This window comes from Gorilla gorilla, chromosome 5 (genome assembly GCF_029281585.2).
Source record: "Gorilla gorilla gorilla isolate KB3781 chromosome 5, NHGRI_mGorGor1-v2.1_pri, whole genome shotgun sequence".
Classification (NCBI taxonomy): Eukaryota; Metazoa; Chordata; class Mammalia; order Primates; family Hominidae; genus Gorilla; species Gorilla gorilla.
Window position 1 is genome coordinate 178,309,483 of NC_073229.2, and position 144,179 is coordinate 178,453,661.

General features: G+C 40.2%; 1 protein-coding gene and 1 long non-coding RNA gene across 2 annotated transcripts in view; both read right to left on the minus strand.

The window, feature by feature from the left end:
- Positions 1–19,635: 19,635 nt before the first annotated feature.
- On the minus strand, positions 19,636–114,960 carry IPCEF1 (interaction protein for cytohesin exchange factors 1). Its single transcript, XM_063707355.1, has 10 exons — positions 114,815–114,960; positions 112,702–112,859; positions 111,844–112,013; positions 88,334–88,407; positions 86,420–86,491; positions 79,385–79,443; positions 77,935–78,020; positions 64,835–65,207; positions 33,081–33,274; positions 19,636–25,125 (listed from the first exon to the last, which is right to left on the minus strand). The coding sequence occupies exons 1-10, from the start codon at positions 114,958–114,960 to the stop codon at positions 24,913–24,915; spliced, it is 1,545 nt and encodes a 514-aa protein (XP_063563425.1). The 3' UTR covers positions 19,636–24,912.
- Positions 114,961–142,951: 27,991 nt separating this feature from the next.
- The window catches only part of LOC134758785 (uncharacterized), a 9,649-nt gene continuing 8,421 nt past the window's right edge, over positions 142,952–144,179 (minus strand). Inside the window, exon 3 of the long non-coding RNA XR_010134403.1 lies at positions 142,952–143,299. This is a non-coding gene — a long non-coding RNA (uncharacterized lncRNA). The remainder of the gene's footprint in view (positions 143,300–144,179) is intronic.

Here is a 144,179-nt window from a genome sequence, read left to right on the forward strand (position 1 = left end):
TCATTTTGGGAAGAGAAGATCTCAGAACCCTTCTTTCATACCCACCCATCATCTATGGGTTTCCCAGAGCCAGTCTGGTGGCCAGCCAAGACTTGGACAATTTCACTAAGTCAAATCTATAGTCCACATTCTAACAACGCTTTTTTAATTTCTTTTTTGCTGTGTGTACTATGGAATTCACTGGAGGTGTCAGAATATGAGAACAGATATCTTCCCTTATTAAGTCTATGTACCCATCCTAAAGAATATTGACATTCGGCCAAGTGCAGTGGCTCATGCCTATAATCCCAGCACTTTGGGAGGCCAAGGCGGGTGGATCACCTGAGGTCAGGAGTTCAAGACCAGCCTGGCCAACATGGCAACACCCCATCTCTGCTAAAAATACAAAAATTAGCCAGGCATGGTGGCAGGCACCTGTAATCCCAGCTACTCGGGAGGCTGAGGCAGGGAGAATCGCTTGAATCTGAGAGGTGGAGGTTGCAGTGAGCCGAGATCATGCCACTGCACTCCAGCCTGGACAACAGAGTAAGACTCCATCTAAAAAAATATATAGATATAGATATAGATATAGATATAGATATAGATATTTTGTCAAGCATACTACAGCTTAATGTTTGTCCAGATGTGGGGGAAACTTAGTTTTTTAACTCTGTCTTCTTCCTAGTGGCAGGCTCCCTGGCCAACTTGAAAAGGCTATATAAAAGGCTTGGTCCAGCCATGGTGTCCAACTTCTCCGAGGTACCTAGGCCTCATATCCAGTCATACAGAACCTCTTGGCCTTGGCCAAGTCTCCCGAGGAATGAAAGCAATAGCTGTAGGCACCACTCGACATTTTCCTAGTACAGCCTGGTACTCCCAGCAGTGCCAAAGCTGCTAGTTTCCCATTGAAACTAGAAATGTGTTTTCTGAAAGGAAAGTATACCCAAAACATCAAGACAGAGAGAAAAAAATTGAAAGCATTTCATATTTAATGTCCCTAAAGAAGCATCGTAGGGAATATTAAACTCAAAACTTTGCTGGGCTTTACCTGTGTTGAGTATTTTTATCATTTTGACTTACACACAGAGGGAGAATCATTCTCTTGAGTGTTTAGCACCTATAAAGGCGTGATTCGGCTCTGCCTCTAGGAAGGCTGAGACATCATATCCCAGAGAGTCCTGGGTGATCACATGGAAATGGCTGAATATGAATTTGTTGGGTCCTGGCCATGATAAAGGCAAAAGAAGCTATAGCTAAGGGATCCCAGGCAAACCCCTACCTGTGTCATGCCTGTCACTAGTTCTGTTTTCTGGGGCTTCCACGTCTCTATCTCCCCATCACCACTCTCCTGCCCCTCGCCTCCCTGACTGCACCATGGTTTCATTCCAAGGCTAAATATTTAATATGAAGAACACTCTGCCCAAGGTAGAAGGAGAGAAGAAATAAGAGAAACTCCTATGAGAATGTGTGTATGATATTAGGCTATCCCTGACTCTTCTTGTAAAATAATGGTGTCAATTTCAGCTGAATCATCTAGAAAGAGATGTCAGATATATCTAAGTGATTCTGTAGACTGAACTCATCTAAATCTCTCATACCCACCTGAGGGGCCCTCTCTAGAATGGCCAGGGGGATCTCATGTTCCACCTAATCCCTCAGCCCCTCAGCTTGGTTCCTGGGCCCTCTTCCTGCACTGGCGCAGCATCCCCACAGACGGTGCCCAAGACAGTGTCTGAAATTCAGGTACAACAAAAATATACATCTCCTTTACTTCAAATACATGGGGAGAGTGGTGAAAACTGGCAGCTGTTTTCCATGACCTGCCCATATGATGTGGATGGAGCTGGGATTTGAAGGGACGCCAACATGTGACTTGCAAAGGATGGGTGAAAAGGGAGGCAAGCCGAGCGATAGGTAGCTGCCCACACCTACTTGTCAAAAAAACATTCCTGCTGCTATTTGGGGATATAAAGTGTCTTTGAAACCAGCTCACATTTTAAACCTTTTAATGATAATAAGAATTGTAATAATGATCTTGTGAGCATGCATCAAGTATGGACTATTTATGGTCATTCCACTAAGATCTTTATGATCTCATTTAATCTTCACGACAACCTTAGACAGTAATACTAGTATCTCGTTTCACAGATTAGGAAACCAAGCCTGAGAGACTACATTACCCACAGTAGCCCAGCTAATATATTATGTCAAAACTATACTTTTAACCTCCACATTACACTACCTCCTTCAAAAATTATTCCCCAAGAATATAGGTGAAATGCCTATGAAATACAAGTCCATAATTGGAAAAGTGGGCTTATGGTAAAGAGAATATTACATCTATGTACAGTGATAAAGAGAAAGGAAAAGATAGGAGTATATTCATTATTTTAAAATGTATCTGTTACCTCTGAATATACCTGCTTTCTGTGGCATGCTTGTGCAAGACTAATAAATTATATTAATAAAGAAATAAACCTTTATGTACTCAGTTATTGATGCTAATAATTTTATTTCCAAAGTTAGAAATATTTTTCTATAGTTTAATAAATCATTAAATTTATTTAACAGAATAAAGTTAACAGATAAACAGAAATCAATTCATAAGTACTCTATACCAGGGGCCACACTGGGTATTTTAAGAGATTCAAAAGAGAAGATTCTGGTGATATTTACAGTCTTATTCCAATTATCTTACAAATCAAAATGAAAGTGTGCAGCCTTTACACATACAAAAGAATGGTACAGATTCAGTCCTAAGTCAAATAACACATGTTTTATATACCATGAGAGTTCAGAAGGAAACACCGTTTCAGCCACAATTGGCCTGGAAAACTTCACAGGTAAAATAGAAGTATGAAATCGAAATCAATGGATAGGACAAGAGGGACGTTGGAAGAAGGAAGAATTTGTATGAGCCAGACACAGAAGAATAAATAACCCTGAAGACCCAGAACTCAGGGCTGAGACCCATCTTTCTGTTAAAGAGCCCTCACGTTCATGAAGAATATTCAGAATTCATTTGTTTCCAACTAACATGGGGCATAATGCTGGGCACTGGAAATAGAGATATAAAAAGACATAGTCTTCCCCTTCAAGGAGTTCTGAGCCCAGTAGAAAGCAAAGAAAATCAAGCCAGCATCTACAATACTAATTAAAATTCTGAGCTTTCAAGTCACACTGACCAGGTGTAACTCCTTACTCCTTCTACTTACTAGCATATTCTTAACCTCTCTGAGCCTGTTTCTGCCACTGCAAAATCTCTCATAATTGACGTGAGGATTAAATTAGACAGTATGCAGAAAGCTTTCAGGAAAAAAAAAAAAGTCACGCAGTTTTTTAACAAGTAAATATTTTAATGCTAATATTTTAGAATACCTTCATACAGAGGTTATTCTAGGCCAGTTATTCAGTTGAATCGCCTGATTGCTTTAAAATAAAAAATACCAATGTCTGGAACCTGCTGCAGATGAATTATATCAGCAAGTATCTGGAGGTGGGACCTGGTCCTCAGGACTTTGCTCAAAGTCCTCCCGGTAAGGCTCATGTGCCTGCTTTCTGGGTTGAGCATATGGAAGGAATAAGGAGCTCTGCCCATGTGTTTGCCGGGAAGGAACGTGTCAAGATGAAACCACCTTTGCAAAATTATGACGGAGACAGAGAAAGAGGTCCAACTTAAATGACCCCATCTTGCCTCTAACCTCCAAGGGGTCCTGTTAATTCCTGGGCATAGGCTGAACCAACTTTGGGAGGAACTTAGTTTAGAGTTTAGAGTTTAAAACAAAGATGATAACAGACCTTTCCCAAAACAAACCTTCTTGCCTGGGTACTAGACGACTAACATTAGCCACAAGATTAGAAATTATAGTTTAGGAGTCACGTAGCCGGAGGCTACAAGATTCTGACCCTCCCTAAACTGCTCCTAAGATCAATGCTTGAGATGTTTTGCAGACTCTACACTTGATGGATCAACCGGCACTACCCAGATTGAGAAACCAGCCCATCTGATCTTGTGATCCCACCCAGGAACTGACTCAGCGCAAGAAGACTGGGACACCCCAGGATTTCACCTCCAAGCCAACCAATCGGCACTCCCTGACTCACTGCCCCTCCACTCCCACCAAACTGTCTTTAAAAACTTTGATCCCTAAATGTTCCAGGAGACTGATTTGAGTAATAATAAAACTCTGATCTCTGGCTTGGCCAGCTTTGCGTGAATTACTCTTTCCCTATTGCGATTCCCCAGTCTTGAGAAATCAGCTCTGTCTGGGCAGCAGGTAAGGTGACCCACTGATAGGTTACAAAGGCAGGCCTCCTGGAATGGATGATTCCTGACTTGTGTCGCTGGTATCAGAGTCTGACAGACAAGAAGGGAAGAGGATAAGATGTGTACCAAACATTGGAGAGGTCAAGAGGAGGGTTATAGTTGTCTTTTAAGGGTCTTAAAAATGGTTTCCCTTTTGAAAACTCTTGGAGTTCTCACCTTAAAATCTCTTGACTTTAAAATTTCTTTCAACCTGGAGCACATTATAAAGCAGAAAATAAGAAAACCAGAATAAGCGGAAGAGAAACAGCTACCATGCCCCAAGGATGGAGCAATCAACAAAAACAGTGCTTTGAGGATCTCATGTCTCTAGCATCTCAGAAAAAGCCCCCTGACCTGTGCGGCCCAGGGACACCTTCTTAGTTTATAGCTATCCTTAAAATGAGAAAGGGCATCACTGTGGCTGCAGCTGGGCCTAACACACAGCCATCAGTCAGTGGTCGGTTAATATATTTTCAGAGGAGCAATCAGAGTGAAAGACACTTAAGGCCCCTGGTAAGTGTGGGCAGCCACTTAAATCAGCCCCTAACATCTAGCTTGCTAGAAATTTGATCAAATGCTTATCTTCTCCACTGTATATGAAATGAGAGACATGATCTGCAGACCAAAATGACCACAAAAAAGAAGCGTTCATTCCCCTGGCCCACAGTTTAAATTCCCCGGTGACGTTATCTCTTCGGGGGAAAAAAAGAAAAATCACACTTGAATCAGTCTAGGCCAAAAGCAGTTGAGGAAGCAACCATGCCATCTCCAGTTCCCCGCCGTCTTGAGAAAACCAGAACGGAGGGCCTGAAACATTGATATGCAAGTCACTCTCAAGCTATGAGTCAGTTTTCTTCTCAAAGCAATTAACAATTACCAGCATTTGTTCAGTGAATGGGAGTCAGGCAAACAGACAGATACTGACAGTCTGTCATTATCGCAACAAAAGAACCACAGCTTTTATCCTCCCCAGAGGAAGTAAGACTTTAGAACTCTTCAACTTTCAAGCTTACATACTTCCCAGACCTATGGTTTATTTCATCATCAGCCTTAAAAATAATAGAAAGTTTAGCCATTTATGTTTTTATTTATTTATTTATTTTTGAGAAAGAGTCTAGCTCTGTCACCCAGGCTGGAGTGCAGTGGCACGATCTCAGATCACTGCAACCTCCATCTCCTAGGTTCAAGCGATTCTCCTGCCTCAGCCTCCAAAGTAGGTGGCATTACAGGCGTGTGCCACCACACCAGCTAATTTTTGTATTTTTAGTTGAGACAGGGTTTCGCCATGTTGGCCAGGCTGGTCTCGAATTCCTGACTTCAGGTGATCCACCTGCCTCGACCTCCCAAAGTGCTGGGATTACAGGTGTGAGCAGCCCCACCTGGCCTTATTTTTGAGGCACTACTTGGAGATGGACCTCCCAAGAATCATATGCAGCTCCAGATAGGGCAAAAGGAGGCCATTATGAATCATAGATGTACAGGTCAATCCACAGAGGGCACCCTGCCTACACTCCCTACTCTGCTGATGGCCTGGCAGGAGAAGGCACCCTTTCTGCAAACTTCCTGCAGACTGCATCCTGTTGGCCACTTCCTAACTACTCAGATGCTGTTTTTAATGTGGTCAAGTCAATTCAAGAGTTGGTTGTCACATGTCCATTTGAGGCCAGTACTAGATGCTGTAGAAGCCAAACTGAATGAATGACTCATGTATGGCCCCAGCTCTTCAGTACTAGACTTACAGTTTGATCAGAGCCTCAGTCATGGAGCCAAGGCAAAACCAGAATGTTCACTCCCTGGTGGTCTCATGGTTAAGATTTGTCACTCTCAAACTAGAATCAGATCCACCCCTGACTGTTATTGGATGCAATACATTTAGCTATTCTGAGCCTAGGTTTCGTTTTCTCATTCATCAGAAAGATAAAACCTACCTCACATAAAAGAGATAATGGACACAAAGCACCTTCCCTGATGCTCAGTACATGGGCAGCGTGTGTTAATGTTATAAATCACCCGCTTATCCCAGTCTTTACCAGCTGGTGAGTATAAATATTCTAACGGTTAGCTTACCCCTAAGTCTTAGTGCTCTATCCCCTAGATCCGTCACGCCAAAACTCCAGTCCTTTCCATTAATTTTCTCCCAAATTATTTCCTCTTGGAGGCCTTGATGGGGGTGGGGCTGGTGGTATTCGCAGCAGCCCTGTGGTCTGAAGTCGGCAGAGCTCTGTGTGAAGCCCGAAAATTTGAGACAGGTCTCAGTTAATGTATCAAGTTTATCTTGCAGAGGTTGAGGATGTGCACCTGTGACACAGCCTCAGGAGGTCCTGACGACATGTGCCCAAGGTGGTCAGAGCACAGTTTGGTTTTATACATTTTTGGGAGACATGAGACATCAATCAACATATGTAAGATGAACATTGGTTTAGTCCAGAAAGGCAGGACAACGCGAAGCGGGCAAAGGGCTTCCAGGCCACAGCTAGGTGAGAGACAAGCTGTTGCATTCTTTTGAGTTTCCGATTGGTCTTTCCAAAGGAGGCCATCAGATATGCATTTATCTCAGTGAGTAAAAGGATGACTGAATACACTGGGAGGCAGGTTTGCCCTAAGCAGTTCCCAGCTTGAATTTTCCTTTTACCTTAGTGATTTCAAGGCCCAAGATATTTTCCTTTCACATCTCCCAATCCACAAGCCTCAGTTCCTGCCTTACATTCTGCCTCTCATGACCAAGTTTTACACAAGTGGTTGCTAGTGGTTGCTGTGGTACTGGTATCATCTTTGATTTCTCCTCTCCAGAGTGCTCAAGCATTTGAAAGTTGGAAAAGATGCAAATAGCCCAACTCTCACGCTCTGGACCTGTAATCTGTCCCCTCCAACCTCTGGCCGTCTCTGCTGGGCTTGTGTTACAGTGGGTAGCTCATCAGGCATGAGCGGGGCAGGACAGGACTCCCCCCACCACCCCACCAGGAAAGTCAGGTGATGGTCAAGCAGTTGTCACACTGCCCCTCTAAAATAACAATAGGTCGCAGCCAGCGCCAGGGAGAGGCAGTCTCTCCATAGATAATAACACCTGAAATTGGTCATCAGCAACTTCCAATAAGATCTCAGGAACTGGGTGACTGGGCTTGACCATGCACATTAAGAGGCAAAATGGGTAGTATGACCTTCTGGGGACATTCCACCAGAAAAGGCGAGAACACCTCAGGCGAGCATGTGTACAACTCCAGTAAACACACTGTGTACTCTTGTCGCCCTGGGATTATAGGCCACTGAGCATGCAGGCGGCTCTCCCTGAAGGAAGAATCCAAGGAAAGGGGCACTAGACTCCAGTAGTCGACCAGCATATAAAATCCTAGATCCAAGGTCAAACGGGGCACTTGTCCTTCAAGTCACCCACCTGGGCCTCTTCCAAGTGTACTTTCCTTTCTTTCATTCCTGCTTTAAAGCTTTTTAAGAAACCCTTACTCCTGCTCTGAAACTTGCCTCAGTCTCTTTTTCTGACTTATGCCCCTCAGTCGAATTCTTTCTACTGAGAAGGCAAGAATTGAGGTAGACTTGCACGGATTCCCCTCCGCTAGCTCGGTTACCTTCCACTGCTCACACTTGGCCTTTTAGCCTTGCAGTCAGTCCATGGTTTCTGCCACTCTCCTCATTCTCTAATGCAGCCTCATCTGAGGTTCCCCCAGTTCCATCAAATAACTGAGACCTATCTGAACCCCAAGGGAGGACCAGTTCTTTCTTATAATTCTTCCAGGTTCCATACCAATCAGAGAGTATTTTGAACTCCCTGAACATTCTCTGCCTGGAGTAGAGGAACTCCAGACGGACTAATAGAGTCTCATTTCTAATATATATATAAAAAAAGGTCACTAACATAATACATATATGCACATAAATGCACAGATATAATATGTGTTTAATATAAGGTAATTTAATATTTTTGATTGCCTTCCTACAGTAAGCCAAACTGCTTATGTGTCTATTAATACACCTGTTATTTTTCTGAGTTCACTCCTCTGTCCCATTGTATCTAAGACTGGCATACCTAGTCCTTCTCTCATCACTCTTGCTCCATCTATACCGATACCTCAAAATGCAGCTCAAACTTCACCACCTCCATGAAGCCCTCCTTGACCACTACAGCACACAGTCCTCTCTTCTTCATCTACATTTATTAAAATTATTGGTCATGATGTAATTTGACAATGAATTTATTCTTCATCAGGACAAGAAAGATAGACAGGAAGCAAAGAGTAACAAGACCACAGAGTGAAGTGTAAGAATATAAATTGCCTTCTCTTGCATAAACTACTGGGAAAGGAGTTTGGAGACAGATGCTATGGTTTGAATGTTTGTCCCCTCCAAAAGTCCCCATGTTAAAAATTTGGTTGCGTTTGTTTCAGTGTTGAGAGGTAGGACCTTCAAGAGGTGATTGGGCTATGAGGGTTTCACCCTAATGAATGGGATTAATCTCACTTTAAAAGGGCAAGTTTGGTCCTAAAACAAGACTCAGGAATTTCCACTTCTGGAAAAATGGAGTAGATATATTTTTCCTTACTTCTACTACAAAATACCACACACACACACACACACACACACACACAAATTGAAAACAGAAAAACAATAGAGAAAATCACTAAAATAAAAAGGCAGTTATCTGACAAAAGCAATAAAATTGACAACCCTCTAGCAAGACTGACCAAAAGAGAAAGAGAGAGAGAAAGGACACAAATTACCAATATCAGAAATGAAACAGGGTTTTCAGTACAGACCTGCAGATATCAAAAGGATAATAAGGAAATACTATAGATAATTCAACAAAAATAAATTTGGCAGCTTACATGAAATGAGCCAATTCCCCAAAAATCACAAACTACCACAAGTCACCCAATATGAAACAGATAATTTCAATACCCGGTAAGTATTAAGGAAATAGAATTTGTTATTTTAAATTTCTCAAAAAAATGTCTCCAAGCCCAGATAATTTCACTGAAGTCTTCTACTAAACGTTTAAAGAAGAATTTACATCAATTCTACACAATCTCTTTGAGAAAATTGAAGAGAACACTTCCCAATTTACTTTCAAAGCTACTGTTATATTGATACCCAAACCAGATAAAGATAGCATCAAAAAAATTTACAGACCAATATTCATCCCGAATAAAGAAGTGAAACCTTTTAACAAAATATTAGCAAATAAGGTTCAGCAACATTTAATAAGAATTATACAACATGGGCCGGGCATGGTGGCTCACACCTGTAATCCCAGCACTTTGGGAGTCTGAGGCAGGTGGATCACCCGAGGTCAGGAGTTCGAGACCAGCCTGGCCAACATTGTGAAACCCCGTCTCTACTAAAAGTACAAAAAATTAGCTGGGTGTGGTGGTAGGTGCCTGTAATCCCAGCTACTGGGGAGGCTGTAGCAGGAGAATCACTTGAACTCAGGAGGTGTAGGTTGCTGTGAGCCGAGATCGCGCCATTGCACTCCAGCCTGAGCAACAAGAGTGAGACTCTGTCTCAAAAAAAAAAAAAAAAAAAGAATTATACACCGTGACCAAGTGGAATTTATTCCAAGGAAGCAAGGCTGGTTTGATATTCAAAATAAATCAAGAAACTTACCATATCAATAGTAAAAGAAGAAAAATCATCATTATATCAATTGATACATAAAATTAATTTGACAAACTTTAACATCCATTCATGATGAAAACTGTCAGAAAAATAAGAATAGATGGCAATACGTACTCCATCAACTAGATTAAAAAAAATCTACCAAAAAACTACAGCTACAATTATATTTAATGGTGAAAGACTGGATGTTTTCTCCCTAAACACTGGAAACAAAGCAAGGATGTCCACTCTCACTACTCTTATTCAACAAAATGCCAGGAGTTCTAGTTAGTGCAATAAGACAAGAGAAGGAAATAAAAGTCATACAGTTAAGAAGGAAACAAACCAACAAACTTCTGTTGGCAGATGACATGACTGTGATTATCTTTGTAGAAAATCCTCAGAAATCTTAAAAGAAAAAAACAAAAAACGCTCCTAGAACTAATAAGGGAGTTCAGCAAAATCACAGAATTGAAGATGAACAGACACAAAAATCAACTGTATTTCTATATGTTTGCAACGGACACATGGACAGCCAAATTAAATATACAATGCCATTTACAATCACTCAAAAAATGAAATAGGTGTTAATCTAATACAAACATACAGGACTCATGCTAAAAACTGTAAAACACTGATGACAGAAATCAAAGACATTTAAATAAATGGAGAGACATACATTGTTCATAGGTTGGAAGACTCAGCGTAATAAAGATGTCAATTCTTCCCAAATTGATATACAGGTTTTTCCCATCAATGGGTTTTGTAGATGTAGACAAGATTATTCTAAAATTTACATGAAAGGGCAAGGAACTAAAATAGCTAAAACATTTTGAAAAAGAAGAATAAATTGGGAGGAAGCAGCAGTCTGCCCTATTTCGATACTTATGTAGCTACAGGAATCAAAGACGTGCGGTATTGACAGAGGGATAGAGACATGGATCAAATGAACAGAGACAGAAAACCCAGAAATAGGCCCACATAAATACGCCAAACTTATTTTTGACAAAGCTGTGAAAGCAATTCAATGAAGATAAAAGTGTTTTCAACAAATGGTGCTGGAGCAATTGGACATCCATAGGCAAAGAAAGAAAAATAAACCTTGATTCATAAGGTTTATAACCCTCACACTGTATTTAAAAAGTATCACACTGTCCTTGATGAAATAGCCCAACAAGAAGGCAATATTTGCATGGGGCATCTCAGCAAGTCAGTGGCTTTACAAAGAGACATTTGGTTAACTTAGATATTTAAGTAAAGAAAGAAAGTGGGCCAGGCGCAGTGGCTCACGCCTGTAATCCCAACACTTCGGGAGGCCGAGGCAGGCAGATCTCTTGAGGTCAGGAGTTCAAGACCAGCCTGGCTAACATGGTGAAACCCCATCTCTATTAAATATACAAAAATTAGCTGAGCGCGGTGGCGGGCGCCTGTAATCTCAGCTACTCGGGACGCTGAGGCACAAGAATCACTTGAACCTGGGAGGCGGAGGTTGCAGTGAGCCGAGATCGTGCCACTGCACTCTGGTCTGGGCAACAGAACAAGACTCCCTCTCAAAAAAAAGAAAAGAAAGAAAGTGGAAGAGGAAATCTACAACCTACTTTGATCAATAATTTCTATTGGTGGATAAGGGTAACACTTAAACTCCAGCCAAAATTTGTAAGGTATATAATGGAGTACTTTGTGCATAACACATAAAATCAGTATTGAAAATATGTTGTGTGATTGCTGGTGAATGATTCTGATATTCACTCATATTGGATGATACATTAAGGTGACAAGTTAGGGAAAAGAGCATTTGCATTCTAGCTTCATTCTTGGGACTGACAAACTATGGTGCAAGGAGAAATACAATATCATCCTTAATATGCTGTGCTTCCCCTGGGTACCCTTATGAGCATGGAACTGAAAGGGCACCCCACATGGAAGAGCCATGCCGAGGGGTGGGTAACTGTCCTAGGTCAGGTTCCAGAGAAGAGATGGGGCCAGAGATGGGGATTTTTGTTAAAGTGATGCATTGAGAAGGGAATCTCAGAAGAAGGGGTATTGGGAAAGGAGGGTGGGGCATGGAAAGTAAGCTAATTAACAAAACAGTCTGGATAGAAACTAGCTTCCATCTAGTCTTGAGGGCAGCTCTGAAGTCCACATTGCACCACAGAGCTGGTTCTACCTTAAGGGCAATGGACTTTTGTACTCTTCATAAATCAGTTATTTGTCACTGGCTGCTGAGGGAGAGGTGGGGAAGGGGAGCAGAAGGACAACTGCTCCAGGAAAGCAGCTGCTATTCAACCAGAGGCGAAGTTCTGGAGGACGAGGCAATGGGGAGTGGTTAGCAGCCACCATTCACTGTAATTTGGGTCCATCTGCCTGGATAAGAGGATCTAAACAGATCGCTATCAACACCCAGTGGAGTCCATCTCTTCTCTCGCTCATGTTCTCTTGCTTTTCATACTGTTTGCTACATAGGAACTGTCATGATTTCTGGGGAAACTTCTGAAAGACAAATTAGGGTGATGAACTACAGCTGTGTGGTACAATTGGTCCCAAAGCCTTCGGTGATACATTATCTCCCTCCTACACAACACGCTCTAGATTTTCCTTCACTTGTGTTTCTGCTATTTGGTGTCCTGGGCCTTCATCCCTGAGCTGTTTGAGCCCCTGTTCACCATATACTTGTCAGGCCAGTTGCTTCACTGGGCGAGTTATAACTGAGTATGAGCATAGGCATACCAAGAGACACCCTAATAGATCATGTGAATGCCAACCATACTCTTCCTTCTTCTATTAAGAAACAGCAAATCCTACCTCCTCATGATTATCAATCATCCCTGCCAGCTGGTAAATCCTTTCAGTGCCACTGATCTCCTACCATGAGGAACCCAAAGGAACTAAGTATCAGGCATAGGTTTACTGGAATTCTTACAGCATCCTCTGGCAGGAAGGAGCAGGACCTCTAGATCCAGAGAGCCTAAAGTTGTAGGGATGGGAAACACAAATCCCAAGTTGATCACTTGGAGCAATGAAGAGCTGGACCAGTCCTATTTTCACCCCTCAGTTCCTTGACCTATATAATTCAGCCTATTGGGGTCAGAGTACCCCAGTTTTTTATCAAGTATGGCCAGTTTTTTGTAAAGTATACTATATTCTGAAGGCTGATTCTCCATTCTCATAAGGTGTCTTCCACCGGCAGGTGCCTCACCTGCACCTTCAAGAGACTTTTTTAAGGCTCTTTCAGGCCAACAGCTTCTGAATGGAACAGCATGTGAAAGAACCACATGATCCCATGATTATGTGGCCACTGCCTCACTTCCTTGGCCATACAGTGGGATCCCATGCATAGATCAAACATTCTGTGAACCCTGCAATATTAGTGTTGACTGAGGCACTGTATCAAGGAAAGGCCAACCCGTAGGTGAAATCCTTGTCTTTCACAGCCAGGATGAAACATTGCTTTTTCCCAGATGGAAGGGGTCCAAGCTAATCAAGTTGCCAACAAGTATCTGGTTGATGTCCGAAACATGATACCTTATTGGGACTCTGCATTGACTTTTGTTATTAGCAGGCAAGCCATCCAGCAGCAGCAGTAGCTTGCAGCCTTGGTGAATGTGTGCATGTCTGGGGGCCATGGTGCCCCTCCATCTCTGCCACCATGTCTTCTCTGTTCATGAGCCCATGCACATGTCAACAGAGAAACTAGCAGACATTGCTGGCTGAGTCATCCTGCCTGTGTGCTTCTTCTGAAAGTGACGCTCTCTGGTAGGTATTTTCATTCAATATAAAGATCAGATCATCAACATTGTGCCCACTCCCACAGGTACCTCCACAAGCCTCTCCCCCAGACCTCCTTGTCCACTATGTTCCTTGGGCCACTTCTATCTCCACACAGCATGGATGGCAAGATGTGTTACATGAAGCTCTGCCCCGTGGAAGGCTTTCCATTCATCACCAGCTTTCAGAGTCACCCATAAGTGAGGCTGTAGGGCAGTCATAGCCCATTTTTGGCTTGAACATTTAGAAACCAGTGAGAACATGGTCATTTATTACTTGACCTCTGTATACCCCTACCTTAACACAGACGCCATGATATTTTTTGAGTAGTTCCTGGAAATCAGAAACAATGTGGCCCCTGTATACAATTTTTCTTAAAAAATTTATGTATTCCCCTTCCCCATTGTACACTTGCCCAAGTAAATGGTTATAGGTTCCTTTGGGAAGGACTAGGGGAATTGCCTGTATCTTATCTCAGGGTGTATTAGTTTACTTTCACACTGCTGTGAAGACATACCTGAGACTGGGTAATTTATACAGAAAAGAGGTTTGATTGACTCACAGTTCCACGTGGCTGGGGAGGCCTCAGGAAACTTAACAATCGTGGTAGAAGGGAAGGAAAACACATCCTTCTTTACATGGTAGCAGGAGAGAGAAGTGCAGAGCAAAGGAGAGTGGGAAAGTCTCTTACAAAACCATCAGATCTTGTGAGAACTCACTCACTATCACAAGAACAGCATGGGGGTAACTGTTCCCATGATTCAATTACCTCCCCTCCATCCCTCCCATGACATGTGGGATTATGGGAACTACAATTCAAGATGAGATCTGGGTAGGGACTCAAAGCCTACCCATATCACATGGTGTTGTTAAAATCATCTCCCTCATGAGAAACAGCCTCCTCTTGAGGGTTAGGTCTCAAAACTGAACAAGGGATTGTGACTTTCTTTTGAAGCAGCTGACCTCAGCCTTCTGCATATCCATTCTGGATCGTGTGTGTGTGTGTGTGCGTGTGTGTGTAGAGAGAGAGAGAGAAAGAGAAACTTCCCATATATCTTGTCTTTAGAAATGCCACATTCTATTGTTCTATTAGCAATCTCCCAAGATCTTCCAAGATCCATATGGTTGGTCCCATATGGTCAAGGCCCTAGGTAGCCATTCCAGCCTTGTGCCTACTACGGTAGTTCTGAATACCTTGCTTATGACTATAAAGTGCTGCCATCTGGCCTCTACTATTCCAGAATTCTGTCATCCCCGTTGCTTCTAGATAGTTATTTTCCCTCACAGCGTCTCCTACTGACAGCTCCCACCTCCACAGGACAGCCACCATAAGCTTTTTAATGATGCTAATAGCCCCCTCACCAGCACGTCCCAATTGCTTTGGCAAATAATGTCCCACCAAGGCAGATTATCTGCTAGTGGGTTTCCTGGTTTAATAATTCAATTTTTTGAGTTTTTCCTCTACTTCTCTGGGCACTTGCGTCCCTTCCTCCACAATCTGCCTGGCAGTTCTGACATCTCATCTTCATTAAATTTGGGACACCATTTTCCAGGCTTTCAAGGAGAGCCATTTCAGCTGCATATTAGTTTCCCAGGGCTCTTGCCCAGCATGAATTCCTGTGGCAGACAACACGGATGGTATATTAAGCCTATATTAATAACCTCTCCCTTGTCTTGCTTGATGCTTTGTTCTTGCTTCCCTTGATCCAGCCTTCAGGATCTACTCCCAGGTGTTGCGTCCTGGTTCCTGCCAGTGAGTCAGAAGGTTCTGCAGTTATTTGATGTATAAGTGCCTTCCTCCTTTAGTTGGACTAGCCCTTCCCCCATTGGCTAATGCTGATTGGTCCTATTGACAAATCAGGCACCCAAGATGGGGAAATTGGGAGTGAGCCTAGCAAGGCCAGGCATTGTCTTATAAGGTCCCTGCCTCATGGGAACCCTCTGGGTAGTTTTCAAGCCTGGGGGCTTGGAGCCCTCTATCCCAATAAGGAGGAGTCCACCTCTGTTGCAGGCTCAGACGTTTCACGTGAACCTGGGGATTCACATTTCTCAAGCTTCTTTACCCGCACATCCCCATTCCAAGTCTCAAGGCCTTGTTCCTTCTCTGTCAAGATCCTGACTTTGACACTGAAGACTGGCCAAGGCCAAGTGTTTAATCTTCTTTGAAATTCTGTCACTCTTATACCTGATTTTGAACTCTTTCTGCCTTCGGACCACAGAAGATTAGTATTAATCAGTATCTCTCTAAATGTTGCCCAAAGAGCCATTCTCCAACATTTTGCTTTAAATTGTTAATAGACCTGAGCCTGTTATCTAAGCCTGTTCCTCTTCGATGTGTCAACGGCACTCAGCGACTACTTTCCCCCACACCTATCAAACACCAGAGACACTGCCCCAGCTGGTCCACCCTCTTCCTCCTGTGTCTTGTCTCCGTTCACCACAGGTAAAAGTCTCAGCAACCACAGACCACAGGAGGTGTTGTCCCAATTGGCATGCAGCTGGCTCTGCAACCAAGGAGCGCCCATCTCTCTAATTCCATCCTTACGATCGGTATCCTGGGTCCTTTCCAGTACTAACCGCCTTAGGCTGGAAGCAAAGCCTGAGAAATGGAGTCTTGGGACCGTGATTTATTGAAGGAATGCTTTCAGAAGGGAGTGAGGGAAGCAAGATAGGACAAGGAGGTGGGAGAAGCTAAGCAAGGCTGTGACCTCAGTTGTGGACCAGATTCAGCCTGGTCCCTGGGGGAAGCCCTGGAGCACGCATCCTACCACAGAATTGCTTCCATTTTGAGACAAGGGCAAAAGAGGGGCAGGGCCCTTTGCACCACAGCTGTCAGTCATTGTTGTGGCCGCCATGGTTGGGGATGGGGAGCGTAACCTCCTGACCTGAGTGGCTTTCATGTAGCTGAGGGAAATTTTCTGGAAAAGGAGCATGGTATTAGCTGCAAAAACTCATAGCCACTGGGGAATGAAAGCTCTGGCCAGGTAAAGGGATCTGGGCAGGGCATCAACAGCATCCACAGCAAGAGCCTCTGGCATGAGGACAATAACGTGCTAAATCTCCAGGCACCCTGTTTGCCTGGGAATTTTGCTCATTCCCTACACCTCCTACTCTGGCTAGAACTGCCGAGGTATGCTCAGAAGAGACTTCTGGGTTGATGTTGTGTTTATGCCTTCCTAGAATACGTGACTGGAAAAACAAGCAGACTGGCATCAAGGAATTAGCTATAAATCCAGGTTGGTTCATTTGTTTGCAGAGAAACAACAAATAGAGGGCCGGGCGCGGTGGCTCAAGCCTGTAAGTCCCAGCACTTTGGGAGGCTGAGGTGGGTGGATCGCTTGAGGCCAGAAGTTTAAGACCAGCCTGGGCAACATGGTGAAACCCTGTCTCTACTAAAAATACAGAAAAGTTAGCCGGGTATGGTGGCGCAGGCCTGTAATCCCAGCTAATCACGAAGCTGAAGAACAAGAATTGCTTGACCCTGGGAGGCAGAGTTTGCAGTGAGCCAAGATCGTGCCACTGCACTCCAGCCAACAGTGAGACTTTGAAAAAAAAAAAAAGAGAGAGAGAAAGAAAGAAGAAAGAACGAAAAAGAAAGAGAAAAGAAAAAGAAGAAAGAAAGAAAAAGAAAAGAAAGAAAAGGAAGAGAGAGAAGAAAGGAAAGAAAGAGAAAGAAAGAAAGAAGGAAAGAAAGAAAGAAAGAAAGAAAGAAAGAAAGAAAGAAAGAAAGAAAGAAAAAGAAAGAGAAAGAAAGAAAGAAAGAAGGAGAAATAGTGTTCAGGTTGTGGTTACACAGGTCAGGACCAATGAAATTCTGTATTTATCCATGCATTTCAACAGCAACATCCACTCAGAAAAGCCCCCTCACACTGTCATGGGGGAAGAGGCTGCAGATTAGGTCAAATCCATCAGTCTGACATGGCACCAAGCAGATCATAAACCTAAGATGTTAAGGCCTAAATTATCCTTTGCTTGATGATACTTGATTCTCAAAAGTGATTTTTTAATGCTTTGTCTTTAAATGCAGGTATTGTGAATACCTGATCTGATAATTAAAATATTGTCCCCATTGCACCTGTGCACACATAATTTTTATTTTTGTTTCTATTTATTTTATTTTTGAGACCAGGTCTTGTTCTGTCACCCAGACTGCAATGCAGTAACCTGATTATAACTCACTGTAGCCCCGAACTCCTGGGCTCAAAGGATACTCCTGCCTCAGCCTCTCACGTAGCTGGGACCTGGGACTACAGGCATGTTCCACCACACCTAGCTATTTTTTTTTTTTTTTTAAAGAGACAGGGTCTCATTATGTTGACCAGTCTGGTCTCAAACTCTTGGCTTCAAGCAATCCTCCCGCCTCAGCCTCCCAAAGTGCTAGAATTGCAAACATGAGCCACAGCTCCCAGCACTTGATTTCTTAAAAGCCAGAAATTTCTTGCTTTTCCCCTCATAAAGATGAATTATCTTTCCTATGGTGAACATACCTTGAAGTCAAATTCAAGTTACAGGGTGTGAAAAAGGACTTTCATGCTTCTAGCTAAAACGTGGAATTCCTGGGATTTCTGGGAGGTGTTGCTGATCCACGGGGACTCAGCAGGATATTTGAAAGGGAGATTTTCAGTAAGCAGGATAGTGTTCAGTCCTAATCACTGGAACCTGTGTAGACGTAACAAAGGGGAATTTAGGCTGCAAATCAACTGACCTTCAAATAGATTCACCTGGATTATCCAGGTGAGCCTGTTGTAATCACAAGGTTGCTTAAAAGAGCCCCGGCCAGGACCGGGGTTTACGCCTGTAATCCCGGCACTTTGGGAGGCGGAGGCGGGCAGATCTCCTGAGGTCAGGAGTTCAAGACCAGCCTGCCCAACATGGCGAAGTCCCGTCTCTACTGAAAATACGAAAAATTAGCCAGGAGTGATGGCGGGTGCCTGTAATCCCAGCTACTCAGGAGGCTGAGGCAGGACAATCACTTGAACCCGGGAGGCGGAGGTTGCAGTGAGCCAAGATCACGCCACTGCACTCCAGCCTGGGCGACAGAGTGAAACTCTATCTCAAAAAAAAAAAAAAAAAAAAAAGCCCCAGGAGGAGGCGAGGAGAGAAGGAAGGCACCAGGTGCAAGTTGCTGACACTGAAGCTGGAGGAAGAAGCTCAGAGACAAGCGAAGTGGGGCACCTGTAGCCCAGGGAGTGGGCAAAGAAATGGATTCTCCCCCAGAGCCTCCACAAGGAGTGCAACCTTCCTCGAACTGTGAGTTCACAAATTTGTTGAAGCTGCTCTATTTGTGGTAATTTGTTATATCAGGAATAGGAAATAATATGAGATTGTTCCAGAAATCAGGAAACGCATGGTGCCTATACCTTTTACTAATCCCTTTGGTCTAAAATAATTTTTACTGCTTCCATGTAGGAGCCTAGAAATATTTGGTGGTGGCAGGACAAAGAAGACAGAAGGTGGAACTTGGCTTGTGAGGTGAGAATTGGGAGAGAATCAGGAACAAAATGAAAACTGTGTGTGTAGACAGCAGTCAAGGAGCATGAATCAGTTCAAATACAGGCTGATTCCCTCTGATCAGTGGATCCAAAGAAAGGCAATTTATTAGGCTATTTCATTATTTTCTTTGTTCATTTTCAAATAAATATCTCATATGTTTTAAGCAGCTTGTGTACCACATTTTGTAACTTTTATAATATGCAAATTTTAAAAATTCTTTAAACAAAATGTGGGTGCCTAGAAATAATAATACAATGTGCAAGTCAAATTTAGTGGTCCAATAGCAATTTTTGAAAAATCTAAATATTATTGTGTTAATAAACCTGTAACTTGAGAACCACTGGAAAAGACCACATCGGTTATTGTTGAAACAGATTTCCAATATAATTAGATCTTTTATTTAAAAATAAAAACAAGTCTAGAAGCGATTTTGATGACTGCCACCAGAGGGCACTGTAACCTTGTTGTAGACGATCAAAACGCAGCCATTAAACACTTCCAGCCACATGTTTATTTCTTTGAGAAAGCAACACTGCAGGACAAAAATGAACACCAGTAGTATATTTCAACTTTTTTTTCATGTCATTTGACTAGATATATTTTTTTCTTATTTTTATTTTTATCTTACAAGTCAACCTCAAAAACATAAAGCAGGAGAGAAATGAGCCATGCCTCTTTTTCAGTTTAGAGGGGTAGCTGACACAGGATGAGAGCACAGTAAAACTTAAGCTAAGATTTCCACATTAATATCTTGCCCCCAAACACCATGCAGTGCTAAAAGTCACATTCCCATCATGCAAGCACATTAAAATATATGGCGATTAAAACTCCTGGTTTCTATTTTACGGCATTTGCTCTTTCCATGAGGCACACTTCCCTTTTGGGCTAAAGGTTAAAAAAAAAAAAATTCAAATACAGAGCAGTAAAGTCTCCTTACAGCAAGAGAAATATAAAGCTTTTTTCAATGAAGAATCCATTATTTTCAATGTTTTCTATGTGGTTCTGCGGTCATGTGGGAAAGAACTGAGATGTGCTGAAGAGAGAGGCAAGGGAATTGCTTCCTGCCCCATGACACAGAGAAACGTGTGTCTGCTCAATGCCTCATTCAAGGAGACGAGTGGCTTTCTGTGAGGAGAGAAATTATCCCCCTTCCACAGTCCATTTCATAAAGGCTGCAAACATTTAGTTTCAGGGACTTTTATTTTCAATTATGTATTACAAAACCCTGGGCAGGGCAGTCATCTCCCAGTTCTAGGATTCAATTTCTCCTGTGAGGTATACAAAAGAAATTGGAAGAGAAATAAATTGGAAAACCACAATTGGATATCATATTCTTGTTAGACTGAAGAAGAAATGCCCCCTTAAACTATGTGGATATGGCAGCTTTTCTGTACTTAACATTACTCATTAAATCATGTATGTGGCTATATCAAAATACTGTCTTTCGGCCAGGTGTGGTGGCTCACACCTGTAATCCCAGCACTTTGGGAGGCAGAGGCAGGCAGATCACCTGAGGTCAGGAGTTTGAAACCAGCCTGGGCAACATGGTAAACCCCGGTTTCTACTAAAAACATAAAAATTAGCCGGGCGTAGTCCCAGCTACTCGGGAGGCTGAGGCAGGAGAATCACTTGAACCAGGGAGGCAGAGGTTGCAGTGAGCTAAGATCGTGCCACTGCACTCCAGCCTGGGCAACAGAGCAAGACTCTGTCTAAAAAAAGAAAAAAAAAAGTATTTCTTACTAAGAGATAATGTACCTATGAATTTAAACATGTCTTAAATTTGAATAGCATTTCTTTTCAAAAGACTTAAAAATTTTTTTTCTTTGAATCTGTTTCATCTCTGTGACATTGTTTGTGACTGGAGTGCTACCTGAGTAAATTATCATGATTACATGAAAAGCAATTAAGAGAAGAAGGTCAAAGGACCAACCTCTAATCACTAAGTTAGGTCTCTGACATCTGACAGCACATGCCTCAAAAAGCAAACAAAATAAACACTCTCCATTTCTTTAAATATATGTTTTTCATCCAAGGATCACACAGCACCTCCGAAGCAGTCTAATGTACAGAAAGAAAAGAAAGGAAACACAGCATGATTAGGTGAAACCCCAATCCATAGACAGCCCGTCAGCAGGTTGAAGCAGGACCATTAGGAGGAGACTGCTCAAGCACAGAGAAGGCCCTTTAGGTTTCAAATGGAGAATTTAGCCAAACAGCCACCAGGGCCGGCCGTATGCTAAGCCCAGTGCAATGAAACACACACTCCCAGTCAAACTTCTTGGTTTCCTAGTGGGCTATGTGCCAGCAGCAACCTCACAAGGTAACAGGTGAAGCGAGATGGGGGGCGGAGAGGAGGGAATGGGCAGAGAGCCGCTGGGAGTCCTGAGACTCAAGTTCCTGCTTCATCACTGGGGGCTCTGGGCCAGGCACTTCACCGTAATAATCCACAATCATCTCACATAGAGCATGAGGCAGCGGGAGGGGGCTGAAAACACACCAATTTGCAAACTACAAAGTGCTGTGTAAATATAAGGCATGGGTTTCACACTGAAATCTGACTCCAAACACAATCTCTTTCTTATGCTTCCTGGAGTCTTTGTAATCCTATACTTTAGGAGTCTTTCTAGGCCTTTGATCCTATTCTGAGATTTGAGCTGTTGTGGCAAAACTAAGAATTCTTTAAAGCAACAGACACCCTTGCAATGCAGGGCTCAGAGTGTCTATTTGCAATATATCAACCAGTGAAGGCATCACATCAGGCTCCATTCTGGATCTACAGGCTAACAACAGAGGGAAAAGGTCCTCTTCACAACCCCAAAGAGGAGTCCTCTCCAAATGCTAATCTTTAGCAGGTGCCACAGATTTGGATCTACCTGTGCTGAGAGATTCTCCACTTCCTTCCTGAGCAGCCATGGTTTTCTCTCTCATTCCACAGCTCACAGACACTGCAGGACTGGGTATAGGAATTGGCCCTTGGACCCCATGAAACTACCCCAAATGCATTTCAGAGATGACCCGGTCTCAAGAAATATACTGAAAGTAATCCAGTTTTCCCAATATTCTTTGGACCAGAAAAGTGGCTTGAGGCCAAGAGAGAGAAGCCCATGTCTTCCTACATTAAGTGTCATGGAAAGTGTCACCCACTCTCCCTCTCACTCCTGTCTATCCCCCCACCCACGTCTTAGTGGCCACAGCCTAGGCTGAGAACTCACAGAAGCAGCCCTACTTTCTAGCACAACCTGGTCAAAAGCAAAATAATTTACAGGAGGAATAACACGAATGAGCAGGCAATGGGGCTCCAGAAAGCCAGGTGCAAAATTGTGAAGTTCAGTTTCCCTTTCACTTTGGGAAGCTCTGCAAAGTAAGCTTTAACTAGCAAAGCAAAAATTTCTAGGCTAATGTTCTTGACTTTGAAAAATAATTTTAAGCCTTGGCTAAGTAATCCCAGGGATCTTTTTTGCCTTTAAGTTTGAATGGTACTAAAGGAGTTTACAATTGAAAGGTTGGGGAAATATGTCTTCAGGAAAAGCCAAAGGAAAGCATTCAAAGGTATTCACAAACCCTGCTCAAAAGTGTCTGGAGCTCTTCAATTTAAGAAAAACTGGAAGTCTACAGGTTGGTGTTGCAAACCAAAGAAAAATAGGTGGAAGGGCACTTTATGTCACACTGTTATTTCTGCTATTGTTATTTGTCGTTCCTTCAATACTCTTTACATTGCCAATCCTAAATAATTTCCCTTCTGGTATCTGCTAATCACAGAAAGAATCAGTAATTTCCAGGGCCAAAAGGTTAAAGCACTGCTCTCCTAAACCAGGGCATCAGGGTGCAATCTGAGGATCTGAATGTTCCCTCTGTCAGGTCACCACAGGTCAAACTCATCTTCAGTGGCTTCCCTAGGTGGAGAAGTACCCACATGTTTGCTGGGCCAAACTGATTGGCCTGGCCTCTTATCTTAGAGAAGTTTCTAGCAGTTTCTGCTTCTTGTTTTTTATTTTTATTTCTTAATGCTAAGGTTGTTTTTTGTTTGTTTGTTTGTTTACAGAGTATTAAGGCTTCTTAGTAAAGCTTGGGGAACTATTCAACAACTATTTCCATTTTGTTTGCAGATATAATTCAAGTGGTTCCTTCCATTTGAATGTCAAGCCACACTTTGAAGCTATAAAACAAAATAGGTTGTGTGAACAATTTGTTAGGGGTAGGCAGGGCCAACATGGGTACTTGGTGGGTTGTGGTTATTCCTATGGTGAGAAACAGTCATGGTGATTAGTAAGGGAAGACTTTCATATTGTTTCTCTATGAGCTCTCTTTAACACAATGATTTCTAAATTTCTATTAGTCTTTAATGAAAAGATGACATCAGTTGTGTTGCCTTTGGTCTAAGGTTTGCAGGCATAAATGGCACAAAGCTTAAAGTTTATTTGATAGAAAGGATAATCTAAGATGAAAGTCCTTTGCTGGTTAAAAGAGTGACTTACAAGAGATAGAAATCTAAATTTAAGAGTTCATGGGGGTTGGGGTGGGGAAGAAAAAGAAAAATTATGAATGCATGCCCCATTTTTTCCCCACAAGATTTCCTGAGCATTCCTCAGACACAGTGCAACATCATAACACCAGTGAATCAATAGTATTTCTATTTTTCTCAAGCAAAAAGTATAGACTCATCAAATATATACTAAGCACAATATATAATAGTATATCATCTTTTAAACACTAGTAATTTGAACTTCTATAAATATATTTAAATAACAAACATAGCTATTCACATAGCACACAAGTGACATATAAACATACGAAAATAAATCCATCATGTTTAACTCTTTTGTTGTTTCCATGGGTTTTCGTTTTTGTTTTTTGTTTTTTTGAGTAAAGATATTAAAACAATTCAGATGCCAAAGTCATCTTGTCAATATTGATCCTGGGAAATCTGGATATAAATTCACACTATGTATAGGGATCACAGCCAAGGACAAGAGCAGTAGACATTCTTTGCTGAACATATTACTATCTCCTACCATTGAGTAGGAAAGCTCGAAGGAAGTAGAGGTCTCCAAGTGCGATGAGATGTTTTCTCTAGCTGTTGTAAGGAAAGGAAACATTAATCAGATCCCCTAACCTGCATAAAGTGTGAAAACACCAAGCTGTCCTTTGAATGAGTGGAATATGGAACATGCCTCCTCCTTCAGCTCTCCCACATGCCACTGTCTATGAAGCATTTCTCATCACATGGAAAAGGCACCACCATTCCATACCAAAGGCAAGGAATTTTTGTTCTGCAACACCACGTTTGTCCTTCCAGTCACTGCTCTAGAAAACATTCCTCCACTCAAACAGTGATTTGGGCCACACAGCTTCCCAGCCAAGTGGAATATGTACATTCTTCTTTTGAAAAACAGAATGTTTCCATGGACAATTACTCCTGGTAAAATTTGATTCTTGTCCATAGCATTCTCTGGAGAGCAATGAACAGAAGAGACATTTCTCACATCCCCCCTAGAGCCCCACATCACCGTGAGCTCCCAGTAGGAACATAAAAAATGCCTTTCAACTGAACTCAATCATTCCAATCTCAGTGGATGCGTTACGACTGAAATGAGGAGCCCTGGTGTATTTGGTGATTATCTTCATCTAACGTGCATCTTTAGATGGGAAGCTGATGCTTGAAGGACTGGGTTTCAGTTTTCCTTTTAAGGAAAAATGTAAGCTTTTGCAACATCTTGAAGAGTTGCTTGTGATAAAATATAAGAGGAGAAAACCCTGACTTTGTCTCAAATGGAATTTTCAACAGAGGGAGAAGAAGGTGATTTCTTGAGTTCCTGGGGGGTGTCATCAGTGTCATCAGGGGCAGGCGAAGCCCGCTGCTGCTGATAGATGTCCTGGATCAGGAGGGTGTTCATGACTTTCCACTCTCTGTATTTCCTGGCTGTCAGTTTCGGGTCATCCAGCAACTGGTTAATCATGGCCAGATCATGTTCTTTACACTGTGTGAGTAGAAAAAAAGGGGAAGGGGGTATGTTGAGAGTGTCTTAATTTACATAAACCATCTTTACCAACTCTTTTACAAGTACACATATACATTCACATAAAATTACCAAAGCATTTTTGCACGTTAATATTCTAATTCCAGCATTAAGCCTAAGAAATATGACATTTGTTTGCATACGCTAGCCGCAAAGAAGTGAGGTATCCTACCCAAGAGTTAGTGGAAGAGCTAGACATATAGCAAAGATCTTCTATGTTGCCTTTCCCTGATCAATCCATTATTCCACACCACAGTAACAATTCTACCTTGGTGTGGGAATCATGCCTCCTAAAACTTATCATTGTAGGTATTAGCATTTTATTGACGATCCAAACTTCACTAAGTAAAATTGGAATGTAACACTTTACCTAGGACATATGGCAACATAAAATATGTCTTTTAAGATTTTATTAAATTATCTTTATTTTTAATAAATCACATTTATTTAATACAGAATAAATACACAGATTATCTTTTCAGTCAAAGAAGAGGCTACTAACCTTCCATCAAAACAGTATGTATTCCAATAATACTAATAAACAACCTATTGGTGCTATTCCATTCTGTATTCTGTATATTCTCCTCTGTAACCAATGGCACACATTTCTGAAATGTCTAGCTCAGGTTAGAGTTTTCTATAGACAAGGAATGGAGTAAAAATAAGATGTTCATCCTCTATATTAAAAACAAATATTCAGCCCTGACAATTGTATCTCAAATCTATGCCTGTTTTCTCCATCCCATGACCATAGTCCTAAGGTTGGATATCCAGTTCAATATATCACGTTTGATCTGCTGCCACAGCCTCCTGAGCGAGACCACTGCCTCCAATGCCCACTTCAACTCCACCTCCACTTAGCAGAGCAGGGATGCATGTAAATGCCGAGTCCCCCTCATGGATCCCCTTACACCCAAGGCTCCACACCTGCTCTGGCACCATTTGTTGATACTCTGCTTCCTTTTGACTTTCCAGTCTAACATACTGGCATGCATTTTCTCACCCACACAACACTAGCTCACACCTCCGTGTCGTTGTGCCACATGAAGAATCTTCCTTGCCTTTCTTCACCTCATAAACTCTAATTTCTAGAGTTTCTTTTACACAGAACACTTTCTAATCTTTCTTTACCCAATTTTTTTCTTTTTTTTTTTTTTCCTTTTTTTTTTTTTTTTTTTTTTTTGAGACGGAGTCACTCTGTTGCTCAGGCTGGAGCGCAGTGGCCTGATCTCAGTTCACTGCAAGCTCTGCCTCCCGGGTTCAAGCAATTCTCCTGCCTCAACCTCCCAAGTAGCTGGGATTACAGGCATGCACCACCATGCCTGGCTGATTTTTCTATTTTTAGTAGAGATGGGGTTTCGCCATGTTGACCAAGCTGGTCTCAAACTCCTTAAACCTCAAGTGATACACCCACCTCAGCCTCCCAAAATGCTGGGATTACAGGCGTGAGCCACTGCACCTGGCCTACCCAATTTTTCAAAACCCATAAATCTATACTCACTTGAGGCATCACATTGTCCAGGAAAACTTCCCTGCACTCCCAAAATTGGACTGATAAGCTTTTAAGTTTTTATGTTCTCATGCCTTCCAATGATGCCCTCTGAGAACTTACCCAGGTACATTTAGGTATTTACAGGTAAGTCATGGCCCCTCTTCTAAAGCTTAAAGAAGATGACAAGAAGCATTTCCTTCATCCCTGTATTCCCTGCACCTAACGCAATGCCAAGTGCCATGTAGACATTCAATTCATGCATGTGATTGAACTACTCTTTTTGACTATCCCCAGGACAGCATGTGTGAAGCTAAAACTTCACAACCACTGCCAGTAAGTGGATTTTCACTACTCTCCAGTCATCACACTTTCACATTCTTTTTCTGGCAGTCTCCCAAATGACTATTTCAAAACTCTTCTCATCTCAAACCCCCTCTCTCATCCTCACTCGCAGCTGATGGCCTTGCTAGCTCTTTGTTGAGGAAATGGAAGCCATCAGAAGAGCACTTCTCCCAAGTTCCTATTGCCCACAAACTACATGGATGCAAATCTATGCTGCCTTCTGCCCTGTTCACAGAGATGGAGCATCTGTGCTCCTAGCAAAGGCCAATCCCTCCACTTGGGCACAATGGCCCCCGCTCTCCTACTCAAGAAATTCATCCCAGCAATTCTGTTCTCTCCTCTGACTCACCAACTTTCCAGATCCCCTCCAGCAGTCTCACTGGTATACATGTTTGCTGTTATTTCTTCCATGTTAAAATTCCTCTCTGCCCCCAAATCCCTGTCCAGCTAATGCTCCACTTTTTCCTGTCTCCAGTGGCCCATTCTGCATAGATTCAGTCCCACCAGGCTTCGGCCCCACCATTCACCAAAACTGCTCTTGTGAAGACCATCAGTGACCTCCATGTTGTTAAATCCAATAAACCATTAAATCAATGTTAAACCAATGATCCATCTTCAACTTATTTATCAGCAGCACCTAAAACAATTGACTACTCCTCCTTCTTGAACAGTTTCATTGTTGTGCTCCTATGATACCTTCTCCTGATTTTTCTTGCACCACAATTGCTACTTACTCCCACCTTAGTTGCTGGTTCCTCCTTGTCACGCCACCTCTTCTCACTGGAGTGTTCTAAAGCCCCAGCTTGTATCCTGTTCTCTGCTCTGTCTATGTTCATGCTGTTGGTAATCACATGTAATCTCTCCCACTCTCCTATGTGCTGAGGGTCCCAAGTTTATATCTCTCCTTACTTCTCCCCTGGACTCCATCATCATTTGTCTAAACTTCCTCTTCAGCAGTTCCACATCAACCCGTAAGAGGCATCTCAAAAATAACATATCTAAAGCTAAGTTCCTCTTATTCTCTACATCCCCACCCCACCAACTTCCAATGCACACCAAACCCGGTTCCTACCGTAGTCTTCCACAAAGCACTTAATGGTAACTCCGTCTTTCCAGCTGCTCAGAGCAAACACTGGAGTCATTCTTGACTCCTTCTACCACACCCAATCCACCAGCAAAGCCTGATGGTTCTACCTTCAGACATGACACAAAGCATGCCATCCCTCTGTTCAGAACCTTCCAGAGGTTCACGGTCTTACTCTGAGCAGAAGCTGGTGTTTGCAATGGCAATGAGGTCCTCAATGGCTCGAGTCCCCTGCTGCCCCTCCAGCCCACTGCTGCACTCCCCATGCTCCATCCCCACTACATTACAGCTACCTTGCTTTTCCTTAAATGCCCCAGGCACACTCCCGCCCCAAGGTGTTTGCGTTTTTGTTCCTTTTGCCTGAAATATTCGGCCTCAGAGAACCTCAAGCCTCATTCCCTTTCCTTTTTCAGATTTTACACAAATTATGTCTTTCGAAGAGGCCTTTCATGTCTTTCCTAATTAAATATCAATTCCTCAACATGTTCTATCCCCTCTTTTCTATTCTTTATCAAATCTGTCATCACTTATCATATTATACATTTAATAGTCAATTATGTTTGTTTATTATTCTCCTACTAAAACATAAGCTTCCAGAAGGCAGGCCTTTTTATCTGATATGCCCAGTGCTATAGCCCCAAGTGCCTGAAAGAATGACTGCACATGTAGACTGTCTACACATGTAGACATTCGTTGAATACTTGTTGAAAAAATGAATATATAAAATAAGAAATAAATGAATAAATGAATTACCAATTTGCTTTTTATTCTCTTTTGCATTCTGAACCCTATTTGGAGTCTGAGGAAATCCTTTCCATTAAACAAAAAAACTAGACATAGATAGATTCATAGATCAATAGCTGGATAGATAGATAGATAGATATTGATAGATAGATAGATAGATAGATAGATAGATAGATAGATAGATAGATAGAAGATAGACATATAGATGGATAAAGATAGGAACCCTTCCTTCCAAAATGGAGAAAAAACAGTGCAGTAGGAAAGCAGAGGGATTGTTTATAGAAAGTTAGGCAGGGCCAAAAGAGCATATTTCTTCTCTCTGAGTTTTCAATATCTATGCTTCCAAAACAACTTTTCCAAAACAACAACAACAACAAAAGCTTTCTTCCTCTGATATCACCATGCTGCTATTAATATAAAGTTATTTAAAGAGTTTTATTTTGTTCTAAAGAAATTTAGACATCTACTTCAAAGGAAGATCCTAATTTTTCATATTAAAAAACTAAATAAGATCTTTGAAAATTAATAAAAATTGGGGAAATTGACTTTGCATACATGAATTAACCCCTCTTTATAGCTAATAAAATTTTTAGAAAAGGGTCTCTTCAGCTTTGGGCATTAAGCTGACACTTCTCATATGGCTTTAGGCTCTAAGTAGTTCAAATTTTTTACCATTTGGCTCAAATCTGTGTTAGTTCTTCTATGGATGAAAGAAAAAAATGTAGACAATAATACAGAAGAAGGAAATTAATGAAACAACAGAACCTTCCAAGTTCCTTCCTACACCAGGCATCCTGGGGCTGGGCCTCATCCAGCAGCCCAGCTTCTCCTGGATGGCGCAGGAGGCTTTTGGAGGGCTTTGAACTACTTTCACAACATCCGCTCTGCTTTCTGGAAGGCAAGCAAGGTTTGGCAGGGATTCCAAAAATACCATGAAAGAGAGAATGCTGTACTTTCAGTTTTTACTCCAAACAGTCAGTGTGTGGCTCGACTCAAGACCTAAGCATTGGAAATGTGTTCCACCCGAGTAGCTACGGGAAGAAGGGGTTCACCGCTCTTGTGACATAGGTCAGAGTAATTCAGAGAGAGTTTCAGTTGGACCCATTAATCATTCCATTAATAACTTATTTTAAAATAAAAGCAGACTTAGCCAAAAGTCAGTGAATGATGAGCTGTTAGAAATTCATAAATATCTGTATTTAGTGTACAACATAATACGATCAACTTTTGCTCAAGTTCAACTTGGAAGTTTGCTCAACTTCCTAGAAGAATTTCCCTGAAGTGCATTCATTCCAGTACTATCCCAGTGCAGGGATTTTTCTTATTTACGGAATGCACCTGCGGCAAATATAAACATTATTGTTAAAACAGTTTCCTTGTTTCTGCATGAAACTCTGTTGTCTTTGCTTGTCTACACTCCTACTTTGAAGCTTTTAAAAAATAAACACTTCCTCTGTGTATGATATATTCTCTGTGCAATATATCATACTCAGAGAAAAGTGCACAAATAGAAAAATTGTGCTTAAAGAATTATCACAAAATAAACACTTCCATACAACTACTACCAGGGTCACAGAGGGACCCGCACCCAGCACTCAGAAGCTCCATTCACATCCCCTCTCAGTCCCATCCTCTCCTCTTCCTCAAAGACAACCACTCTCTTGACTGCTTTGAATTTTAAAAACAATTAAAAATAATTATTATACCCTTCCAACATGAACATGCACACATGTACCAAGTTCTCTCTCTCCTTTGAATAGGTTGATGCACTTTGCTTTTGTTCAGCTTCTTCAGCAAGACCAATTTCCACATCAGCATGTCCTCCTACCTCCTGAGATTAATAGGACTGCATGACATGGGTCCTGTTCTATTTCATCAGCCCCAAGCACTGCACGAGGGATCTATGGAAAGGGCTCCTTCTCACAAATGTCCAGAGAGAGCAGTTCCCCAGCTGGGTGGGGCAGGCAGCCCTGAGCGGGCCCCCAATCTTCTCTGCTTCCTGGTATTCAAGGCCTTGTGTAATCTCCTCCCTGAAAATGAGATGACCCAATGACTTGCTTCTACCGAATAGAATACTGCAAAAGTAATGTGATGTCATTACTGCCACTGGGTTATAACCCATCTGACTCACTCACTCTCACTGTGTTGCTCGCTCTGAAAGAAGCCAGTTTCCAGGTTGTGACCTGCCCTGTGGAGAAGCCCATGTGGCAAGGAACTGAGGGGAGCCTCTGGCCAACAGCCAGAGGGCAACTGAGACCCTCAGTCCAACAACCTGAAAGGAGCTGAATCCTGCCAATAACTAACATGCAGGAGTTTACAAACTGATCCCTCTCCATGGAGGAATGAATGCAGCCCCAGCTGACAGCTTGATCACAGCCTTGTGAGAGACCTGGGGGCAGAGGCATTTGAGCAAGCCACACCCAGATTCCTGGCCACAGACACTTTGAAATAATAAATGCTGATTGTTTGAAGTTGCTAAGCTTTGGGATAATTTGTTACCTAGCACTGGATAACTGATACACTGACAGAAAAGCAAAAGCTGCTGAATTCACCAATGACGAGGTCACAGAGACCCATAGGGAATGGTAACACTAATTCTTTTCACAAAGTTGGCCCCCCAGTGGCCAGGTGAGGGCATGGTGCCGTAAAGATCTAGAATCCTGAGTCTGCTGCTCTGTGGAAGGCCTGAGGCCACAGCCTTTCTCCTTCTACTAATGACTCAAACTGCACATGCTCTCCGCGGCTTCTACTTCCTGCTTCTCTCAACGTGGAACTACAGCTTATTATCCGTTGACAGACATTCCATTTCCTTGAATGTCCTTCCCTTGGTATTCATTTCTTCCTGACTCATGGATTTCGTGACAGTGTTCCTAATGCCCCCAGTAATCCACTGTCCCCCTTGGACCACCAAAGCACCCTGAGCACATCTCAACCAGAGTATTTTTGCACTTCATTTTAATCATGTATTTGTTTTCCTCTGTTTCTACACCCAGTAGAGTCCATTCAATGGTCCCAGTCACCTAGAATAGTGGCTGGTACATAGTAAGAGTCAGGAAATACTTGCTCAGTGAAAACTTTACTCACTCATATCAGCTATCACAGACAAAGAAGACAGTAAAATCCCAACACGCTATGACATATTACATTGAATAATCACATATATTCATCAGCTTTGTACATACTGTGAAATGGCGGCCAGTGATATCTTTTATTATCGATAAAAATTTTAATATTAAATAAGAGTGAATTTCTCTGCATTTGTATTATCTTTGTATAATTAAAATTTACTTCTCTTTTTCCATTCCGGCTTCATTTTTGCAGCCTTTTAGGGTGTTCAGATGTTCTAACTGACTAACTGGGACGCCTAAGAGCCACTCAGCCTGCCTTTGCAGCCTTGTCCTTTCAATTGCTGACATTTCTTCCTGGAAAATGACTTAAGTTCTTAATGCCAAAGGCCATAGACAAAACAAAATTCACTTACAGAATCTATCAAAGCTTTTCAGATAAATCGTCTGCTAAATCAGGAGTATTTTACAAAGTATCCTGGCCTCCACCTGTTCATGCTATAATCTAAATGTGAAAGCAGGACACTTTTGTTATGAAGAACCATTTCAGCTCAGGGAGGGCCTGAAAATAGCTTCAGTACTTCCTGTACACTGTCCCTTATTCCCATTGTGAAAACATCTGCTGGTCTATTACCACAGAGTGTGTACTTCCCACTGTCGGGCTCTCATGGTGCTCCTTGGCTGCAGTGCCCACAGCTGACAATCACTACATCTTTGCTGCAGCTGAAATCAAGACATTTCCTTCTGGATGCAGTCCCGAAGACTGGTACCCTTGTATGAATGAGATGAAAATTCGAGATCTTATTGATATGACTGTTTATTCTCACCAGTTGATGATCTCTTGTCTCTCATCAACATTTATTGAACCAGGTACTGTGCTAGGTATAAGGGTTGAAAAACAAATTATGCATGGTCCTTGCTGTCCAGGAGCTTAAAATTTGAAATTTTATATCAGAGTGAATGCAAACATCAAGGCCTATTGTGAAAAACTGCCTTGGGCGCTACTGTGTGAATGTCCTAGTGCTTTAAGAACGTCAAGGTCATCTTGCCCTATAAAGATTATATTTACTTTTACAGCCCTTCCCTGCGACCACACAAACATGCTGTGATTAGCAAGAATCTCTCTGCAGAACCAGCCGTTCCTTGCCCCACATCCATAGAGTTCATCCACAATTCGAAATTTTGTTACCTTTAATGTGCTATTCAATGTTCGGATTTTGTGGAGTTTCTCGTTTATAGATGGATTTTTACACCGCTTAACAAAGGATTTTCTCAACTCCTTTTTAGTCGAAGGTCGTCGGTCCCCAAGAGGAGATAGACTAGCTTGCTCTAATGATTTGTACAGCTTCTCCATTTCATCATCTTCAGACACTTTTGTCTCTTCTATTTGAAAAAAAAAAAAAAAGAAAGCAGTAACAATAAACCCAGTGAAAAATCAAGGAGAGAACATTCAATACTGTGGTCCCAAGGCACGGCCCCACTGGCACCCTCATCTCAGACTTCTCTCCGGAACTGAAAGACAATAAATGTTTGCTGTCTAAGCCACCCAGTTTGCGCTACTTTGTTACTGCAGAGCCATGTTCCCTGTGAAGGCACCAGGGAAGGAGTTATTCCAAGCCTCTCTCCTGGTTTCAAGTGGTTTTTTGGTTTGTGGCAGTATAACTCCAATATTCACATGGGGTGTTCCCTGCATGCATGTCTCTGTGTCCAAACTCCCCCTATTTATGAGGGTATCAGTCATGTTGGATTAGAAACCTGCCCTATTAACTCATCTTAACTAGTTAAATCTGCAACAACCCCATTTCCCAATAAGGTCACATTCTGAGGTATTAGGGGTTAGGACGTCAACATACGAATTTTATTAATTAATTAACTAATTTTATTTTTTTTTTTTGAGATGGAGTTTTACTGCTGTTGCCCAGGCTAAAGTGAAATGGCACAATCTTGGCTCACTGAAACCTCCACCTGCCAGGTTCAAGTGATTCTCCTGTCTCAGCCTCCCAAGTAGCTGGGATTACAGGCACCTGCCACCATGCCCAGCTCATTTTTATATTTTTAGTACAGACAGGGTTTCACCATGTTGCCCAGGCTGGTCTTGAACTCCTGACCTCGGGTGATCCGCCCACCTTGGCCTCCCAAAGTGCTGGGATTACAGGTGTGGGCCACCACGCCCAGCCCAACATATGAATTTTAGAGGGACACAATTCAACCCATACATAGTCCACCCTCTGGCCTCCTAAATGCATGTGTTTCTCACGTGCAATATATTCACCTCATTCCAACAACTCCAAAAGTCTTAACCCATTCCACCATCAACTCTAAGACCAAAAGCTCACCCAAATATCATCCAGGCTGGGTGTGGTGGCTCACGCCTGTAATCCCAACACTTTGGGAGGCCAAGGCAGGAGGATCGCCTGAGCTCAGGAGTTTGAGACCACACTTGACAACATGGTAAAACCCGTTGTCTACTAAAATACAAAAAATTAGCTGGGTGTGGTGGTGCGTGCCTGTCATCCCCGCTACTCAGGAGACTGAGACACGAGAATCACTTGAGCCTGGGAGGTGGAGGTTGCAGTGAGCTGAGATCACACCACTGCACTCCAGCCTGGGCTACAGAGTGAGACTCTGTCACACACACACACACACACACACACACACAAAATATCATCTAAACCAGGTATTGGTGAAACTCAGTGGGGGAGTGATTCATCCTGAGGCAAAATTCATCTCCATCTTTAAACCCATGCAAGTCGACAAATATCTGCTTCTAAAACACAGTGTGGGACAAATCAGCCCTAGCAAATTACACCCATGCTAAAGTTTGAGAACTACTGCCCTAGATGATTGCTTAATGTCCTTCCCAGAACTACCCTTGGAGAGAAGAAACCTGTCTGTGGTCTGTGGTTTTGAGTAGAAAGTGATCATTCCTCATCTTGCCACACAGACTCCATCTCCCTTCCTAACCACACTTTGCCAGCCTCGGCCCACATGATTGCAGTGAAGCCACTCCACCACAGGATCTACTGGGGACCATGTGGACTAGATGAGGCCAATGGCAGTTCCACCATTCTGGCCACAGTCACTGATTCAGAGATAAACATGTGCCTCTGGTCAGGCCATTTGGGGCCAAGGAGACTCAGTTCCAAGACTTTGGAGTATCAGATAAGTAATCTCTCTTTTTTCTTAAGCTGAATGTTGTGATAGTGTGAGCTGGAAGTTTCCAGGAAGTATCCCAAGAATAATGATATGGAAGCCCACCCATTCTGAGACACAGATCTTGATGATACCGTTGGAGCCCTCTCAGCCTGTGGGAGCTAATATGTTACCCATGTTAAGCTACCCTGGCTTTGGTTTCCAATCATATGCACCTGGAAGGGCCTCAAATGATACAGAGGTTACTCAAAGAAAATCTTCATCCTTTGATGTTGCTTTAATTTCTCACTAAGAACGTTAGTCTATTATTCCTTTATTCTTTGGAAGAAAGCTTGGGAAAGAAATACAATGAGATTTCTTTTTCCACCACATACTCCTTAATGTTTATATGTTTCACTTCCTGTCCAAAGAACCAGCTTGAAAGAGGACTCTATAGAAAGTATGGCATTAGAGGAACTAGAAAAACAGCCTCTCCATAGTGTGGAGAAAAGCATATAATGGTGACCTAGGAGCATCAAAACCAAGCAAACTTCACATGCCTTAGAGTTTACTCCTCTACGATTAGAAACCTTTATGCAAGAATTAGTTTCCCCCATCCATCCCAGAAAGTCACCAATACTCTTTCATAAAACAGAAAGCAAAGATGATGCACTCACTTCATAGCTGACTTAAAATGTTCATCAGCACAACCTCCTTTTTCTCTACCAAACCGTCTCACAAAAGGGAAGAAAATACTCAAAACTACATCTGAAGACAATTAGACTTTTGGCTCAGGCCGTGTGCAGACATCAAAAGTGGGCTTTTGTCAATAAGCACATGAAAAGATGCTCAGTATCATCAGTCATGAGGGAAATGCAAGCCAAAACCATCATGAGATGTCCCTTCACACCCAGGGTGGCTACAATTAAAAGGACAGACAGTAGTAAGTGTGGGTGAGGATGTGGATAAATTGGAACCCTCATACATTGTTAGTGGGAATGTAAAACAGAGCTGCTACTTTTATTTTATTGTTTATTTTTTAAAGACAGGGTCTTGGTCTATCACCTGGGCTGGAGTGCAGTGGCATGATCATAGCTCATTGCAGCCTTGAACTCCAGGACTCACTAGATTCTCCTGCCTCAGCCTCTCAAGTAGCTGGGACTACAGGTGCATGCCACCATGCTCAGCTAATTGAGTTGCCACTTTAGAAAATAGTTTGTCCATTTCTCAAAATGCTAAACATGGAGTTTAGCATGTGCCCCAGCAATTACACTCCTACATAAATACCCAAGAGAATTGAAAACATATATTCACACAAAAATTGTACATGAATGTTCACGGCAGCATTATTCATAACAGACTAAACTTGGGAAGATCCTAAATGTTCATCAGCTGATGAAAGGATAAACAAAATGTGGCATTTGCATGTGACAGAATAGTATTCAATAATTAAAATAAATACTCAGTTGTCCACAATACTTCAACATGGGTGAACCTTGAAAACATTTTGCTAAGTAAAAGAAGCCAGTCACAAACAACCACATATTGCCTGATTCCATTTATATGAAATGTCCAGATTAGATGAACCCACAGAGACAGAAACTAGAATAATAATTGCCTGAGGCCTGGGAGGGGACAAGCAGGAATGGAGAATGGCAGCTAATGTGTAAGGATTTCTTTTTGTGATGCTGAAATGTTCCAAAATTAGATTGTGATGACAGTTGCACAACTCCAAATATACTAAAAACCAATGAACTGTACACTTTCATGTGTGAATGTTATGGTATGTGAAATATATCTCAATAAAACTATAAAAAGTAGTCATTTATGAGATTGTCATGAGAGCTGATGCTACATAGCAGAAATACTAAGCATGGCCACAGTCCTGGGGTCAAGCTGGAGACACTGGAAAGTCTTAAAGAAGTTAAGTGGAAAGAAATCTGACTCCTGAAGGGGGCCATTAGGATTGAAGACTTAGAGTTTTCAGTTTTCAGACACAGTAATTTTACATGTCCTTTTACTTTTTTAAAAAATACAGCTAACAAGGTAGAATTCTACTTAGATTAAGGCATAAACACATAGCTTTCAATACCACAGTATTTTTGAATTAAGGAATATATGTTTAACAAACATCAACAAGCAAACCAAACAAGAGTATGACAAAGATAAATAGAATGGTTTCTTTACATTTCTCTGTGCTCACCAAGTAGCTACACTGTGCTACTAAAGATTGTGATAGAAAACAACTTACCAATTGAGCCACTAAAAGAAAAAAATATTTTTGACTAAAACATTTTGTTTGTAATTATGTCACAGTAAAAATTATTATCATTGCTTCCAAGATGGCCGAATAGGAACAGCTCCAGTCTACAACTCCCAGTGAAATCAATGCAGAAGACAGGTGATTTCTGCATTTCCAACTGAAGTACCTGGTTCATCTCATTGGGACTGGTTGGACAGTGGGTGCAGCCCATGGAGGGCGAGCTGAAGCAGGGCGGGGTGTCACCTCACCTGGGAAGCACAAAGGGTCAAGGGATTTCCCTTTCCTAGCCAAGGGAAGCCATGAGTAACCGTACCTGGAGGAATGATACACTTCTGCCCAAATACTGTGCTTTTCCCAGTCTTCGCAACCAGCAGACCAGGAGATTCCCTCCCATGCCTGGCTCAGTGGGTCCCACACCCATGGAGCCTTGCTTGCTGCTAGCACAACAGTCTGAGATCGTCCTGGGATGCTGGAGCTTGGCAAGGGGAGGGGCGTCCACCATTGCTGAGGCTTGAGTAGGTGGTTCTATGCTCACAGTGTAAACAAAGCAGCAGGGAAGCTCGAACTGGGCGGAGCCCACTGCAGCTCAGCAAGGCCTGCTGCCTCTCTAGATTCCACCTCTGGGGGCAGGGCATATCTGAACAAAAGGCAGCAGACAACTTCTGCAGATTTAAATGTCCTTGCCTGACAGCTCTGAAGAGAGCAGTGGTTCTCCCAGCATGGCGTTTGATCTCTGATAACGGACAGACCACTTCCTCAAGTGGGTCCCTGACCCTCATGTAGCCTGACTGGAGCCTCACCTCCCAGTAGGGGCTGACAGACACCTCATATCAGTGGGTGCCCCTCTGGGGCAAAGCTTCCAGAGGAAGGATCAGGCAGCAATACTTGCTGTTCTGCAGCCTCCGCTGGTGATACCCAGGCAAACAGGGTCTGGAGTGCACCTGCAGCAAACTCCAACAGACCTGCAGCTGAGGGTCCTGTCTGTTACAAGGAAAAGTAACAAACAGAAAGAAATAGCATCAACATCAACAAAAAGGACATCCACACCAAAACCCCATCCGTAGGTCACCAACATCAAAGACCAAAGGTAGATAAAACCTCAAAGATGGGGAGAAACCAGAGTGGAAAGGCTGAAAATTCCAAAAACCAGAACACCTCTTCTCCTCCAAAGGAACACAACTCCTCACCAGCAAGGGAACAAAACTGGATGGAGAATGAGTTTGATGAGTTGACAGAAGTAGGCTTCAGAAGGTGGGTAATAACAAACTTCTCTGAGCTAAAGAAGCATGTTTTAACCCATCGCAAAGAAGCTAAAAACCTTGAAAAAAAAGATTAGATGAATGACTAACTAGAATAGCCAGTGTAGAGAAGAGTTTAAATGATCTTTTGGTGCTGAAAACCACAGTACGAGAACTTCGTGAAGCATACACAAGCTTCAACAGCCGATTCAATCAAGTGGAAGAAAGGGGATCAATGATTGAAGATCAAATTAATGAAATAAAGTGAGAAGACAAGATTATAGAAAAAAGAATGAAAAGAAACGAACAAAGCCTCCAAGAAATATGAGACTATGTGAAAAGACCAAATCTACATTTGATTGGTGTACCTGAAAGTGACGGGGAGAATGGGACCAAAGTGGAAAACACTCTTCAGGATATTATCCAGGAGAACTTCCCAACCTAGCAAGGCAGGTCAACATTCAAATTCAGGAAATACAGAGAGCGCCACAAAGATACTCCTTGAGAAGAGCAACCCCAAGACACATAACTGTGAGATTCATCAAGGTTGAAATGAAGGAAAAAATGTTAAGGGCAGTGAGAGAGAAAGGTTGGGTTACCTACAAAGGGAAGCCCATCAGACTAACAGTGGATCTCTCGACAGAAACCCTACAAGCCAGAAGAGAGTGGGGGCCAATATTCAACATTCTTAAAGGAAAGAATTTCCAACCCAGAATTTCATATCCAGCCAAACTAAGCTTCATAAGTGAAGGAGAAATAAAGTCCTTTACAGACAAGCAAATGCTGAGAGATTTTGTCACCACCAGGCCTGCCTTACAAGAGCTCCTGAAGGAAGTACTAAACATGGAAAGACACAACTGGTACCAGCCACTGCAAAAACATGCCAAATTGTAAAGACCATCAATGCTAGGAAGAAACTGCATCAATTAATGGGTGAAAAAACTAGCTAGCATCATAATGACAGGATCAAATTCACACTTAACAATATTAACCTTAAATGTAAATGGGCTAAATGTCCCAATTAAAAGATACAGACTGGCAAATTGGATAAAGAATCAAGACCCATCAGTGTGCTATATTCAGGAGACCCATCTCACGTGCAGAGACACACACAGGCTCAAAATAAAGGGAAGGAGGAAGATCTATCAAGCAAATGGAAAGCAAAAAAAAAGCAGGGGTTGCAATCCTGGTCTCTGATAAAACAGACTTTAAACCAACAAAGATCAAAAGAGACAAAGAAGGGCATTACATAATGGTAAAGAGCTCAATTCAACAAGAAGAGCTAACTATCCTAAATATATATGCACCCAATACAGGAGTACCCAGATTCATAAAGCAAGTCCTTAGAGACCTACAAAGAGACTTAGACCCTCACACAATAATAATGGGAGAATTTAACACCCCACTGTCAATATTAGACAAATCAACAAGACAGAAAATTAACAAGGATATCCAGGACTTGAACTCAGTTCTGAACCAAGCAGACCTAACAGACATCTACAGAACTCTCCACCCAAAATCAACAGAATATAGATTTTTCTCAGCACCACATCACACTTATTCTAAAGCTGACCAAATAATTGGAAGTAAAGCACTCCTCAGCAAATGTAAAAGAAAAGAAATCACAACAAACTGTCTCTCAGACCACAGTGCAATCAAATTAGAACTCAGGATTAAGAAACTCACTCCAAACTGCACAACTACATGGAAACTGAACAACCTGCTCCTGAATGACTACTGGGTAAATAACAAAATGAAGGCAGAAATAAAGATGTTCTTTGAAACCAATTAGAACAAAGACACAACGTACCAGAAGCTCTGGGACACATTTAAAGCAGTGTTTAGAGGGAAATTTACAGCACTAAATGCCCACAAGAGAAAGCAGGGAAGATCTAAAATTGACACCCTAACATCACAATTAAAAGAACCAGAGAAGTAAGAGCAAACAAATTCAAAAGCTAGCAGAAGGCAAGAAATAACTAAGATCAGAGCAGAACTGAAGGAGGTAGAGACACAAAAAACCCTTTAAAAAAATCAGTGAATCCAGGAGCTGTTTTTTTTTTTTAAAGATCAACAAAATAGATAGAATGGTAGCAATACTAATAAAGAAGAAAGAAGAATCAAATAGACACAATAAAAAATGATAAAGGGGATATCACCACCAATCCCACAGAAATACAAACTACCATCAGAGAATACTATAAACACCTCTACACAAATAAACTAGAAAATCTAGAAGAAACTGAGAAATTCCTGGACACATACACCCTCCCAAAACTAAACCAGGAAGAAGCTGAATCTCTGAATAGACTAATAATAGCTTCTGAAATTGAGGCAATAATTAATAGCCTACCAACCAAAAAAAGTCCAGGACCAGATGGATTCGCAGCCGAATTCTACCAAAGGTACAAAGAGGAGCTGGTACCATTCCTTCTGAAACTATTCCAATCAATAGAAAAACAGGGAATCCTCCCAAACTCATTTTATGAGGCCAGCATCATCCTGATACCAAAGCCTGGCAGAGACACAACAAAAAAAGAGAATTTTAGGCCAGTATCCCTGATGAACATTGATGTGAAAATCCTCAATAAAATACTGGCAAACCAAATCCAGCAGCAAATCAAAAAGCTTATCCACCACAATCAAGTCGGCTTCATCCCTGGGATGCAAGACTGCTTCAATGTACGCAAATCAATAGACATAATCTATCACATAAACAGAACCAATGATAAAAACCACATGATTATGTCAATAGATGCAGAAAAGTCCTTCAACAAAAATCAACAGCCTTTCGTGCTAAAAACTCTCAATAAACTAGGTATTGATGGAATGTATCTCAAAATAATAAGAGCTATTTATGACAAACCCACAGCCAATATCATACTGAATGGGCAAAAACTGGAAGCATTCCCTTTGAAAACTGGCATAAGACAAGGATGCCCTCTCTCACCACTCCCATTCAACATAGTAATGGAAGTTCTGGCCAAAGCAATCAGGCAAGAGAAAGAAATAAAGTGTATTCAATTAGGAAAAGAGGAGGTCAAATTGTCTCTGTTTGTGGATCACATGATTGTATATTTAGAAAACCCCATCGTCTCAGCCCAAAATCTCCTTAAGCTGATAAGAAACTTCAGCAAAGTCTCAGGATACAAAATCAATGTGCAAAAATCACAAGCATTCCAATACACCAATAACAGACAGAGAACCAAATCATGAGTGAACTCCCATTCATAATTACTATAAAGAGAATAAAATACCCAGGAATCCAATTTACAAGGGATATGAAGGACCTCCTCAAGGAGAACTACAAACCACTGCTCAACGAAATAAAAGAGGACACAAACAAATAGAAGAACATTCCATGCTCATGGATAGGAAGAATCAATATCATGAAAATGGCCATAGTGCCCAAGGTAATTTATAGATTCAATGCTATCCCCATCAAGCTCCCACTGACTCTTCACAGAATTGGAAAAAACTACTTTAAATTTCATATGAAACCAAGACAATCCTAAGCAAAAAGAACAAAGCTGGAGGCATCATGCTACCTGACTTCAAACTATACTACAAGGCCACAGTAACCAAAACAGCATGACACTGGTACTAAAACAGAGATATAGACCAATGGAACAGAACAGAGGCCTCAGAAATAACACCACACATCTACAACCAACTGATCTGACAAACCTGACAAAAACAAGCAATGGGGAAAGGATTCCCTATTTAATAAATGGTGCTGGGAAAACTGGCTAGCCATATGCACAAAGCTGAAACTGGATCCCTTCCTTACACCTTATACAAAAATTAACTCAAGATGGATTAAAGACTTAAACGTAAGACCTAAAACCATAAAAACCCTAGAAGAAAACCTAGGCAATACCATTCAGGACATAGGCATGGGCAAAGACTTCATGACTAAAACACCAAAAGCAATGGCAACAAAAGCCAAAATTGACAAACGGGATCTAATTAAACTAAGAAGCTTCTGCACAGCAAAAGAAACTATCATCAAAGTGAACAGGCAACCTACAGAATGGGAGAAAATCTTTGCAATCTATCCATCTGACAAAGGGCTAATATCCAGAATCTACATAGAACTTAAACAAATTTATAAGAAAAAACAAACAACCCCATCAGAAAGTGGGCAAAGGATATGAACAGACTCTTCTCAAAGGAAGACATTTATGCAGCCAACAGACATATGAAAAAATGCTGATCATCACTGGTCATCAGAGAAATGCAAATCAAAACCACAATGAGATACCATCTCATGCCAGTTAGAATGGCGATCATTAAAAAGTCAGGAAACAACAGATGCTGGAGAGGATGTGGAGAAATAGGAACACTTTTACACTGTTGGTGGGAGTGTAAATTAGTTCAACCATTGTGGAAGACAGTGTGGTGATTCCTCAAGGATCTAGAACTAGAAATACCATTTGAGCCAGCAATCCCATTACTGGGTATATATCCAAAGGATTATAAATCATGCTACTATAAAGACACATGCACACATATGTTTATTGTGGCACTATTCACAATAGCAAAGACTTGTAACCAACCCAAATGTCCATCAATAATAGACTAGATAAAGACAATGTGGCACATATACACCATGGAATACTACGCAGCCATAAAAAAGGATGAGTTCATGTCCTTTATAGGGACATGGATGAAGCTGGAAACCATCATTCTCAGCAAAATATCACAAGGACAGAAAACCAAACACTGCATGTTCTCACTCATAAGTGGGAGTTGAACAATGAGGACACATGGACACAGGGAGGGGAACATCACAGACCGGGGCCTGTTGGTGGGTGGGAGGCTGGGGGAGGGATAGCGTTAGGAGAAATACCTAATGTAAATGATGAGTTGATGGCTGTAGCAAACCACCATGGCACATGTATACCTATGTAACAAACCTGCACGTTGTGCACAAGTATCCTAGAACTTAAAGTATAATAATAAAAAAATATTATATTAAAATTACATATCTGATTCAATAGATATTAAATCAGTAAAGATAAAAATAACTTTAGAATCTTAGGATAACATGGCATATAATATATTCCCTACATGAAAAATAAATGGAACTTTCTTTTCGATAGCTTTATTATTTAATGTATTTACATGAAGATATATGATCTTTATGTTAAAAATATCGAAGGGTATCTTCCTCCCCCTCTTCCATTTCTTTTTCTAACTTAAACTTTGGGTTGGGCAACTGTGTATATGTAAATACAACTTGATCTTCCAATAAATAACTAAACTTTAAAATTAACAAACAGATAAAGTGAACCTGTTGGGGTAACCAGACATGAAAACAGAATTCATCTAAAATTTCATATATTATGCTCCAAAAAACCAATATCTTCAATTTAAATTAATCCAAAAATGAGATAATGGCAAGAAGTATGTATGTTCACATAGGATTAAAGCTGTTCGGAAAATGAGGAAATAATGAAAGGCAAATTATCACTCAGCTTCCTGCCTCTCAGCCATCCCTCTCTCCTCAGAGAAAGCCTGGAACTGAAAGACTGTGTGTCTGACCTCTAATAACCTGATTCCAGAATCATCCACAAGCATAAAACAGTAAAATAATAAATGCTGGTGTTAGGAATCAAGAAAATACCCTTATTGGCTGTTTTGTGTGTCATGATCTAAGAGGTCTACAACATATCACTAAGTACTCGGGGGATGCACTGTGCCCCAGGTCCACGACCCAGTCAGGGACATTACATTGTTTTTATTGTTGCTAATGGCTGATGCTTAGGTCTTCACAGGGCCATAAAATGAACATCCAGTGGAAGCAGGTGATAAGTAGGATCACAGGACAAAAACAGACCCAAAAGCTACAAGTGCAAAAGAAGACACAGCTTGTACCTGACCCCAAAGCAAATGTGAGAATCCTTCTCCATTGCTATACTAAGACTACAGCAGGCTTGTCAAACCTTTCTGGCTACCCTTGTACCTCCAAGAGGCTTTTCAGTAAAGCAGTATTTTAAAAATTTCCCTTTTGCTTTTTATATATTTTTCTAAATTAGAATTTCATAGTAGAAAACACTACATTATTTCTCTTATCTTACAAGATCATAAAGAGCGAGGAAAAAAGATTGGCAGAGAAGACCGCTTGTCTCTCTCCCATTGGAGACGGGAGCCAAATTAATTATTTCCGCCCCCCTTATCTTCTGAAGCAAAATAAATGAATTTTGTCTGACAGTCAAGTGTTTCCAATGCAATTTTTATCCTTCCTTTCTGGAGTATATTTTAGTCTTCCTACATAAAACAGCAGGACTTTGATTCTGCCACAGAAGGCACTTTAAAGTCTGTCTTATCTCACCTCACAAGTGTTTTGTCAAGGAAGATGAAAACTATTTTTATTTTATGGATGAGAAAAATAAAGACTCCAGAAAAACAGTAAGTGATCTTTTCAAAATGCAAATTAGTGATGGAGTTAAGAATAAAAGTTCACTTTCACACCGTGCAGAATCATGCCCTTATAGACCACTCCTCTCAAACTTTTAACAGGCAGTCACCTAGGAACCTTGTTAACATGTAGATTCCATTTGAGTTCATCTGGGATTGTGCCGAGATTGTAAATTTTTAACAAGCTCCTAAGTGATGCTGGAATTGCTGATCCATGAACCATACTTTGAGTAGCAAGGCCAGCCTGTTAGCAATTTTTCATGCAACGCTAGCCTAAAGTCATTGGAAGAGAAAGCGACTAGAGTTACAACTAGCACACTGAGATTTGTCCATAAAGCAGCACTCTGTACTATGTCTTAACTGAAAAACCAAAACAAGAGAATGAAAGAAAATTTGGCTTTGCTCAAAGGAGTATGTCCAAAATCCCTGCTTAAAAGTGTCAGTGCCTCATAATGTTGAGTTGGTGGGAATTTGGGTTAATGTCAGTGACCCTTCACTTTTGTTAGACTAGCTTAGGATGTCTCAAGGGGTCAGATTCCTAAACTTTCTTCAAACTTAGGTCAGCTACCTAACTAGTTAGACTCAAGAAAGGAGACATATATATATATATATATATACTGAGCTAGTTTAACAACAACATATATATATATATATATATATATTTTTTTTTTTTTTTAAACGAGATCCTTCTTGGTGACATTAGCAAATGAGACAAAACAACATTTTTAGCCAACAGTTACAAGTTCACTCCTTTCCAAGATCCTGCCAAATGAATGTGCCGCTCCCTTCTCCTCCTCTTCCATACCCCAGTCTATTGTCCGCTCTGACAGCACAGGCATGCCCCAGTAGGCCCGGAATTTGGCTGTCGAGAACACTGGATGCAGATTATCTCTTTAAATGCTATATTTTCAACTCTGCCTCCCCCACTATCTTATTTTTGGTCTTTCCTTGTGCTTTCTAGAATGTGGCTGTTTATTTTCTACTTAGAACCTAAACGCTGGATTCAGAAGACAGGAGGGGAATTCATATGCCATATTTCCTATCAGAATTTGAAAGGAAATTTGTTTCAGATTAGGAAAGTCTAAATGATGTCCCAGGGAAGATAATTTTAGTTCCCCAACATGCAACACTTGGAAAAATTTAGGTAGGAAACAGCGTTTCCTGTTCTTATGCAATGTTCTAAGTGCCTGAGAAAGAAAAGACCGTGGAAGGCACTTGTCACCAAGAGAAGAAAAAACTATATAGTCATTTGGGCATTTTGCATACCCTAAAGGTATGCAAAACCTTAAAAGGCTTTACACATGTTATTTAATATAGCACCTGATGCCAAAAGATCAGAAGAATTGTATAGGCTTTCTCCAATTAGTAAATTTGACAACTCTACAACATAGCAAAAGATTTGAAATCATAATGATATATTTAAATTATTTAATTAAGAAAAAAATCTGGATAACTCATTTTAGTAGTGAGGACACTACTGACCAACAACATTGGCATAGTATAATTTGAGAGAGAAGTCTCCTATTTTTGTTGCTGTTGGGTAGAGATAACGATCATACATTGAGTTTTTACTATGTGACGTGCACTGTGTTAATTCTTATACCAATGTTATTTCATTATCTTTTAACACTTCTATGAGAAGTGTTAAATTAAAATTCTTTCACCAAATTCACAAAGAGACAAACCTAGGTTGTGACTCCAAAGCTCGTTTTCTTAAATACTATGCTTTAAATTTACATAGCTATACTATGCTATGAATATATATATATTTGATGCATTCTTTTGAAGGAAAGTCAGTGAAGACTATATATTTCAAATTAGGCAATATATAGTCACTGAGATAGCAGTTGACTGAACTGGACAGACCAAGGCTCAGATCCCTGCTTGAACTACTGCATCTTCAAAGGGAGCAATCCCCACCCAGAGCCTCTGCTGCTGAGGTGCCCAGGTTTTGTACCTCAAATTCTGTCTCCACAGGGCCACAGGGCACGAGACCTGAGAGCAGGAAATTGATAAGCCAGCCAGCAATCTCGGACACAAACCACAAAATCAGATTACCTTCTTGGGGACTTGAACTGGACACTTGGGGATCATGAACCAGTTGAATCAAAAGCAGAAGGCAATAATCATAAATACATGTGTACGAGACTGCAGCCATGTATTAAACAGGGGTATGAGTGCTTAGAAGATGAGAATGTCAAGTTGGGAGAACACTCTAGTGGGGAAAGGTGAGGTGATTTTAAAAGATGGCAGGTTTGTAACAAACCTGCACATCTGCGCGTGTATCCCAGAACTTAAAATTAAATTAAATTAAATTAAAATGTTTAAAAAAGATCACAGGTAAAAGAAATTCCATGAGAAACTGAACATATTAAGAGAAAGAGAGAGAGAACACCCAAGTATAAAGCTAATGTTTTTACTTGTGCGCTCATGAATCTAAGACAAGAGTAGCTTCATTTTGATTTCCCTCATTTTCCTCTATTTGTTTAACCTTCTCTGCCAGAGTCATGTACGTATCTTCTTTCATGTGTTTGATGTTTCTGTTAAGGCAGCTCAAGGCTCTTCTACTGTATTATTGCTTTTATTGATAAGAACAATCCTAGTCTACTGGGTGATCTTTAATGGTTGTTTTGCTGTTGTATTATTGAGTCTTGAGGCAATCATTTTCTGAAATAATCTTAAGTTGACTCCATTGTTCAACTATCTGATTAAGTAGCTTTATATTCTTAAAACAAATATTTCATTTGTTTTTAAATTTTATTCTTCCAAATATAGGAGCACCCAGGATTAGGCAAGATATTTAAAGTAGACATAAAATTACTATGTTTCCTCATATGCTAAGAAAACAGAAAACGTTGGTGTACATACAAAAAAGATATTTGATCGCCTTTTTTTCTTTTTAAAATATGTTTATGAGGTATCAGTTGAATGAGAACAAAATGGTAGCAGTGGGTGGGAAGCTGGAAAATGACCTAAATTCTAGGATACGTATCCAATGCATTGTAGATAAATATGTTAGCTGTGGCACCATAACCCGCTGGATCCATCAACCATGTGGATCCATTATGGGGACAAGTGAATACAAAAGGTAAAAATGAAAATTTTAGAAAAAGGAAAGGGATGAGGCTAGGGAACACTTCAGGCCAAGAACAGAGAGGCAAGAGAAAGGAAGAAGTTAGCTTATCTCAATTTCACTAGGCAGAATATGAAGGCTGAACAAATAAATGCCCTCATCTTTTTTTTTTTTCTTTTTTTTTGAGACGGACTCTCGCTCTGTAGCCCAGGCTGGAGTGCAGTGGTGTGATCTCAGCTCACTGCAACCTCTGCCTCCCAGGTTCAAGTGATTCTCCTGCCTCAGCTTCCCCAGTAGCTGGGATTACAGGTGTGTGCCACCACACCCAGCTAATTTTTTGTATTTTTAGTAGAGACGGGGTTTCACTGTGTTAGCAAGGATGGTCTCGATCTCCTGACCTCGTGATCCGCCCACCTTGGCCTCCCAAAGTGCTGGGATTACAGGCGTGAGCCACCGCACCCAGCCACCCTTATCTTTTCAAGATGGCACTCTCATTCGCTTATCGCTATGACTATTATCTACTGCAATCTATGTACTTGCATAACATGACCTAAATAGGTAGATATACCATATTCATGGATGACTTACTGCTTTAAAGATAGTACTTCTTGCCAAATTAATCTAAACATTTGAGAACATTTTGACCAAAATCCAAAAATTATATTCTAAATAAAACCTGAAAATTAAATTCACAAGATTACCTGAATGATAGTGCCAAGGAGAGGTGCGCTCTATAGAATACCAAAGGATGCTATAAAGGTAGGTTCTAACTACCATACTGACAAAGTGATAAAAAGAAAGATTGGGCTGGGTGGTGGATTACACCTGTAATCCCAGGACTTTTTGAGGCCGAGGCAGACAGATCACTTGAGGTCAGGAGTTTGAGACCAGCCTGGCCAACACGGTGAAACCCCATCTGTACCAAAAATACAAAAATTAGCCAGGTGTAGTGCATGCCTCTAGCTACGTGGGAGGCTGAGGTGGGAGAATCACTTGAACCCAGGAGGCAGAGGTTACAGTGAACCGAGGTCATGCCACTGCACTCCAGCCTGGGTAACAAAATAAGACCCTGTATCAAAAAAAAAAAAAAAAAACAAAAAAAAACAAAAAACAAAGCAAAACAAAAAACACAAACAGGAAAAGAAAAAAATTGTTTTGTGGTCAGAACATTTAAGCAAATTTCAAGTACACAATGTAGTACTGCTAACTCTAGTCACTATGCTGCATATTCGATCCCCTGAGCTTATTCATTTTATAGCTGAAAGCTGGTACAGCTGTTGTTGTTGCTTTATTTAAGAGAAAGTTTTCAGTGTATCTCAACATTTGAAGAATTGCTTGGTCCAAGGGCAAGTACACTTCAAATGTTGAGATACACTGAAAACTTTCTCTTAAAAAAAAATAGCTGTATCAGCTACCTCAAAATGTAATAACACTGGCATATAAAGTGATACATATTAGAATGTTTACTGTAACACTCTGTAATAATAAAAAATTGGAAATCACGTACATTTCCATCTTTTGGAGAATAAATAATACTACTATACTAGTAGTAGTATAATATTCACACCACAGAAAATGATGCAGTTATCAAAAATAACAAGGTAGAGCTGCATGTACTAACAAGGAAGGCTTATGTGGAAAAACAGGCTACAGATGGATATCTGTCACCTAATTCTATTTACATTTTTTGAAAAGACCAATGGTATATGTGTGTACATTTATGTGTATATATATATATATATATATATGCATTGGTACATAGAAAAAATACACTCCAAATTGTTAATAACCAGAATGCAAGATCCAGAACACAAAAATTGTAGGCATAGTGCCTAGAACAGATATTACCAATTAATAAAAGTACAATAGATTTTTTTCGAATGAATGAATGGTAATTTTAGTGATGAAGATATGTTAGCATTGGGAAAATGCTGGTAAAGGAAATCTTTATTTTTTCTTGGTATCTTTCTAGATTGTTTGAGATTTTATCAGGTATAGTATCTTTCTAGATTGTTTGAGATTTTATCAAGCATGTTATAATAATTTTGCAATTAAAACTTAAATACAGATAAAAATAAACTCTTGCCTACCCCTTTCAGATAATGTTATAATGTGTCACAAGAAACAAACATATTTCTTGGTAATAAAACAAAATTATTTGTAAAGTACTACCAGGGCCAGCCTGTCTGCATATAGCCCTTTTTCCTAAAAAGTAAAAAAATCATCCTAAAGATTAGAGATTTCTGATCCTGCTACATGGCATGACTAGCTAGTCCTTCAAGTTAAAAAATATATCCATTGGTGATAAAGAGACATATTGAATATTATTGTCCCCTGAGCCTCTTATCATGATATACTCAGCTGTATGTGAAAGCATTTTGAGAAAACAGAGCCTAGCAAGGGGTCTCATGCCAATGGGTCCTGCCAAGGAGGAGGGTCTTCTGTATTTCCAGGGAGCAGCTATAGACATGGAGCTTAATGACTGCCTAGGTGTTCAAACTGCCAAGGCATACTTCATTCCAAATAGGAAGATATTCACAATGTACCTTTCAAATATTTAGAAAATATTTCTAACAGGTACTTTGTAATTTTTAATGGCAAAAAGTTCGAGTTTAGATTGTGACTGTTCATAACTGCCATCACTTGCCCCCAAACTTTATAAATCAGTTCAGTGTTACTTTACATGGTTAAAGGTCTAGTTTGTATGGCTGATATAATACATGATATGTAAATAAATATGGTCATAAAATTGCTATAGATTTGGCTTTGATTTTAACACAAAATATGCCATATGCTTATTATAAATATTTAGTATCAAGTTCTATATTATGATTACCTCAATTCCTCAACAGTCAACTTTTAATCCAGGGGTGTCCAATCTTTTGGCTTCCCTTGGCCACATTAGAAGAAGAAGAAGAATTGTCTTGGGCTACACATAAAATACACTAACAATAGCTGAAACAAAAGCTAAAAAGAAAAAAATCACAAAAAATTCTCATAATGTTTTAAGAAAGTTGATGAATTTGTGTTGGGCCACATTCAAAGCTGTCCTGAGCCACAGGTTGGATAAGCTGTTTTAATCTTGGCTTTTTGCTAAAAGCTAAAGCATTTGGCTGATACCTTTCCTGACTTAGCCCCCAGAATAACGACCCTTTTGGTTCCCCTTCTCCCTTAACAGGGGTTAAGTATTGCTTGTGTTCTTTGCGGCCTATCAATATTGGGGCACCCCAGAGCTCAGACCTGACCTCTTCCTTCTCTGTACGCTCTCTCTCCCCAGGTGATCTCAATTAGCCCCAATTCTTCAAATACAACTATATGCTGAAGATCATCCATTTTAAATCTCCAAGCCCTCTGCTGAAGTCCAGACTCACATATCCACACAGACTTGACTTCTCTACCTGGATTTCTGTGAGGCATTTCAAATTCAACTTCAAATTCTTGATTTATATCTCCAAGTGTTAGGTCTTTTCCATCTCATAATATGACAACTCTATTATTTTAGTCATTCAGGCTGAAAGTCTTGAAATCATCTTTGACTTCTGTCTTTCTCTTTCAAACCTCATGTCAGCAAATTCCATTGTCTCATTTTAAAATATACACAGCATCTGACTGCTTTCCATCTCAACCTAGCGTTTTGTTGCTAGCAAATCCCATCACCTCCACCTGAACACAGGAGCAGCCACCTCGCCGCATATCCTCCTTTCACAGATGCTCCCTCATGTCCGTGCACGGAGCCAGAGCAGCTCCTTTCTTTCTTTCTTTCTTTCTCTTTTTTTTTTTTTTTTTTTGAGACGGAGTCTCGCTTTGTCGCCCAGGCTGGAGTACACTGGTGCGATCTTGGCTCACTGCAAGCTCCGCTTCCCGGGTTCGCGCCATTCTCCTGCCTCAGCCTCCCGAGTAGCTGGGACCACAGGCGCCCGCCACCACGCCCGGCTAATTTTTTGTATTTTTAGTAGAGACGGGTTTCACCGTGTTAGCCAGGATGGTCTCGATCTCCTGACCTCGTGATCCACCCGCCTCGGCCTCCCAAAGTGCTGGGATTACAGACGTGGTGGCTCAGCCACCACGCCCGGCCCAGAGCAGCTCTTTTCAAACTTCAGTGAGATGGCACCGCTCCTCCCTGCAGAGGGAACCCTGCAGCCACTTCCCCTCCCACTTTTGAGTGGAACCCAGAGTGCTCACCGCCTACATGGCCCTACATGATGGGATCCCTGCCCACTTCTTGCACCTCTGCTCCTGGCCACACGCCCTCCACTCTACACACCACACTCTGTCTTCCTGCCGCTAGTCTTCAATCACCTCTAGCACTGTCTGACTGCACCTGTGTTTTTGCCTGGAAGACTCTTCCCCAAATATTAATTTGGCTCACCCTCTCCCCTCCATAGTTTTCTGCTCAAATGTCGACTTATCAGAGAGATTTTCCAGGAATACCAATGTAAAATCACACACCCCACCCCATACCCCACCTCTGTCCAGTCTCTCTCTAACCCCCTTGCCCTGCCTCTTGTAAAAAAAGCATGGCTTTTAACAACCACCGAATCTATCATACGTGCTGTTTCCTACTGTTTCCCTACCAGTCTCTCCCCTCAGTGTTAGCTCTGTAGGGCTGTTTATTTTGGCTTTCGTTTGCTTTTTGCCCAGCTCATGGCATGGTGCTTGGCATATAAAAAGCACTTGACAAATATTGTTGAATGAATGGAGTTCCCACACCCAGAGATATCATAATAGTATTTACATGCTTCTGTTTCTAGCATTAGGTGGGTGACCTGTACTACCTCACCAGTAGTTATTGAAAAACATGTAATATCATGATTGTCGAAGGAGAGAAATTATCTTAGTTATATATGGCTTGGCTCACATCATGTCTCACTCAACCCTGTGTCTCGCTGATTATTCAGAATTATTCTTAAGCATTAAGGCGATTAGAATCTCAGGCTGTGGAGTCAAACAGAACTGCATTTCAGATACAACTTTCACACTTACTAGTTACATGACTGTTTTAAGCAATTTACTTAATCAGTTTAAGCCCCAGTAAAGTAGAGGTATTTTTCTTCTTCCAGAAAACAGAGGTGATGAAAAAGTACCTACTTCTAACTTGGTGGTAGAGCAGAAACACAGAAACCTTTCACTCTGAGATCAAGCAACCACAAAAATGCCCGTAATCGCCATTTCTATCAGCATTGTACTTTGGGTCTACCCAAAACAAGAAAAATAAGTAGCAGATATAGTGTTTGGAAAGGAAAAAAGCAAAACCATTATCATTTGTAGAAATATGATCATATACATAAAAAAATTTAGGATAAATTACTAGAATTAAAATGACAATTTAGAAAGTTTGATTCTTAAAAATGCGTTTTAAAAACTAATTGCATTCATGTACACCAGCAATAGTTATAAAATGAAAAAGAGAAAAATCGATTTTAAAAATAGCATTTAAAAATATGAAATATATAGAACTAAATCTAACAAATATGTTCAAGCCTTTTAATAGAAAATATAAATTGTGAAATTTATTGTAAGATGTAAGAAAGACAAATAAATGGAGAGAGGTAAAGAGACCAATTTCATGTACTGGAAAATTTTAGACTATAACAATTTCTGTTTCCCCCAGATTGAATCTAAAAATGTAACGCAATTCATGCCAAAGTCCCACAGACTGTGTGTGTGCACGCATGTGCATGTGTGTCTATGTGTGGGTAATTTCACTAGGTGATTCTAAAAGGTATATGGAGGTTAAAATGGCCAAGAGTATCCTAAACACCCTTAAAAAAAGAACAAAGTGGGAAAACATGTGTTACCAGATTTTAAAACTTATTTTATAAAAAGAATGGTATGAGCCAGGGTAGAAGAAGTGGCCCACTGGGTAGATGAAAGTCTAAAAAGCACCAGCACTGGATTCATGAGAAAGATGACACTGAAGACTTATGTGGACGTTTGGGAGAAAAACGGCGTGTACAGAAATGATACTAGGAAAATTATATTTGCATATGGAGTAAGATGATATTGTATCTCATTCATGGAACACATCAAAATAATTCCAAGTGGACTAAAGTTTATAAAATATGGAAGAATATCTTTAAGATACCAGTGTAGGGAGAAATTTCTTGATACCAAAAAAAGCATTTAACCATAAAGGAAAGGATAGATAATTTTAATCACTTTAAAGCTGAGTTCTATTTATTAAAAGATACTACTTTACAAGAAAAGTGAAGTAAAAAAGTAGAAAATACATTTGCAATATGTTAAACTGACAATGAAGGAGTATCCAGAATGTATACATTCCTACAAATCCATTGGAAAAACAAAAATACACCTATAAAAGTATGGGTAAAAGAGTGAAATAAACACTCTTAGATGTGCTAATCCATAATCAAGATTACCACCTGCCAATTTTGCAAAAATTCAGAAACTCAACTTTACCAGTGAGGATGTGGGGCTTTGAGAGCGCTCATCCATGCTGAAGAGATGTATTTTGGTGGAACCAATTTATAAAGCAATTTCATCTAGTAAAGTTGAAGATAGGCATACATCATGGCCAGCAATTCCATTTCCAGGTGTATACCCGTAGAGAAATGCAGGCATATGTGGACCAAAATACATATGTAAGAATTTTCATTAAGAGCATTTAAAGGCAAGCCACAGACCGAAAGAAAAAATGTGCAAAACACATAAAGGACTTAATAAATAGAGAGACTATAGCAAATAACAATGTAGTATATAGTTCAAGATAGCTAGAAGATTGTGAATGTTGTTACCACAAATAAATAATAAATGCTTAAAGTGATGGATATGGTATTACCCAGATTTGATCATTATACTAATATAATGAATATATTCATGCATTGAAACATCACACCGGGCCGGGCGCGGTGGCTGATGCCTGTAATCCCAGCACTTTGGGAGGCCGAGGTGGGTGGATCACCTGAGGTCAGGAGTTTGAGTCCAGCCTGACCAATATGGTGAAACCCTGTCTCTACTAAAAATACAAAAATTAGCTGGGCATGGTGGCTGTAATGGGAGGCTGAGACAGGAGAATCACTGGAACCTGGAGGTTGCAGTGAGCCGAGAATGCACCACTACACTCCAGCCTGGGTGACAGAGTAAGACTCAGTCTCAAAAAAAAAAGAAACATCACACTGTACCACATTAATATGTACAATTGTTATATGTCAATTACAGGTAAGAAATTAAATAAAAATAAACTATAAACTATCTTGTAGACAATAATGTATCATCAAACTGAATATTCTGCTCTCATGTACTTCCTATACTTATATTGACTCAGTTTGAATCTGGTCCCAAAAACTCACAAAATATAAGACTGTCACCAACATCACATCATAAGCAAAAATCATTAACTTGTACATGTAGAGTAATAAAATGACGTTTCACATTAAAAATATTATTCATATACACACACATACAAAGACTCAAAAGAAAACAAAAAGCTAATGGAAAAAATAGGCAAAAGATCTCAACAGATACCTCACCAAAGAAAGTATTTACAAAAATTAGTAAATTCTGAGCAGCCACCTTATATTAAAGAAAAGAAGGCATATAAATAGCAAAAAAAGCATATGAAAAGATGCCCAACATCATGAGTCATTAGGAAATTCTAAATTAAAACAATAAAATGTTACTACCCACCTACTAGCATGGCGAAAATCCAAAACACAGACAACATCAAACGTTGGCAAGGATGTGAAGCAACAGGAACTCTCATTCATTGATGGTGGGAATGCAAAATGGTACAGCCACTTTGCAAGACAGTTTAGCATCTCTTATACAGTTAAACATACTCTTACCATACAATCCAGCAATTGTACTCATTGCTATTTACCCCAAAGAGTTGAAAACTTGCATCCATGCAATAATCTGCACCCACATGTTGCTAGCAGGGTTATTCATAATTTTAAAAACTTGGAAGCTACAAAGATGTCTTTCAATAGGTGAATGAATAACAAACTGTGATGCATCTATACAATGGAATATTATTCAATGATTAAAAAGTGACCTATCTGGGAGATTGAGACCATCCTGGCTAACATGGTGAAACCGCGTCTCTACTAGAAACACAAAAAATTAGCCGGGCATGGTGGCGGGTACCTATAGTCCCAGCTACTCAGGAGGCTGAGGCAGGAGAATGGCATGAATCCAGGAGGCAGAGCTTGCACTGAGCCGAGATCGCGCCACTGCACTGCAGCCTGGATGACAGAGAGAGACTCCATCTCAAAAAAAGAAAAAGTGACCTATCAAGCCACAAAAGACTTAGAAGAAGCTTAAATTCATATTACCAAATTAAAGAAGCCAATCTGAAAAGGGTACATACCATATAATTGCAACTATGTGACATTCTGGAAAAGGCAAAATTAAAGAGGTAGTAAAAAAGATGAATGGTTGTCAGGTTCCTGGGGAAAGGGTAAAAGGATGAATAAATGGAGCACAGGGGATATTTTTTACAGCAGTGAAACTAGTCTGTGTGATACTGTAATAGTGGATACATGACGTTATACGTTTGTCAAAACCCATAGAACTGTACGACATAACGACATAAAGAGTGAACCCCATGCCAGGCGCAGTGGCTCACGTCTGTAATCCCAGCACTTTGGGAGGCCGAGGCGGGTGGACCACCTGAGGTCAGGGGTTTGAGACCAACCTGGACAACATAGTGAAACCCTGTCTCTACTGAAAATACAAAAATTAGCTGGGCATGGTGGCGAGAGCCTATAGTCCTAGCTACTTGGGAGGCTGAGGCAGGAGAATCGCTTGAACCCAGGAGGTGGAGGTTGCAGTGAGCCGAGATCAGGCCACTGCACTCCAGCCTGGGTGACAGAGTGAGACTTTGCCTCAACAACAACAACAACAACAAAGAGTGAACCCTAATGTAAACCATAGACTTTAGTTAATAAAAAAGTATGAATATTTATTGCCAGTTGTAACAAATGAACCATACTAATGCAAGGTGTTAATAATAGAGGAAATTGTGTATGGAATGGAGGGGGTATATGTAAACTCTGTACTTTCTGCTCAATTTTTCTATAAATCAAAAAGTGCTCTACAAAGTTAAGCCTATTAATGTCAAAATAAGAATCTCCACAGCAGCATTTTACATAAGAGCCCACAACTGAAAAAAAAGTGTTCACCAATAGTAGATACATTTATTGTTGTATAGTAAAACAATGGAGTACTATAAAACAATGAAAATGAATGAATTCCGGCTAGATAAAGAGGATATTACAAAGGGTTTCTGCATTATGCCTGCACTTCTCTAGGGGTATACACCTGGAAATGGAATTGCTGGCCATGATGTATGCCTATCTTCAACTTTACTAGATGATGACAAATTGCTTTCTAAATTGGTTCCACCAAAATATATCTCTTCAGCATGGGTGAGCACTCTCAATACCCCACACCCTCACAAGTAATTTGCTGGCTAATTTCTGTTTCTTGACCCAAATGGTGGCCACGTGGTTACTGTGTGTGTGTGTGTGTGTGTGTGTGTGTGTGTGTATGCATGTGTGTGTATTTATGGAGTATTTTAGATAGAGAGAGAACACTCTTCTACGTATATGATACTTTTCAGTATAATTAACAATTTCCATGAAACAGAAGAAATGATGAAGCATATAAATATCAAGAGTCACGAAAAGAACTAGAAAACCAAACATGTGAACTTAATTAAACCAAAAAGCTTCTGCACAGCAAAAGAAACAATCAGCAGAGTAAACAAGCAACCCAGAGAGTGGGAGAAAATCTTCATAATCTGTACATCTGACAAAGGACCAATATCCAGAATCTACAAGGAACACAAACAAATTAGCAAGAAAAAAAAAATGACTTAATCCTACCAAAAAGTGGGCTAAGGACATGAATAGACAATTCTCAAAAGAAGACATACAAATGGCCAACAAACATGAAGAAATGTTCAATTAGTGATGGAAACCACTAATTGCCAGGGAAATGCAAATCAAAACCATAATGTGATACCACCTTATTACTGCAAGAATGTCTGTAACCAAAAAAATAATAGATGTTGGTGTGGATGTGGTGAACAGGGATCACTTCTACACTGCTGGTGGGAATGTAAACTAGGACAACCACACTATGGAAAACAGTGTGGCGATTCCTTAAAGAACTAAAAGCAGAACTACAATTTGATCCAGCAATCCCACTACTGGATATCTACTCAGAGGAAAAGAAGTCATTATATGAAAAAAGATACTTGCACGCATGTTTACAGCAGCACAATTCGCAATTGCTAAAATATGGAACCAGCCCAGATACCCATCAATCAACAAGTGGATAAAGAAACTGTGGTACATATATACCATAGAATACTACTCAGCCGTAAAAAGGAACAAAATAACGGCATTCACAGCAACCTTGGATGGAATTGGAGGCCATTATTCTAAGTGAAGTAACTCAGGAATGGAAAGCCAAAATATATGTTCTCACTCATAAGTGGGAGCTAAGCTATGAGGATGCAAAGGCATGATAAAATGGACTTTGGGGACTCGGGGGAAAGGATAAGAGGGAGGTGACAGATAAAAGACTACAAGTTGGGTACAGTGTATGCTGCTGAGGAAAATCTCAGAAATCACCACTGAAGAACTCATTCATGTAACCACACATCACCACCTGTTCCCCAAAAACCTATGGAAATAACAAATTAAAAATAAATAAAAATACACATCTATCTGCATGTACTCTCCTGCTAAGGAGTAAATAATAAAAACTTCAATAACATCAAAAAAGAAAGAAAACCAAGGATTTAATCAATAACAAGAAGTTATAAGAAAAGAAGAAAAATTGAAGACCCCTCTGATAACTTTCCAACCCTCTACACCGCTAGACCACATGATAAGCAAAACAAACACTTCGGCCTTGCTGCCAGACTGACAAGGAGGAGAGGCCTGTGACAGGTCACTTTGGCTCAAAGCCACATTAATTTAGAAATGACCCCAGCATCAAACATGACAATACTCCCTATTTTTTTCTTCCAATGCTGTTTTCCATACTCTATACAGACAAAAAGTGCTCAAAAAACTGTTGATAAAACACAATTCTAGTAGCATAGTATTAAAAGGGATGTCCAACATGACAGACTTCAAAGATTTTTTTTTGCCATGACATACGCAGTTTTCATCGTAATAAATGTGGTATTCTTGGCAGGAATTTGTGACCATGAGCAGTGGTACACCTAGCGTACTTAACGCCCAGGGCAGATCACTGTTAATACCCGCTCCTCAACGTTTCAAACTGTTTTACATCTAAAATCACGGTGGCTCATGCCTGTAATCCCAGCAATTTGGGAGGCCGAGGCGGGTGGATCACATGAGGTCAGGAGTTCGAGACCAGCCTGACCAACGTGGTGAAACCCCATCTCTACTAAAAATACAAAATTAGCCAGGTGTGGTGGCGCATGCCTGTAATCCCAGCTACTTGGGAGGCTGAGGCAGGAGAATCACTTGAACGCAGGAGGCAGAGGTTGCCGTGAGCTGAGATCACACCATTGCACTCCAGCGTGGGCAACAAGAGTGAAACTCTGTCTCAAATAAAATAAAATCCTCACCTCTAAATTTACTCCTTTCTGAGTGGAAGATTCCTCTTACCTTATTCACATTCTGTCTCTTCTGAACCTACTACCTTCCTTTTTCAATTACGACCTCCAACTCCTCAACCCCTGCTACTTCTTTCAAACTGTCATCGCCACTCTAAGCTTACGTACCTCCAAACTCTAGATTACACTTGTCACCATCTCCCATACCTTTGCCCCAGTGACTTCCTACCACCTACCACTCCTAACTCCTAGCTTCAGGAAAAATTGTAGGAAGTAGGATGAAAAACAAAGATAATGTAAAATCTAAGTACGAAGAATGGCCTACTTAAATCACACAAATTTGCAGGTAACCTAATCAGCCTAACTTCATGACAAGTCATAGAGATCTTTAGCCACCTGACACAGGATCAGAGAAAGCAGGTGGTGAATCACCCATGCCTGAGATCAATGCCATTGATGCCAATGATCATATATGCAAGGTTTTCCCAACATCAAATGATACTTCACAAAACAAGATTACTAGGTAATGTTCTAGGAACAAAATTAAGTGCTAAGGATACAAAGACCAAGATCAGTCTTCACCCTGATAGGCATGCTGCAGAACCCCTCATCTCCCCTTCCTTCCCGTCTCCACTGCCACCTCAGCTGTTACGCAGGCTCCCTAAACCTTCTTATGTCCTGTCTCCTCTTATTCTATTCTTCCCTGCACTCTACAGCTAAAATAATTTTTCTTCTTCTTTTTTTTTTTTTTTTTTTTGAGACAGAGTCTCACTCTGTCACCCAGGCTGGAGTGCAGTGGCACGATCTTGGCTCACTGCAATCTCTGCCTCCTGGGTTCACGCCATTCTCCTGCCTCAGCCTCCCGAGTAGGTGGGACTACAGGCACCCGCCACCACACCTGGCTAATTTTTTGTGTTTTTAATAGAGATGGGGTTTCACCGTGTTAGCCACGATGGTCTCGATCTCCTGACCTTGTGTTCCGCCCACCTCGGCCTCCCAAAGTGCTGGGATTACAGATGTGAGCCACCGTACCCGGCCTAGCTACAATAATTTTTCTAAAGCATACTTCCAACTCACCCTGATTAGAAATGGTCATCCATTAGCTGTTTAAATTAAGGAACACCTATCCCAGTATTCAACCTCAACCAAATGTCCTTTCCATCCCCTTTTCCCACACCTCCCTTCTCCATGTACGTATCTTGCCACTTAGATGAGATCTTGTCTTGGGTCCCTGCTCTCTTTTAAACCTCTGGAGTGCTCTGTATCTCTTCTGTGGCATCTATTTTACTCTGCTTTCTTTTGTTAAATGTGTCTAGTTCCTCCCACTCAGCCCATTAGGTGTTAACATTTTTTAGACCAGAATTGTACCTTGTTCACAAATTTTTTTTTTTTTTGAAACGGAGTCTTGCTCTGTCACCCAGGCTGGGGTGCAGTGGTGCATTCTCGGCTCACTGCAACCTCTGCCTCGCAGGTTCAAGCAATTCTCCTGCCTCAGCCTCTAGAGTAGCTGGGATTACAGGTGTGTGCCACCATACCTGGCTAATTTTTGTATTTTTAGTAGAGACAGGGTTTTACTATGTTGGCCAGGCTGGTCTCGAACTCCTGACCTCGTGATCCGCCTACCTCGGCCTCACAAAGTGCTGGGATTACAGATGTGAGCCACCATGCCCAGTCCCCCTTGTTCACATTTTATTCACTTTAGCACAAAGTACATCAGCACATATATGTTAGGTACTCAAAAAAATGATATATACACAATATAATAATGCAAAATTGAATGGAGTCCAGTTTTGGACTTATTTTTTATTACATACTTCCTGAGGAGTCATACTGCATAATTCCAACAGCAACACTCAAAGTAGCTAGCTAAAGTACTGTTCACACTCAGATTTTGTACAATTTTGTTAATATTTTTTAAATCCTAAAATCTGGCTCATTCATGTCACTTTCCTGAAACGTCATGCATGCTCTAGAATGCCTGCCTCTTCTTTAACAATGTTTTATTGTTTTTAATTAAGCTTGTTATCTACATGACTCCCAGATCAATTCTGGCTGTGCTTATACCTGATAATTTATTTGTATAAATTGGGTATTCGTCTTATTTGCTGACATGCAGCTTTTCAGCATCCAGAGTAAGGTTTCTTCATTCATTAAGTAGAAGTGACATTGTCTCCACATTGTCAGCAGGTAGTGTGTGTTGTACATATGTGACTTACTATCACACAGGCATAAGCCATGGTTCAAAAAATTTCTAACAAAAGAAATGAGGAGCACAGGGTAAAATTGAGCTGAAATGAACATGTCATTAACCCTCTCACCTCTTTTCCCATTATGCTTTGTGAAAATAATCAGTGAATAATTCCTAGAGCTCTGGAACCTGGAACTCTCAGTGAAGAAAGGCAATAGGAGGCAATTAACACCCTGATTTTATTTTTTTAATAGCTTAACACTACGGGAGAAAATGTCTAACAGAGTATTTAAATTCAGCATAAAATCCTAGCAACCACAATTTTAATTGCATACTAACTGCAAAAATATTTCTTTCATTGTCTAAATAAAAGGAAGGCTATAATATGTACTGTCTGCTTGTTTCAGGACTCAGTTATTAATCTTTAAGAATCTTTGCTAGGATGAAAGCCTCTTCTTCCAGCAAATGCATCTTGAGACTGGGACTTAATCTTTTAAAATCCTAGCTCTCGTTTTGAACCATGTTAAGATTTCTATCCCTGACATAAAAACACCTTGAACAATTTCGGACACAAGAATTTCAGGAATTTTTTATTAGTAACTCAAAAACAATACCTTTTAAAAGTCACAAAAATGAAAAGCTACCTTTGTCTGCAACACATAAACACACATGTAAAAAAAAATGCACAATATGAAATTTGATTACTCAACAGCAAGTCATCACAAATGCAAGCAAAGATTGGGTTGCTGTTTCCATAGAGATGACTTTAAGTGGTTCAGTTCTTCTGGGAATTTAACCAAATCCCCAGCAGCAGAAGAAAATCATCAGCAAAAATTCTGTAGCATATGAGAACTGCCAACAAATCAATGAGAGAAAAAAAAATACTTTCATTTTCTTTTCCTTTTTACCAAGAGGAATACCGTCACACTGAGCTCTTTGAAGAAGTATACAGATTTTGCTGGTCACTCTGCGTGTAACTCAAAACTAAATAATACCAGGTTGCTTCATTCTTACATTAAAAGGGCTGTTGGTACCAGCCAGGCTCTACAGCACATGCAATCCTGGAATGGCATTTAGCCAGGAACAAGGACTGTTGCATCTTCCCATGTCTCTCTGGCTATGGTCCTAAAAGAAAACCCTCAACCTCCAGGGTTATCTCTTGGGAAAGAATGCAAATGGGATTTTATTCTCTAGTATGTTTTTGAAGCTATGCTCATCCTGGGGTGTGTGTGTGTGTGTGTTTGAAATTTTTTTAGTTCTACTTATGACCCAGTGATTAAAGTAAGCGTTTGTAGGAAAAAAATAATAGGTGTAGTACTTTTTATTATTTTCTTTTGTTTCACCAGTCCTATATCTGGAAGTCTCTTCTAAGTATCAAGATAGAGGTCATCTAGTTCAAGATGCTTAAATTCTCTCTTCAGTATATCTTTTCAAGAACAAGAGGTGTGACCAATACACAATAGGCAATCAATATTCAATGAAAATGTTTGTCTCAGAATGAGTAAAGACCTCCAGTGATAAGGAATGCATTCCTTTCCAAGGAACCCATTCTATTTTTTGAAGAGTTCACAACATCAAAAAAAAGTTCTTATGCTGAGCATGAATCTATCTCCTTTTGACTTGCACCGCTGAACTCAATTCTGTGCTTCCAAGGAGATACAATTAAGCTCAATACTTTCACCAAACGACAGCAACTCACAAACCTGAGGGCGGGTTGAGACTACTCTTCCTCACAGTCCAATCTTCAGCCCTCTCCATTCCTCAGTGACAAGGTTTCCTTTCTCCTCCCTATGCTACTCATTCATCTCTAGAAATAGGTTGGTTTGCCAGACTTTATTTACTCCAGTTCTTCTAATCTAGATAGCTGGCCTAAATAAAGGGGAGAAGTATAAGAAAAATGCCATCAGAGGCCAGGCAGGTCTGTGTAAAGCATCTTTAGGTAAGGCCTCAGAGAGTGGTGACAACTGTTATAACTTGGAGAATTAGTTACCAGGCTGAGTAATGAAATTTACATACTTTTAAAATATTACACACACACACACACACACACACACACACACACACACAACTTGTTCTGCAGTTGTGATCCTTGGGCAAATTACGCTGATACCAAAAATTAAATTAGCAGGGTACCCATCTGAAATTTGAGAACTTAAACATTCCCTGATTAGGCTAGAGGAGAGGAGAGAGCAGTCATCTATGTCATTAGACACTCTGGCAAGTGATTATGAGAATTTAGCAAGTCAACTTTCTCTCAATGGCACACCAAAAATATACAAACCAAACTCATCATTCTTTCACTGCTCAGTATCTTCCATCAGGTAACCGTGTTTTACAGCAGAATGAATAGTGCACAGTCAGAAAAGATACGTCGTGATTGAACAGTAATAAAAATAAGTTAGCCCTGGATAAAAGACAAGGACCAGTTATCAGAGTATTTTTTAAACCTCATATTATTAACTTCCACACACAATTAATTCTTTCCTTTGTTAAGACTTAAAATGTTTTTTGAACGCATGAGTTGTGCTCTCCTTTATATGTAAAGGTCCTAATGCTGCATAAAGTGCGTGCAAATTGTCTGTCTTCCCATCAACCACACAGGAACATTCAGGAGCCGACGGGCTAAGAATTAGATACTGTCTGAGGCACAGCCCAGGGAAAGTGGCTGCTCTAAGCTCATTTTGAACTACCAAGGTGATGTTATGAATACCAGACTACAAAATCCTGATTTAACCACCACAAGCTCCAGCGCATGGGACATGGGACCAAAAAAGAGGCAAGTTTTTTCTCCGATTGGTGGAAAAGTATCATTATTTTATGATCACATGTCTTGGAGTTCTGAAGCAATTGGTTAGTGACACTTACAGCAAGTAATTAGTGGCCTAGTAGCTGGAGTCGTCCACATGCAAACTCCTCTACAAAGCAACCTCTGGGCATAGCCCCACTTGACTAATTATTGAATCATCATTCATGAGTTTAACCATTCTTGTTACAAATTAATATTAGAGTTCCATATACAAACAAATATTCACTCTCTAACGAAGAATAAATAATTTCTTGGTTTACCTTTGTCCGTGATCTTTGATCCAGCAGGCTTATCTGGGACAGTAAGATGGTCATGATTGCTACTCAATGAGGAAGTATCATCACTAGATAAAGAGTTCAAAAATCCACTTTCTGATGTGACAAAACTGTTTTCCAGGGCCTTGTGGATGCCTGCCTCTGAGGGTACAGGTGAATGAACTTGCACAGCAAACGTTATTGGTTGTCCCTCATCTTCAGCAGCAGACAAACTGTTAACTGTGTCAGGCAAGGATTGTCTCTCTTTAGATAAGGAGGAAGGAAAACTGCTGGGTGTCTTCACTGTATTTTCCAGGGAAGAGAAAGAACACGATGTTCCACTCAGGCTGGGTGAGGATGAAGATGCCTGCTGTGCAGCCTATTTTTCACAAATAAAACCAAAAAAAGAATAAAAGACATCATGATTAAACCATCATTCTCTACCTTTTATTTTCAATCACGGTGTCCCCGTGTTATTTCAAAAAGTGACCAATAATAAAAGAGTCGAAAGGTAAAGACATGATATTTATTTCTGTTTGACACACATTAGGATTTCATTCTCCAAAACTGATTTATGTAACTTTAAATTCACTGTTCTAGGATCTGAAAAATCTCCTTATCATGATTTGTCCTATTCTTCAATGCTCTCCAGAAACTTAAGAGGCCTCTTTTGGGAATGCTTCAGAATACTGCATTACACTTTGAGCAAAATATAATTTGCAATCTATCACTGAATTCACACTGATGGAACAAAAAAGATAATTATGAAAAAGGAGAAGCTGGGTGCGATGGCTCATGCCTGTAATCCCAGCACTTTGGAAGACCGAGACAGGCAGATCACCTGAGGCCGGGAGTTCAAGACCAGCCGGGCCAATATATTGAAACCCCATCTCTACTAAAAATACAAAAATTAGCCTGGCTTGGTGGTGCGCACCTGTAGTCCCAGCTATTCAGGAGGCTGAGGCAGGAGAATCACTTGAACCTGGGAGGCAGAGATTGCAGCGAGCTAAGATCATGCCACTGCACTCCAGTCTGGGTGACAGAGCGAGACTCTGCCTCCAGAAAAGAAAAAGAGAGCAAAAGCTGGAGCCATTCCAGAAACAAAATACGAACTTAAACCCTTGAATATCGCTCACATATTCCTTAGTGCATGAAAAGCCTTGGCGACATTTTCATCAGTACACAGAGAAAACATCAAAGCAACATCACCAATGATATGGTTGGTTCTGTGTCCCTACCCAAATCTCACCTCGAATTGTAATCCCCACATGTCAAGGGAGGGACCTGATGGGAGGTGATTGGATCATGGGGGTGGTTTCCCCCATGCTGTTCTCATGATAGTGAGTGAGTTCTCATGAGATCTGACAGTTTAAAAGTGTTTGGCAGTTCCCACCTCACTCACTCTTTCTGCTGCCACCATGTAAGATGTGCCTTGTTTCCCCTTCGCCTTCCTCCATGATTGTAAAGTTTCCTGAGGCCTCCCCAGCCATGTGGAACTGTGAGTCAATTAAAATATCTTTTCTTTATAAATTACCCAGTCTCTGATAGTTCTTTACAGAGGTGTGAAAATGGATTAATATAACCAACAATTCTTGGAAAGAACTTCATTTATTCTGAGATTTTTATCTTTGCTACATTTTGATGTTGAAATACATGCCTTCTTTTTAAAAAATGGTGACAGTACATATAAGCCTTTGTCTCTTTGTCTCTTTTCCTTTCTTTAATGTCCTATGTAGCAAAATAAAGATTCAGCAACTCTGTCTTGTTCCTCCATTTTTAACTTTATTGGCCAACAAAATCAAAAAATCTAGACTCCAGTACTCTACAGATCACCCTATATCTCCAACAGCAGACAAGATAGAGAAGGCATTTTATGGTTCAGTTGCATTACATCATCCTATGGGACATGCCTGTCAACATCAAGCATTCAAAACTCCAAGGAAGGCCAGGCACGGTGGCTCATGCCTGTAATCCCAGCACTTTGGGAGGCCGAGGTGGTCAGATCTCTTGAGGTGAGGAGTTCAAGACCAGCCTGGCCAACATGGCGAAACCCCGTCTCTACTAAAAATACAAAAATTAGCAGGACATGGTGGCTCATGCCTGTAATCCCAGCTACTCAGGAAGCTGAGGCAGGAGAATCACTTGAACTCAAGAAGCGGAAGTTGCAGTGAGCCAAGATCACATGATTGTACTCCAGCCTGGGCAACAGAGTGAGGCTCCATCTCAAAAAAACAAACAAACAAAAAAACTCCAAGGAAGTGTCAAGAAGGTTGACAGAGAGAGGAAGCCAAAGAGCAAACTAGGATCTTCTTCAAAAACCCTCAGAATCATTGCAACTAATTCAGAAGAGTTGACCTTCTTCCAAATCAATATGGTCCCCAGGAAATTTGTAGATTCTGAGCTCTGAGTTTTGATGGGAGAAGCCAATATTTACCCAATGTGTACCCAATCAATTCCATGCTAGACATGGATTGTCAGATAATCAATAAATACACTTTTAAGTAGCATGACATTAAAATCTCTAGTTAAGATACTAACTAATCACATATCTTCTCAATAATCATATACTGGCACGTACATAAAAAAAATCCATTCAGGAATATGTCAAGTACCTTGTAAACTGGTTATCTTACACCACTTAGATCTTTAATAACCAAGAGATCAAAGACCTATAATTTCAATAAAACCCTAGTTATCTAGAGGAGGGAATGCACTACCCCCAAATTGTCCAAATAAATGGCAGGAATAGTTTACTCGTTAGCAGGATCTACAAAATAAATATTAACAAAAATATCCATTCTGGCCCCGTCCTGACACGTTCCCCTATTGTGAGCTATTTTAGTAAAACTCAACTTCTATGTGATCAACTTCCTTTTTTCGAAACAACACCAAATAAGCTTTTCCTCTTACTCCTGCTGACTCTACTTTAAATTAGATTATAGCAAACTGGGCTATTTGAACAACAGACCATGTACACAGTTGCTACAGGACTGTCTGTAAGGTTTATTGAACCTCAAAACTCTGCTTAAAGTATCAAGACCTGTTAAATGAGCATTAGAAATATCTGTGAAGTGTCATCGTGTTTGTGCTATGACTCAAACACAGTGCAAATGCTCTCTCAATCCATTTTCTCTAGGCACCAGGCACCACTTATAAATTTCATTTTTAAATGGAGAAAAGAAGAATGAGGGGAAAAAAAAGAAATAGAAAGAAGAAATAAGAAGACTTGGAGAAGAGGAAAAGGAAAATGAGAAAGCGACTACATATTCAGGTCAGGGGGAGTTTTCATTGGAAAAGAGATTGATAAAATACAAATCAAAGTGAACCTGGAGTTTAATTTCCAAGGATTCAGTATGAAAACACACTTTATAGACCGTGTAGTGCTAAGGCATGGCTCATTATTTCTAACATTCTGGAGAAACCAATAGCCAACATCAAGCATAGAACTCTTAGCTCACTGCCTTCTGTGAACCATCTGTGCAACATACTCATAAAGCTCCCCACTGAAGATCAAATGAAAGCAGAAGGCAGTGCTAGTCTCTCCTCTCCGCCCCACCTCTACTGGTAAATATGAGCCCAACGTTCGTGTGTCTGTTCAAACACCAACTCCTCCAGGAAGCCTTCTCTGATAGTCTCGGGGCCAGGTAGGTGCTTTGCCTGGTGCTTCTGCAGTTATTTCTATCATAATAGGTGGAATGTCATTTTGTGTATCAACTTACACAGTTGTCCCTTGAACAGTAGGGATTCAAACTGCACAGGTCCACTTAAGCACAGATATTTTCCAATAAATACAGTCAGCCCTCTGTATCCATGGATTCCAAATCCACGACTAAATGGGGATGAAGACAGCATTTGTGGGATGCAGGATGAGAAACTCAAGGATACAGGGAGCTGACTTTTCGTGTAGGTGGGTTCTGCAGGACCCACTATGGGACTTGAGTATGCACAGACTTTGGTCTCCATGGGGTTCCTGGAACTAAACCCCCACAGATACCAAGGGATGACTGGATTGCAACTACTGATTGACTCTTCATCTTTTTGATGAGCTACCTGAGAACAGGCTGGTTTTAATCATTTTTCACCTCCATTTTTTGCCTCTTGTTTGACACATAATTGGTGACAAATTAATGACAAAGAATTGGCCAGAACCAGCTTTGTGAAGAAAAGCACCCCAGAGTTATTCAGCCTCTGGGGGAGGAGCTCCCTGAAATCCTCCATAAAGTTGCTGAGTGATTTATCCGAATCCCAGGATCAAGGGGTTATCGGTGCCAATTACAATGCAAATAGCCTGACAAAATGTTCTCATAACCTCAAATAAAAGTATTATTTTATTTAGTTAGTGATTAATAATTGTATGTGGTTTCATTCCTTTCAGAACACTTAGGTATTAAGCATTTTATATTTAAATGAGGAAATTAAAGACATTTCAAAAATCTTCGTTCTAGTTAAGAGACTATGATATGATTACATTAAAAATTAATATTGATTTTTCCTATTTTCTGTATAGGATAGTTTTAATACTTGAAGAAGCATCATTCAAATGTTAGCCCTAAAATCCTTTTCTTGGAATTGTTTTTCAAACACAAGTTTGACATGGTGAAAAAATAGTTTAAAATGGCCACCCAAAGCCTGTAATTAGGCAGAAGTGAGTCAGCATAGAAATCTTAAGGAGTCAAAGTACATGGAAACAAAAAAGTCTAAACAAAACAAAACAAAACCAAAATGAGAAGAAAGGAAGAAAAGTACACAGCTTCCCTTTCCTTGTATTGGCCATATTAGCAAAAACAAAAAATAAACCAGTCAATTGTTGTTAAGCCCCAGGAAGTATCATGTTTGTATTTCTCCTATATGCCAGGAGAAGCATCACCCTAAATACCAGAAGACCTCGTAATAGTACACTCCTTCTCTGTCACTGACCTTCTGCATGACCTTGGGTAATGTGCTGATGGAAGATCTACTCATCACTGTGATCCTTAGTATCCATGTGACCTTGAAGAAGTCATTTTACCTGCAAGTACCATTCTAGTGGCTTCCTGCCTTATCACTGCCCCCCATCCCACCCCAGTCCATCCTCCAAACCACAGATAGAGTATTTCTAACACACACAAAAATTCCACAATATTCCTCTGCAGAAAACCCTCTTATAACTGCCCATCTTAAGTAGAAAAATATCCATAGTGTTCATTAGAGCTTAGAAGGTCCACATGAACCCCTAAGGACTCCTCCACCTGCATCTCCTCCCTCCTTCTCCACTCCTTTCTAGCCACACTGGCCTTTCTGTCCCATCACCACATCTCTGGTCCCTTCTGCCAGAAAGGCTTCCCTGTGGATGTTGGGTGGACGGCCTCCTTCCCATTGCTTGGACCTCCACTGAAATATCACTTCTTCCACAGGGTCTTCCATGACAGAGCAGACAGAGCAGTATCCTCTCCACTCCCAACCCCTGGCCACTCCCTAGCCCATTGCCCTACTTCATCTTCAGAGCATTTGTCAGTCCTTGAAGTAATTTGTTTGAATTATTACTGCATTGTCCCTCTTCCTCAACACAGAACTCAAGATGCTCAAGGGAGAAGACACCATCTAGTTCAATTCAGCATCCCTGTATTTTTTTTTAATAAAAACAGCTTTATTAAAACATTGGCTAGGTGTGGAGGCTCATGCCTGTAATCTCAGCACTTTGGGAGGCCAAAACAGGTGGATCACTTGAGGTCAGGAGTTCAAGACCAGCCTGGCCAATATGGTGAAACCCTGTCTCTACTAAAAATACAAAAATTAGCTGGGCATGGTGGTGCAAGCCTGTAATCCCAGCTACTTGGGAGGCTGAGGCAGGAGAATCACTTGAACCCGGGAGGCGGAAGTTGCAGTGAGCCGAAATCACACCACTGCACTCTAGCCTGGGCAACAAGAGTAAGACTCTGTTTCAAAATAAAAATGTACACACACGAAGAAACACATTAATTTATTATGTATTATTATTTAATTAGTTACCTAACTAGTTAGTGTATATGCTGCTGAATTTGAGCGGCTGTGTATTGTAGATATATTTCAGAGGACAATGAATAAACTGCAATTAGGACAAGGTGCACATTTTCCATTTTTGTTTACCCAGGCTGCCACTTAAAATCAAATGCTATCATATTTGATTATTCCCTCCTTTCTAACACATCATAAAGTTCTGTATCTCCATGCCTCTGCTTGTGTTCCTCCAACTAGGATTACAATAGCAGACCCTTCGGAAACTCACCCAGATCCCCTTTACCTGGCTATGCTGCAGCTATCCCCAGCTGCTGCTAGGCCTGAAACTAATGGCTTACATCTGAGGCTTTTGCCAAAGGATTACCTTGGCTATTAAGAGACGCCAGGAGACTTTATTCTCAAAAGCTCTTCATGGCACCCCCATATTGGTAACAGTCCCTAGCACATGGTAAATACACAAAAATATTTATCAGCTGCCTGACTAACTCAAATTTATCAAGAGGGGCAAGTGATACCCCATAAAGAATATTCTTCATGAAACATAAGCAGCTTGCAAATGCTACTTCTGATACCTATGTGTATTTCTCTGGAACCTGGCTTCCTCATTTGTAAAACTCATACAAGATTTCTGTGAGAGTCAAATGAAATCATTCTTCTCAAAGCCATGGAAAAGCACTAGACAAGTGGAAAGTAGTATATTTCTCATTCACATGGGGAAATATTTGTGGAACAAGAAATTTGTGGGGGTTGTGGATGAAGTCACAATAATCACTCACTCACCCACCCATCTGTCCATTAAATGTTTATTTAGTTTCAAATGTGTGCTAGGCACAGTCATAAATGATGTGGGTAAATGAAAAGATATTGGGCACTGGCTCTGACTTTAAGAATTTAATAATTAGAGAAATAAACCAGATACACAAAATCTCTAATCAAAAGCAGATTGTGATAACAACATGAAAAAATCATCAAAAAAAGAAACACTATGGGAATACAGAGAGTTCAGAAGAGGGAAGAATTACCCTGACCTAGAGGACTAGAGATGCTCTCATGAAGGAATCTACATCTGAAGCTACCATTTTGAAAGATACTTAGAAGGTGGGATTGGGGTGGGAGTCAGGGGCAAGTGGTCCTGCAAGTGGAGAAACTTTATACCTGCAGGTACAAGGGCAGGAACGTCTGGAACGCTTTTGGGAAACAGCAGGCCGTTTGTTGGGCTGATGATAAGGGCAAAATTGGCAACAAGACTGCAATGGCAGCCTGAAGACAGCCCAAGGGCCTAAAATACCAAGCCAAAGACTCAGGAGTCAATTTAAGAAGCAATGAGAATTCACTGGAAGCTTTTGTGCAGGTGAATCAATGAGATCAGAACTGCATCTTAGGAAGACTAATTGGGAGGTGGTTTTTAGGAGGAGAGAGAGAGGGACTAGAGACAGGGAAAGAAAAATAGCCTGCTATTTCAATAACTCAGGTCAGGGCTAATGAGGGCCTCAACTAGGCAGTGGGAGCAGAAGGCAGGAGAGAGGCTGGGGGAGAGCCACCAGGCTGCGTGACTGACTGCCAGGAGAGCAGGCTGTGAATGAAGATGAGCTGTTAAGCCAGAGGCAAAAATATAAACACGAATTTTAGCAAAGTCTTAAGATCAGTTAGATATTCAACCATATGGCTTACAATCATTTTTTGAAATCTTGAGGAGAAAGGGTGAATTTTTCTCTCTACCTTTTTCTTGTATATATAGTCACTGAGAATTTTTCACCCAACTATCCACTTGCATTTCTGTTCTTTCATTTAGTACAGATATTGAATAATCAAATGACTTTGGTAGACAACTGTTCAAGATACGTCTTGTTAAGATTAAATGTGAATTTACAAAATTAATCTCACCTCCTTCTGTGTTTAAACTTTTTGGGGTTTTTTTTGTTTTTTTGTTTTTCTGTAAAGACGGGGTTTCACCATGTTGCCCAGGCTGGTCTTGAACTCTGGGGCTCAAGCCATCCACCCACCTTGGCCGGGGGGAAACTTTGACTTCCTCCTCTGTCGCTGGCCAAGGGCCACAGTTTGCAGGATTTATTTTTCCTTATTGCTTCTTTTGTTTATTTTAGCTGATTTTTTTCCCCTCATTTCAATATTTTAAAAACTACTTCAGAAAAACATCAAAATATGAGGATTGTTGTGTTGAAATAATCTGCATAAGCTTCTAGAAGCTGGAATTAGAAATATTTATCTCCTCTGTTTGTCTCATACTTGATCTGCCTATTTGATGGTCTACCTTCCAAATGGATTCAAAATCTAACCATTCCATTTCTCTGCCACCCCACTGCTATCCCCGATGGAATCGCTGCCATCTTTTGCAATAGCTTACTGTATACCCTCTCTTAGTTTTCTGATTCTATGCCTACCTCCCACTTCCCAGTGTCTTTTGCACAGAGCAGACTGGGGGCTCCATTTGAAATGGAAGTTGATTACATCTCTCCTCTGCTCAAACCTTTCAAAGGCTCCCTGAAGTCCTTAACTGGCCCATATGCCCTCCACGATATGGCTACCACTATGCTTTGGCTTCATTTCCTACTACTCTCATCTTGGTTCACCCCGCGTCAGCCACAGAGGGCTCCTTGCAGTACCACACGCCAAGGAGACCTTGACTCTCACTGTTCCCTTTGCTTGGAAAACTTTTCCCCCAAATATCCACTTGGCTGACTCTCACACCACCTTTCGAGGTTTCGCTCAGATCTTAGCTCTCAGTCGGACGTGTCCTGGCTCCTCTATTCTTTGCCACAACCCAATCTCTACCCCATCACGTCCTGACTCACTGGACTCCACTTCTGATGTAGCGTATATTTTCCTTATTATGTGGATTTTTTATTAACAGTCTCCCTCAACTAGAGGTTTGGCTCCATGATGAACATGAATCACGGTCCACTTTATTCACTGATGTGTTCCAAGTATTTAGAATGCTGGCTCTCAATAAATACTTGTTGAATGAATGAATATGCCCAGAAGCATAGACCAGGTTATCTCATGATGCTTTTTTAAAATTAAACTTGAAGGAAAAATACCTGGAGTAAATTTTTAGTGACTTTTATAGCTCTTAACTCACTTTGCAGCTTATAAAATTATCAGATTTGAAATAGAAAGTTGGTTCTTTTTGCTCTTTTGTGAAACTAAAGGAATCACAGATAATGATTTCTACAAATTGTCTTCCAGAGTGAAACTAAAAGACTCACATCTATTTGGAGCCTTTTCAGTAAGCCTGTTAAGAGCTGCCCACTTGCAACTTCTTTGAGAATAAATGGATGTTCTTTCCACTGTCAACCCTCTGAAACCTTCTGAAGAAGGAGGAACATAACATAAAAACCTCTTCTTCACTCAAGGAAGATTTCCTGACATGTTCTTTATTATCTCGTGAAATGTCATTCAGCCCATTAGAAGCAGAAGTCCAAACTGGTTTCATTGTTTATCTTGACTCTATAGCAATTAGAATGATTAGACTGAATTAAATATTTTCAAGATTTTAAGTTTTTTTGAATTTTCCAAAATAGTATTATTTTATACTGTTGAGTTCATTATCACAAAATGGAAGTTCATCACCCAAAACAAAATTTTAACCAAAAACTTGGGGAAAAAAATATTTTTGTCCCTAGGCTTGTATATCTAAGTCATCGCTAGCCTATACTGTATTGGGCCAAACACTAGCTCAATTCACTCTCTGCATAAAAGTTATGACTGAGTGCAGTGGCTTACGCTTGTAATCGTAGCACTTTGGGAGGCCAAGGTGAGTGCATCACTTGAGCTCAGGAGCCACAGACCAACCTAGAGAACATGGCAAAACCCTATCTCCACAAAAACAGAAATTCACCAGGTATGGTGGTGCACACCTGCAGTCCCAGCTACTCGGGAGGCCGAGGTGGGAGGATGACCTGAGCCAGGGGTGAGGCTGCCTTAAGTTGTGATCACGCCACTGCACTCCAGCCTGTGTAACAGACTGAGACTGTGTCTCAAAAAAAAAAAAAGTTACTATATATTTTTTTTATTTCATCTGTTTAAATAAAAAGCCTAAATGTTAGTTTAACCAAGTGCCTTCCATGTCTGTTTTTCAGAAAGAAGAGAAAACAAAAACAAAATCTGTCCAGGAAATATGTGATCAGGAGGAACACATTCTGTTTCTAAGGGGAAAAAAAAAATCTAACTGTTCAACATTTATCTGACGATTTCCAATATATTTCTTTAGAAAATGTTAGCATTAATGGCCTGCCAAAAAATGCTCAACTTAGAACTTCTAAAAAATAACATTTGATTGATGATTCAAAAAACTTAAAGATACTTCTGAGTTCAGTGACCTGACTTACTGGCCTCATGAGTATCCCTTCATTTATTTATTTTAAATCAAGTATTCCCTGAACTTCTATTGTGCATCAGGTTAGACTGTCATTATATAATGCAATTGAGCCATGACCCATTGTCTAAGAAGGCAATTTGGTTGCTTTTATTTCACCAGGGAGAGTTCTAGAAGGCCCTCCATCATATGGCTACTCGGTTGCTTTTATTTCACCAGAGTGAGTTCTAGATGCCAGACAATGCTCTTAGCAACGTAACCTGAGATACTAGTTTGCCATTATAAAACTGAAAATGCCAGTATTTTATAACTAAATAATCACAAAAGAGGTAAATTGGTGGGCACAGTGTGAGGGAGAATGAACTTGAGGAAAAAATGGAGGGAGAACAACTAAACATTTATATGTTACAGGTTAAAATAGGAGAGAGACACAGAAGCAGACATAGAGACAAAGACAGAGATAGAGAGAAACTTAGCAAAAATACATAATCCTCTCTTAAATCAACAACAAGGAACATTTTTTGAAGACCTATTCAATACAAAGTTGATAATGTCTTTAGAAGCATTAAAGGGTAAACTAATCAGAAAGTTGTCAAAAGCTGGGAAACATTGTAAGGTCTGAAGATATCATTAAGTTTGAATGATATAAAGAAAATAAAAGCTTTTTCTAAAATCCAAAATTGATTTTTAAAAAGGAGAAGGATTACACTGGGGAGAAGCTATGAATATATTAAGAAAGAATAATATTATAAATGTAGTTCAAAAATTGTTCTAAATTTTACCATATTCAAAGTTTAATTTTATTTATATCTTGCTTAATTTTGACTAATCATATTTAATAGATAGTTTAATAAACATTTATTCAACAAATATTATGTCTTTTCTTGGCTGCTAGCCAAATAAATTAGAAAACTGACCACAATTCTCCACTGACAGTGTGAATAAACAGTAGAGGTCATTATTTAAATAATCAATATAATACCTTAAATCCAGGAACTTGCAAAACACAATAAAGATAAAAACTATCACACTGAACAGAAATTCTGGCAGAAAAGGTCTAGTAAGTGAATGAGCTACTGTAACCTGTCAGAACCTGCCATCATTTGGGTCTATAATGGACAGGTGTCATGGTTCAGTAGAAATAGCATGTCCTGGCCGGGCGCGGTGGCTCACACTTGTAATCCCAGCACTTTGGGAGGCCGAGGTGGGCGGATCATGAGGTCAGGAGATCGAGACCATCCTGGCTAACACGGTGAAACCCCGTCTCTACTAAAAATACAAAAAATTAGCCGGGCGAGGTGGCGAGCACCTGTAGTCCCAGCTACTCGGGAGGCTGAGGCAGGAGAATGGTGTGAACCTGGGAGGCAGAGCTTGCAGTGAGCCGAGATTGTGCCACTGCACTCCAGGCCGGGTGACAGAGCCAGACTCCATCTCAAAAAAAAAGAAAAAAAAAAAAAAAGGAAAAGCATGTCCTATAAAGCTAAACAGACTGGGATTCCCATCTCAGGCACTCACTGGACACTTGAGCATGCCATTCAACATCTCTGAACCTCAGTTTCCTTAACCATGAAATGAAGACAGGAATATCTACTTCCTCATGACCTAGGATAGGAAACAATTTTTGAAACCAGTGGGAAAAAAAGGCACTCACCACAATGAAGGTGATGGATAAATCTGACATATTAAAATCAAGAACATGTGTTTACAAAGAGAAATTGTGGAACGGTTTAAAAAAGATTAAAAGTGAGATTTGTTCACTTTTAATAGGTTGGTGCAAAAGTGATTGTGTTTTTTGCATTATTTTTCATAGCAAAAAGCAGAATTACTTTTGCACCAACCTATAACTGTAGAGCTGACAAAGGACTAATACATAGAATAATAAATTAAGAAATCCTATCATTCATAAAGAAAAAGGAGGAGGAGGAAGCAGCTAAAAATGTAGGAAAGACTTAGACACTTCACAAAAGAGAAAGTTCTAATGGCTAACAAACATGAGAAGGTGCTTGGCCTCATTAAATGCAATGCATTAAATAAAATGCAAATTAAATCATACTACTTCTCAGGGTTGCCTGGAGAATTAAAAGTTTATGCATTTAAAGCACCTACATACATCCTAGTACATGGTAGGTATAAAACCAAAAATCACCTTCCCCAATGATCATTGTATGATCCTTCCTCGGGGCCTTTACTGTAATGCTAAGAGCATCCAAATATGAAGCAACTCTCCATAGACTTCACATTAATTAATAATGTGAACTTACATTTGGTGCTTCCAAAGCTTAGAATCAAATTTGAATTCCTCTCTAGTGAATACATAAATCACTCCATGTGCACTTTTAATGCACTAACCCCACTCCTGACTTCCTGCTCTCTTTCTGGCTCTCCTTTTTTCTTTCTGCTGTTTTTTCATCCTAAATTCATTGTGCATTGTTATAATACATGCACATAGGCAAGGCATTTAAATTCTTCCTGAGAAAAAGTAGAACATAAATAAACACTGTCAAAGAAGTCTTTGCAAGCACTGGTCTGTCACCTAGAAGCCCTTTGCGTCCTCATGAATCCTCTGAGTACGGTACATCTTCGGGTCACACACAAATATACCAAGTTTATCATACCACTGGGTTGCTATGGAGAAGGCTCAAAATCAGCACCCTGAAAATTGCACTTGCTCGTTGGCAGGTATCTTAATTTAGCCCATTCTAAAAATTTATTGGTCAAGCTACTTCCTACTCAATTGGAAGAAATGACATCCACATGTCTGATCGATGACCAATAGACTACTTATGTCGGTACATACCAAAGACTGAGTCTGGGAAGCGTGAGGAGGGGGTGGTGTCTCCGCAGCTATTTCAGGATCTTCCTGTTCACTTTCACTGTAACACTCTATAACAAAAATGAAAATGCTTAATGTTTTAACGCTGTCATCGGGCTTATTCCATAATGCATGAGCAGAGGTTTATCTCCATCTGGCTATTGCAATTTCAATTCAATTCAGAAAGTTCATATCTAATGAACTACCTGGTAACTACCTGGTGCAAAGGAATTACATAAGAGGCAGAAACAAATGGCCAGTTCGGGGCTCCTGACCTCAAAGAGCATCCAATATGCAGGAAGAAGACAAACGGTAGCTTGGGGAAAATAAAATAATTCCTCAAAAGAGGTGTGAGTCATAATACCAAGAGAACACAACATCAGTGGTGATTAATTTTGATTGTAGGAATCATAATGAATTGAAACTGGCAGGATCACTAAACTATCAGTGGTGCACAAATTGTGAAGGGGAGTCTCTGGCTGAGGGAGCAGGCTGGGCCAAGTATGTGGAGACCCCTACAAGATATGGCAGAAAACGAAGCTAGAAGGTGGTGGAGGCCATGTCATAGAAGGCCTTACATACCAGGACAAGGAGAAGTTTTGTGTGTAGTTTTGTACTAACTCACAATCTATAAATAGACAATGGGTGCTTATTTTATGGAAAAGAGGACCAGGAAGATGGTTAGGACACCACTGATTTCATGGTATTGCACTGTACCCCTTTATTGTTTCAAATCAAGTTGCCACTTTTCCATTTCTAACTAACTCTAAGATTTTATGATTTTGTTATCAGAAGATATAACTCCCTGCTTCCAATTTCCAAGGCCTTTTGTGGTCTGGGCATTTCAGAAAGACTATGAGTTCAGTGGCCCTGGCAGCTAAATCCTCTCTCTTCTCAACACTAAGGTGTAATCACATCATTAAGAATTAGATTCCTGTAGCTTTTGAACCCTGAAAGCTACCGACTGAGCTAAAAATACGGCCTGTGTCCCAGTATGACCTTCAGGTTCCTGGTACAATCTTAGGGTAATTAGCCTCAGTACACACCTGGTGGAAATATTAAAATATCAGGGAGGAAATAGTGGGATGAAAGTTAACTGACCAGATCATGACGAGATCATGCCTATCAGTAAGAATTCCACAAGTGCAGCAATTAAACATTTGCATCGGTGACTGTTTGAGATGTCATGAAGCCCACAGCTGCCGGAGTGTGGGTGAAGTGTGAAAAGCATTCATAGCCAGCATGGGAAGCTCTATTCCATGTTGGTGAGTCTGTGTGAATATGTCTGTCTCCACATATTTTCAGATCATTTTAAATGCCAAAGCATGTTTCCTCAGGATCAGACTATACATAGAACTTGACATTGTTTTTTCACCCTGTTTCAACCTGTTCTAATATTCTTGCTAAATTTTCAGAAATTTAAAATAGAACATACCTTCATCCTTTGTAGTGGATTCCTGATGGATTACAGCCGATCCAAGTTTATTTAACCACCTAAAATTCAAACAGAAAGCAAATGTTGACCAAAGAGATTAGCCCCCACCCATTCACCTTCCCCCAGAGTTTGTTATGAAATTAGGTCATGATTCTACCATCAGTCTGCACATTTCCAGAAAGAGCATAAGTTTGTGCCATCGAAACCTAAGGCCTCTGGTTTCACAATACTTTCCATACTCAAGGTATCTTTTGTAAGGTAAGATGTGAGGTGGCCCATTACTCAGTTGGTTCATGAGGGCAGCTAAATTAGGTATTCCAAATATATGAACAAACACATCTTCTGTAATTCTGCATTTGAAATTTTTAGCAACCATCAAATCCTTTATCACTGGATTTAGTAACTTGGCTATTAAAGTTATTAGGTGTCACTCTTAATAATATCTTAATAATGTCAGTTTATTTTAGAAAAAATGTACGAAAAGATCATCCATTTAATCCAGGAATATTTTTATGTCAATCAGTAAAAAAAAATCCGGCTAGAATTTAACAGGTATTTTTAAACTAGAACAAATTTTAATTCCTTGAAGAATTTTATGTAAGGTAAAAATTGAAAATGCCCTATTTACCATTTTACTGGCAATGAATCCCAATTAAACATCAATAACAAAAATAGAATGAGACAGAAACTCAAACTTGGCTTATCACTGCAGACCATTGTAGTTCCTTCTCAAGGGTTTACTTAGGAACATATCTTGAAACACAAATTTTTAAAAGATGGGACACAAAGTGTGTCTATGACATATACTCCTAACTATATAATTTTCTACTTATTGGGAGGATCTTGCTTATTTCTGTACCTATTTTGAGACAGGGAAAATCCATGCTACACGTTTATCAATTCATCTATGCTTTTGATGTCTTCCAGTCTCTCACGGGCAATGAACAAGCCATGAACAATTCAGCATACTACACTTGCACTAAGCCATAAATATTGCACCTTCCCACCTGTATAACTGTCAGATAATTAGGAATCCTTACGCAACCCTCAACCTGCCATGGTCTTGTTGTACCTGTTATTTTTGAATAGAAAATATATAACAAATTCAATGCCGGGAGCGGTGGTTCATGCCTCCCAGCACTTCAGGAGGCCAAGGCGGGTGGATCACCTGAGGTCAGAAGTTCAAGACCAGCCTGACCAACATGGAGAAACCCCGTCACTACTTAAAAAAATACAAAATTAGCCGGGTGTGGTGGCGGAAGCCTGTAATCCCAGCAGGGATCTGAGGCAGGAGAATCACTTGTACCTGGGAGGTGCAGGTTGCAATGAGCCGAGATCATGCCATTGCACTCCAGCCTGGGCAACAAGAGCGAAACTCCATCTCAAAAATGAATAAATAAATAAAATTTAAAAAAATAAACAAAATAGGAGTTTCTAAAGAACAAAGATGAACTCCAGCCTTTGTTAAGAAATCACCTTCAGCACATAATAATCACAAACTCCTTAGCAGCCACTTAAAATTGGACCAATAAAGAGCCCAGATATGAAACAGGAACCCAAAAATGTATATCAAGTCTCAATAGGATAACAGGCAAAATAAAGGAACAGAAATTTACAAAGAAATCAAATAGCTAGACAATATGCGAAAAAAATTTCTCAGCCTCAATAGTATTTTGAGAAATGCACACTCAAACACAGGAAAATATTTTCACCACTGGATTGGAAAAAACTTAAAAATATTATTGATTTCAAGTATTTAGCAGGAAACAGAAAAAGAAGCCTTGTCACCTTTTGTTGAATTAAACATGAAAACTGACACAGCCAATTCTGAGCAGGCAATTTGATGATAATATTAAAAACTTAAATATCCATCCCCTTCACCCAACAATTCCAATCATAAATATCAATCCTATAGAAACACACTTTCATATACACAAATGTGGCAGAATGTTCACTGCCAACAAGGCTTGTAATGGCAAAAAGAAAAAACATTAATAAGAAAATGGATAAAAAAATTATTTATTCTATCAACACTGATTCTATCAATTTCCTGTTATAATGAAGCTAACGAGAGGACTAAGATGGGAGTGGGGGGGTGGTTGTAATGACCTGGAAAATATATGAACAAATTATGAACAAATATATCTTCTGTAACTGTGCCTTTGAAATTACAAATTTCCAAATTTGTAATGGAAATTTGTATAAAATGGAAAACCCTAACATACTCTTAATTGAGAAGATCAAGCATAGAATAGTATGTTTAGCCTGCTCCACTGTACTTCAAAAACGATATGTTTTTGTATGTGCATGAATTGGTATGCATAGAAAAGTGTCAGGAAGAATATGATTTTACTGTTTAAAGTGATGGCCGGGCACAGTGGCTCACACCTGTAATCCCAGCACTTTGGGAGGCCGAGGCAGGTGGATCATGAGGTCAGGAGTTAGAGACCAGCCTGACCAACATGGTGAAACCCTGTCTTTACCAAAAATACAAAAATTAGCCAGGCATGGTGGCACACGCCTATAATCCCAGCTACTTGGGAGGCTGAGGCAGGAGAATCGCTTGAACCCAGGAGGCAGAGGTTGCAGTGAGTTGAGACTGCACCACTGCACTCCAGCCTGGGTGACAGAGTGAGACTCTGTCTCAAAAAAAAAACAAAAGAGGAGGGTAACCTCTTCTTCCCCTAAGTGGCCTGAGGTGATCTGTGAAAATGGTTTGCTATTCACCTGACCCAAAAAACCCCATAAAACCATGCAAACCAAGAGGTTCAAATCTTTGTGTTCACTTTAAGAACAACTGTGAAATTCCCTAGGCTATCAGAGGTATGCATATATGAAAAGCCACCACGTTATCTGAAAGATGTCACTTTACGGAAACAATGTGCAACATTCCAGCCTTCCAAGGGTGGAGTTGGTAGGTATGCACAGGCCAAACAGTGGGGCTGGACACAGGGCTGGTGGCCCAACAAGAATGCTGCATTTTTCCTGCACATGTTTAAAAGTGCAGAGAGTGATGCTGAATTCAAGGGTTTAGATGTAGATTCTCTGGTCACTAAGCACATCCAGGTGAATGACACACCCAAGATGGGCCACTGTACTTTCAGAGCTCATGGTCGGATGAATTTATATATGAGCTCCCTCTGCCACATGGAGAGGATCCTCGCTGGAAAGGAAGAAATTGTTCCTAAACCACAAGAGGTGGCTGCATGGGAAAAAAAAAAAAAGTGTCCCATAAGAAACTGAAGAAACAAAAACTCACGGCACGAGCATCGATTCAGCATAAAATAAATGCAAATGAAAGCACACACACACAAAAAAAAGTGGTTAGCCCTAGGAAGGGTAGTTGAATTAGAAAGTGAGGTGAGGATATAGGAAATCTTTTGCTTTGTCTGACACAAATACGTTTTATGTATTATTAACTAAAATAAGCATTTAAAAGTTCATTTTTTAAAATTGACCAGGCAAAACATAACACATTTCATGGTTCACTTTTTAAAATACCACAATAACAATTTTTAGCTTATACCTTAGTTCATAATTGTATAAGTTTATTCTCCCCCAAAAAAGCATCTAAAAGTGAAATAGGGAAAATATTTTTTTAAAGAGACAAAAAAATTGTTTTCACTTGAGTGTCTGAAACAAGAAAAGGCATTTCTAGGCTCCTCTCCCAAACATGGAAATAGAGCAAAATAGAAGACTGTTGACAATAAAGAAAATATTTCTCTCAGCCCTTCCCAAAACTTGTATCCTTGTCATTACAACCATTAGTTACTTGCTGTGAAAAACTGGTGATGTTTAGAATCTTGTTTGACTGTTTTCTTTCTAGGATCCACTGGCTTAGAGTACCTTCTTTGCTAAGAACTTTTTTTAAAACATCATGGCAGCAGGAAAACATCTATCTGTGGCTAAGTAGATGGATGCATTAAAGGACTTATATTTACATAAAAGAAAATGACAGATGTTTCCTGGGAGTTTGTTGTATATTAACTTGACGTGAATGTGTGTGTTGGAGGAGAATAAGTTTTAAGAAATTGATGTACAAAACAAGAGCATTCTTCCCACAGTGTCTGAGAAAGGCAGCTCCTGTCTTTGCTGAGAAATGAACTCTTTCATTACCCTTAATTACTTACCCCTGTACTTTTAAATTGAGACTCACTACAGAACATGCGGAGTTTCTACTAAACTTAATTACATTTCCCTTCATCATCCCTGAGAGAAATGTCACTATCCAGAAATGCAGTTGCCCAGGGAGAGGAACTTCTAAAACAAGGACTCATCACTGCAAACGCTACCCACTCCCTCCCCCACACCTCTCATCTTACCAAGTAATACCCAGATACATTATTTCCTGGCTTAAACCGGCTGCATCAGTAAGAAGGGAAGTTCTTCATGTGTTATTGCAAAGTAAATCTCTATCATCTGCATAATCTTGTGGGAGAAGGGAGAAGTTGCATTGTTGGCTACTAGAAAAGTCATTTTTAGAATAATGAAACTCTATAATGATATTATAAACATGAGAAGTTATTATAAATTTCAGGCCCAGACAAAATGGACCATTTAGCCGGATGGACAATTTTCAAGTCTAAAGGTCACTGACAGATTCAAAAACATGGGGTCCAGACACCTTAAGCTCAAATTTCAATTTGCATCTTCTTTGTAGGCTGGAAAGATAACCCCTAAAAGAATTTCAAGTAAAATGAACAGATCTTCATAGCATAGATAGGCGGTAAGATCTTGACGTTGATAACTGTGAAGACTTTGATTTCACAGCCAACAGGATGAAGTATTTATATCATATCTACCCATGCAACTCTACTTACCATTAGATAGGTTTCTGCAAAGGGAGAACATAAAATTGGAAGATAAATAAACTAGAAATGTAAATAAACACTGGGGCGGTGAAGAGGGGGATCTGGGATTTACAGAGCAAACCTGCATGAAATACAGCGGATTCAGATAAACATGGAAGGGTCTCACACTTTCATTGGTTTAAAAATGCACCTTACTGTGTAGGAGGAGAAATTCACTAGGTAACAAACAAAGCACTGAGAAGCAATTGTTTCTCTGCTACTCTGTCTCACTCACCTCTTGCTGGAGAGAGGAAAACTACTTGCAAGGAATCAGCCGCAGAATGAGTGGGAAGGACGGGCCAAGGATGGAAACTGGAGCTACAAGGCACTTTTAAAGAAAAGCCAGGACAGCAGGAGGTATTGGGCAGGGGAGAGGCGGGCAGCACTGTTTCACCACCATTCAAGACCAGAAAAGACCATTTGGGATGAACTGAGGCTCAGCGGCGCACTGACCTCACTATCACAGGGCTCCAAGTGCTAGCGGGCGAGACCTTGTGCCTTCCACATCCCACTTACACAGCAAGGGCTTTGCTAACCAACAGGATTTAGCAACTGATGCAAATAAAAAAAAAAAATAGGTAAAGATCTTTGATGTGGAGATTTGAACATCCTCTCCATTCGTGTATCTGTTCTTATTTTTCTCAGATGCTTAAGAAAACCAAGGGGGAAAAAAAACTAAAACTAGAAGAAGGACAGAAACAACTTCTCTCTTTGTCCAAGTAAATCAAAGCTTTGTTTGGAAGACTCAACTGTCGGTTCCTTGCCTGTTATTTCTAACACAGAGCTTCCCGACTTTCTACAGTACAAAGCCATTCTGTCCTCATCTGGAAGGTGATGCTGGGGAGGTGAGGATAGGGAACAGATGAGAGTCCTTCTAGCTGGACAGAGCTGAGCGGATACCTGTAAGGAGCGTGTGTGTGTGTGTGTGTGTGTGTGTGTGTGTGTCCATGTCCATGCACATGTTTGGTGAAAGGCAGTTGCTTTTTTTCTTCATGTTTCTAGAGCAAGAGAGCAATGAGAACTACATAGGGCAGGTAGGTAAGGAAATCATTATAAGTAAAACAGGTTAAGCGTAAGCTCTGTGAATGGAGGAATTATGTGTGGTTTTTTCATTGCCATTGCCCACCATCTGCTGCAATGGGGCATGTGGTAGGCATTCCATTAACATATTTTCAACTGGTCATGTGAAATAGTAAGAGACACTAAGAATTCTGAGAATAGGGCTAAATCAAATAGAATGCCTTCTGATATCTCCAGTCAGCACCTCAAATACAGCCTGATTCAAATAGCCATTGTTGACCAGGTGCGGTGGCTTACGCCTTAGTTCCAGCACTTTGAGAGGCTGAGGTGGGTGGATCACTTGAGGTCAGGAGTTCGAGACCAGCCTGGCCAACATGGTGAAACCCTGTCTCTACCAGAAACACAAAAAATTAGCTGGGCATGGTGGTGCACGCCTGTAACTTGGGGAGGCTGATGCAGGAGAATCATTCGAACTCAGGATGCAGAGGTTGCAGTGAGCCGAGATCGCACCACTGCACTCCAGCCTGGGCAACAGAACAAGACTGTCTCAAAAATAAATAAATAAATAAATCACAGCTATTGTGATCACACCTGACTCTAAACCATTAGGAATGGTGTAGGGCAGGTTGTACACTGCACACAGCCCACTTATTTTCACAGACCACCCTGGAAATGGAGCTAGGGATCTACAATTTTAAGTTTGATGTACTCCGAGCAAAGGCATTTTGCAATATGTTCAGGACAATACACGGAGAGGTGATAAATACGTGAATCATCACGATAATCACACAGCATATATTAAACGCTATAGCAATATTTTGCATGTAGAATTCCGAAAGCTGCAAGATCAGTTACATAATACTTTCAAGCTCTCTCCTTGTGATGCTGATTCTCCTTTTAACATGTTCTTTTAATGACTTCTGTCCACTCCTTTTTCAACTTAGTGGTTCCCTGAAATAGCCACTTTGATACATGTAATTCTCCAAACCATTTCCAAATACTAGAGAAGAAAGCACGAAGGCATTGTAACTGCTAAATAAATGAATCCTTAAAGTAACAGAAATAAAATAATAATTGATATGGACATATGATTAAAATTCCAGTACCAGACCAAAGTTAAGTATATTCCCATTAAGGATGGGGTTTACCAGTTTCCTCTACTTACACGTTCATTTCCTGCACATTCTCAGCTGCAAAATAAAAGGTCTTGATCTGTGGATGGCTGATCTTAAAAGCACTTGAAGGAGGAAAAGCACAAACACATAAAAAATTAGTGTTTATAGTCAACAATGGGTCTGAAAGTAAATCAATAAAATACAAGCTTTGTAAACTTGTCTGCTTTCTTTGTAAATTTACAAAACATAATTTAGTAATATTAGATACCTATTGTCTAGTCTCTATTTCGTATAGAGAACTAAGAGTCAATTTTTTATGTCAGAACGTCCAGAACAGGGCTGAGTCTTAGCTGGTCAGTAGTTTCCATTTAAAACATATAGGTATGGCCGGGCTCGGTGGCTCACGCCTGTAATCCTAGCATTTTGGGAGGCCGAGGCGGGCAGATAACAAGGTCAGGAGATCGAGACCATCCTGGCTAACATGGTGAAACCCCGTCTCTACTAAATATACAAAAAAATTAGCCAGGCATGGTGGCGGGCGCCTCTAGTCCCAGCTACCCGGGAGGCTGAGGCAGGAGAATGGCATGAACCTGGGAGGCAGAGCTTGCAGTGAGCCGAGATCATGCCACTGCACTCCAGTCTGGGTGACAGAGGAAGACTCCGTCTCAAAAAACAAATAAATAAATAAATAATAAAACATATAGGTATATCCTCTTCCTTTCACTTGCTAACTGCTTTGCTATAAAGATACAATAAATTCAATTTTAAAGTGATAGAAATAACACTTCAAAATATTCAGAACAACTACTTCAAGCAAGGTATTTCTTCACTTTCAATCAAATATACAGAAGAATTTTTATAGGAGAATAATCAGGTATGGAACGTCCACTCTGCAGCAACACATCAGAAATCTTATTCAAGGCACCCTTTGTTAGTAAAGGGAAATATGAAATAGATTTTAACATAAAAGAAAAGCAGAAAACATTGAAGATAACAAATGAGAAGGGCTTCCACTTTACCCTTTAGGCAGGAAGTCCTGCAGCACGGCACAGGCCAGGGTTTTTGTAAATAGCCAATCCTTTTCAAACCACAAGAATCAACACTGGACATGTGCGACCACACCACAGAGGCAAAGACTTAAAGCTAACACCAGTTTATTAACCTTGTTAAAAGAAAACTACTCAATTGCTGCAACTAGTAACATAGGACAAAAAGGAAGGCCCCTTTCTGATAAGACTGGAAAAGATGTCAAAGGTAGAAGAAATAATAAGAAAAAGGTGAAAATGGACACATACGCAAAATATAGCAGACTGCTATCATGGGAGGAGCACTTGAATGAGAGTCTATAGATACCTGGGTTTACAGCCAGCCCGCTCATGAGATCTAAGCAGGTCACAAACTCTTTGGGCTGTTTCCTTCTCAGGAAAACCAGGACCATGAGCTGGTAATTTTTTTTGGTCCCTGTCAGTGCTCAAATCTTTTGGATTTAAATTAGATCAGAGTGTAATCTCCAAGCTTAAGACATCTCAGAAAATTCAATTCCAAGTGTGCATCTGACAACTCCATGAACTAAGAAAGAAAAGCTGGTCTTGCTGGCATATCTGCAACTCGGGTGAGTCCTATTTAACTGCTTGTTCTTTTCTTTACTAGAACCGAAGCTTGACATCTGACCTCCCTGCCAGTCCTGGAGGGGGTTTATTCCATCACAGACACAGTCATCAACAACAGTCCATGCCAAGACTTCGTGGGGGTTTTAAAATCCATCTGCTCCACAAAACGAAATTCCAGAAAATGAGAGGTTAAATGCTTCTATTTCTATGTAGGGTGCCAACCCATAATGCTTCAAATTCTCAGACATTCCGATGTTACCTTCACTCACTTCTAAATCACCATATCCCTTCGTGAACATTATGAAGAGATAGTATCCTGGCTCAGAGTTTTGTGGAAGATGAGAGACAACTTACTGCTTTTTCTTGCATTCGGATGCTCTTTCCACAGTGAAATCAGGCAGGTTGACAAATCCATCAGCTTTCTCTGCCTGAAACAAATATATACCACAAATAGGAATGAATGCATCAATCTTGGGGATTAGTGCATTGAGATCATATACATGGAATAGGGATGGTATAAATGAAATGAGGGAGACTCAAGAGATACCAACCACCCTGAATCACCATGGAGGTGTCCCAGATACACAGCTCATGAGAAAGATTAATGTTCTCCTGATAAGTCACCCAGAATCTTTCCAAGAGAAGTGACATGACATGACACAGCTTAGGGATGGTCACCATATGGCAGGCTTAGGACATGTCTCCACTGGCCTCCTGTCTCTGTGGAAAACATAGCTAACCCAACGGAGTCATGTCTGCTGAGCCCATCAGCATCCACAGCATCTTCTATTCCTACGACTCTAGTCAGCTAGCACACAGGAAGAAATCTAACTAGCATTCTTGATATATATGGTGTCCAGAGCCCTGGAGTTAGCAAATCTACATTCCTATCATGGATTGACCACTTACTGGTTGTTGTGACTTAAATGAGCTCAGATAAATAAAACTGCTAAGAGTCACTCAACAAACATTATTTCCTCTCCCAAGTCTGTAGGCAGGGCCTTGGGGATTAAATCACAGAGCTACATCTTTCAGAACCTCAGTCCCATCATTGATTTCTGGGAATTCTTTCTACAAAGAAAAGACTGCATAAGAAAATTATATTTATGAGGACGTAGCATAAATGTCACTTTACATCACCAAAAACATGTATAGGAAATATAATCACTGTCCCACCTCTCTAAGAATTTGTTAATCTGTGTTTTACAAATAAAGTTTAACTGAGCCACAACAAAGCTAGATTGTTTGTCACCCATAGAACTCAAATCTTCTTTCATCTACACTGGTGTCTCTGAGTAGAGAAATAGAATCTACAAGATTAAACATAAATGAGTCTGTGGTTATTGGGAGATGAGTAAAAATTGATTTTGAAAATACAATCTTAATTTTACAAGTCAGCTAGCTATTAAGTTAGTGCCATGGGTGCTTTTAGTTTACTTGATCATTCTGCTCTTTCCTTTATTGCCAACTAGAGTGCAACTTGCATTCTTTTCTTCAGAAAAATTAAACTGTGAGGCATCCAACCCTATGCCCATCTTCTCTCTCTTATGTGACTCAACTTACCTAAATTCTTCACCTGAAATGCCTTCCTCTTATAAGATTCAAAACTCAAGGCTGGGTGCAGTGGCTCATGCCTGTAATCCCAGCACTTTGGGAGGCTGAGGCGGGTGGATCACTTGCGGTGAGGTGTTCACGTTCAGCCCAGCCAACGTGGTGAAACCCCATCTCTACTAAAAATTCAAAAAATATTAGCTGGTCATGGTGGTGGGCCCCTGTAATTTCAGCTACTTGGGAAGCTGAGGCAGGAGGTTAGCTTGAACTTGGGAGGTAGAGGTTGCAGTGAGCCAAGATCGTGCCACTGCACTCCAGTCTGGACAACAGAGTGGGACTCTGTCTTAAAAAAAACAAACAAACAAAAAAAAAGAGATTCAAAACTCAATTCTAATGGGCACTCTCTTCTTTAAACATTATATATGCATATGTGTGTTTATACGGAGTGAATATGTATTCATTCATATGTGTATTATATATATGCAGCCTCTCTCTTGACAGCCTTCTTAATTACTGGATGCTGATTCTCGAAGAGAATATAAGGTATTCAAAGAATACAGACTAAGTCAACTTTCTGTACAATGCACAGTGCTTCCTGTGGATTCTCAATCAGCCTTACAAAAAAGTATAGTTTTGAAAAACTATGTTAGGTCCCATCAATTCCACTTTTAGATCTACAGACTGAGTATCCCTTATTTGAAATGCTTGGGGACTGGAAGTGCCTTATATTTCAGAATTTTTCTGATTTGGGGATATTTGCATATACAAACAAGTCAAGTATCCCAAATCTGAAAATCCAACACCCAATGAATACTCCCTTTGAGCATCATGTTGGTACTCAAAACCTTTCAGATTTTGGAACATTTTGGATTGGATTTTTGGATTATGGATGCTCAACTGTATGCCCAAAGGAATTGAAAAAGGGTACTCAAATACATGTGCAGCCCTGTTCACAAAGCATTCACAACAGCCAAAAGGTAGAAACAGCCCAAATGCCCATTAACAGATAAATGGATAAATTAATTGTGCTGTATCTATACAATGGGATATTATTCAGCCTTAAAAAAGAATAAAGTACTAATACATGCTACGTGGATGAATCTCGAAAACCTTGTGTTAAGTGAAAGAAACCAGACACAAAAGCTCATCTCTCGTATGATTCAATTTATATTCTGGAAATATCCAGAAGTGGAAATCCAGAGAGACAGAACACAGCTAATTGGTAGCTACCAGGGTCCCAAGCAGTAGGAAATAGGGAGCAACTGCTCAATGGGTAAGGGGTTTCCTTTTGGGGTGATGAAAATGTTCACAATCTAGATAGATGAGGGGGTTGCACAACATTGTGAATGTATTAAATGCCACTGAACTGCTCACTTTAAAGTAATTAATGTTAGGTTGTATGACTTTCATCTCAATTTTAAGAATCTATGTTAGGCTAAGGCGTTTTTATGTAAATTTCCATAATTGAAACATCACTTAGACTCAACATTTGTTTCTACTTCCTCCTCCCATTCATTTCTATATGTTCCAGAGAAACTGTAGAGACCAAAACTCCACCCGCGTTGCTAAATCCCATCTACTGTTTTTAGTCCTCCCTTAATTGAACTCTAAGTGACGCTGTAGCTGCTCCCTCCCTCTGGAGCCACCCTGATGTTGTGGCCTTTTTGACAACACATTACTGCTGCTCCCCTTTTTCCTCTAACTATGCCTTCTTCTCTTTCAGGGGTCTTGTTCTCCTGTCTGTTTCTTAAATGTCAGAGTTCACTAGAGTTCTGTCCACAGACTTATTCTCTTTTTGTTCCAAAACTCTCTATGGATGATCATACACACCCTCATGGCTCCATCTGTCATCACTGTACACACATATCCAAAACCCATACCTTGTATCACCACTGTCCACATATATCCAAAATCCATATCTCAAACTGGGATTCAATCCTGGAGCTCCTGTCCCAGATTTCCAACTGCCTAGTAAGCCTATTCCCATGGGCCCCGCAAGAGTAACAAATCCAAAATCAAACTCATTATCTTACTCCATAAAATGCCCACTTCTTTCTCCTGTGTTCTCGACTTCAGTGAATAATATCACTTTCTAGCCAGTTGCCAAAACAGGACATCTGAGAGACATCCCCAACTCTTCCATTCCCTTCTCGGTGCCCATGCAGGTAAACTCAAAGTTGTATAGTTGCTGCATCTGCTCAGGTCTTCAATCCACCCATTACCTACTGCCTCCTTCAACTTACCTTTAATGTTTTGTTGAATTACCGCAAAAGTCTCCTCAACTGTTCTCCTTCTCTATAATTCTGCTGTTTCATCAAATTTAGTGTCCAAATCACAGTCACAGTCACAGCAAATGTTTACATCATGAACATTCTTCATGGCACTGTTCTGATTAAATACCTTGCATGGTGTCCAGCTGCCCTCGGGTCAAGTCTAAATGCCTCAGCAGAGGATGAAAGACCCTTTATAATCAAGCCCTGATTAGTTCCACAATTTCATCTCTCCCCCTCCCCCATTCAGCCAAAGACAAACAGAAAAATCAAAAACAAAGAAAAAACAATACTTCTGGCCAGGCGCAGTGGCTCACGCCTGTAATCCCAGCACTTTGGGAGGCCAAGGTGGGCGGATCACCTGAGGTTAGGAGTTTGAGACTAGCCTGGCCAACATGGTGAAACTCCATCTCTACTAAAAATTACAAAAATTAGCCAGGTGTGGTGGCGGACGCCTGTAATCCCAGCTACTTGGGAGGCTGAGGCTGAGGCAGGAGAATCGCTTGAACCTGGGAGGCAGAGGTTGCAGTGAGCCAAGACCGCACCACTGCACTCCAGCCTGGGCAACAGAGCAAGATTCTGTCTCAAAACAAACAAAAAAAAATTAAAAAATAAAATAATAAAAAAATAAAAAACAATAGTTCCATGGAGCTGAATTAGAATCAGCACCCAATTTATGGCATGATTATAGTTTCTAGACAACTCATTTTCAGTACAATAAATCGATCTCAAATGATATAATACACAAATCAATCAACAAAAATGTAACATAACTATATACACTTTTAGTAATATTTTTATTCATCTAAAAATAAAATTGGCCAGGCTCACTGGCTCACGCCTGTAATCCCAACACTTTTGGAGGCCAAGGTGGGAGGATCACTTGAGCCCAAGAGTTCAAGACCAGCCTGGGCAACATGGTGAAATCCCATCTCTGCAAAGGTAAAAAAATTAGCCGAGCATGGCAGCACACGCCTATATTCCCAGCTACTTGAGAGGCTGAGGTGGGAGAATCACCTGAGCCCGGAGGTCGAGGCTGTCATGGGTTGTGATCACAACACTGCACTCCAGCCTGGGTGACAGAGTTAAAACGTGTCTCAAAAAAAAATTAATTAATTAATTAAATTTAATCAATGTAAAAAATAAATGGTAAATCTTCATTTGGGTGGATTCCTTTTCTGCATAAGTGAAACAGCTGAGATTCCCTTAAACAGGAGCCTAAATAAGTTTGGGTGAAAACACCTTAGTGTTTCCCCAGGAAATTATCACTTTATAAGCAGAAGCTTTTTTTTTATTCTGAAGACAGTTGAGCTATATTCAAAGTCACAGATAATTTGTGTCAAAAATGGTCCTTGCTTATTTGACTTGCAAAAAAAAAATGCCTCAAAAATGACAATCACAGAGGGCAAATCTTGAGAGAATGACAGTGTTCTTCTCTTCCTCCTCCTTTTCCTCCTCCTATGCTTCTCCAGATCCCCTGTTGCCTATTATATTAACTAAAATAACTTTGTTGAATGGGATCCTTCTTCTTCAATTCCTAACTTTCTAAAAAGTTTCCTGCAGGCAGCCAAGCAGGGTGGCTCACGCCTGTAATCCCAGCGCTTTGGGAGGCCGAGGCAGAAAGATCACTTGAGCTCAGGAGTTCAAGACCAGCCCAGACAACGTAGGGAGACCTTGTCTCTATTTAAAAAAAAAAAAAAAGTTTCCTCCAGGTTCTATACTGGTACCTGCAAGCTTCCCTCAAAATCCTGATGTAATAAAAAACTTGTTCTCCTGCCAGAGGTATCAAACCCATCATTTGGCCATTGTACAAACTTCTCTTTCCAAATCTAGTCTTAAATTCAGAAGAAACACGTTCCTTTTCACTTTGTTTTATGATGTTCTATGATCTCAAACCTTTCGCCTCACAATTCAGCCCATCTAGTTTTCCCAGCATCTCTGATTTTGTTCATCTCAGTGGAGTGTCATGTACAGTTGCTGTCATTAGGCAGCATTAAACACATATTTCTACGAAAATGGCTGGTGTTACAACATTGGGGGGAAATGTAAAGGTTGCTGATCATCTCTTTGATCTCATGAAGCACCTCTAGAGTATTTGTCTCCTTTAAACACTCTGCTCTTGGCCAGATGTGGTGGCTCATGCCTGTAATCTCAAGTGCTTTGGGAGGCCAAGGCGGGAGGATGACTTGAGGCCAGAAGTTCAAGGCTGCAATGAGCTGAGATGGCGCCACTTGCACTCCAGCCTGGGCTACAGAGTGAGACCCAGTCTCAAAACAAACAAACAAAAAACAGAGTAAAGGGTTCCAAGGTGTGAGCAAGGCAGGTTGCCTCCTGCTCCCTGGCCCTATAATGCCCTTCCTACCTCATTCCCCTAGATAAGTTTCCAGGATTCAACTTAAGTGTGACCATTTCCAAAACTTTTTCCCTATTCCCTTAAGTCTGGACTAGGTGCCCCCATGTCTGCCTCCAGCCCCAGGGGCGGCCCTCCCTTACAGGACCTCTCTCACTGTATTTAATTATCTGGTTGTTTGTCTGCTTCTCCAATGGATTGTGAGTACCTTGAAGGAAATAACTGTGTTGTTCATACATATTATTTATAAGGTGTGGAATAAATACATGTGAAATAAATAAATACATTTTTTGAATGAATGAATGAACTATAATCTTTTTCCTCTGACAATAAAGTGTTAAAATGAGATGAAGAAGGCAGTGTGGAAAAGTTTGCCGGTTTTATTTATTTATTTATTTATTTTTTTGAGACGGAGTCTCTCTCTGTTGCCCAGGCTGGACTGCAGTGGCGCGATCTTGGCTTACTGCAAGCTCCACCTCCTGGGTTCACGCCATTCTCCTGCCTCAGCCTCCTGAGTAGCTGGGACTACAGGCACCCACCACCACACCCGGCTCATTTTTTGTATTTTTTTTTTTTTTTTAGTAGAGATGGGGTTCGCCGTGTTAGCCAGGACGGTCTCGATCTCCTGACCTCATGATCTGCCTGCCTGCCTTGGCCTCCCAATGTGCTGGGATTACAGGCGTGAGCCACTGCGCCCAGCAGTTTGGCAGTTTCTAAAAAAAAGTAAGCATATAATTACCATACAACTGAGCAATTCTACTCCTAGGTGTCTACCCAAGAGGAATGGATGCAAATGCCCATGCAAAGGTTTGCATGCAAATCGTTATAGCAGCATTATTCATAATAACCTAGAACTGGAAACAACCTAAATGTCCATCAACTACTAAATAGAATATGACACAGCCATACGACGAAATGCTATTTAATCATGAAAAGGAGCAAACCACTGACACTTGCTGAAACATGGATGAACCCTGAAAACATTCTGCTAAGTGAAAGTGAAACACAAGCGATCAGTTATGACTGTGTGATTCCATTTCTATGAAGTGTCCAGAAAGGGCAAATCTATAGAGACAGAAAGCAGGACAGTGGTTGCCTGCGGTTGGGGGTGGGAATTAACTGTAAGTGGGGATGGGGGATCTTATTGGTACAATACAAATTATTTAAAACTGATTTATTATGATGGTTGCATCACTTGGTAAATCTACCAAAAATGAATGAACTGCAAATTTGAATAGGGTGAACTTTATGATACATAAAATGTACCTTAATAAAGCTGTTTTTAAAAACATGAGGTTCATCAGTTATAACAAATCTCCCATGCAGATGGGGATATTGATAATGGGGAGGTTGTACATAAGTATGGGCAGGGATCATATGGGAAATATCTGTACCTTCCTCTTACTTTTGCTGTGAGCCTAAAACTGCTCTAAAAAAATTAAGTCTTTTAGAAATTAACTAAAACAGGACATCAGATTTTAGAATTTAAATGCAAAAATAAGTGTTCATTGCCATGATAACATTTGCCCTTTTCGTACCACAAGTATTTTGGAAAATATACAAAATTACTTCTTAGGTACCTACACATGTCAGAAAAGCAGAAGGGCTGACCAGGAGAAATGAGAGTGACGTGTATTCCCGAGTCTAAGTAGGTCAAAGAGGACCAAGCCAGAAACAGATGAATGGTAATATAGGAAACTGTCATGTAGTTCCTGGTTAAAAAATGAAAAGTAATATTATATCTCTATTTTCGATGAAACCATAGTTCCTTAATTCTAAAACCCTGATTTCTTTACACTTCAATAATTCTGAAATCAGAAGTCACCTTAGAATCTATGTATATTTTCATTTCAACATCTTCTCCCCTAAAACCTGTTATTAAATAAATTACAGGTCTTAAATAGAATCTTGAATTCAAGAAAAAAAACAGCTAAAAAAATTTCTTTGTAATATACTTTTGTGTTTTTAAGTGAATATAGAATTGAAATTCTTGAAATTACCTTGAGCAAATTGAATGAGGTTACCCAATGACTATCTGAATCAGCCAAAGCTGCAAAAGTCTCCATTTCTCCATATAAATCTATTGTTTTCTCAGTTACTCCCCAAAACCCCCAGGGCACTGGAAACAGATGAGGTCTAAACTCTGAGCTGAGCTGCCCATTCTCATGCCACCTTAGAACAGTTGTCTCTAGAGTCTCACACTACACACAGACTCATGACCACTAGAGAAATCTGAATTATATTCTTTAAAATAGAAAGTAAAAGGAGATTGAAGAAAAGTTAGGATAAAATTCACTATAAAAGTTCTAGTTCTATGGAGAAACAGTCATTCTCAAACACTGCTGGTGGTAATGCAAAATGGAACTCAACAGAAGGAAACTGGATAATAATCAGCAAAAATGCACTTGCCCATTGACCCAGAAATTCCACTTCTGGGATCTGTCCTAACTATACCTTGGAGAATATGTGGAATGACATGTGCATTGCAGCATTGTTTGTATTTACAAAGGATTGCAAAGAATGCAAATGTCTGTCATCAGGCGACAGTTGAATACACTGTGGTATCCACACACAGTGAATAACTATGAAAAACGCCATACAACGCATAGAGCAATCTCTAGGACATAGTGAGAGAAAAAGTAAGGTGCAGTACTATATATTTAATATGCTAATTTTGTGTAAGAAAGGAGGAAGAGATTTGACTCAATATACACACTTGCTGTATTTGCGAAAAGAAACATGGAAAAATAAACCAAAAACAAACAGAAAAGGGGGAAGAAAGAGGATAGAGAACAGAGATGCGAAGGAGACTGACTTGGTTGTAACTTGTTACAGGTTTGACTTTGGAATCGGGTACATGATTGATTTTTTAAATCAAAAACAAACACGAAAAAGAAAAGCAATTCTCGAAATTAAAAACAAATAGAAACAAACCTAATTGAATGTAAACATGGTGACATAGCCCCACACAAATAATCATTGCTCTGAAAGACTTAAGAACTTTGACTATACGTATTTCATGGCAAATAGGCTAAGTAAGGACTCTTCGTAGTGACATGTTATTATAATTTTTACATAGTCTTGGTAGGTTTTTTTCCTTTCTTCCCCTCTAAAATTGCACAGAATCTAAAGCTCCCCTCCTTCTCTCCATACAATAGTGTCCATGGCACTGCAACTCATCTGCCCCTTCCTTTCAGAAAAGGAAATACGAAGATTAGCACATCAACACAGTCTACATTCTGCAACTATCACAGAGAGCTGCACGTATTAGCATCAGGCTGTGACAAGCACTGCACCAAAAGAAAGAAAAAATGTCTGTGTTTTATTTTCTTCTAGATATCAGAAGCAGGCCTGGTAGGGAGTGTGCTTGGAATCCTTTTAAGAAATATAATAATCTTGAGTAACATCTAATAAGACCTATCATTTATTGAGCGCTAAGCATATGCCAGTGAGGTAGTACTATGATCACAGCCTTAAGAGGAAAATTAATCCCATGCCAAGTGCCAGAACCTAGAATGCCAAGCTAGCCTGGCATTATACCATGGGAACCATCATGTGGTATTATTAAAGTGACAGGACTCAGACCAGGACCCAGCAACCAGTCAAATAATTCTAAAGACAAGACTGAAGAAATTCTTCAGAGCTAAAATAGGCTCAGGAACTGAAATGGGAGGAGGAGAGAATCTGCAGTCAACACATGGCACAGAAAAAAACAACCCTGGATTTGGAATTAATGTCTCGATGTAAGCCACATACTCTGACATCCCAGGCAGAGTACTTAACCTCTCTGAGTCACTGTACTCACAGTGAATAAGCAGCTATAACCAGCTTCTCCAGACTAAATGGAAATTAACATAGATGTGTGTAATAATGTAAAATTTGTTAAAGCTATAAAGAAATCCAAGAATTTATTATTATTAGTCCCTAGGAAAGCAGGAAAAGGGGTGAAAAGAAAACAAAAGAGAAGGAATGACCCAGAAATTAATGTAAAATAAGCCTTTTTTTTTTTTTTTTTTTTTGAGATGGAGTCTTACTCTTGCCACCCAGGCTGGAGCACAGTGATGCAGTCTCATCTCACTGCAACCTCCGCCTCCCGGGTTCAAGTGATTCTTCTGCCTCAGACCCCCAAGTAGCTGGGGTTACAGGCACGTGCTGCCACGCCCAGCTAATTTTTGTATTTTTAATAGAGACATGGTTTCGCCATATTGGCCAGACTGGTCTCAAACTACTGGCCTCAAGTGATCTGCCCGCCTCAGCCTCCCAAAGTGCAAAATAAGCTTTTTGACTGAGTGCATTGTAAGCTGAGCCCTCCGACTAGCTGTTTCTGTGTCTCAGCTCTCCTCTCTTTTCTTCGCATCAGATTAATGGTTATAAAAACATTTTAGTTTATTTGGAGAATAATAATACTAGTAAACTTACCATATTCTTCATGTATTATTTGGGGTATTTTTACTAAAATATTGTTGCGTTTGGGTTTAGCTAACATTACCCTATGAATATAACTAGATTTAGATCCAGAGAGACTTTTTTCTTACAAACACCTAGAAATAGATAGTCTACATAGACAACATTTGGTAAATGTTTTTGGCTAGAAAAAAGGCCCAATTTCCTACAGAACCCAGAGATTCTTGGCATTGATTATAAAAACAGATGGAAAGAATTGATTACACTAATGAGGATGGTTCTGAGGATACTGAGGCTCCAACAGGGGGAAGAGGGGAGGGTTCTGCAGTAAGGAGATCACTTACTCTCAGTGACCCTGACATATGCCCTGTCCTTACCACCCAGGGCACACTGGCAAGACTTCCTGCCACCAGCACCTGCATCTCACTGTGGGAAAGCTTCTCTGGCTGCCCTATTCCACTCTTTCACCTGTGCAGAGGTCCTTGGAGATCACTGCTCCTGGGACGAGCTCTCAACCAGCAACGAAAGGGTCTTGGGGCAGAAATGCCTCCAGCTAGGCCGGACGCCATGGCTCACACCTGTAATCTCAGCACTTTGAGAGGCCAAGGCAGAAGGATCTCTTGAGGCTAGGAGTTCAAGACCAGCCTGGGCAACACAGTGAGACATCTCTCTTAAAAACATACCAAAATTAGCGAAGCTCAACTATGTGCACCTGTGGCCTCAATTATGCAGGAAACTGAGGCAGGAAGATTGCTTGAGCCCAGGAGTTTGAGGTTGTGGTGAGCTATGATCACACCACTGGAGGACAGTGAGACCCCATCTCTAAAAAAAGAAAAATACATAAATAAACAAATCAATATCCCAGTTCCTTTTTCGCTTAGCGTGAAAACTCTGTGGTACATGTTTTTCACAGGCTCCCAGGGTTCCCCAGAAGGATGAAGCTTTGGTTACCCACAGTCACACCCTGCTTGCTAAGGAGAACTTTATTAACTTTTCTACCCTCTCTCACTTCCCTATTGCCTTTCCAAGTATCTCCTGGATCACTTCTCAAGTAAACTGCTAGCACCCAAATCCTCTTCTCAAGAATCTGCTTCTGGGAAACCTAAACCAGGATGCTATTCCCCTTGCAGAAAACATTCCCTGCCATGAACAGCCCAACTGCTCCGCACAACAATCCCTTCTTACTATTCCCTCCTAAAAGTCAACCAAGGATATGGCTCTCTGACTATCACATTACGTCATATTTAGGTGGTGACCAAGAAGTGGCTGGCATCCTGTTCCATGCTTTGTAAGTCACCTCTTCTAGCTAGCCACTCACAATCTTTCATTCTCTCCTTGTGGAGAAAGAGGGAAAGGGCTCTGAAGTAAGGAGACCACTTGGAGCAAAATCATATTTTAAGTGAAATTAAGTTACTAGTGAACTTTCAGGTAGTCTGACATATAAAGATAGTAATTACCTTCTGAAATGTAATTTTAAAAAATGATTAAGATGGAAACCTCAAATTTAAAAGAATTTTGTGTGATTGTCCTCTGCCGTGTAAAATCCTTAGCTTCTGCTCAGTCTCATCTCTGCCCTATTCTTTTGGAAGCTTTAAAACCCCAAATGTGCTACTGTTTTCATATATATGGGCTGGTCTCTGCACCAGCATAGTCAAAAAAAGAAAGAAAACAATACATATGAAGGAAAGGTTTTAAATGAATCGGAAGAAATTTGATAAAATCTCACCATTACAGACTAAATTTTATCTCTTGCTATCTAACTCATCTACCATCCATGGTTATTACATGAGTTGGGAGAAGAATAGATAAAGGAGCACCATTTAAGAAAATTTAAAATCAGGTGCATTCTCTTTGAATATTAGAGATTTGGAAGTAATAGGCTGGGCATGGTGGCTCACGCCTGTAATCCCAGCACTTTGGGAGGCCAAGGCGGGCAGATCACATGAGGTCAGGAGTTTGAGACCAGCCTGGCCCACGTGGCGAAAACCCGTCTCTACTAAAAATACAAAAAATTAGCTGGGTGTGGTGGCGGGTGCCTGTAATCCCAGCTACTTGAGAGGCTGAGCAGGAGAATCACTTGAACCCGGGAGGCAGAGGTCACAGTCAGCCGAGATCGCACCATTGCACTCCAGCCTGGGCGACAAGAGCAAAACTCTGTCTCAAAAAAAAAAAAAAAAAAAAAAAAAGTAATGAAGACAAAGTTAAGTCTTTTAAAATCACAGTCAGTACAACACATAATCTTGCCTTCCTGCAATGTGAAGTTATCAAATACTTCAGGAACTTTCAAATCTCTTCAAGCTGTTTTCATGAGTTTCGTCTGTACTATTAAAATACACCACCACCACCACTAAGAAAATCTGGTTCAAAAATGGCAAAAGACATTTCTCCCAAGAAGATATGGAAATGGCCAATAAGCACATGCGAAAGTTGCTCAAGGTCACTAGTCATTAGGAAAAGGCAAATCAAAGCCACCGTGTGATGGTACCTCACACCCATTAGGATGGCGACTGTAAATAATTAATTAATTAAGTGACAAGCACTGTTGAGGATGTAGAGAAAATGGAACCCTTGTGTTCCAGTTCTATGGTTGGGAATGTAAAACAGTGTAGCTGCTATGCAAAATAGCATGGTAGCTCCTCAAAAACAATTAAGATAGAACTACCATATGATCCAGCAATTCCACCTCTAGGTATAAAACCAAGAGAACTGAAAGCAGAGTCTCATCTCTATTGTGAATATTGGCATTATTCAAAATAGCCAAAAGGTAGAAGCAACCCAAGTGTCTGTCAACAAATATGAGTGAATAAACAAAATGTGGTACACACATCAATGGGATAAGATTCAGCTTAAAAAGGAAGACAATTCTGAGACCTGCTACCACATGGATGAACCTTGAAGACATTATGCTAAGTAAAATAGGCCAGTCACAAAAGGATAAATACTGTATGATTCCACTTATAGGAGGGAACTACAGTAGTCAAATTCGTAGAGACAGAGAGGAGAATGGTGGTTGCCAGGGACTGGGAGGAGAAGGAATGGAGACTTATTATTTAATAGGTACAGAGTCTCAGTTTTGCAAGATGAAAAGAGTTCTGGAGATAGATGATGCTGACGGTTGCACAGTAATAAGAAATTATGCAATGCCACTCAACTGTACCCTTAAAAATGGCTAAGATGGTAAACTTCATTAAAAAAATTTAATTTTAAAGCTACTACTCTGAAATCGTTATTTGTCAGTAAAGAATGAAAATGCATTTGCCAAGGTAAGTTTTACAAGATTCAAGGTGTGAAAATATCAGTGGCTGACCTGCTGTTAATGAGCACCATCTCTTTCACAGGTAACAGACATCTATTCATGCTTCTGTTGAACAGACATAGAGGCGAGGCCCAGAGATGGTGGGTGGTTTGCCTAGACTGTCAAGGAGCCTCAGCATCAGGGTAGAATCAGGGTAGAATTAAAATTGGGTGCATTCTCTTTCAAGGGAATGTAGAGATTCTACACTGTGAGCCCAGGGTTATCTTCCCCTGCAGCGTGCCTTTTCCTTGCATCTTTTTTAAAGACATCGTTTCAAACATGTTTCCCTAAATTCTGACTCCTTACAGAAATATTCAATATTTGTTTAAACTTTCCTCTCTATGGTTTCCTTTTGAAATCTTCTTGAAACATGCTCTATGGAAGATTAAACACAGCAGCACAGTGACAGATGAGTCTATCAATTAGCTTGTCTGTAGAAGAAGCAGCTGGAACCTGACCCTTAAAAGAGCTTGCTCCAGACAGATGATAAATCTTCAAATAACGACTTCTCAGGAAAATCCTCAAACCTAATGAAAAGTTCAGCTCATCCCATGGGCCACTTGGCATTCTGTTGCTTGGGAAATGTGCCCACACCCTCACCATTAACTCATGTGTTAACTGAACTCTTCCTCCAGGGTGGAAAACTCTGTATTGACAAGTACCCAATGTCTTCTAGTCCATTCTCATCTTGTAGCTTAAAATCATCCTTTACACAGGGTCGGTAGGTGTATTTTTGGACTTTCTTACACAGGACAGGTCATAGTCACTGAGAAAAACCATTCCTGGTATCTGAAAATTCCTAGCACAATTCTCCTGCATCCTAAAATCTCAATATTTAGGCAAACACTTTGCTTTTGTTTGTATACATTCCTTTCATTTTTTAAATATTGCTTTTAGCTGCATTCAATCTTCGCAAAGTAGCTTTGAATAATATAGAGATAGTGTTCTTGGTCAACATTTACTTGCAAGAAAATAGATGCATAGAGATTTGCATCACTGACTTAGAGCTACAAGACCTCATAATAAAGTACAGGACTAGAATCCAGGTGCCATTTGTCCCTTATACCATGCTGCCGAAATCCACCTTACTGCTGGCTTGCTTCAAGAATGATCAAATTATATACACACACATATACATATGTATGTTTATATACATGCATATCTATATATATGTTAATATTTATACACATACATATCTATATATGTGTCAATACTTATACATTTATGCACTATAAATATCAATTCAATATATATCAATTTATTTTTAAGTTAGTGTGTGTGCACTTATGTACTCTATTTCCTGTTAACGATTTTAAACGATTTTAGGATAAAAGCCATTTTTGATTTTAGATTCTATGCATTGGCAAATCAACTATCATATATGCATATATAATTCTTACAGCCATCAGAAATGATGTTGTGGATATACATGTATCAACATGGAAATATGTTTCTATGTATTACTTAGTGAGACAATCAAGTGACAACAGCATCATGTATGATATTATTTTATTTTTGTAAAACACAGAAACAAATGCTTGGAAACACATACAACAAAATGTCTAAACTCGTGCCATGGTGGTAGGAACCTTTATTTATTTATTTATTTTTTAGATGGAGTTTCGCTCTTGTTGCCCAGGCTAGAGTGCAATGGTGCTGTCTCAGCTCACTGCAACCTCTGCCTCCCGGGTTCAAGCGATTCTCCTGCCTCACTCTCCCAAGCAGCTGGAATTACAGGCATGCACCACCATACTGGGCTAATTTTGTGTGTATATATATATATATATTATATATTTTAATACAGACAGGGTTTCTCCATGTTGGTCAGGCTGGTCTCAAACTCCCGACCTCAGGTGATCCGCCTGCCTTGGCCTCCCAAAGTGCTGGGATCACAGGCATGAGCCACTACACCCAGCCAAGCCTGTGTGATCTTAATTCATTTATTTCTCTCTGTGTGTTTGCTTCCATGTCTGTCTTCTTTTTTTATTTCGCTTACTTCTATTTTCAAATTTTTCCTATGAGCACATACTACTGTATAAACTTTTTTATAATTTTTATTTTTATTTTTAGCTGTTTTTTAAGAGATGGGGTCTCACCATGTTGACCAAACTGGTCTCAAACTCCTGGCCTCAAGTGATCCTCCCATCTCAGCTTCCCAAAGTGCTGGGATTACAGGCGTGAGCCACCATGCCTGGCCCTATTGTATAATCTTTTAAAGCATTTTTCAGTTACTTTAAATTTCCAAAAAGTAAAAAGTTGGATTCTATATTGTTGTTTTTTTTAAAAAAAAAAAGAAGTTGTGGAAACACCAACAAAAGTACTATGCACTGTCCACCAGAGAAAAGAGGGAGGCTGTGTCCCCTGAGTGGGCATTTCACTGCTGTGAGCTAAGAAGACTGTCCTCTAAAATACCCCAGCCATGGCATTCACTCTGGCAATGCCCAAGCATATCATTGCCTTCTGAGAACAAGACAAAACAAACCAACATTTCCTGGCTCTCGGTGTTCCACAGTTAATTTTGAAAAGTTTGGAAAGAATTTAAAGGAAAATAATATTGGCAACATAAGCAATTGTTCCCACATTACATAGAGTTAACAACAAGAAGTTATTGAGAACTGCCCATCCCAACTACAGATAATGTGGCCATAAAGCTATGACAGGGGAACAATTATTTTAGAAATACATTCAAGGATCTGCAAAGGAAAATAATTGTTAGAACACAATAATACATTATAGACAATAAATAAACTAAATGTCCATTTAAAAATTCATTTCCACGCATGTGAAATTAGAATGTCAGAAGTAACGGAATTCAAGAAAGTCCTCAATCATTCTAACATTTAGGTTTCCAAATGTTAACTAAGCAAGCATTTTTACCCCTTTGATCCATGAGTCATTGTCTTGCGGTAAACCGGTCACCTACAGCTGCTGAAATGTCACGTTTTGCCCTGTCCAGACATGTCAACATTCCACCTTCTCATTCTCCTTTCTAATGCAAATTCTAGGAACCCATATGTTGGCCAAAAGTTCATCAATTTCACATGGTTAGTTTGAATTGTCTTCACTGAAGAAACTTTTTTTTTTGAGACGCAGTCTCGCTCTGTCACCCAGGCTGGAGTGCAGTGATGTGATCTCGGCTAACTGCAACCTCCACCTCCCATGTTCAAGGAATTCTCTTGCCTCAGTCTCCCAAGTAGGTGGGACTACAGGCATAGCCACCACGCTTGGCTAATTTTTATATTTTTAGTAGAGGGGGGTATCACCATGTTGGCCAGGCTCATCTTGAACTCCTGACCTTCAGTGATCTGCCCACCTCAGCCACCCAAAATGCTGGGACTACAGGCGTGAGCCACAGCACCCAACCTTGAAGAAACATTTCAAAACATTGGAATTTTGTTTGGGATACTCTCAGAGGCTGGTTCTTGGCTAAGACAATAAATATAGAGTTCAAATAAATTAAAAGCCCATAATTCTCATTTTGGTAGAAGTCTGGGAACACATCAGTGTTCAATAATAATGCTCAATTTAATTAGTTGATTCATACAACTAATTGATAATTAAGTAATGTAATAATTAAGCAATTCCTTCAAAAAATACTGGTACATGCTCTGTACCTGCCAACTTCTAGGATATAGAAACACAGTTTAAATCAGACAAGTAAAGAATACATCCTCTGCTGCTTATGTTGTAGCTTGGGGAGAAAGAATATAATAAGCTATGACTAATGTATTCATAAATTCCTATAAAAATTTTTTGAATCTATTGTAAACTCAGTCAGACATTTTCCAAAATGTATGCTAATCTATGCCTACTGATGAAAGGTTCAGAAGACTTAATGTCACTTTCCCAGGGAAAATTAATCTGTTCTTTATTTTTCTTGAGCTGAAAAAAAAAAGGTACTCTATATTTACTGAAACTTGCAGAATAGCTGTCTCATGAAAAGAGAAAATTTTGACTTTCAAGTAACATTTTCTACATGGGTAATTCTGCCCAATGTAAAAAGTGATTAGATCTTCACTATAGAGATTCTCATAAAACTGATTTCAAGAAATATGCCTTCCAAAGATAAGATCCTCTGAAATTCACATGAAGTGTGCATGCAGCTAGAGATGGAACACATCTCATGCAGACAGTTACTTCAATCCCCAAACATGCAAAACTTTCACCATTCAGAAAGCAAAGGAGAAACACAATCACAATTGTACAGACATATTGGATCCTCAAAGAACATTAAAGTCTCTGTAATATATACAAAACCAGATATTAACCTACAAACCTCTTCAGTTTGTCTAAAGTTTTTATAAAATAGATAGTTGGGGCCAGGTGCGGTGGCTCATGCCTGTAATCCCAGCACTTTGGGAGACTGAGGTCGGCAAATCATGAGGTCAAGAGATCGAGACCATCCTGGCCAACATGGTGAAACCCTGTCTCTACTAAAAATACAAAACTTAGCTGGGCGTGGTGGTGCACGCCTGTAATCCCAGCTACTCAGGAGGCTGAGGCAGGAGAATCGCTTGAACCCAGGAGGCGGAGGTTGCAGTGAGCCAAGATCGCGCCACTACACTTCAGCCTAGCAACAAAGTGAGACTCCATCTCAAAAAAAAAAAAAAAAAAGAGAGAGAGAGAAACAGATAGTTGGATGATTCATTTTTTCTAGTCAAGGCCCAGGGGCCTCAAGGCTTCCTTGAACTGGTGATGCAATGGCACAAATGGTGTCGATAAATGAAAACTAAAAAACACAAGTATCTAATAATTGTATACAAAGAAACAATGTACAAAACTAAAATACACCAAAAAAGCAAGCGACGGTGAATCTAAATGAAATTCCACCCTTCTTAGTCACAAACTCTTTGTCCCTCAATTTTCATATTATTTTCCCAGTCTCCCCAGGCTCTAAAACTTGGAATCATGCTTATTTCAGCCTCAAATTTTTTGTGTCTTATATCTAACCGTTCTTCATACCTTACCCCTTTTTATTTGCATAGTGTGCCCTAAATTCTCACTGTTGGCACTCTAGTCCAGGAGCTCATGTCTGAACACCTGCATTTTCTCACCGTCTCCTAAGTGGCCTTCTGGCAGCTCCCTCACTCTCCAAAACATCCAATTTATTGCTGCTAGGTTCATATTTTTCGCATGCCAATTTCACGAGCTCACCTTCCGGCTCAAGAATAGGCAGTGGCTCCCTACTGCCTGCTGGATCAAACCCACATTCCTACACTATCACTACGTGTCTCAGTCCCCCATTCACTGGCCCTAAGTCACCTCTAAATGGAGAAGCTATGCAGCCTGGGGAAAAGAGCCTGGCTTTGTCGTTGGGAAACCTTTGTTTTAAATCCCAGCTCTGCTATTTACTCCTTGTGAGACTTTGAGCAAGTTACTTAAATTCCCTGAGCTTCAGTAAACTCCCTTGAAAAACGGGAATAATAAAATCTATCTTGCTCGGCTATTATGAGAATTCAATATAATCACTAACACAGTGGGTTGGCACAGCTTGTTTATATTTTCATTCCTTTGTTCCCATTAGTCCCCAGAATGCGCATCTCCCACCTCTACTTCTCAAAGATCCTAATAATGTGGTAGCCAAATGGGAGCAGCTGTGCAGGACCTAATCGGAACCTTGGGGCCTTTCTAGCAAATTCAGATTGCTCCTTTTCCCATATCTGTTTTTAAGAATAGAGGTGGAAATCCTTTCCTGGAAAACTATTTTCTGTCAAAATCAGTCCTTACACATGACTCCATTTCTCGAAATTCCCATGGGCAATGTAAATGCCGAAGATTCTTAATTCTTATTTATATATGAAATTAAGAACTATTAATTGAGAGCCTATTAACTGTCAGACACAGAGTAAGTTGCTGAAGATATACCCATGATCTTGTCCTACAGAAATGATCAATTATGGAAAACAGCAAGTCTGACAAGCAAGTACCCAAAAAAGAGGACAAGCATGATAGTAAGAAAAGTATAGGCCAAGTGTGGTGGCTCACATCTGTAATCCCAGCACTTTGGGAGGCCAAGGCAGGTGGATCACTTGAGGGCAGGAGTTCGGGACTAGCCTGGCCAAGGTGGTGAAACCTTGTCTCTACTAAAAATACAAAAATTAGCCGGGCATGGTGGTGCACACCTGTAATCCCAGCTACTCAAGGAGGCTGAGGCATGAGAATCGCTTGATCCTGGGAGGCAGAGGTTGCAGTGAGCCGAGATAACACCATTGTACTCCAGCCTGGGCAATAGAGCAAGACTCCGTCTCAAAAAAAGAAAAGAAAAGAAAAGTATAGGCCACTCAGGCAGCAGAGAGAGGAAGCCAAATTTAGGTCAGAGGAGAAGGTACGTGCCTCTATAAGAAGGCTATTTAAGCTAAAATTTGACCTATAAGGAGGGATAAGTTTGATGGAATTGGATAGGAGAAAGACTTCAGGGCATGGAGACGGAGTTTTCTGAGCAGAGAAACAGCATATGCGAAGGCTTAGAGAGAGCCAGCCCACGTGCTAACAGGAATTGAAAGAAGTGCCATCTTTAACTGGGTAGGGCTGACAAGTGTGAGGAAGTAAGAAAGGTTACCAGTTAAGGTGATTCCCACAAACCAGGAAGTGAATTTGTACCTTCTCGTAAGGGCAAGGGAAAACAAAACTGTGGATTTTAAATCCAAGATTTTACCAGCCTGGATTTCTACGGCTGTTAAACTTGCATATGGTTTTGTAGGACTTGGCGAGTAATCTTGCGTGCTGCGTCACACTAAGCACATACTACGTGGTGTGAAAAATGGCAGATGAGCCTCTGGACTTGACCTTTCTCAATGAATTCTAGGTAGTATAGTTTGAAGTAGCAACGTGTGGTGAAAGAAAAAGGTAGACTATGCATCGGGTAACTGGGTAACAACAGCATAAAACAGAAGAGAGGTGAGGCTGGTCTTCCCAGGCAGTGTCAGGCAATGACGGAGAGAGAAAAGCAAAGGGATTCAATGACAATGAGATCACATGTAATTTCAAAGGAGAGTTGCCCTAAATTTCATTTCCAGAGCTGTTCTCTCAGACCCCGTTGAAGGCAGAAAACAGGGTGATCTTAATTGTGTCATGTATCCTGGCCCGAGAGGGAGTCGGATTGGCATGCTGTAAGTCATGGGCTTAGGAGTCCAAGGGACCTGAATGTGAATCTGTTTTTTTCCATTTACTCCCATGTGACTTGGGACAATTGACGCAATCTCTCTGCATTTCAGTCTATCCCACTTTCAAAATGTGGAGACAATTACTACCTCTCAGGGTGATTTTGAGGAGTAAATGAGAGCATATATGCAAGGTACCTTAAATCATCTATCCCTTGGCCTAGAGTAGACACTAAGTAACAGGTGGCTCTTCCTGAGATGCTATGGACTCTGCTACCTCTCAGCATTAGGCTACTGAGGAAGTGTAGGGACGGGGCTGGTTGTAACCCAGGGTAGAATTAGAATTCTGCTCTTAGGTGCTTAGGCTTAGGTGCTTTGAGAGCGATTTTGTTGAATCTGAATTCTTTTAAGTGGCAGAAGTAAATAAAGCTTCTTGGCTTGACAGGACATGCTTGGGTCTTATTTCACAGTTGGTGTCCACACAGAGAAGAGGAATATCACTGCTAATTAAGCATTCATTGAGTAGCCTTTTTTCCCCCACAATAAACATATAATTAAGATTCGGGGTGTGTGTGTGTGTGTGTGTGTGTGTGTGTGTGTGTGTGTGTGTGTGTGTGTGTGTGTGTGTGTGTTTGTGGTGGAGAGGAAGAGAGAGGGAGAATTCCTCTACATACCATTAGTTTTATAGCCATTAGTTTGCATACCATTAGTTTAATCCTATAGTTCCCTAGCCAGATAGCGGCAAGCTTATACTCCATTCAATGCTGCTAACCTAACTGTATTCAAGTACATGCTTTGCAACCTGAATATTGCTTTCTGTGTTGCCATGAAAGCAAGCCAGGGCAGGAATGCGTGAGTGTATCTAAGGCTCTATCCCTTTCCTCTTTCTAGCCTAGTCTGTCAACACTGCTGCTCCTTGTGGAAGCATGAAGTTCCTAATGCCTAAAATAGGTAACTCATTTCTCGTCTAAGAGAATCATAAGCTGAATGAGCTGATGAGGCCAAGCCAGCCCAATCTGGAAGCCTGTGTGGTTCAGAAGGACTTCCTTTAAATTCTATGAAGACAGGGACAGCAGCCAGAACATATTTGCTAAATAATTTGATTCCCGGAGAAGATGAACGTCCTGCTTCTATCCGAGCTTTATTACTTCCCACAGACATGCCAAGCTCCATCAGCGTCCAATCTTTCCAACAGCCTCTGGAAATGCCCTGACCACTATTAAAAGGTAAATCAGTAGGTTCTCTCATGTTATAAAAGATGTAGAGGACTATCGCTTGCCACAACTACCCCAAAACAAAGGCCTGAAATAATATGAGACAAGAAAGAGACATTTATATTAACCTTAGTTCCTCTTAAGAAGGAAGCTGTATTTGTTTAGGAAAACTCTCTCACAATAGAAGGCAAGACCACAGACCCAGGTTGCCTTAATTTGGGTAAAACCATACATGCTACACAAGATGAAGAATGTATTCAGGAGGGGAGAAGAAAAGAGAGAAAAAGGATGCCAGTGGAAAACTGCACACTCTGCCAGTGACTTTTTGTGAATCCCTTAAAACTTTGATAAAGTTGTTATAACTCACCAAATGCTTGAAAAAAAAATGTATTTTTACGGAACCCAAAGAGGAGCTTTGTGCCACATTTTTCATGAGGTGAAGCTGGAGCAATAAGTTTGGGGGCAGAGCAGCAGAGAGGAGAGTGCTTATTCCCAGCACTGGAATTGGATTTGGGTCCGGTTTAACCAAATCTTTAATGAACAGGTGCCCAGGGGTATGTGAGTAACAAAAATTGATTAGTGGCCAGTGAATGTAAATTTATCAACTAAAAATTTGGCCCACAAACAATATGCAGTACTTATTTTGCATTTATAAAGTTACATGATGTACAGCTCTGTTGCTTGAATGACACGCATGCCCATGTCATTTCACAAGAAGAATGTCACATAAAAAGAACTTTCCTGGCTTATAAGCAACTCCTAAGTACTTTTCCCTTAATCGACTAAAGGCCCTCCAGTGCTGATCTTCACAGTACTACAAAGGGACTCACACTCTCCTGAGAGCAGCAATCAAACCTCACTGGGTTTGTGGAGAGCATTCCTCCTTGGAAACATCTCCTCATTCGACATTCAACAACACCGTCATTTTCAACATGATTCAGGTCATGAAAGATCAGCACACTTTCTAAGAATAACTTTATTTCCAGCCATTTTCAAAAGAAAACTAGCCTGGGATGCAGACAACAACAGTATACCGACTTTTTAAGGAATAAACTAGGCAACTATCTTTTCAAATGTTGTCTAAGCACGGCTACTTTAACGCCATCACAGAGCACACCAGGGGACAAGAGGTGACAGTCGCCAATGCAAAGCTGGCATAGGGGTTAGCGATTCCAAACCAACCCATTTGATAAAGAAGGTCAGGAGGAAAGAAGGGGAAGAAGAAAGTAAAGGAGGAGAAATTGAAAAAGCTTCTCTGAACTGAATCAATTGACACCCTTGTAGGTCGTGAAGCCGAGTCTCCTTTTAGTAGAGAGACCTTAACTATGTAAAGGTGCCATGTTAAGTGATGGCCACATAAATCCTGAAACTATTAGAATCCCTCGTGGAATAGTAACATTAATAACAGAACTTAAAAGTCTCCTTTAGCAAGGATGTAAATGTCGACACTCCCTTCCTCCCCAACCAGAGTAGTCAAACAGGATGGGTTTCTTCTCCATAAAACACAGAAGCACAACCTACATATCTACTGGACCAGAAATGGCTTCTATAACTTATTTGTTTATTTACTCCGCTCCAATTCCCAGATATCAAAATGAACTTTCCCATAGGGATCACCTGATGCCTTTAACGTATCCCTCATTAAAACGGCTGGGAACAGGAGGAAGAAAGCAGACTCACCATTTGATTGCTATACCAGTACAGTGACGACCCCTTCAGTATCACCCAGAACTTTTTCCATTTGTTGCTTAGGAAACTTCCCTTTTCCTTTTTCTTATACAGCCACCCTTGGCAGTCAGCATGGCCCAGATCTTTACACGATATCCTCCTCCGACTCATCGTGAGAAAACCTGCAATGATTACATGAAGAGGTAGATAATGTATTACCCTGATTTGGTAGGTAAAGTATTATCCTGATTTATGTGACAGAGTGAAAGGCAACTTTTAATTGTTAACCCCCCGGGGAGCTGGATTTTTCACCAAGATTTATGCAAAGCCTATGCAAAACCTATGCAAAACCAATGCAAAAAAAAAAAAAAAAAGCCATGTGTCTGTTTTATTTTTAAACATTCGTTTCATGCTTAGAAGGTATAAGATACGGCCAAAGAAACAGCACAGCAGGAGTAATATGCAAGTATTAGTCTAAGAATAGTATTCACCAAGAATAAGTTGAAAATAATTAAAATTGTAAGGCTGGCAGGCATATCAGTGCAGTAACATAGCTCCTCTCAACAATAACAGCCGTAGTTATGCAATAGATGTTGAAGGGTTAATGCCCACCTCAATACACAGCTACTTCCCGACTCACTGCCAGTTTTTCTAAGCTCTTTCAACATACCACGAGGGATTAATCCAAATGAACAACATGTCGTCATTTCTTAAAATCGATTCAACAATAACCAAAAATTAATCTGCCGTCCACCTCCTCTTATTAGCATTAAGACAGACAGAAATCTGATCCCAAGGAAGGCACCCCAGAGAAAAGCCACACTCAACGCACACAAAAAGGAGATAAAGAAACAAAAGAGATCTAATTACCTTGAGTTTTCCTCCTGGGCTTCTGACGCAAGGGAACCTGCTGAAAATGCAGGAAGGAAAGAAAAGAGGAAATTTCTGATTGTGTTGTAACATTTGTAAAGAGAGAAGGAGGGAGGAGGTGGCAGTGTTTATGAGCAGGATGGAATCTAAAAAAAAAACTCTCCAGGCAGAGCTTAACGGGGAGCTACTAGCTGAGGCACAAAATGTGCTAATTAGAATCAATATACATTGAGCTGAACCTGAAAAAAAAAAAAAGTCACAGAGCATTTATCACTGATGTTTCCTGTTCCACCCACAAGCCGCTCTCACTACTACTTTAGTTATGATAGCACAGTGTTCACGGAAGTTTTAAAAATCAAAAAATATTTCCCCTTTTGTGTTTTTGTGAGAGAAGGAAAAATATATCTGCTTCTTTTGCAATTTCTAAATAACAATGATTATTCAGATAAACCTGGAAGATAATTGTTACAATCTCAAAATATTAGAGTCACTTGACTATTCCGTTCATAGTCCTGCTACCACGCGGGGTTACACCTAAACCACATGAATTAAATATCCCAGAAAATGAAATTCCACAACCTCTTTTAGTGAGAGTTCAGTAGCAATCAACCCTCCTTATCAGGAAATTCTTATTTACAGACAAATTAAAGTTTCTTATTCTGTCTTTAAATATCTCTGAATATTTCTCACGTTTTATGGAAGATAAATTAGTTACCACCTACTATTCTGTACTAGCTCTTCAAATCAGACATAAGACAATATATATGAAACATACATTTTTTTCCACAATACATTTTAAACAAACATACAGACTATCAGCAAAAATAAAAAATATTTTTAAGTGCTTTCAAATACGTGTGTGTGTGTGTGTGTGTGTGTGTGTGTGTAGAGAGAGAAAAAAATTTTTGCTTAAAGAAGTTCTATTTGTTTTTTCTTTACAAATATCTAAGCTGAACTGATTTAAATTTGAAAGACAACCTTTTCCGTTAACAGGTAGAGAACTCGGGAAAAAACGTGTGAAAATGAAAAGCAGTTCCAAAATTTGGTATGTAATCTTAGTACAGCATTTTATAATGTTTTCTAGAGGTTCCTGGCTTATATTCTACATATCTATTGATCTGATAGCTATTGTATATGGTTCTACCGTATGTTTGAAGAAGGGATATGACATAGTGAAAAGAGGGGAAGGTCTTTAAATCCAGAGGCCTGGAACCAATTCCTGGCTATTATAATTAGTAGCTGTGGTGCCCAAGAAAATAGCACTCTCTGAATCTGCTTCTGCATTTATAAAATGAAGATATTGATAATAATTCTAATCCTATAGGTCTTATAAAGATTTTACAAGATTTATTTGTGAAAATCCTCTGAGAACTAAACAACATCCCTTTATATAAGTATGTGTAATATAATATTATATCGTTGAGATAAACAAATACTTTACATCTAATAAACAGAAAAAAATCATAATTTTTATAAGTATGATTTATGTTTCCTTCAGCAATTATAACGAAGCTAAAGTGTTTAAATTATATTTCCTGGGAAATATAGATCCCAAGAAATACTGCACTGACATTTCATCTGACCAATGTTAGAGTAAAATTTATCCCCCCAAAAATTAATCATCCATAAAGATGGCAGTAATTACCTTAAATTTTAAGCAAAGATAGACATGTTATAATCATGGCATGTTACTAAAATCCAGGCAAATTATCATGAAAAGGACCTAGTCTCAGCCTCACTTCACAAATATCTCCCACACTGACCTGTCTTATGTTCTAAAGTTCCTATCATTCCCTCAAATCGTCTCCTGGGACGTTTTTTTGATATGCCAATTCTCTGAGATCAGTAAAACCCAACTAGTACCTATTGGCAAAATATTTTTGCCCAAATATGTATATTATTTGAGTGGCTAAATTTTAGCTGAGAGCCAGGACTAAAGACAAAGAAGAGAATTCGTGAATGTAGATGCTGGGTAAGATTTGGGAAATCTGGGGTCCAGGAGTCCCTAGCAAGCACTTGAGACAAACCAAGAACCAGGGGAATAGGGAGAAAAGGGCGTTGTTAACAGTCATTCCTAGAGTGCTCAGGCCTCCAGTGAACAAGATGAAATTACATTAGTTCAAACAAGAAGAGCAGCCTTCGGATGAACAAATGAGAGGAAAGTCCCTGGAGGGCAGCGATGGGATCAGCCAAGGCAGAGAGGAAGTGATGCTCCTTCCATCGCGCCCAGCTGGGTACCAGTGAGTGTCCTCCACCCATTCCTTGTGAGCACTCAGTGGGACTGGAGCCCTCCGGCTCCACCTTAGGGCTACTTCCAGGGAAAGCCCCAAAATGTGAGCTTTGTCTCAATTCTGCCCAAGACCAACCCTTGGTCTACACCACGTTCTTATGCCTAGGATGGGATGAGAACAATACCTCGAGCAGAATGGGCACCCAACTCAAAGAAAGGCTTTTTTTGTTGTTTTTAAGTGGGGGAGGGAGCTTAGTTATTGAGTCATTGAGTCAACCCTGTTCTGACAATAATTCTCTTAAAGCAAATTATTAACTGTTAAAACTGTTTTCCCTGACCAGAAACAGACTGCATATTATAGAAATAACAAATTCAGGGAGTTTCAGTTTCACCTAACATACATGAATTTGAAACCTAAATTGGTTTATATGAGAAAATGAAAACAATCTTTGAGAACTTTATTGCATCTAAGATAGATTTTACTCCTCACAACAGGAAGTGGAACCCGTGAACTAGTCCGTTTCAAAATGATCTTGCATGTGGTTTTTCGCTAGGTAAGTAAAAAAAAAAAAAAAAAAAGCAAGCAACCAGTTGAGCATTTTATGAGATGGTTTTTCAATAGGGGAAATTATAACTTGTTATCATCATAAATATTCAGAGCCTAGTAAGATATTTTCTCATTTTATTTTCTTCCAGTTTGAATGTTATAGGTAAAACTAAAAAATTATTCTAAAAATCTGATTTTGCCCTAACTTAGTTCTAAAATTGAGGGGAAATTTTTCTTTGAAAATATGTATTTCTTTTTCATTGAAGAAGTGTATTTTTCTTTAACTTTTTAAAAGATGGTTCAAAAACTTCATTTGGCCACGAATCACTCAAAAACACATGGAAATATACAAAAGACCCAGTAGAAAATATACAAAGGAAACTCCTTTGATATTGAATGTTGGGGCTAACACCCAGGTTACGGGTAACTGTTATATTGACTTATAATCCATATAGTAGTTGTTAAACCTTGCAGGCAAAATTTACCCCAAGATGTATTAAAATTCACAGTAAGATGCTCTGTCATTACATCAGACTTCATAGTGATCCTAATCTTTAGCAAAAACTATACAGTGATATACTGGTAAAATGGGCTCTCTGGTTGCAGGAGCCCTAACTGGTGGCTTTTGTCAATTTCTGTGGTACAAACCCTCACATCATTGACAGTTTCAAACTACCAATATTTTAACAGCCAAGCCACAGAAATTCCTGACTATTTTAGAGCCATACCAGATCGGCACAGCACTGATAGAGCTGTTAGGGATGTTCCTCCAGAAACCCCTGACATCTCCACAAACGTTTTTTATCCTTCCCGGAAAACTAGACTCAACTTTTTAAAGGAGATTCTAGAGCATCCAATTAATAGACATTTACCTGTGAAAACATGAAAAGCTTGCTTAATTTTTTCAGAAGACTAACCACCTTAAATAATACTTAATACATTAATTGAAATAATCTCTCATAGTAGTGAATAATGAAGACAGACAATAGACATTCTAATAATAATAATAGAAGCAGTAATAAAAACAATATAAAAAAAATAATAAAATTTAAAAAATGACAGAGGTTGGGTGTGATGACTCACGCCTATGTCAGCGATTTGGGAGGCCGGGGTGGGAGGATGTCTTGAGCCCAGGAGTTCAAAACTGGCCTGGACAACATAGCAAGATCCCATCTCTTATTTTAAAAAACCACGATGACAGCTAAAAAATATGAATAAAGCTTAATAATCATATCATGCTCGCGTGTGCCAGGCGCTGCTCCGAGTCTTTTCAAGATACTAGCATTGAACTCTCATAGCCACCTTTCTGGCTCAGGTGCTATTATTATATCCACTTTACAGAAGTGGAAATTAAAGCAAACGGAGCTTCAGAATTTTGCCCAAAGTCACCAAAGTAAATGGTAAAGTGAAAATAGGTATTTCAAGAATAAAACTCTGCATAGTAGACTGTTAGGATATTTGTTTGCATTGTTGCTGTTTTGTTAAGAAGCAGGTGAGGGAAGCAAGGACTAGAGATTGTGGCGAAGATGGATACCACGGCACTTTCCACCTAGAAGAGGAAAAGAAGAAATGAAAGGAGGACTGGGAAGAAGGGGAGGAAGGAAGGGAGAGGAGATAAGGAGCTGCAGGAAGGGTGCAAGAGAAGACGGAAGAAGGAGGAAGACAATGTAGAAAGTAGGGAAGAGCAAAGTTCCAGGGAAAATCGTGGAATTTCCAGCTTAAAGAATTGCAATAAATGACTTAGCACCATAGAGAACACAGTTAGAAATGTACATATTGTTTCAGCAGTAAAGATACTGAGTTTGATAAACATGTGAGACATCTAAGTGGAAATACTTGGTATACAGCAGTATATAAGGGATTAGATATTGGGAGGAAAATCTGGAATAAAGACATAAAATGTTGACTTGTCACTGTATAAAGAGTAGAAGTCTCATGTTTTGGTCAGATCATCCAAAGAATGTATAGAATGACAAACGCTCAACATCAGAATCCAAAGGAAAACCAACATGCCCCAGAAAAGCAATAGAAGCCCAGCAAGGGGACTGTGCCATTAACAGCCAAAGAAAAAGTAAAGAGAGGCAGGAGAGAAGGTTGTCGTGGAGCAGAGGGAGGAATACAAGAGAAAGGTAGGTCCAAACCTTCCAATACTGTCAGTGTGAAGAAATAAAGGACGAGCTCCTCTTGGCCAGGCACGGTGGCTCTCACCTGTAATCCCAGCACTTTGGGAGGCCAGGGTGGGCGGATCACGAGATCAGGAGTTCGAGAACAGCCTGGCCATCATGCTGAAACTCCGTCTCTACTAAAAATACAAAAATTAGCTGGGCGTGGTGGTGGGCACCTGTAATCCCAGCTACTCGGGAGACTGAGGCAGGAGAATTGCTTGAACCCCAGAGACGGAGGTTGCAGTATACCGAGATCATGCCATTGCACTCCAGCTGGGGTGACAGAGCAAGACTCCATCTCGAAAAACAAAAAAAAAAGAAAAGAAAAAACGAAGGATGGATTCACTAGAGATTTGGCAAAACCAGTTTAACTATTGTGTGGGGCTACAAGACCAATCCGAGTGGGTTGAGAGATGAGTGGGAATTGAAGAAATAAAGACAGCATTGCAGACTACTCCTTCAAGAATCTTCACTGAAAAGAGGCGTCATGATAGTAACAGGAAGGCACACTGCCAAAGGACAGAGATTGCCACAGACCTCCCTCAAAACCAAGCTTCTGTGCTTAAACCCTTTTATTGCAGTAAGATACAGATACACACTTAGAAAGCACTTCAACAATACAGTATCAAAGGCTTCAATTATATTCATATTCTAACTCATTGATCATCCATTTCTTTCTGCCTTTTTTCTTTTTGAGATTATTTTTAAGAGAATTAAGTATACTGTTATCTCTCTGTGTACTCCTTCCCTTTTTCATTTCCCTCTCATTCTCCTCACATTACACTAACTTGAATGTGATGTTGATCATTTCCTTGCTTTTTTTGTTTTTGTTGTTGTTTTCTCCTTGTAGAGACAGGGTCTCCCTCTGTTTCCCAGGCTGGTCTCGAAATCATAGGCCCAAGAGATTTATCTTCCTCAGCCTCCCAAAGTGCTGGGATTACAGGCACGAGCCACCACATCCAACCTCCTTTGCACTTTTACTATCTATAAATAATATTTTAACAAAACTAGAAGTAATAACATTAACGCAGACATTTAATTTTCACTATTATGTTTTTGTAATGTTTTCACGTTGATACATGTATCTCTAGTTCATTTTCAATGCTGCATAATACTGCAGTGAAGAAAAATGCCACGATGTATCTCTACCTATTGATGCACATTGAAATTATTTACGATGTTATGCTATCACAAAAATGCTGCAATTAACAATTTTGTATAACTTCCATTATGCATATATGCAGGTGTCTTTCTGGGCTACCTATGTGTCTGGAAGTGGAATTCCATGATCATAGAATATGTGCATCTTTAATTTTTTAGATATTCCCACGTTTCTTCCAAAGTGTCCTACTTACAGACCCTCCTGCAATATATAAAATTTAGCTTTCTACAACCAGGAATATGTTTTAGTCTCCTATCTCAGAGTTTCAGAAATCTTTCCTACATCTCCTTCTACCTGTTTATTTTTTCTCTTTCATTAATGTCTGCTCTTAACTTATTACCCTTTCTTTAAATTTTTTAAAAAATTACTCTGTTATTCTTTTTCCAGCTCCTAGAGGTGATGTTTATCTTATTTATATTCTTTGCTTTTATTATAATAAAACATTCAGAGCTATACATTTACTGGGAATTTTGCTTTACTTGTATCGCCTTGTTTTTCCATTCTAAATCATTTCTTTAGAATGAGACATTGGAATATGTATTTATAGGTTTCTTAGCATATGGGAAATTTTTACTACTTTTTTTAATTTCTAAATTCATTGCATTTTGTTCAGAACATATGATCTTTATGATACCAATTTCTTGAAATTATTAGCATTTATTTGTGACATTACATAATCAAATTTTGTAAACATTCTATATTAGTCCATTCTCACACTGCTATAAACATACTAACTGAGACTGGGTAATTTATAAACAAAAGAGGTTTAATTGACTCAGTTCTGCATGGCTGAAGGGACCTCAGAAAAGTTACGATCATGGTGGAAGGTGAAGGGGTAGAGAGACACGTCTTACATGGCAGCAGGAGAAAGAGAGAAGCAGGAAGCACCAGATACTAATCAAACAACCAGATCTTGTGAAAACACACTCAATATCACGAGAACAGCATGGCGGAAACTGCTCCCATGATCCAATCACCTCCCACCAGGTCCCTCCCTCAACATGCAGAGATTACAATTTGGATTACAATTCCAGATGAGGTGGGGATAGAGTCAAATCATATCACATTCTATGTAAACCTAAATCAAAACTGCTAATTTTGTTTTCCAAATCTTTTATATCTCTTTTTAATTTTTGTTGCTGGAATTACAACTTTGTTAGCATTTCCATCCTTTTATTTTCAAACTTTCTGTGTGGTTGGTTGGTTGGTTTTTGCCATTTCTTTTATAAGGACCATATGACTACATTTTGATTTTTTTAATATAACATGATTATCTGTGCCTTTTCATAGGTGAGTTTAATTTACTTACATTTAACAACATTTTTATTTTGCGGTTTTGGTTTCATTCACTTCATTTATTTTTATTTTCCCCTTTTTTCTTTCTCACATGCAATTTCTCTGATGTTTAATTTAGTATTTCTAAATTCACCATAAATATAACATAACTTAGCATATTGTAACTCCTGTTTGAATGACTACTCTCTTGTTATTGCAGTCTACATATTTATTTTTCCATTAAAAATGTTAAGTGTATTATTATTCTTAATCATAAATTTATTATGATTTAAGTTATTATTTCTCAATCAGAAATCACAAGTTTTCCTATTTCTGGGATCATCTTTGTTTCATTTATCATATAGCTTCCCACTGGATCCACTTTTCTGTTTAGGAGGGTGCCTCTTTGAATAGTCCCTTTTAATGAGGATCCACAGGTAGTAAATTCTCAGTCTCTGTGTGTATTGTAATGCCTTTATTTTCACCTCAAAACTGAATGATAATTGAGATGGGTATAAAAGTATTTTCATCCCTGGCACTTTGACTATTTTGACCATTGGTCTTCTAACAACTATCACATTGATCGATTTCTGCTATCAGTCTGTCATTCCTTGTACTTGATTTTTCTTTTCACTCTCTTAAGGCATTCTCATCATCCTTGATATACTGTAACTTTACTGCAATGTTTCTAGTTATGGACTTATCTTTATTTATACTGCTCAATCCTCTGAGTGAAGCTTTAATTGATAACTTGCATCTTTTCTCAAGCATGGAAAATTTTAAAAGGTCTTCAAATCATGCTTTTCTGCCATTTTCCTCATTCTCTTCTTTTGGGAGTACTGTTAGATTTATGTTAGAGATGAGTGATTTTTCTTTCATATCTTAGCTCTTTTTTAATCTCTGTATCTCTCTATGCTACTTATGTCTTATATCAATTTTTCAAATCTGCTTCCAAGTTACTAATACTCTTTTTTGAAAGTGTCCAATGTTTATGCCATCTATTGAGCTATTGCAAGAAAGGTATTTTCTTTTCTGATATTTATAAATTTTTTAAAAACCAACTGATACTTTATTATTGGTGCTTGATTTTTCTTCAAAAATTTTTAAGTTTCTTTGAACCTCGTACTTAAACATTTTGTCAAGCTTTTAACTTTTTATTTAATTTAAAATGAAGCTATCTTCTAATTTTTTATTCTATATTCTATCTTTCTTAGCATTGTTATTTGTAAATGTGTTCTGGGATTTGTCTTAGTCAGTTTGGACTGCTGTAACAGAGTACCATAGACTGAGTGGCTTAAACAACAAATATTTATCTCACAGTTCTGGAAGCTGGGAAGTCCAACATCAAGATGTGGGCAGAGCTGGTGTCTGGTGAGGGCCCTCTTACTGGTTTACACATGGCCATTTTCTTATTATATCCTCACATGGCCAGGGAGAAAATCATCTCTCTCTGGTCTCTTCTTATAAGGGCACAAATCTCATTCATCAGGGTGAAGCCCTCATGACCTAATTAACTCTCAAAGGTTCCACCTCCTAAAATCATTACATTGGGGATTAGGGGTTCTATGTATAAATTTGTGGGGATTGAATAGGAGGGACACAAATATCCAGGCTATGATAGAATTTAAATTTGCAGAATTGCAAGTGAAAAAGTTTTATGTCTTCTCTTTCTCTGCCTTACTATCTGTCTATATGGCATTCTTTCTCTCTGTCTCTCTGTCTCTCTCTCTCTCTCTCTCTCTCTCTCTGTGCGTGTGTGTGTGTGTCTCTCTCTCACACACACACACTCTCACTTTCTCTCTCTCTCTTCCCATCTGTGCTTATGGCTCTCTCTTTTGCGGTTTAGAAGTTACCTCTAGTTACTGCAAAACTAGTTCTACAATAATATCCTAATTTAATCATAGAGAATCTTGCACAGATGGTCCCCAACTTATGATGGATAGTTTGACTTACAATGACTTTATGATAGTACAAAAGCAAAAGCAGTATGCATTCAGTAGAAGTTGCACCTCAAATTTTGAATTTTGATATTTTCCTGGGCTAGTAATACATGGTATGATACCTTCACATGGGATTTTCAACACTTTATTATAAAATAGGTTTGTGTTAGATGATTTTGCCCAGTCGTGGGCTAATTTAAGTGTTCTGGACATGTTTAAGGCAGGCTATGCTAAGCTATGATGTTCAGTAGATTAGGTGTATTAAGTGCATTTTCAACTTAAGATATTTTCAATTTATTACAGATTTATCAGGATGTAACCCCATGGTAAGTCAAGAAACATCTGTATATCCTGTCACTGATCCAGTTGGTGACTAAATTTAGTTCCTGGTTTGGTGCCTGTGTCTGGATCTCTTTCCTCCCAGGCCCACAACTAGCAAAATGTGTCATCTCAGGCAGTGATTTGGCAACTGTTTCCTCCATTTATCTTTAGCTCCTTTCACAAGTGAGGAAGCTACATTGTCATCGTGGAGTGAGCCTAGCTAGCTCTCCCCACATTTAGCGGAACATTTTTTACACCCCTATCCTTTAACCTGCAGGCAGAGGCAAACTACTTCCTGCTTCCAGACCAGGTGCCTATCCAGCTCATGGCTTCAGTCATGCTACACTTTTCATTTCTGATCCACAGAGATGCTTACCATGTTTCTGAGCCTAACTATCCATTTTTGGCTTTTTATGTTTTTCTTTGTCTATCATTGCTATATGTTGGAAGATGAATGGAATGTCAAAATGTGTACCACCCTTGAATGGAAATCAGTTAATTCATTTATAAGATTCCATCTTAAATCCACAAATAACAAACCAGTCTCTTCCCATACTGGCCTCAATATACCACCAAAACTTTTTGCTTTTTTGTTTTGTTTTGGTTTTGGATTTTGTTTGCTTGTTTGTTTGTTTTTTGAGACAGGGTCTTGCTTTTTTACCCAGGCTGGAGTACAGTGACAGGATCATGGTTCGCTGCAATCTGAACTTCCCAGGCTCAAGCGATGTTCCCACCACAGCCTCCCAAGTAGCAATTGGGACTACAGGCACACACCAGGACATCTGGCTAATTTTTTATTTTTTGGTAGAGATGGAGTCATGCCATGTGGCCCAGGCTGGTCTCAAACTCCTGGCCTCAAGTGATCCTCTCGCCTAGGTCTTCCAAAGTGCTGGGATTACAGGTGTGAGCCACCATACCCAGATAACTTTTTTCTATTCTGCAGAAATATCAGACACTTAAACAGCTGCTTGCTTTTGAATACTGTATTTCCCTCCCCATTCTTCTCCTGGTTAATGCTTACTCATCCTCTGAGATCCAGGTCAAATGGCACCTCCACTATGAAGCCCTCTCTGACATCAGAAGGTGGTTAGTTCTAATACTAACTTCATATTCACCCAGTGTTATTTATTTGTAGCCCCTGTAATAAGCTATTTATGTTATCTCTGAATATCTTCATGGTAGGTACTATTTTTATCCTCCTGTTCACAGATGAGGAACTTCAGCTTGGTGTGGTTAAGAAACTTCTCCACACATCACGCACAGCTAGTAGCAAAGCCAAGAATGGGACCCAGCCAGTCAGACTCCTAAGCCTATTGTTTAATTATATGTTCTCCTGCCGTTCTGTCTTCTATGTTCTCACCATGTTTTGCTATGCCTCTGAAATTGATATTATAATCTGTTTATCTGTGTGGGATACCATGGTACACACACTGTGGTAACACTGCCTACCCAACGGTCCAACCCAGAGCCTGTGAGTAATCTCAGGTTTGCCCTTTCCCCTCTCCTACACATTTGCTCATGCACCACCCATGTCCAGGTTGCTTCCTAATATTTACCAAATCTCTCTTTCCTCTCTATCTCCACTACTGCTGCCTTAGTCAGATCCATATCAGTTCTCTCTTAAATAATGACCAACCGTCTCATTCCTGGACTCCCCGTCTACAGTCTAGATCCTCAAAACCCATTCAACACACCACTGAACAACTACAACTCTGCTTAAAATGCATCAATGACTGGCCAAGACTTCAAGACAGAATTGATGTTCTTGAACACGCCATGTCCTCAAAATCTAGCACCTAGCCCAATGACTGACATAAAGTAAGCACTCAAAAAAATATTTAATAAAAAGTTTTATGGTCTTATATCAATTTTTCCTTCATATGATGCCTTTAGTAAGCATGATGCCTTCCTATGTGCCTGGCAGATAGTGGAACTTTGACAGATGTCTGCAAAGCCATCTACTGCTCGATTACTCAGTGCTGTAAAATACCTTGGCTAGTAAATAATATCAGCAAAGTTAAGCAACACAAAACTTTCACCAATACCTTTCTCACTCCCAAAGAGGCACATCCATAGAGAAAACCCCATAGGGTTGACTGACATTAAACTTGAATTCACAGGAAGAGTTGACTCTTGGTATTTTCTTGAAGGTAAAATGGACTTTTGCTGAACAAATCTCTAGTTCTACTAAAAGACTATTTCCTTAAAAAGCACAATACCTTTCTCCCTCATCCTCTTTCAACAAACCCTCCAAATACTGAGAATCTGGAATCAAAGAAATATGAAATGCGGGCTGGGCATGGTGGCTCACGCCTGTAATCCCAGAATTTTGGGAGGCCAAGGCAGGAGGATCACCTGAGGTCAGGAGTTCAAGACCAGCCTGACCAACATGGAGAAACCCTGTCTCTACTAAAAATACAAAATTAGCCGGGCGTGGTGGCACATGCCTGTAATCCCAGCTACTCGGGAGGCTGAGGCAGGAAAATCACTTGAACCTGGGAGGCAGCGGTTGTGGTGAACCGAGATCGCTCCATTGCACTCCAGCCTGGGCAATAAGAGCGAAACTCTGTCTAAAAATAAATAAATAAATAAAATAAAAAAGAAATAAAAAAAGAAATATAGAATGCATGGGGCAGGGGTGGCATGAGGACAGAAGTTTTCTACTTAACGAGCCCCTCCCACCCCTACCAATAATCTATTCCCCAGAGAGCTCTCATGCCCTTCCCACCTAAGTCCTTGCCACAGGAAATATGTTCAAGTGTCCTGTGTTTGACCCATGTGAAGAGCAGCTTTGGCCCCTTATTTCAACATAGGGTTATGTTGATGTAGCCTGAAAGCAAACTGCAAAGTTTCAGCTTTTTTTAATTGACCAGAAATGTGAAGAATAAACTCCTCACTTCCACTCCCTGCAGTTCACACGACGAACACGGAGATGGAGTGAGCAGTGAGACATGCATGTTTCATGCAGGCAGAAATCGTGTCTGGGCTGTTGACTACACATAGTCACATAAAGACCGATGCTTTGTGAGTGGCGAATGCAGAGCTGTCTTGTGAAGTAAACGCAGCAAGTACCAGTTTGCTGTTAGACAGATCATCCCACAGGTGAGAGTCCAGGCAACAGCAAATAACTTCACCACAGTAGCAGACATAAACATGCATTCACATCCACTGACCGTTTCCTTGTCAGCAAGAAAACTGAGCGAAATATCCATGATTTATATATGTAACTTTTCGTTTCAGGGAAAACATTTTACTAGCTTTGGGTACAGGAACTATGTATAACAGTAAAAGAGATTATCTGTCTCATTCCCAGTGAGTCCTGTGATCCTTAAATTAAGGCTGTTTTCCTTCTTTAGTTGAACAGTGTTACTAAAATCTATCTAAGACCAGAGAACTTTTTTTTTTTTGAGATAGAGTCTTGCTCTATGCCCCAGGCTAGAGTGCAGTGGCGCCATCTCAGCTCACTGCAACCTCCACCTCCTGAGTTCAAGTGATTCTCCTGCCTTAGCCTCCTGAGTAGCTGGAATTACAGGCACACGCCACCACACCCAGCTAATTTTTGTATTTTTAGTAGAGACGGGGTTTCATCATGTTGGCCAGGATGGTCTCAATCTCCTGACCTCGTGATCCACCTGTCTCGGCCTCCCAAAATGCTGGGATTACAGGCATGAGCCACCACACCCGGCCGACCAGAGAACTTTATAATCAAGCCTTGAAGATTCATATATGCTAGTATTATTTATTTATTTATTTTAATGAGAAACTGATCATAAAAGAAAACCAAGCAATCATGATTTTGTGCATAACACTTGGTTATCACCATAGTGTGATTCGAGGAAACTTTATCAATATCAAGGACTACATAAACCAATTCTTAGAGAAGTCTGGGGATAGTGCCAAATCTAGTAGCTATATTGAAGATTTCCCAACACACAATGAGCCAGATTCTAAAGGCGTGTGTGTGTGCGTGTGTGTGTGTGTGTGTGTGTGTGTGTGTGTGTGTTGTGACAGGGTCTTGCTCTGTAGCCAAGACTGGAGTGCAGTGGACCACTGCAGCCTCGATCTCCTGGGCCCAAGCGATCCACCCACCTCAGCCTCCCAAGTAGCTGGGACTACAGACACAAGCCAATACGCCTGGCTATTTTTTGTAAAGATGGGGTCTCCCTATGTTGCCCAGGGCTGGTCTCGAACTCCTGGCCTCAAGTGATCTTCCCACCTCAGCCTCCCAAAGTGCTGGGATTACAGGCACGAGCCACTTCTCCCGGCCTTAAAGTATGAAGTTTATCCAAAGGACAATGGGACATCGAACCAATGTAAGCAGGCAAGTGGCATAATCAGACTTCCATTTAAGAAAAATTCACTTTGGTTGTCGTGTGGCAATTGGATTGGAGGGACACAGGGCCAGAGGCAAAAGCCCAGGGGAAAAGGGCAAGAGCTGTGGCTGTGAAGATGGAGAAATATTTAAGAGACTGAACCGACAGAACTTGGTGGATTGATACTTTTGGATCTACATGAAACTGTAGCTTTGAAAATCCCATTGTTTCATTTAGAAGAGAGAAAAGAATACTATCAGGTAAACAACTCAGCTTAGCAAAACAGGACAATGCTGTTTGGTATACACATAATAAAATTTCAAATAACACTTAAAATTTAGTTGTGAATTCTGAGCAGTTTTTTTTAGCACCACTTACCATACCAGCTTCAGTGAAAACTAGCAGGCTAGGATCAACGAAAGGACCTTAAAGGTATATTCCTTCCCCCTACCCCCAACAAGATGGTATGCTCCTCATCTTTATACCCCAGCACCAAGCAGTTTGTTCAACCCATATAACTCAATAAGTGTTAGTTTAGTGGAAATGAAGTGTAATTCAAGATGTGATTAGGTCAAAGGTGTCAAACCTACTGAAACTACCTAGCATAAAAATAGGTCTCCTGTGCTACATTTTATTTAGAGAACAAATGACAGCAGAAAATTGAACTAATTTTCTGAATGGAAAGATAAAGTAGGGTAACCACTGAAGAGCTGCTGGAAGAAATGCTTAAAAGAAATGTTCAGCAGTGCCGCCCAGACACTGACGGCTGTGAGATAAAAATAACGGAAAAATAGACACATGAGGAGAGCTGGTTGATTGACTCTAGGAGTGGAGATGGCTCATGAAATGAGGAAGATACATAAATAGCCAGTTTCCACTAATAAGAATAGAATTCATTTGTACACAAGACCAAGGGAAACAGGTTACCTATTATAGTGGTAATGGCTCTAGGTCGGGAATTACATGGATGATATGTTAGTCCTTTGGTAATCACATCTGTGATCTGATTCCAATACCCAGGGTTATACTTGTAGATGTAGAGACTTTAACTTGTCCAAAGCCAATTAAATCTCCAGTTCCTACCCTACCTGGTACAGTGCCTGATGCATGATAGAATCAGGATAGGTAAGGGTAGGTAATATTAACTGAATGTTCCAATGAACAAATAAATTTGTTAATTTAAAACACTTAAATGCTCTCTTATTACCTTGATTTCCAGTTCTTCTTAAACATATAAGATGAACTTCCTCCAGTTGGAAGATTACATCCTTTCAGTGGAAAAGGTGGAGCAATATAAGAATTAAACATTGCATTACCTTTCCCAAGGATACAACAATCCTAATCCTTTCTTTTTTATGTCTTTGTTCCAAATAGTACATACACACATGCTTATAATCCTTTTTTTTTTTTTTTTTTTTTTTGAGACAGAGTCTTGCTCTGTCACCTGGCTGGAGTGCAGTGATGCAAACTCAGCTCCCTGCAACCTCCACCTCCCAGGTTCAAGCAATTCCCCTGCCTCAGCCTCCTCAGTAGCTGGGACTACAGGTATGCGCCACCATGCCCAGCTAATTTTTGTATTTTAGTAGAGACAGTGTTTCACCATGTTGGCCAACATGGTCTCCATCTCCTGACCTTGTGATCCACCTGCCTCAGCCTCCCAAAGTGCTGGGATTACAGGCATGAGCCACCATGCCCAGCCATGCTTATAATCTTAAAATGGAATTTTTCCTTTTTTAAAATTTTCATTTTTGTTACTCTGAACTTCAACTTCCTTACTCTATTTTTACAGATCTGCAATGTCCATTTGCATTAAATCTTGACCACAGGACTCCCTTTTAGCATCCTGTAAACGAGTCTTTATATCAACTCCTAGTCAAAGCCTCCTACCGCAGCCACATTGATTCTCTTATTTGTTCCTCTTATTTATGTTCCTTGTAATTATTCACATTTCTATTATCAAAAAACACCCACCCATCCATGCCCATTGGATCACACCTTCCTTTTCTCCAAGGTTTAGATGGCAAATATCCTACAATGCATGACTTCTTTTTTTTTTAAAGAAACACCTTATCATTTGTTGGTCACTCTCCATTCATGATTCAGGCCTGTGTGTGCTGGTGAGGCCATCCTCCCAGTTGAGTTAATTTTTATATCTGGTGTGAGGTAAAGGTCCAGCATCATTATTTTATTTTATTTTTTTAATTGAGATGGAGTAACCCTTTGTTGCCCAGGCTGCAGTGCAGTGACGGATCTCAGCTCACTGCAACCTCTACCTCCCAGATTCAAGTGATCCTTTCGCCTCAGCCTCCTGCGTAGCTGGGACTACAGGTACGCACCACCATGCCCGGCTAATTTTTGTATTTTTAGTAGAGACGGAGTTTCACCATGTTGGCCAAGCTGGTCTCAGTCTCCTGACCTCAAGTGATCCACCCACCTCAGCCTGCCAAAGTGCTGGGATTACAGGCGTGAACTACCATACCCAGCCAATACATAACTTCTTAAGTTTCCTGCATTTCTTTCATACCTAGCAAGTTTTCTCCTTAATTAGAATGAGCACCGGAATTAAAGTGTCTTCATTGCCTTTTCAATTTCTGGGATATGACATTGTTAGCAAGTCAAGCAAAGGATGTTTCAGCCGCCCTGCATTTTACTAAGGTGTCCCTTTCAGGAGCTGTCTAGTTAACTCAGTTTCTTCATCCTTGTTACCACAAACTCCCTTGACATCCATTTTCTAATTTGCATCAAGAAACCACAGTCCACATTCCAGATTTGGCAGAAAGTCTATGCTTTATCCTCCCAACACACCACTTCGGATTCTGCTTTTAGCTCTGCCCCCCAAACTGACCTATACATCCATCATGAGGTCATTAGATTTGCCAAAAGAAGCACACCATACAATCCCACAACACTCCCCACAGTCCCTTCTATTAGAAATGCCGTGTTACTAACGTCGACTTCCTAATTTTTCCCTGCATAAGTTTCCTTGTCTAATAGAGATTATATACTTGCTCAATTCACTTACCTATCTTAGGCAAACATATGACCATAAAATTGTTTTAAAAGATACCCATGATTTCAGTGAAATTATTATTATGTTTTTTTTTTTTTGAGGCGGAGTCTCGCTCTGTTGCCCAGGCTGGAGTGCAGTGGCGCGATCTCGGCTCACTGCAACCTCCACTTCCCAGGTTCAAGTGATTCTCCTCCCTCAGCCTCCTCAGTAACTGGGATTACAGGCACACACCACCATATCCAGCTAATTTTTGTATTTTTAGTACAGACAGAGTTTCACCATGTTGGCCAGGCTGGTCTCAAACTCCTGACCTTGTCATCTGCCCTCCTCGGCCTCCCAAAGTGCTGGGATTACAGGCATGAGCCACCGTGCCCAGCCCTGTTTCAGTGAAATTATTAACAGAATTTTTCCTACAGAGGTTGCATGAGAGGTTCCACTAGTACCAGAGCTAACATCTTCTTAAAATATAATTTATGTACAGTATATTAAAACCATGGTATGCAGCTGAAACTTTAAAAGTAAAAATCTAGAGGTCTTAAATGCTTGATAACCTTAAGACCGTTTAAATCTAGCAACAGTGTCTTTGGTTCTACTGTGGCTAATGAAATTGAGGACAATAAATTGCTAGCCAAACTTGAAATCAACCTACTATTTTACTCATTCATCAAACTGACAATATCTAAAGCCTGGGGTATTCCAAAGGATACTTACAAGAGCACTGCCATCAATAGCCATGTATGATGTCATCTTAGTAGAAACAAAAGCTAGAAGAGAAAAAATGTTTTCAGTTAAATGTGAGATTAAAGTGTTCATAAAAACATATATCTCTTTGAGTGGGGAAAGAAAATACTTCTATTGTGATTAATCAATTTTACAATAAAAGTAATTCATTAAATAGCCTTTCAGCCAGGCATGGTGGCTCATGCCTCTAGTCCCAGAGCTTTGGGAGGCCAAGGCAGGAGGATTGCTTGAGGCCAGTAGTTCAAGACCAGCCTGAACAACATAGTGAGACCCTGTCCCTAAAAGAAAAAAAACATAGCCAGTTGTAGTGGCACACACCTGTAGTCCCAGCTGCTCAGGAGGCTGAGGTGGGAGGATTGCTTGAGCCCAGGAGTTCAAGGTTACAGTGAGCTATAATGGCACCACTGCACTCCAGCCTAAGTGACAGAACAAGATCCTGTCTCTTAAAAAAATTTTTTTAATGAATAAATAAATAGCTTTTTATTTCAGAACTCAATAAGCCAACTGTTTAAAGTTGAGTTCATAAGATAAGCCAGAATTTCATTTATACATTTGTCAATATTCTTTTCAAGTACTCAGCAAGACATGTATATGATTTACACACTTAATATTACTATATATATATATATACACACACACAAACACACACACACATTTTGAGAAGTGGAAATGTTTTCCTCTTTATAATAAACAATGCAACTAAGATGTGAAAATGTGGCCCATCACTATTATCCAACTTTGAAAACATAGCTAACTCCCCTGCCTCTGAAGTCCCAAACTTTAATAGCAAGATAGGCTCCTTTTGATGTTTGCACTTTGTAGTGGGTTGCCTGAAAAACAAGATATTCTGTGGTTTCAAGAAAAGCAAATGAAAACAAAAGGAAAAAAATCCTCGTGTTTTCAACATTGACAAGCAAGAAACTTCTTAAAGATCCACAAGCCACTGAAACTCTCCCCAAAGCAGACAGCTTTTCAACTTCTTCCCAGTGACACCACAAGTACACATTCATGACCTGTTTGTTTCTTACACCAGTGGAGGTCCCCAAATTCTGAGTAATGGAAATTCCTTTTTCATATTAAAAATGCTATGTTTATATTACATAGATATTAATAAGACATTTATTGGTAAAATGTGAAAGAGATAAACCACAATAAAAAGACTGATAAATTTACTTAATTTTAACTTATTTCTTAAAAAAAAACCACTAAAACCTAAATTTAAAAAATCAAGTCTCAAGCTGATAAAAATATCTGAAATATACATTTAATACATAAGAACCATAAAATAGAGTTCTTACATGTCACAAAGAAGATAAGAAAACTAATAGAAGAACAAATAAAGGAAAATTGAAAAAATAAAATACAAATAACTAATGCTTAATCTCATTAGTAATAAAATAAATGCAAAATAAAATACCATGATTCCATTTTTATTCTTCAGGATTGGAAAAAAATTAAGTGATAGAAGTCAATTTGGGTGGAGGTGGAGGTGTGTTGAAAAGAATACTCTCACATGTTGGGATATCAAAATGTTACAGGATCTTTGGGTTGTTGCTCTTCTGGCCAGAAACCTCTGTGGCCGGTGGCACCTTTGCCCAAGTTCTTGTCCTGCATCTGGGAATAATGAGGTAGACAGAGAAGTAGAGGGGAGCAAGATGAAGAGGAGCTTTATTCAGTGTTAGAACAGCTCAGAGAAGACCCATAGTGGGTAATTCCTCTCCATAGGCAGGTCGTCCCATGGAGTGTTCAGCTTTCTTTCTTTTTTTTTTTTTTTGAGACGGAGTCTTGCTTTGTCGCCCAGGCTGGAGTGCAGTGGCGCGATCTCGGCTCACTGCAAGCTCCGCCTCCCGAGTTCACGCCATTCTCCTGCCTCAGCCTCCCGAGTAGCTGGGACTACAGGCGCCCACTACCACGCCCGGCTAATTTTTTGTATTTTTAGTAGAGACGGGGTTTCACCGTGTTAGCCAGGATGGTCTCGATCTCCTGACCTCGTGATCCGCCCACCTCGGCCTCCCAAAGTGCTGGGATTACAGGCGTGAGCCACCGCGCCCGGCCTGTGTTCAGCTTTCAACAGAGAGGAGGCCCTGGAGAGGGCAGCTCCTCTCTGCAGGCAGGTTAGCCAGAAGTCTGCAGCAGCTCTTGGCAGAGAGGAGGCCCTGGAATGGGTTGCTCCTCTCTGCAGCTGGTAGTCCCAATGTCTCTGCAGATCCTGAAGCTCTCAGCAGAGAGGGTAGCTCCTCCCTGCAGCTGGTAGTCCCAGTGTCTCTGCAGGTCCTGAAGCTCTCAGCAGAGAGGGCAGCTCCTCCCTGCAGCTGGTCGTCGGGATGTCTGTTCAGCTCTGGCTGATCTTGGGGCTTTTATGGCCTCAGAGGTGAGGAAATGCACACAGATTGGTCCATGGGTGGCCATGGGAGGGCCCAGAAAGGCACCACCAGTTCCCACTCCAGTTGGTGGGACTGGCAGCCCAGTCCCCAGTCTTCAGGCCCTCCCTGGCCTGAAGGTGGGGTCTCACCAGGGACCTGCCTCCTTCTGCCCTGGAATCTATCTGCCTCCTGCTGCCGTTCATGGTGCCTGGGCTTGTGGGGACTTTGCTCCCATCAGAGCAGGCACCGACAGCAGGGAGAAGCCAGGCAGCAGGAGCAGGCACTCCTGAGCCTGCAAGGACAGCAGGGGCCTTCCCAGGCCCCTAAGAGTGCAGTGATTCCTGAGTCTGGGGGTGGGGTAGGTCCTGTCTGCTCTTTGGAGTGGGAGGCATGGGTCTGCAGCTACAGCCTGCTCAGCTGTGGTTTGGGTAGCTGCAGCAGCACCCAGGGAGCTCCATCTCAACTCAGAATCTTTCTTTTGTATCCATTTCACCTGCTTAATTCCTAACTATCCCTTAAAGTCCTCTCTGTCCACACCCATTGCCATCATCCTAGTCCAAGCCATCAGCACCTCCCTCTTGGACCACTGCAAGAACATCCTAGCTGATGTCCCAGTTTCTCTCTGGCCCAGTGATTTTTTTCAATGCACATCTGACTATTCACCTCTTTCCTTAAATCTCTACAATGGTCATTGGTCTTTAAATAAAGATCAAAATTGTGAAAACCTCCTACAAGTGAGGCTTTGCACCATCTGACCACGACCTCATCTCTGGCCCTTCCTTGGGTTGTTTCCATATCTGTTTCTATCTCTCTTACTCATTGTCTTTTTTTTTTTTAAGTCCTCAAACACATTTATTTCCATTTCAGAGCCTTGGCGCATGCTTTTTCTCAACAGTCCCCACCTAGGATGGCTTATACCATCTAATTTTTCAACTTTCTGACAGAAGGTCACTGCATCAAGAAAACCTTCCCTGATCCTTGGGAGAGATCGATCCCCTTTTATAGCCTCTCACATCACCTTATTTTTTATCCATAGAAGTTTTCATCATTGTAGTGAATGATTAATTTTTTAATTGGTCCTTTAACATCTGACTCTCCATTATAATATAACCTACCTGAAGGCAGCCACTGTGTCTGGCCTTGTTCACTTATTTGCTGCTGTGTCCTCAGTCTCTGTAGGCAGGGTGGTTCAATATATATTTGTTGAGTAAATGAATTAAATATACAAGCAATAAAACCACTCACTATAGATGAGTTTCCATAAAGGAAATCTATGGATTCCAAATTTTTGTTTTGTAAAATATTGGCATCATGAATATCCCATTAGAAAGCTCCTTCCCAATCTGCAGGATATGGAAATGAGATGGTGTTGATGTCATACCTCCTTCGGTCAAAGAGCAAAAGGGTAGAAATAATATGCAGTCACTGGCATGGGTGGTGGAGGTGGGATGGGAGACAGCTAGGGATTGATGTACCTTTGTGGAGTTTGTGTATGAGTGTTTCATTAATAATCTTGGAGTTTCAGTACTTTGTTTCTTTTTTTTCTTTTCTTTTCCTTTCTGTTTTTTTTAATTTTAAATTAAAAAAAAATAGAGACAGGGTCTTGCTTTGTAGCCCAGGCTGGTCTCAAACTCCTGGTTTTAAACAATCTTCTTGCCTCGGCATCCTAAAGCATTGTGATTACATGAGTGAGCAACCATGCCTGGCCAGTACTTTGTTTCTTGAAGTAGTTGAAACATATGAAATCTAAATTCCACTAAAATGATTCAAAAATAATTTTGGGCAGAAGAACCACCAAAATAAGCTAAGCTCAACTCTTGTTTCTCCTCTTCCAGTCAAAGCCCATGGCCATAATAAAGAAGAATTAGGAAAAGAAATGAGGGCTATGGAGACTCATGTACGTACTTTTGATTGTTTGGACAATGAGAACTGGTTCAGCTAACCAGGTTAACCAGGACACATGGTGTCCATATGTTGATAAGCGAAATAGGTAGCTCCAAGGTTTTGATGAAAAAATATATATAAAGTACACAATAAAAGCAGCTTGTGAAAAAAATAATCCTGGCAAAGGTGTTTTGAAAGTAATAACTTTTCAGTATTCACAGTCCTTTCTGAGAATATCAGTTTAAGCAAAGTGCCTATACATAAGAATTGAAGGAAGAAATAATGACTATTTGATATGTCATGAGAATGAATTTTTGAATTACCACAAATTTAAAAATAGATAAGACCCTAATGACAGGGTAACAAAACACTTTTTTATATCAAGAGGTTTCCAGTTCTTTGCTTTCAACAAAATTAAGGAAAAATCTATTTGAATTGTCTATGGATTATGAAAGTAATTGTTGTGATAAATCACCATGAGATATTTGGCATATCCTTGGAAGGAGTTCAAAAAGTGCTCAATTCCTACATATTTACTTACGTGAAAAATATTTCTAAGTGCTTACATACATAAAAACCAATAATAGGATTAGAATTAGTTCTCAACTCTGTCATTGTAGTAATAAATAATGTTCATTCACGTGTATGTTGCATAATTGGGGGTAATGTCTCATCTATCTAATTAAGTACTGCATATTCAATAAAAATATTTATCTGTTTTATTCAATCATTATCAGTCAAAATGTGTAGTACATCATATTAATGCTTGTTAAATTATGTGCCAATAATTATAATAATAACTCTGAATAAAATTTTTTGGCTTAAATAATTTTGTCACCAAAAAATTTTTAAATTAATTTCAATTTAAATATATACTCTTGGCCAGGTACGGTGGCTCACGCCTCTAATCCCAGCACTTTGGGAGGCCAAGGTGGGCAAATAGCTTGAGATCACGAGTTCAAGACCAGCCTGGCCAACATAGCGAAATCCCATCTCTGCCAAAAATACAAAAATTAACCAGGTGTGGTGGTGCACACTTGTGGTCCCAGCTACTAGGGAGGCTGAGGTGGGAGGATGGCTTGAGCCCAGGAGGCTGAGGTTGCAGTGAGCCGAGATTGTGCCACTGCACTCCAGCCTAGGTGACAGAGCCAGACTTTGTTCCAAAAAACAAACAAACAAACAAAACTATTCTTTTAGCTTAAATGTATGATAGAATTATCAATAAAATATTTTCAGGCATAAAAATATGTAATAGGACTTGGCACAGTGGCTCACACCTGTAATCCCAGCACTTTGGGATGCTGAGGTAGGAGGATCACTTGAGGTCAGGAGTTCAAGAGCAGTCTGGGCAACATAGCAAGACCCCATCTCTACAAAAAAAAGAAAAAAGAAAAATCAGCCCTCTGTGGTGGCAGGCATATGTAGTTGGGAGATTGAGGCAGGAGTATCCCTCCCACCCAGGAGGTCAAGGTTGGTATGATAGTGCCACTGCACTCCAGCCTGGATGACAGAGTGGGATCCTGTCTCTTAAAGAAAAAAAAAAATCATATAATAGGATAAAAATCCATATGATAAAGGAATGAAAATATGAGTTTCAGGAGAAAAGAAAACAATGTAAAATGTGCAAGTCCTAAAGTTTACTTTTAAAAAAAATTACAGGACATACCAACTCTTTATGGTATCTATATTATATAGATTACTTTTATACAGAAGTATAACCTTTTTTACCATCAATGTTTACAATATGCCAGAAACCACATCTTTTCAACTACATGTATGACAAAAACTTTAGGTGACAATTTGAAGTATAAGGGGGTACATGAGGCTCCTAAGTTCTTTTATGGGTACACAACCAAAAATATATGCTTAAAACTAGGCCGGGTTCAGTGGCTCACATCTGTAATCCCAGCAGTTTGGAAGACCAAGATGGAAGGATCACTTGAGACCAGGCGTGTGAGACCAGCCCGGGCAACATAGCAAAACCCTCATTTTTACAAAAATAAAATAAAAATTAGCAGGGTATGGTGATGTGTGCACCTGTAGCCCCAGCTACTCAGGAGGCTAAGGTGGGAGGATTGCTTGAGCCCAGGAGTTCAAGTCTGCAATGAGCTTTGATTGTGCTATTGCACTCCATCCTGAACAACAGAGTGAGACTCTGTCTCTAAAAGAAAACCACTGCACTAAAGTATGTAGATTAGAGTCAAGTAGGTTTAAGTTCAAATCCCAACTCTGCCACTTGTTAAATGAGAAAACTTATGGAAATTGCTTAATGCTCTGACTAACAAATGCCTCCTCTTTGAATAATAATAACCAACTCATAAGGTGTTTGTGAGAATTAAACGAGATATCATATGGGAAGCACACAGGGCACATGTGTGCATGCTTAGTAAGTGGTAGCAATTACCTAGAATGGGAGCTATTACCTAGAAATAGCTTCATTATACAAAACTATCCTTCCTAATGGAATTAGTATACAACTAAAGGGATTGAACAAGTGTGATAACAGGTTTCATCAAATAAAATAGCTTTCACACTTCAAGGTTGGTTAAACTCCCTAGCCAACTAACCAATGACATTTTTGGTGCCTTGTTTCACAGTTCAAGGGAATAGTTATCTCAGTCATATTTAAAACAGTTATCTTCTTTAAAGAACAATTTCTTAACAAACTACAACATGAAACATAGCCAAACCAATGAAATCACTAACTGTTTAAGTTTGTTAAATGAAATAAAATGCATTCCTGATCAACTCTGTAACTGAAAACTAGAAAATATGTTTTGTTAGCAAATGAGTAATAAAGCCAATTTCAAAGAAGAGATTTTCCTTCACATATATTAATAAAGAATCATTCCATTTTGTTTTAATCACAAATCGCATGGTTCTTAAACCAAGTGTGTTTTAGCCATTTTAGAAATTGTTTAGAAAGTTATTTAAGATAGAAATATGGACTCTCATCCTATACTATTTTAAACCCAGAAAATGAACCAAGAATATCAATCCCCAACAAACACATTATTTATAAAGAAGGCTAGCATAATCAGTACTTTTTTTAAGAATCAAGAAAAAAATTCCACTAAGGGGATTTATTCATTCAACTGATGCAAAGGTAACTGTCCTGGTTATTCCCTAATAGACATTATCATCTTTGGAATGATGGAGCAAAATAAGTACCATGCCTAATGTTTTACACATTTTTAAAACAAAGATAATTTACTGTGATTTAGAGACGATTTTCCAGTTGAAATAACATACGAGCTAGGTTGATTCTCTTTCTCACGGAGCCTTAAGTGAAAACAAAACAGGTCTGAACTAAAACGTTTAAAACCCACAGATTAATTTATCCTTTAAAATTATAATGCTGGCATTCAGCAAGACATTATCACAGCAGCAAGTGGATTTATACAAAGTCCACAAACACAGGCAAACAATGTGCGTTATTCTTAAGCCAGAAGCCAGAGCTAAGAGGAAACAAAAAAATGCTTGTTATCCTCGTGGCAGAAGTCTTGATCGTCGACAAGTAGGTAATCCATGTGGCAGCAAACGTCCACACTCTACTGGAGACAAGCACTGTTTATAGGCGAGCGTGTTCTGTTATATGATAGTCCATCACAGCAATGCCATGGAAAACAGAAGAGAACATTCATCTTTGCTCACATATGAAAGCAAAGGACATGAGATAATCCATTCGTTTTGCCAATTAGTAGGAGATTTCACCTGTCAAGGCAAAGCAGGAGAGAAGGAAGCAAATGCAAGATGACTTCCCTACCAGTCTGTGTACAGTGACATATGCGGCAGGGGAGGTTTGGGGTTGTGACTTTGTTCAGGAACTTTATGGAGGAGAAAATAGCTTCATCCAAATTATTTTAAGCTTTTTTCTTTTTCTTTTTTCTTTTTTTCTTTTTTTGAGGCAGAGTCTCCCTCTGTCGCCCAGGCTGGAGTGCAGCGGTGCGATCTCGGCTCGCTGCAAGCTCCGCCTCCCGGGTTCACACCATTCTCCTGCCTCAGCCTCCCGAGTAGCTGGGACTACAGGCGCCCACCACCACACCCGGCTAATTTTTTGTATTTTTAGTAGAGACGGGGTTTCACGGTGTTAGCCAGGATGGTCTCGATTTCCTGACCTCGTGATCCGCCCGCCTCAGCCTCCCAAAGTGCTGGGATTACAGGCGTGAGCCACCGTGCCTGGCCGCTTTTTTTGTTTAACTTAAGCTCAAAGTGTCATTCTGATTCCAATCCATTTTCTACTTGCTATGGAATATTCTCATTCTTTCTCTTTCATTTATCTTCCCTTTTTTATTGTTGTCTTTTCCACTCATTTCGTTGCATTTCTTTTCTGCCTTCTCTCCACTTTGATGATGAATTGACAGATGGTTTTAAGAACCACAGCTTTTTTCAAACAGAGAAACTATGATGCTTAAAATTACTTTATTTTTGACACCATAAAAATACTGCAATCCATCATCTGTGGAGACTGGCAGGCCCCTTCCCTGCTTTCCCTGCACAAATTCCCACATAAGCTGTCAGCCCTGACAATCAAGGCTCAGACGCACAAAATCCACAAAGCTAAGGGAGATGAAAGACTTTCTTTCAGCCAATAATGTCAATCTTTCCTCCCAGTGGACCATTTTACCTTAGTAACAAACAGGTGGAAAACTGCAAGAGATCTCAAACGATTTGCCTCTTTTACATCCTGGAAGGGCCTACCAAATGCCAATGGCTATTGGCCATGCCCCTCTTGGAGGTACAAAGCTCCCCTGAGTTGCTGAACTACAGGGGTCTCTTGTCCTTCTGTGGGATTCCTGAACCTGAAACTTCTAAAATGTGGTCTGTACCTGCAGGGGCCATTAGACCTGCAGAGACCTGCTGTGGGCCACACCCTGGCCAATCCTCCTCAGAGCACCCAGAGCCCAGCCCAGCCCTGGCCCACATGCACCCTGTGTTGGTTGTGCCCAATCAAGGTTCCCTTCACCAGAACATGGGGTAGACCAGACGCCCTGAAAAGCACTGACACTTGTTTCTACAGAGTTGGGTTTGTTCTGTGGTTGTCTTAAGTTCCATGACACCTGCCTGGAGAGTAGTTGTTGTCACTGGTTCTCCAAAACAGGGATAGATGTTCAATGATTCCAATTATTTATATAGGCAGCGGTCCTACAATGCATATTTTCACCTACCCCTCAAAGACACATAAACACACACACCCTAGTGGCAGCTCTTGTTCAGTTTTACCAGTGCAGATAAAACACACCATCACACCTGCCTCTCCTACGCCAGCTCCAGATCCAAGGAACTTCTAGGAGCCAGTTACTCTAAGATCCAAGCTAGCTGTATGCTGAAGCGTGATTCTAAGGGATTGTGATTGAAACTCCACGAGCCACCTCAAAAGTTTGTACTGTCCTCAAGCTGCTACATCATATGAGAAAAAGGGCACCAGCTCCCTAATGAGGACACAGGAAACATTGGTAGCTCCTAGACAAGGTATCAATTATGAGCCCACTGCAATCTACTACAGTCTGTTCCGTGAGCACAGCTTGGTTCCTTCCAGGTCCCTACTAGGGTATCCCCCAAATAACATTCCCAATTCCTAGTTTGCTTCACTCCAGCCGGTGGGGCAAGAGCTGATACAGTGCTCTAGAATGAGCCAGATAGGAATAGCAAGTGATGGCCCTTACCTTTCTGCAATTTGCATCTCTCCATTTCTCCACATGAATAATAATTACGTTTTCTGTCTGCAGAAGATGAAATGTTTTTCTACTTGGTGAAATTCAGACAGTGTACATGGCTCTGAGGCAGCCAGTCACTTTATTTCTGCTTTGCCAAACATTATTCCATTCAGTGCCCTTTACACCAAAGTGAGCAGCTATACCCCATACAGCAGAGGACTCTGCAACTGGACATTCACTGGCTAGAAGGCAGCCAAGAAAAAAAAAATGATTATAAAAGCTGTCAGCCGCTTGCACCCATTGCTCTAGAGTTGGAGCCAAAACCCCTTTTGTCTGGCTAGATTTTTCCTTAAGAAATATCATTTTAGGGGCCGGGCACGGTGACTCATGCCAGTAATCCTAGCACTTTGGGAGGCCGAGGCGGGTGGATCACTTGAGGTCAGGAGTTCGAAACCAGCCTGACCTACATGGTGAAACCCCATCTCTACTAAAAATACCAAAAAAATTTAGCTGGCCATGGTGGCAGGTGCCTGTAATCCCAGCTACCCGGGAGGCTGAGGCAGGATAATCGCTTGAACCTGGGAGGTGGAGGTTGCAGTGAGCCGAGATTGTGCCACTGCACTCCAGCCTGGGCAACACAGAGAGATTCCATCTCAGAAGAAAAGAAAGAAAGAGACAGAGAGAGAGAGAGAGAGAAAAGGAAAGAAAGAAAGAGAAAAGGTGGGAGGGAGGGAGAAAGAAAGAGAAAAAAGAAAAGAAAAGAGGGAGGGAAGGAGGAAATAAAAGAAAGATCATTTTAGGGGCCTTGTAATTTTGCAAAGGTCGTGCCCAAGGGTTATCAGACAAGAGAGACCATAAGGAGATAAACTACTGTATATAATCATGGTGAGGGCTGCTTTGCCCAGAATAGGGTGACTTCTCTTGGAGGCTCTTATAATGATATTTGGCAGAACTGTTGCAAACTGTTTTCAGTCTTCACAGCAAGGTTGTAAAGTAACTTATACTTTTACACGTGAAAAAACGAATATACAGAGTGGGTAGACTAACTAGTTTACATAGCTAGCAAGTTAAAGCCAAATTTGAATTCAGATTTTCAGACTCCAGGTCCAGGGCCCTATGGTCATCAGCAGTGCTATCTCAGAATAATCTTTGCCTTTTCAAATTCTCCTTAGAAGCAGGCTTTTATTTTCTTTTTGCAAACAGTAGATCTCATTACATTCTTAGAGAATGAATGAGTCTAATAATTCTTACAGACACTCAGGGCAAGACATGCAGTAGGCGCCTAACAAATATCTGTTGACTTATATTGGCCCTGCCTCAACTTTAGGACAAGTTAGAATGAGTAAGCTATTTACTAAATTTAGACAATTCAGAGGGACCTACGGTGACTAGCAGTGATAATGTGGCTGCCAAAGGGCTACTCGTGGGATCACAGATCAGCTGCCACTGTGTGGTCTGGAAGGGTCTGATCAGCAGGCAATACAGCTCTCAGAAAGAGACACTGACGAGCTGCACGCAGCTTGTTTGGGAATTGCGCATCCTAGGTGAGGCTTCATTCAGAAACTATGAAGGGCTCACGTCCTGGTCAGAATCCCACATGGGCAGGCTATGAATTGAAGGCTTAAACCATATCATGCTGGAAACCACACAGGCACAAGGACCTCAATTTTGCATCTGCTGGAAAATCTGGGTTAGTGTCTCCAAAACATCTAAAGCAAGAACGAGAGATGTCACTAAAACACATCCATTTATTCTTTAGGAAGAACTGTTAAATTAAAGTCATTCTTAAATACCCCCCATCCCAAATTGAGATATTTGTTGACACAATCCACATAAGCGAATGCCTTCAGGAATAGATTCGCTTTCTCTGAAATCATAACATGTATGCAAAGTGACACCTAGTGGAAGAACACCTAAGTACAATATTTAGCTTAAGACCAAAGATTAAATCGTCCAACTCCCTAATTTGACATTCTTTCAATTTCAATAGCGCATTTTTTTAAACCACTAGAATCATAAACTCAGAAATCTAAGTTTTCAAAAAGAAAATGTTCTATTTGTTTTTCCAGGAAGCATTGGCTCTTTTATTGGTTGTTGTTGTTGTTCATTAGACTATCTTACTGTATAAATTACTGCGAAGTAATACAAAAATTACAGAGCAGACTGCAGCTGGCCAGCCACTTTACTTCACCTTTCCCTGAACACATGTGGGCTTATTTTTTTGTTTCCATTTCTTTATAGACTTTGCCTGTGAGATTTTCCGCTTGTCTTTGGGTTGCTTTTTTCTTGCTTTTAACTAGGTAAAGCCAAAGACTTTTTTTTTCCAGCCAGCTTCCTGTGGTCCGCCCAGCTTCCTGTGGTCCGCCCACTCTCGTCTTTACATGCTCACTTTCCCACTCGTACCTCACCTACACTTAGTACTGCGCCCACCTCCTCATCTTCCATGCACACATGCACCTTCCTCTCTCCCTCCTGCCCTAGATACCTTCATTTAACCTCAAAAGGAAAACTTTGTTATCACAAAATAGAAGGAATCACCTATTTTTTTCTTTACTCCATAGTACTAAAATTCAGCTATGACAAACATTGAGATTATTATTTTTAAACTCCTGCATAGAAAAAAAGTTTAGATTGGAAATTGATTTTTAATTTAACAGATATGTTTAATTGCAATTTCTATGACCTCACAGGCACCACTTCATGGGATTTTACATCTGAAAGAGGAACATGTGCTCTAGCAGAAGCCAGACTGACATTCACCAGGTCCAGGTCTCCTGACACTGCTGTGCTGAAAAGAGCCGAGCCCTGTGGACAGGTCCGGGAGAATGAGACGCCAAGTAGAGAATGGGAATCCAAGAGACGCCAAGGCTCCAGACGTATGGATGCAAAAGTGATCTTGAAAGTAGAGATCCTCCAATCCTAGCCACCCCAGCTAAAGTCACATGGGTCAAAGATGAACTGCCAAGCCAAGTCAACCCCTCTCCAAATTCCTGTCATGGTCAAAACAAAAAGGTCCTTACTCCACTGTTTTCAATAAGTAAGAAGGTTCTTATTCCTACATCACATGCTTGATGGTGACATGTTGAAACCTTTTCCTTTGATATTAGGAATAAGCCAAAGATTCTCATTATCACTTAACAACATTGTCTCAAAAGTACTGGAAAACAATGGTAAAAATATATATATATATGATTAAAAGGTAAAAAATCAACATTGTCAGTATTTTCAAATGATATAGTTTTACATGCAGAAAGAATCTACACATTAATAATTACAATTAAAAAGTGGGCCAGGCATGGTGGCTTATGCCTGTAATCCCAGCACTTTGGGAGGCTATGGTGGTGGATTGCTGGAGTGCAGGAGTTTGAGACCAGCCTGGGCAACATGGTGAAACCCTGTCTCTACCAAAAATACAAAAAAAAAAAAAAAAAAGCTGGTCATGGTGGTGTGCACCTGTGGTCCCAGCTACTTGGGAGGCTGGGGTGAGAGGATCCCTTGAACCTGGGGGGTAGAGGTTGCACTGAGTTGAGATCGTGCCACCGCAAAAAAATCATAGACAGAGCCAGACCCTGTCTCAAAATTAAAAAAAAAAAAAAGTGGGCATAAGAAGGTTGCTAGCTACAAAGCCGATATATTAAAATCAATAACATTTCTACCAGCCACCAACAGTTTGAAAGTAAAATTTCTAAGAAGATAGCAATATCATAAAAATTCAAATATGTTAGAATGAATCTAATAAAAGATGTATAAGACTTCAATGAAGAAATCAATTTTTGAAAGAAACTTAAAAAAGGTATAAATAAATGGAAAGATGTCATGTGTTCATTCATTGGAAGACTCAATATTGTGAAGATGACTCTGGCTAGTGCT

Bases quoted from the DNA above. Each gene is read 5' to 3' on its own strand.
- IPCEF1 (XM_063707355.1), bottom strand. From the start codon at position 114,960: ATGGGTGGAGGACACTCACTGGTACCCAGCTGGGCGCGATGGAAGGAG. The intron at 79,444-86,419 runs GTAAGTAGAGGA...TTTGAATTTTAG, and splicing joins AATGTGCAGGAAATGAACGT to GTGGTTAAATAAACTTGGAT. The intron at 25,126-33,080 runs GTAACAAAATTT...CTACTCACACAG, and splicing joins CATTGAATAGCACATTAAAG to TGTAAAGAACATGATCTGGC.